Below are 144179 nucleotides of genomic sequence, written 5' to 3' on the forward strand. Positions count from 1 at the left end.
AAATAGCGATATTTATATTGGTGGAACAGCCTACTTTACACAAGACACATAGAATATGTGGCTGCTTTTAATATTGTGTCTACTGTACCAAATTTAAATATACAAACAATTCCCTTTGGTCACCTTAAAAAAAAAAAAACGAAAAAGAAAAAAGGCCAGCTGGGCATAGGATACTGAGATGTTAGGTTTAAAGACAAGCTAAAAATCAATTTGCAGCAATGCAATATATTTGAAGACATTTGGGAAATAACATGACTGCAGGAACTTGCTCGAGTGCTGCTATTGAAGATGACTGGATCAGTTTATCCCTAAAGCTAAAAGACAGAGCCGAAAATAAATGGAAGCTCAGAATGTCAGCAGAAAAGCAAACTTCACATGAAATTCATGTTGGGAAATAATTAGTTTTACTGATCATACCTGTCCATTAAAAGAGCTTATATATGTTGGTTTGCTTGTGGTTTATTTTGAGGGCCTTTCATTTATTGCTTCAAAAGAGAATTAAGATGACTTGCAAAGGTGCATATTATAGAGCAAAGAAAAGAAAAATCGAAGAATAATTAAGAATTATACAGAGGACAATGAACAGTGGGAAAATAAGATACAGGCGAACAAAACATGTATGGTGAAATGTTTACTATCAAATTTCACATAAAAATTTCTAGCAGCCAATAAGAAGACGCAAACATGATTCATTACATGTTTTAGACTTTCTGTAAAATAGAAAAACATAATAGCAAATGCAACTATTCTTAATTCTGAGATAAGAGTTAATAATATTAGTAAGAGTATCACTTAATCATTTTTCAATGTCAATGTTCAGAACTGTCCTAAACACATTACACAAATTAATAGGTTTGATCTTAACAAAAATCCTAAATAAGTGGTACTATCTCCATTTTACAGAGAGGGAAATTGAATCAAAGTAAGATCAAATGCAAAGCCAAAGGTTTCCAGCTAGGAAATTCAGGAATCGGAATTGGGTTTCCTGCAGTCTGGCTCCAGAGTCTGTCCTTTTAGTCACTTTATTTATAAAAAGCCCAAAATAATGAAAAAAATGTTTGTATATTAAATTTGGATTGGGTCATTTCCTTATGTCACAAGACCTGTGGCATCAGGCTAAAAGATCCAAAAAATGCTTCTAGAAAGTAAAATGATGTGGCCCAGTTACTAGGCTCTTTTTTCTTTTGCCTTAATCTAAAGACTGTAATCTCCAGCACTGCCCTGACCACACTGGTAATCTAAATCAGTGATGGGAGCCAAGAGTGAGCAAAAAGGAAGGAAAAGGTCAGTGACCAAAGAAGGAACTATTTCTTGGTTCCTGCATTTGTTGCCAGGCAGGGATATGTGCTCAGTATGGTCAGATTTTTTTTTTCTATTGTTTCCAGGGAAATCCAGAATTTTATGCAAATTTTATATTCCTTGTTAATGTGTGTGTGCATGTGTGTTTATAAATACATGTAAACTGAACAGAGAGAACCTGTATACAAGCTGGATTTGACTAAGAGGTCACTAGTTTGCCACCTTACTTTAGCATTGTTCAAGGAGTGCTTCTCAAATTTTATCCACATCCACGTCCGAGGGTAGTGGTGGCTATCAGTAATGACCTTGTCTTGGAAGCAGGACCTTCTAAAGAGAGGACACTGGGACTCCTCCCTTTCCTTCTCTCCTCTTCCTCCACTTCTCCACATTCCACTGAGAATTACTGATTCACAGAAATGAATTAGTGCTTTTTTTTCTCAGTCAATCCTCCATAAGCATTTGTTTTTCTCTGCTAAGCCTTTTTTTTTTTTTTTTAAAGAGAGAGAATGAGAGAGAGAGCATGAGAGGAGAGAGGTCAGCGGGAGAAGCAGACTCCCTGCCAAGCAGGGAACCCGATGTAGGACTCGATCCCAGAACTCCAGGATCATGACCTGAGCCGAAGGCTGTTGCTTAACCAACTGAGCCACCCAGGCGCCCTCTCTCTGCTAAGCTTTTTGAACAATATTGAGGTTGAGAGTTTGGAATTATACTCCCCATTAAGGACCTCAAGTACTTAGAATATAGCTTTTTTAGGCTGCCAGGTAAATGCAGAGTTCGTGTGGGTTAAGCCTCTCTTCATATTCTCTTGTGAGTTAGAGTTGCCTAACCAACCTCAGAAGCAGTCTTTGCTCAGAGGCAATGAAGGCTTTCTTCAGAATGCATTCTAAGTCTATTCAAACAGTGTTGAGAGAGAAAGGCAGTGGAGTTGGATATGAATGTAAGTTTCTATGGTTCTAATCATAAATCCAAAAAAAGTCATTGGGGAAGTCCCTCCACATTTTACTTTTCCAAGTCACTATTTTCCTAAATCAATGGCAGTAACAGTCTGACTTAGGGAAAACTATAATGAAATTTAAAACAGTGACAGGAGGCAGAAGGGGTATACAATTTTAACTACATTCGTAATGTCCCAACAACATGCTAAAGGGACTGGAGAGAGTAGCTGATAGCCATGATACAATTAAAGTACAATGTGCTTAAAATACGTCTCTGCTCTGTTCCCTGTTATTATCACTCAACACCACCATTTCCAATCAAAAAACTTTCACTAAATTTCCTCATTTAGAGTTCATGAGAACAGACAAGAGATACATATGACCATCAGTACCATCGCTCTCGTGCCGTATTGCTTTCTGCGATGTGGAGTGCCTAACACAGCCCAGAGTGAGGAAAACCATCTGGCGAACGTCGGAGGACCATGCAATACGGTGTACACAGGAACACTGGGGTTTTCCATAAGAGAAAGTCTAACCAAGCAATGAACTACAGAAAGTGAAATGATTTCCCAAGTCAGGGTGTGGAGTGACGAGGGATAACTGTATCCCGCTCCCTGGTCTCAAGCATCAGAGCACACTCTCTCCAGCAAAGCTGCCCCCGTTGCTTTAATACATGATGATCCCTATACGAACTAAGGACCCTGACACATACTGGAGCAGAATGAAAGAGCAGTTGCTCTCACCAAGCTCTGTCTGCTTTCATTACGTTCTTCTCGTGGAGGAAAAAAAAAAATGTGTTCATCACAGCATTATTTATAATTCTAGAAACCTAAAAAAAATAATGCATAAACAAGAAGGCAAGGATGAAATACATTACATTACAGCAAACATTGTGCAGCCTTTAAATATTATGCTTCCAAAAGGTTTTTAATGATTAGAAAGAAATTCTTATGTCACAACAGTAGGTGAGAATGACAGACGATAAAACTGATGACACCGAAATATCTCACATATGCCAACCCAGACATGAAAGAAATAATGAAGAGTGATTGCTTCTAGGTGGTGGAGTGAAAGGTGTGTTTTTCTTCTTTTTATACATATTTTTTCTGCTAATCCAAATGTTCTACAATAAACACACAATTGTTTTTATAATCAAACCCCCCAAATTCAAAGCTCTTAAAGAACAACTAAAAATACAGGTAACAAATGGACTGAGTTTTTTCCTGCTAAGAAATTCTGCCCCCCACAGGTTAAAAGGGAAAGTACAGACCTACAGGGTAACAAGTACCCAAGTCCATTGCCTCCGTCTACATCCATCGGTTTCAGCCACTCACAAAGCACTGTCTATAATGGCTCAGACGAGTAACACTAAGTGACCGCAAACACCATGAAAAAAGAGGCTTCATTTCTCAGTGGCTATGCTGAGAAATTTACTATCAGATAGAGATAACACCTACTCAATTTGTCAAGGCAATTTTGCAATGACAAACTGATGAAGTTAAAGTCATTAGTATTTCTGCAGAAATATTATAAATGAAACTCACATAGTTTTTAACGCTCCACCAAAATCAAGGTTATGCTTGAAGTATAAAGAAGATACGAGAGGACTGGGAAGCGAACTGAATTTCTTTTGAATCGATGTTATAGAAATGAATTGTGTCATTTTTAACTCTTCCTATAATATTAAAAAAGAGAAAAATCTTATACTACAAAAAATATTAGGTTAGCAATCTGCAACTATTCGTCATTGATTTTGTGCAAGCATGGACTATTTCAGAATGCTGCTGTGGGGATAAGATGTATTTAAATATTGGGACAGAAGTCGGCTAAGCCTACATTTCTCAGATTAAATAATACATCAATTTCATCCATGCTTTTTTCACTCTTAGCGACTGGTAAGTGCTGCTCTCTAAAACTAGGATGATATAGAAGAAAACCACCTTTTTAAGTCATCTATGAGGAAAATAAAAGACTAACTTAGGGTTAAGATTACCTTTATCATGAAATCCATCTGATGACAAGTTATAGGATAATAGGTGCCAGGAGTGTATGCTTAACCTATATCTGTGGCTCCATTACCCTATTTCACAGACTAAGTAAGTGTGGCCCAGAAAGTTTAAATAACTTGTTCAGGATCACACGGGTACCAAAAGTTGCAACACCAACAGTGTTGCACCCTGGGTTGATACCCAAAGAACTCTAGAAAGCGAAGAATCAGATGTTCCTTTACTCTGATTTTCCAATTGTACTTCAAAACTTTCCCCATCTCTTTCCCCTACTTGTCTTTTTGTGTGTTACCTTTATTCTCTCATCATAAACTGTTTTCTTATGTATAATCCTCATATCTCAAAAGTCTTCCATACTTTCTTTTTAAAAGAATCCCTGTAAAGCTTCTGATTAATCCTTAATAAGTAAGATCTCCCTACCATAACCAATCCAGTGCGGTCAGTGGATAAAGTCTTGTAAGAAAATGGAAGCTCCATTGGACCCCACATTGTTTGAGTTCAGAAAGAAACTGTTCTTGGAGGAGGAAAATTCTTCTAGGCAACAAAACAGTTGGTATCCATTAAAATTTGATACAGAATGATATGTAAATAGAGTAAGGTTTGTGATTTACGTATATATTTTTTAAAGTTACAACTGCTCTCTTTACCACTTAATAGTAGAGGCTTTCTACCATTATATGGATAGGAAGAACACAGAACAAAAGGACAAGTTTTTGGATTTTGAGATTATGAGTAGATTTTGGCAAATAATCATGATAACAGTCTTAGCACCATGGTTTTTGACCGGCAGAGCTACATGGCTAAATAAGAAAAATTGTTCTTATGAATTCCAATGACTGCGCAAAATATCAAGAGCAGAATCCCAGAAATATAAGAACAGTAATGCCATAACACAAACTGTGGAAGAATCATGATGATGTCCCCTTGCAGGGGAAAAAAAAAAAAATCAACACTGGGTTGGTATAAAAGGAGAAATAGCAGCTAAATTTCATGATGATTTAGATGCTGAGAAGTTCCAGTACATGAGAGGCATAAGGGACTGGTGTTGGGCCTTCCCATGTTAAACTGAGAAGACTCAAACCTAGGAAAGCTGGAGATCTAAAATGAATTCCTGGTGGCTGATGTCTGAATCCAGGACAATGTTCCTGAAGCAGTGGCTGTAGGGAATACTTTCTACCCTCACTGCTGCAGGGAAATAGTGGAGTCTCTTGAGGTAATTGGAGGAGGCTAGTAAACACTTCTCAGTCTCAGAGAAGGAGATCCCATGTAGCCGACTACCGCATGCTTATGTGGAAGCACTGACCTTCACAGCAGGTGCAAGTCAGGCTACAAAGGTTATCTCCAAAAGTGTGAGGGACAAATTACCCCTCAGTGGAGGCCAATAAACACCAAAGGCCATTGTGGATGAGAGGTGCACATTACACCGCACCCCCAGTACAAAGATTTAAGTGGATTCTCCCAAATGTAGTTGCTTTGAAGGAGCAAAGAATGCATTAAGGGGTCATAATGGGGGTAAATTTTGAAATGAGAGGATATTTACCCTAAAAGTGACTGAGTTTGAAATTAGATGGGCCCAAAACTTTAACCGATACTTCACCAAATAAGATATACAGAGGGCAAATAAGCATGTGAAAAGATGGTCCACATCGTATGTCAACAGGGAAATACAAACTAAAACAACAATGAGATACCACCGATTACCTGTTAGGATGGCCGAAATCCAGAACACAGACAACACCAAATCCTGGCCAGGATGTGGAACAACAGGAATTCTCGTGCACTGCTGGTAGGACTGAAAAATGATACAGCCATTGTGGAGGGTAGTTTGGCAGCCTCTTACAGAACTAAATAATCTTACCGTAAGATCTAGCAATCATGCTCCTTCATATTTTCCCAAAGGAATTAGAAACTTAATGCTCACCACAACAATCTGTGTAACATTTATAGCAGTTGCACTCATAATTGCCAAAACTTGGAAGCAGCCAAATTGGTGAATGAATAAATAGTCTGGTATAGCCAGTCTGTGGAGTATTATTCAGTACTAAAAGAAATGAGCTATCAATCCGTGAAAAAACACAGAGAAACTTAAATTTATATTATTAAGTGGAAGAAGTCAATCTGAAAAATCTATATATTGTATGATCCAATTATATAACAATTATATAACATTTTGGAAAAATAAAATTATGGAGACAGTGAAGAGATTAAGGCAAGAGAGGAATGAATACATGCAGCACAGAAGATTTTTAAGACAGTGAAACTACTCTGTATGATAATATAATGGCGGACTCATGTCATGACACATTTGCCCAAACCTATAGAATGTACAACACCAATAGTGAACTCTAATATACGCCATGGATTTGGAGTACTATTGATGTGTCAACATAGGTTCATCCAATAACAGTCTACTACCATGGTGGTGGACGTTGGTAACTGGGAAGCTGTGCTTGTGTGGGGGTAGGGAGCATATGGGAAATCTCTATACCTTCCTCTCAATTTGTTATAAATCTAAAACTGCTCTAAAAAATAAAGTGTATTAAAAATATATTTCAAAAACTGGATGTGACTGAGTTACCCTAAAATGGCTAGAATAAAGGTGCTACACTAAGCAGAAATAAAAGCTCATGAGTTGAGTTTGATTTTAAGGAAATAACCATATTACATCTTTGTGCAATCTAGATTTGTGACCATATACATTTTTTCATGAATATACATTTATAATTTATGTATATATGCATTCATATATTTTATATGCATATATGCACTTATGAGCATGTGTGAAAATCAAATACGGGGCATTTGATTTAGAGGATTCAATTAATAACATTTAATTATGAAAATACTTAAGTGGATTATTTCTTTCTCAACTAAGCATTGCTTATCCATGAAATTTTTTTGAATTATGTCATAATTGGCTGAATAATCTCTTTTACACTTCTTGAACAAAGGCTGAGATTCAGCATGTTACTAAAGTAATGAGATAGTAAATGTCTGACTATGTACAATGTACAACACAGCAACGATCAAATGAAGAAAAGTATTTTGGCAAGCTGATGAGACCAGGTATTTGTTCAGGCTACATTTTTCACTGCCCTTGACAGCAGTTTGGGGATTATAGAACTCTTTAATACATTCTTTACTATTTTAACTATTTTACAACTCTTTAATACATTCTCTTTACTATTTTACACATAGTTTACTTATTTCTGCCCAATTTTCTGACTGGTTCTTATCCTTCCCCTTCTGTCATCACTATTCAAAATGCTCTCTCAGAGACAGTGGTTAGTATTGACTATAGACCATATGATAATGCATAGATTACACCCTTCTCCCTTTCCAATGAAACTAAATTCACAGTTAATACAGATTTCATATTTTCTTCTCTTGACCAACTAATAATAAGATAATGAAACACATTTATATAACACATTATATACTTGTAAAATTCCATTCTTATTTAACTGAAAATATAATGCATTCTTATTTTACAGAATATTTATGCAAACACAGCTATTAACCTAGTGAAAGAAGACACACAAAAGTAAAAAAGCAATAGCAAAATAAAATCAGCTTCTAAGTACTTTAAAAATTAAAAGAATATGTCAAACAAAATGTCAGAGAGAAATATCTTACTAGATTTAGAATATGAGACCAATGTGACCCTGATTCCAACTATAATCTGAAACACAATTAGACATCTTATGATGAATTGATTAAATAATTGCCCCATAGACACTAATCATATTTAAATTATAAGTTATTACAACAAAAATCAGTATCAGGTAAGGTAAGTAAAATTCTGTTGAGAACTTGATTTCTTTAAACAGTGATTAATATACCAAAAGGTCAGGACTTTTTTTAAAAGTCAGAAAAAAAATAATATGTCTGTTTGTTTTAATGGCAGTATCTCCACAGTGTGTATCTTTTCCTATGTTCAAGTTACCAAAAGCAGTCAACAAAAAAGCAGAAGCAAGATATCCAGAAAGAAAAGTGACAAAGTCCTATAATACTGGAGCTTGAACTTTTTCATTTATACTCCTTTCTGTTCGCCTTTAATTATCCCATAAAGACAGACTCACAAGGAGGCGTGAAAACACTCCTACAGCTTTAACCTTCTGTCCAGTGACAAAAAACAATCCAGAGAAGCTTCTCATCAGTGCCTCTTGCCTCAACAGTAGCCCCAGCAACAGGTAACCAGATAGACGGCTATTCAAAATATTCCATACTGCTTGCTTAATTAAAAGCTACACTTAGAAATTTGGTTGATTTTTTTTCTATTACTGTGCAAACGAAGCAGACTTTAAGTGGGATATTTTTTCTCACAAGTTAATTCCTTATAAACAGTTCCAGCACATTACTTTCTTTCTCATTAAAGCTAAAAACTTCACTACAATGAAACTGAGACATCAGAAGCTTTTTGGTAATAGGTAGTTGAAAAAAGGAATTGTATCATTAGAGAGTATACTACGTAATAGCCCGCTTTTCTTTAGAGACCAATGTGGTTCCTCCTTATTCTAAACTTCTATGACTTTATCATTCTTAGGAAGTATAAAGTTAATATTTGAGGACAATGTAATTAATTTATTTTTATTTTGCAAACATATTCTATATATATGCTAGGAAATGCTTTAAATAATTTTTAGCGATGAAACACTTTAACCTTCATAATAACACAATGAGATAGGTACTATATAAGGTCCCAAGATTTTCATCCCAAAAAGATGAAAATCTGAGGCACAGAGAACTTAATTGTCCTGACCAAGGACACACAGTAAGTAGCATTGGTAGTATTCACCTTGGCAGTCTGAATCCAGAATCTACACGATCAAACACTGTATCATGTAGTCATGGAAATGTGGGTGTCTTATTCTTTCTGAATGACTAGCCAACATATTCAATCAAATCCTATGCTCAAAATTACCCTCATGGTTTTCCGCCAGAATTTTTTCTAAGGTCACAGTTAGCAAGATAAATTAGTGTCAGTATATATACATAATGTTTCTGACACCATGCAATCTGTTTTTCTAGAACTTTAGTAATTGACAAAAACAAACAAACAAAAAGTAGAGGAAGGTGAACTCCCATATTAAAAAGTGCCATATTCTTGACCCCTTATATGAGATGCCTCTATGCACTAGACAGAGCTTTTCTTGCTAAATGTTAACTTTGCAAGTTTGAGTCTCCATGCTCCTCCAACACATGTCTCAGAGTCAGGTAGCTCAGGGTGAGATTTTGTGTATTTGTACAGCTAAACACATTTGATACAGAGATTTCAGAAGCACTTATGTCCTGCTTCTGTCTTAGGGAATGTGGTTTACATTCATCGTGCTGACTTTCTTTATTGACAACAATGTCAATAAAAAGAACAGTAACTAGGAAAGTCATTCATGGAACTCCCTTCCCATTAACTGGACTCAAAATTTTCAATTCCTTGAGAGTATACAACCGTTTCTTTTTCTGTCCTAAGGAATCATACTACTGTGTTCTTTCTAATCTCCAAGTCAAATGTCAGCTGCTGTAAACTGCAGACCATGGGGAGGCTGCTTTGTTTGCTTTTGATGCCAGGAGCACTGTATTCAGAGTCAAAAACTCTGGAACTGGGTCTTAGTTCCATCATGTACTGGCTGTGAGGTCTTGAAGCAAGTGCTCACCATCTCTGAGTTAGGGAATCCTCTCTAAGAAGGGAGTGATGCTGACAACAGCACAGAACTGTTGGACAATTCAATAAACTCCTGTGTAGGAGGGACAATTTATTAATTATTGACCTCTAATATTAATTTTGCTAAGAACTAGAAGAAAAGTGACTAATAGCCAAAATTTGTGAGCGTCTGAAACTTAGTTCCTAGTTGCCTAATATAGAAAACAATCATGATTTATATACAGAATAAGTTCTGTTTATGATATGCAACTGGTTACAACTATTTTCACTATCACTATTTTCAACTATTTTATTTATTTCAACTATTTATTATCACTATTTTCTCCAAATAAATTTAAGTGATATTCCAAAAGATTTAGATAACTGATTTACAAAATGTTGCCAAAAAGGCCTTCCTTACATTATTTTGAGATAATTATGTCCCAGAAATACTGCAGTGGAAATGTCATGCCTACCAACCCAATCTCCTTAGCTCATAGATTTAGAGGTCAACTAAACAAAATGCTTTCTGAAAACCCATACTGTATTTGGTACATTTAAGAGTCGCAATCATAAGACCAAACTGTGCTCTTCCACAATGCAAAGGAAGAATTTGGCCTTCATTAACTTTCCATAAATCTGAGGGAAGAGAAATAAATTACATTTTTAGCCAATCCAGGCAGGTTACTTACACAAGCACGACAAGAAATTTTGTTTGAATGAACTTAGCTGTAAAACAGACTTTAATAGAAATGAAAACCCTTTGATGTGTCTCTTGGAAGGTCCATTTATAGCACTTCCACATGAAAAAGCCCAGTGACAAATGGTTTCTGAAGACGAGAATGCTTTTGGTCACATGGAAAATGAAGAAGCAAGCAAAGTTTTTGTGATAATCCCCTACCTCCACTTACTGGGGATTTTGCCCACTTTTTAGGAAATACTTCTCACCCTTAACTAGCATCTTTTTCCCTAACCAATCAGTGAATATTTATTTCTGATAAATTGATTTCTAAAAGGAAATAGTCGGGCGCCTGGGTGGCTCAGTGGGTAAAGCCGCTGCCTTCGGCTCAGGTCATGATCTCAGGGTCCTGGGATCGAGTCCCACGTCGGGCTCTCTGCTCGTCGGGGAGCCTGCTTCCTCCTCTCTCTCTCTCTGCCTGCCTCTCTGCCTACTTGTGATCTCTCTCTCTGTCAAATAAATAAATAAGTAAATCTTTAAAAGGAAACAGTCATTTAATATGTTGCCCCTTAAAGACAGTTCATTTAAGGAATGGAGGCAGTGCCCATCCCAGAGCAAGATAGTTGAATCCATGAACCACTGGTGTCTAAAACATAATGTTGGGCCAAAATACATATGGTCAACCTCCTACTCTTAAGACCTGGTTTGGGTCTTAAGGTACTGAGATCCTTTTGAGAAGGACCTACCTATTTCCAATGTCAGGATGCTTTAGGAACATCTAGAAAACAGAACATAAGACCAAACTCTTTACCAAACTGAAAGCCAGTAAGATTAGAGTTATATTTAAATATTCTTTCTTTTCCCATAATAAATTATTGCCAGAGGGAAATAGTCAGTTCCTTACCAAAACACATGTTTATGGATGTAGATAAAAGAGGCATTATTTTTATTTCATTTAAATATATACTGGCTTGGCATCCTAGCCAGAAAAGGACTGAATAATAATGAGTAACTAAATTTTAATTGGTATATATGTAGGCAACTCCTACTGGCATGCTCTGTGTAAAAATACCTTCATTTTTCTAGTATTTCATTCAATACTAAGAGTAACTTTTTTGTAGGGTAAAAAAATGTTGATTTTTTTTCTCATCCTCTGTGCCGCAATTATATGTTTAGGAATTGAATTTCTTCCCAAATGTCATTGAGACATTCTATTAAGAAGTCTTATTATAAGAAAAGGTTCATTTACTTGGGGGGGAGGGAGTTGAAATGAACCCATTATACCATACAAGAATCTAAAATCTTTTACTTTCTATTGAATTTTATGCTATTTTATCCTCTATTCCTTTTGCTGTCATTTGCTTTATTTTTGTTGCTCTTGTTTAAAAATACAATTAACCCTTCAACGATGCAAGGGTTAGGGTACAGACACCCATGCAGTCAGAAATCTGCATATAACTCTTGACTCCCCCAAAACTTAACTACCAATAGCCTACTGTTGACCAGAAACTTTTACTGATAACCTTAACAGTCAATTAAAACATATGTTGTATATGTTACAGATATTATGTGCTCCATTCTTAAATAAAGTAAGAGAAAAGAAAATGTTACTGAGAAACACAAGAGAAGATACATTTATAGTATTGTACAGTATTTATCCCCCAAAAAATCCACAAATAAGTGGACCATGCAGTTCAAAACCATGTTGCTTAAGGGTCAACTGTATTTAATTTGATTTAGATAAAGGTAGTGGTGAAATACATAGATTTGTATGTTTTGTGTTTTATGTTCACAAATATACAGTTTTAAAAATACAAGTCTAATTTAATCTGCAGATTCTTTTCTTTTCAGAAACAGTGAATTTCTGAGAAAGAAAGCATGGCAATTTGTAGATAGTTATCACACCAAAAGGAACATCAATTGCAAATGCCATATTAAACAAATGAAATACAGTAAATTAAATATAACTACTTTCTGTAACACTTTATGCCTCTATCTGTTAATTTTGAAGAAGGCACCATAGTGAGGCTCATTTTAGTACAAAGTCATACTGCAGATGTACTACATTTATTTATTTTTCTTTATGAAAAAATATATATAAAACTTTACGGCCTGCCCCAGTTCCACATTGGAAGAGCATGAAAAGCTTCTCTGTGTCTAACTTCCCCAACCCCTTAGATGACTTCACGTTTCCTCTCCCTTCTACTCCCCAGTGTTTCAGACGCGCATCTGAACGCTGGAAACCAGGGTCAGGGAACAAGGTGTCCTTCCTTCTGTCCTTCTTTGTATCTTTGACTCATCTCCTCCAACATCCTCTAAGACATTCTCTCAATTATGTCCTTCCTCACCATCTTCAGTGGCTCCTTCCGCTCAGCCTTTCTATATAAACAAAATGATGAATCTCTTTTCTATCTTAAGGGGAAAAAAAAAAAGAAAGAAAGAAACTTCTCTAATCTCTTTGTCCTCTGGTTTTCGACCTGTGCATCTCCTCCTCATCACTGATTTCCTCAGTGTCTCCTCCCTTCAGGCGGCTACGAACTACTTCCACTCAATTCACTCCTCATCCTTTGTCCTCAGTTTGCTACCCCACCACCCTGCTAACAGGGCATAGAACAAGCTTCTAAAGGCCAAATTCAAGGCTCCTTTCATCCTCAAATAACCTGACCTCTCACAGTCTGGGGCACTGCCTAGCAAGCTATCCTTTTTTTTTTTTTTTTTTCTCTCCCCCAAAACTCTTCCCTGTTTTCTTCTCATTCTCCTTCTAGATTTCTGAGAACTTCTTATAAATCCCTTGCCAGGCCCCTCTTCATGCCCACCCCCACAAATGCTGTTGTTTACCTCATGGTTCTGTCCTCGCTCCTCTTTTTCTCCCCAGAACTTCTCTCCCTAACTCTGCCCACTCTATTTCGGTCTCATTCACTTATCCCTCTTCCTATACCCACCTCAGAAAATGCATCGTTTCTCAAGATTCCTTCCGTGGACCTCTTTGCTTCCTCCATCTACAAAAAAGCATTAATAAGAACAACTACTCATCAAGTTGTTCGATGATTAGATTAGATGGTGCAAGTAAGACACTAAGCATGATGCATGCCACCATATCAATAATTACTGGCTATTCCTTTTTTACCTCAAGGTAAAAATCTGGCAATCATCCTCTGCTCTTCACTATCATGGGAATAAGAAAATTGGCCAATGGATGGGACAGAGAAGAAATCAAGTCTTGAGATACTGCTTTTTAATAACTCCTGAAAGCCATCCATTCTCCTCCAGTGCCACTTTGACTGCTTTATATCAGCAACCCCTCTTCTATACTATTTTGTCCATTGTGTCATCTTCTAGCATATAAATATAATCCATTTTCTCCCTTACTTAATGTCTGCTGTTCAGTAGATATGTATTTTAAAAAATTAACAAGTAGTTGGAAGAACTAATTTTATATTTTTCCAGTTTCACCTGACCCACATAGAGTTCACGCTCCATAACAACAACAACAAAAATACACAAACACACACACACACACACACACACACACACACAAGCATCCCTGGAAACATCAACAATTCATCACTTCTGGTAAATCTCTCTCCTCTCCGGAGGAGAAGGAGTGGTTGACCTTTATGCCAGGCAGACAACTACTGGCAGGGGTTTGGTGTTTAGAGAATCAAAAAAGGACTTCACAGAGAACAGCAAGCCAGAACAGAGTCCACAGAGGCAACACCAAGTCCAATACAAGATCCAAAATAAATTGGTGAGGATATTGTATCCTGACAATGATAAAATTCACAAGTGGCGATGGGTTCTAGGGTAACTGGCAAGAATGTTTGTAGGTATTTACAGCTTATCTTTTTTTTAAGCTAGCTAGTGTCTGACATTAGATGAATTGGGCAGTCTTATAAAAGTGGCAGCATATGGGCGCCTGGGTGGCTCAGTGGGTTAAGCCGCTGCCTTCGGCTCAGGTCATGATCTCAGAGTCCTGGGATCGAGTCCCGCATCAGGCTCTCTGCTCAGCGGAGAGCCTGCTTCCCTCTCTCTCTCTCTGCCTGCCTCTCCATCTACTTGTGATTTCTCTCTGTCAAATAAATAAATAAAATCTTTAAAAAAAAAAAAAAATAAAATAAAAGTGGCAGCATAAAGAGGGGATCAGCAGGGAGACAAACCATAAGAGACTCTTAATCTCACAAAACAAACTGAGGGTTGTGGGGGAAGGGGGATAGGGAGAAGGCGGTGGGGTTATGGACATTGGGGAGGATATGTGCTATGGTGAGTCCTGTGATGTGGTAAGCCTGACTATTCACAGACCTGTACCCCTGGGCAAATAATACATTATATGTTAATTTAAAAAAAAAAAAAAAAAGAAGTGAGTGAATAAAGCAAAATTTAAATTAAAAAAAAGGGGCAGCATTCAGTGATACACACTTAACTTGTGTCTAGGGAAACACTGCTAATCTTTTAGACATCTTCTTATCCCTCCCTTTTTTGTGAATATTCCTTAAATTTTCCCCATTCCTCTAGACAAGAGTTCATTCTCCCATAGTTGCTTCATGCTCTACGAAGTTTTTAGTTCTCATCAACTGTATGTACGATTGTTCATTAGTTTCATGTTTATCTTCTCAATTTGACTATGAATTTCAAGTAGTGGACACTCCATAGTGTTCATAACAGACATTCCACAGATCTTTGTTGAAGGGATAAATGAGTGTCTCTCCCTGTGGAAAGGGCAAATGCTGAGTAGAGTATTGTGATAGATCTTCCAGGAACATCTCCTCTGCACTTAAAAGAACTGACATGTAACTGTGTGCCTAGTTTGAGGCCTGATGATCTGACATAAGCCCACCTTCATGATTTGTCATACCAGCTATGTCTTAAGAGTGGCAGCATGTCTTCCTTCTCAGCATAATATAAACAGGACTTCGAAGGTGAGCCATTCCCTTGGTTAGAAATTATGAAGCTTTCTGGTTTCATCATTATAAATAAAAATGTAAATAAAATGCATGTTGAACTTGAAGGTAAATGTCTAAAGTTAACTAACTATTGGGTGAGTTTTTGTTGTTGTTGTTGTTGTTGTTGTATATAATTTCTTTTCCCCCTCTCACAAATTTATGAACCTCCAAAGAATAGTTAGTTCTTGCTTGCAAAACTGCAATCACTTCTCAGCCTCTCACACATGCTCTGGGTATTCATTTACTGATCTTGATGATATCGTGTGAAACAACTGTGCTAAATTAGACTCGATTCTTCCACAGAACTTCAGTAGGGAATTGTAACACATCTGCATAATATGATGTTGGGACTGAATTGGGCCATCCTACAATACCTTTTTAAAATTATAAGCAACAAGAACAAACTGTTAGGGAAATGTCCTCTCAATTCCCTCAACTATGCATTTAGCAGATTTCCACTATATGGCTTTATGTTCATTAACATTCATGCCATTGTCTGTAACCTCATTTGTTTCACTGTTTGCTTTAGATTTTTCCTTGCTGAAATATTTGCCTTTATTCTTTCTTCTTACTGATTCTTCTGGAGCTTTGACTATTCTTTTTGGTTTTAGCAGAATATTCTTGGAGATAATTACCAAAAACTTATTTACGAACACACTTTATAGACTTTTTTTCTAAAAAGAGATACATATAGAAGGCCACTTTTCGCTGATTAGGAAAATTCTGTGAAAAATACACCTATTGAATTCAGAGCCCTTCCCCCAGCCTCCCAATGTTATTTCAGAAGTGGAGAAACTACTGTCAACACCTGCATTTTCAGTTGCAATTGTTTCCTATCTTCTTTTTCAGTCTAGCTATAATCTGAGTAATTAGTCAGCAGGACAGGGGCTATAGGGTTGGGGGTTTTTTCCTATTAAAGATGACTGATTTGCATAGAAATATCTACCCTGTCTTATTTGGCTCCCCCTTGTGATTAAATTGTACAAATGTCTGAGAGTTCACACATACTGAATGTGGAGATATGAGACAAAAGTGTTGCTATCTTTCTTTCGTTGAGCATATTTGTCTGACACAGAAGTATACGTTATCCATGCACTTGGTTTCACCATTATAGTGTTCTAAATAAATGAATAGATACCAAAAAGTATCATAGACCTCCTAAAATTTTTTATTCCATTTTGATGTTTTGGCTTTTTCATGCTTGAATTTATACAGATTGCCTAATACATAAGAGAAGCACGATTGTTTTGGTTGAAAGGACAGAGACAAGATGGGTGCACAGATGGATGGAAGGAAAGAAGGAAGGACAGACAGACTTAGATGAGGGGAGGGGAGAGGGGAAAGAAGAATCTGGTTTTCCTTCTACTTACTTTCTTACTATTTTTTGAAGTCACCAGAGAATGCTTCATTGATACTTCAATATGAGTAATGTCCCAGATTTCTTCCAGACTCTCCTGTATGAAGATAAAGACGCATCGGGGAGTTTATTGTGACCATTGCTGCTGGGACCTTATGGGTTATATTGCTTCTGGTTACTAGTTAAGAATTTATGCTATGTTGTTCAAGTCTGTATGTCGACAGGTGGAGGACCTATTCCTCTATATCAGGGTTTCTCAAAAGTGGCACTACTGACATTTTGAAACAGATAATTATTTGTTTTGTTGGGGTTTGGGGGAACCTGTTTTGTGAACTGTCAGATGTTCAGCAGCATCCCTGGACTCTACTCTCTAGATCCCAGTAGTACCTCCCCCCACCAGTCACGACAATCAAAAATGTCTCCAGACACTGCAAGCACTGCAAGACGCCACCCAGGGGTAGGGTAAAATTGCCCCCAGTTGAAAACCACTCCTCTGTATATAGATATTTATCTTATACAGCAGTCATAATATGTCATGGATTTTCTAGTAGGGTGGGAAACCACTCTTTAAATTTCCCCCCAAGGGTCAAACAGAGATCTCTTTGAGCTTGCTGAGGAATCACCCTCAAGGCAGATTCTGCGAAAAACCCATTTCTACTCCTCCTCAGCTCTCCAGGTTCCTTCACACACATACCTCTGGGTTGCTAGCCCTACTCCAGTTATCTACCTCCTATGCAGTCACCTCCAATCAACCACTCACCCACGGTTTGAATTTAATTTTGAAAATATCAATAAACAAGCAAAGTGTATTGGCCAAGTATGTATTACTTCCATGGTAACAGAGTTATATTCTAGACCCTATTATCGATGACTCTTCCTGACTGGCCTCTAGTATGACTACTTATAAAGGATCATGATGAAATACTCATAAGAGTAAATAGGAGCATGTGTTGACGGTAAGAGTTCAGGACCTAAATTTGTACATCCTGGATCAGAATCCCAGCTTTGCAACTTACTAGAGATTTATAACTCTGGGCAAATAACTGTTCTTTGCCTTAGCCCTGGCAATCCGTAAAATGGACATAATAATAGTACCTCCTGCATGAAACTGTTATGAAGTTTAAATAAAAGTTAACTAGGAAATCATTTAGAAGAATGCTTAATATATGTTAGCTCTTTTTCTCATACCCATGATAATGGTATAACTTAAAGCAGTACTTACTACACACAAGCAGACATACAACACAACATGAACTCACACAAGACAACCAAAAACTTATATTTTATTGTAGTCATTAAGTCTAATATTAAATAACATGTCATATTACATATTGTCTCTCACTGGTGAATGTTTATACTAGCATTCTTGATTTGCTTTAATTTCCATGTCAATTAGTAAATACTTAAGCAGCATGCTACTCTTGCCAAATCTGTTCCTCAAATCTATTAAAAATAATATTTAACTTTTCTATTATGATTAGCACAGACTTTAGGCTATACTATCAGTGGTCATTTTCAGTGGCCTTGATTCTCCCGCTCTATAGCATCTTACCCATAAAATATTGCTCCTCATACTCATTCAAAACTTTGAAAGAAATACATATGCGAAAAATATATAAGTAGTAGGGAAAGAAGAAATCAATGGTTCTTGATGCTTTTTAGATTATAATGGGCAAAACAAAAAGGAAGAAAGAATAAGGTAGCAGGAAGGGTTTCATGATGACTCTGGTTTCCATTCTATAATGCATATGAAACAGGAACTTCCAAAGAACGAAGTATTTTTGAAGGAAATACGGAAAACCCAATTTAGACATGTGTAGAAGGAAAAGAGTAGTTAAGTAGGAAGGAGCCTGGTGCGATTTTGACCTCGAATCACAGTAAACACTATGAGCATTCTCTAAATGATTTCAAAAGGCTTTGAAGAAAATCTGCAAAGGAATCCAAACTCAACTAAAACATTTAGAAGCCTGGAGAAAAATATATTTGGATATTTTTGTTATAGTACAAATAAGTTCCCTTTAACAGTTCTGGATTTCCTAAAGAAAGGTGCAAAGGCAACCCACTACAACATCATTTAAATTAAACGGACTAAAGGCATCATTGCTCATGCAAAACCAGAACAGGTCACCATGACCCCTTTAACTAGTTTCATTCCTAAAAATCACCATCATTTGTTGATAAAAATCAATAAGACAAATGGCATCTCTGGTTTTCAAAGGCAGATGAGATATTAGTAGCTTCATTTAACAGATGAGGAAATAAAACCTCAGCTGCATTAATTAACATATCTCAGGACACAGACCTATAAATGGCAAAGCAGGAAGTAAAAACCAGGATTTTAAAATTCTACTTCAATGTTCACCCATTTTGTTTCCTATCATTCACTGTAGGATTGAATAAATATTTCCGCAAAAAATAAAGAAGTTAACCTCTACGCCCATTATGTCAAAGCTGGTACAATCTCAAGAAGCAAATTTCTATATAGTCCAACAAGTATTAAAATATTGCTTTTATCAAAAGCTTTTGTAATAGGATGTTTAACAAACTGCACAAGGTTTTCTTGTCCATCAAAATCACAAAATGTCACATAGGCAAGAATAGTGGATAATATTACAAGTAGTCTCACATAAGCTGAAAATAGAAGAAAAGGGAACGCACAGCTGTGCCTCTTCTCCTCACGAGCAAGAGGGATTTGGAGTTTTTATCATAGACTACTCGTAGGAGAGAGGTAGGGAAAGAAAAGCAGCATTACACTTGTTTCCCTGAAAAGAAGACAAAAATCAGAAAATGATAAAGGGATTTACCTAAAATCACACAGCCTGTTAAGGAACAAATAGAACTGCTTTGGGCGATCCTATCCAACAGGTTATGCTACCACCTATTATATAAATGTGAACAATTAAATTGGAGAATGGCTCAAAACCAAATGAAATCTCCTTTAATTTGCTACTCTAGCTATAAAAAGGACCCATGTTGGGGCTTCACTATTATGGGCTCACTGTGGTGCAGAATGTAATACACTGAGTTCATCTTCAGAATTAACTTCGGGAGCTTGTCCATTAGAATTCTTGAGGAAGTTGCTCCTAGTACAGATTTGACTCACCATTGAGATTAAGTCTAAGAGAACTGCCACAGAGAAAATAAACAGCTCTTCAAAGAAGCTGGTGGTCAACATTTTACTTCTGCCAGTTTTCTAAACTCATATATAGAATTCCAACATTCTGTCATTGCCCCTCTAATGATATTATTTAATATCTAATAATGACTACACATACAGTCACATCTGTAAAATGGGATAATAATAGGATTTAGTCTTATTATAAGGACTAAATGAGCTAGTATTTTAAAGCACTTAAAGTACAAGGGCTTGTTGAATTTAAAAATAAAACAAATAGTTTATTTTCATCCATGCTGTGCTTTTAGTGTACCTAACTATAAAATTTGTCTCTCTTTAGACAGGCTGTTTTTTTATCAACTGAAAAGTAAAAGAAAACATTGAGATAGAAAAGTAATTTTAACAAAGGTCACTTAAGGATCTGATTGTATGAAAAAGAAAAGCTTTCCCGTGCTGAAGGGTTTTTTTTTTTTGTTTTGTTTTGTTTTGTTTTTTTACACAAAGGGGGAAGAAACTGTTTTCTCTGTAAATTTCCAGAAATGTAAATGCTAGACATAATGAGTAATTAACTAGAATTCCTAATTAAGTGTATACAGAGCAAGGCATGATTCTTGCTTTACTTTATCATCCTGTAGCATTTCTAAGAAATGACATCCTCTTACACAAGGGTCTAAAATGCAAATTAATTGTAAGTCTGATGGCCTTGAATCTGAGCAGAAATGACACAAAAAGTGTGAAGTTTCCTTGAATGTCCCTGAGGGTTTAAAGGTGTAGAAGTATTGAGTATGTATAAATAGCACAAGAAAGTTACTGCATCCCATTTTCCTAAATTAGAAATTGACAGGACAAACCCAAGAAGTAGCCCTTGGCACTAGTTGATATTCAGGGTATATGGTGAGCTAAGGAGGCATGACTCAGAGCTGAAAAATTACTAGACCAACTGAATGCACCCAGATAAGGAGATGAGTAAAAACAAAAACAAAAACAAAAACAAACAAACAAAAAAAAAAAAAAAACAGGTCTTCATGCTTGAAAACGTTGAGATCTCAGTATCTTAGTCCATTTGGGCTGCTACTGCAAAATACCACAGACTGGGTAGCTTATAAAACAAGAGAAATGTATTTCTCACCATTCTGGAGGCTGGGCATCTGAGATCACAGTGCCAACAGGGTCAAGTTAGCACTCTTCTCCCAACTGATCAAAGATATCTCACTGTGTCCTTACCTGGAGGAAGGGGCCTCATATTCTCTGGGATTCTTTTATAAGGACATTAATCCAACTCATGAACAGGACCTCCTAGAGGACCCATCTCCTAATACTTCATCTTCAGGGGTTAGGACTTCAACATTTGCATTTTCAGGGGACACAAACACTCAGACTGTAGGCTTTAGTCTAAAGCAAAATATTTATTTAAACTATGGTACTAAGCTTTACTTGAGTTCTAAAAGGTTGAACCATACTACATACAGATTGTCCTAAATATAAAGGACTACTACCGTCACAATTACACTACTTTATGAAAAGGAAAAAGAGTAATAGAAGGAAAGGAACATAACTAAGACCAAGTTACCAAACGAAAAAGGAAGTAGAACTCTTCCATAGGATAGTTTTGCTTCATTTCTACCTGACAGTTAACATTCGTCAACTTAGGGATCTGAAAAAGCAACTTGAAGGTTACTTTTGAACTGAACCTTTCCTAATCCAGTTTGCATCAAGATATTATGCCTGTGGACCTCATATATTTAGTGTTAAAAGGTCCCAATTAATAGGATACTGCTGAAGAAGCAGCCAAAACCAATGTCAATGTCAATTTAAGGAATACTTTTAAATACCATCCCACAGAAGATCCTAAGGTATTGCATTACAGTCATTACAAATGTGAGAAATAGTTCAGATTTTGAATTCATACTAATCTGGATCCAAACACTGACTTTCATTTAATTGCTTATAATTTGGGAAACATCTTTGAACATGTTTAGCCATAGCATCCTCCCCTATAAAATTAATGTAATTATATTAATCCATAACCTTAGGGAATAAAAAAGATAATTTATGTGAAGCATTCATAAAGTAAATATTCAACCAATGGAAGCTATTTTTAGTGACCTAAAAAGGGGAAAACCCAGTTTCCATTAATCATGTTAGTCTCATCACAATGTGTATGAATTGATGAAAGCACTTCACAGGTTCTGTTAATATTAAATAAAAGGGTTCCTCCTCTTTAATTAAAGAGAGATGACATAAAGCCCTAGCTTAGGGACTCCTATCTCCAGATAGCTGTGTTTAATACCTGTAAATACTTCTGGTAGAATTTTCTCTGTTACCATACCTACTAAATATTACACAGTGATGACTTCACTAAAGTATAAAGGCCCTTTTGAGTTGCTTCTCTCTTACCATTTTATACCATGCATATCCCTTCTTATTTGAGTACAGAGAGCTTCAAGTTCAGGGAGCAATGATTTGCCTTTGACCTTTTTCTACATGAGTTGTCTAATTAAGGTCAGGTTATCCAGCTTTTGGAAAAGACCAGAAGGTTGGGATGGTAGTAGTGAATCAGGGTCTTCTCTTTGACTGAAATAATATCCTCAGTATATATATTAAAAGTACTTCCCGTTGGCAAATTAATACCTATAACGAATAGCTAAGTGTCTCAAAGTACAGTTGGCAAAATGAAAGAACACGAGTTTCATTTTGGTTTGCTGTTTTTGAGGTGACTTACTGCAGGTTTTTCTACTGGAAACTGAACTAGGGACCTAATTCTTATGGATGATGTTGGCTTAATTAGAGCACTGTCCATAACAGGCTGACATATAGAGTCCACTGAAATAGCTTCTACAGCACAATCAAACAACTTCTTCAAGACAAATGTGAAGGTTGCAATAAACTTTAAACTGTGTATGATTTATCTGACCTAACTTTTTATTGTCCTAATCAAATTCTCCATGAATTTGTCTCTCTAAATTTTCATCTATAGGATCTTATGTATTCAATGGACGGAAAGCTAAATAAGGGGCAATGAATTAAAAGTATTAGCCTCTGTACCTCTGTACTTCTTTCTAATTAAGAAAGATGTTAATTGAAATAAGAGTGACACAGACCCTGTGCCAAGATCCCCTGAGTATTGTAATTGGTTTGTGGAGCTGTCGCTCCAGGGTCACTCACTGGAGTGATTCCTGCTTGGGTTGGGAGTGATTGAAAATCCTCACCAAAAAAGCGACCTCAAGCTTATGAAATAGGATTGCCAGTGTAAAAGCAAATATATCCACATCCAAATTAGATTTTCTTTAAACGTGTGCAGAGACAGTATTTGAGGTCAGATGCTTTTACTAATTCATTCACTTCAGTGGTTCTTTCCCCCATGCAATTTCCTTTAACTCAGTTTGATCACACCTAGACCTTTTAACGGCTTCACATCACCTACAGAACAAAGTGGAATATTTTAAGACTTTGGCAGTAGGCTCCAACTAGCTTTCTGGTTCTTCCCCTTATGCACACTGGACAATTCTGCTTTCTTCTTTACTCTAGAGTAATGAATATTTACCAAATAAAACCAAACTTATCCCGCAAGACCCAGCCCAAATACCATGTCCTCCAATAAATCCTTTACTGTTCCTCTTTGCTAAAAATAAGATCACACCTTTTGAACTCTTCTCTTTATCTGTATGCCCTACTCATTCTTCCCTCTCTACCTAGTCGATGCTAAACTCATTGAGAATGAAGATTATGTCTTGCCAACTCTCGTAGCTCCAATGTTTATCCAATATTAGGCACCAGCTGAGTAGTCATGAAATAAATCTTGGATTCAAAATAAATTATAAAATTAACAAGTATAAACATGAATAAGTGATTCCTTATACATTATAAACAAAATTTAAAATTTTGTATTTAAGATGCTTTGGGGAACAGCCTGTATAATAGTTTCCCTTTGAACTAATTTGAAAAGAGTTTAAACAAGGATAAAGAGAAATGAGATTAAAAAAAAGGTATTATCAAAACATTGACAAAATTAACACTGAAAATGAAAGTTGATGTTTTATATATAATACATATAAAACAAAGCATTGGGTATATCTTATAAAATACATTAATAAATATATGACATAATATGATCCAACTAAATGTCAAATTTAATATGTATTTGTGTTTGTTTAATAACACCAAAATATCTGATAAAGTAATTCTTTTGTCTTAAGTCTATTTAAGGCGGTGAATATCAGCTTACTCCAAGCAAGGCTGACTGTTAAGACCTAAAGCGAAAAAACTATATGATGTAATCCTTACCCTCAAGGATTAAATAAGACACATTTAAGCAAACTAATATAAAAAAATAAATGTACAGATTTTAAGAGAGTATACAACAAAGACATGAAGGTCTAAAGTCAGGAGAAGAAAGATACTAGTTTATCTGGGCCGCTAGAACAAAAGAAGAGAGACAGGGTGGCTTACAAACAATGTTTATTTCTCACAGTCCTGGAGGATAGGAAGCCTAAGATCATGGCACAGGTAGATTTTGTATCTGGTAAGGTATGTTTTCTGGTTCATAGATGGCTGCCTTTTCACTGAGTCCTCACTTGGCAAGAAGGGGCAAGGTAGCTCTCTGGGGTCTCTTTTATAAGGACATGAACCCCATTTATGAAGGCTCCATCCATATGACCTAATCACCTCTCAAAGTTCTCACCTCCTAATACATCACCTTGGACATTAGCTTTTAACATATAAACTTGGGGGGGGGGGTGCGGTACACAAACATTCAATCCACTGCAGATGCCTTCTTTTGAGAATTTGTGGAACTTACAATTTGAGGACTAGGGAGAAGGGATCTAGAGAGAGACTGAGGTAGAGAATCCCATGCAAAGATGAACATAAGAAAAGATACTGAGTCAAGACCTCTTCCAGAATTTTTCTAGTTTGCCAGAAATGCAAGGTACAAGAAGCTAATCGTAATACCTAACATCTTTTGAGCAGTTCCCATATGTTGGGTATTATTTTCTAAGTACTTCACATATCTTAAATTTACTTAATTTTTCCAAGAGCCATATGAATGGAGGACTGTATTTCCATTTAATAGATGGGGGAAAGGAGGCATAGCAAGTAGAAATGAGAATTACAACTTAGAAGATGGGTTGAAATCGTTCACATACTGGGTAAAGGAGCCTTCACCATATCCTCCTCAGAGAGAATTGGAATGTACTAGCTAGAGGAAGATGAAGATAAGGGATACACGTGAGGGAAAGGAAACCTTGAAAAAAGCACAAGAGGCGTGTGTATGGGGCAATGGGACTGGGGCGAAACAAGAAGCTTGTTGGAGAAAGCCATATGACTAGATTGGAGAGTCTGGCAAACAGAACATGAAAATCTTGTACACCAGGCTGAGGCCTTTCTTTCAGAAAGAGATTTTAGGGTTCTGAAACAATGTAATGAAAAATTCCCATTTTAAATGGGGCACTCTTAAAGCTATATGAAGAGCAGAATTGAAGAGAATTAGAGTGTTGGCAGAAAGACCTCCAGATAAGAAGCTATTGGCCTGAATGTTCCGGCAAAAAGGGGATGAGACACAGACCTAAAACAGTGACTGCAGGTAAGGAGAGGAGAGAAAATGTGACAGATTATATCATCCCAAAGTGGACACCACAAGTCCCATCCCACAGCTCCATGTTCCAATGTGATTTGGAGGCTTCTCTCATCAAGAGCTAGAGTCAATATTCCTTCGCTTTCAATTATAGCAGAAGGGACACCATGCATCGTCTGAACTTGGGTCATAAAATGTGATGCAGACCACCTGGTCCTCTTAGGGTCCTTGCTCTTGGACCCTGGCTGTCTTCCTGAAAGGAAACCCAAACTAATCCCCCATAGAGAAACCACATGGGAAGGCCACAAAGAAATGTCAGCAGACCCCTAGCTGAGGTCCCAGCCATAATACACCATCAACTGCCAGATGTGGGGTGAAGCTGCCTTCTGATGATTCTAAACCCCAGCCTTTAAGTCTTCCCAGCTGAGGCCTAGACCACATGGAGTAGAGATTTGTTGTCCCTACTACTGTTGTTAAGCCCTCTGAGTTTGGGGATGGTTTGCTTTTAGAACAGGAGACAATTGATAACTATTAGAAGATAAAGTAAAAAAAGAGCTGATGATTTCTGAAAACTATAGCTTGACTGAAGGCTAGAAGGCTCCATGGTTGGTAGAGGACTAGGGCCAGGAAAGCAAGGGATTGGAAGGAAATGTCTTCAAGTACTTGTCAAGCAAAAACAGCCCAAAGTGAAAATGAGAAATCTGATCTCCCCTTAAAATATAAGAAGTCATGTTCAAAAAATATTCATATTTTATATTTATGCCAATAAATCCCATTCTAATCTAAGCAAATACCTGGCATATTCCAAAGTAGCACTGTGGAAATTATTATTTCAAGCAGGTAACGTGATTTCTTCCCTAGAGAACTACAAATACTTGAAAATATTTGGAATTTAATTTGGGGCAGTTTAAAGGAAGATTATCTTGTGCTTTGTTTCCTCATTTTTCATGACTCCTATTTATTATGTAGAAATATATGTCATGTTTCCAAGTAATCTGTCCAAACTTACTGCAGCCAGACTTTTATGATGTATGACTCAGTAGCAATATGGCTGGATACCTGGGTAGATTTTAAAAATTTATTTCTCAGTACAGAAATCTTAAACAAATGGGCCCAACTGCTAAAACTGCTAAAGAAAGAAATGCTTTTTAAAATAAGTGCTTTCATAAATCTTGATTTATTCTCTGTATGTCAGTTCTGCTACCTGATTTCTCCTCTTTCATCAAAAGAGAACATTTAATTGTTTTTCCTTAAGAAATTAAGAAAACTGGGAGTGGCTCAGCTAGTTAGGCTTCTGACTCTTGATCTCATCTCAGGTCATGATCTCAGGGCCCCACGTTGGGCTCCACACTCAGTGGGGAGGCTCCTTGAGATTCTCTCCCTCTGCCTCTTCACACTGCCCTCTCTCTCTCTCTCTCTCTCTCTCAAATAAGTAAATAAATGTAAAAGAAAAGAGAAAAAGAAAGAAAACTGCAGGACTGTTTTCTCCTTTCTTCTATCTTCACGTGACAGCCAGCCCAAGATAAGCATTTTCCTGAATAAGCTCTCAGAATTTTCCCTGCGTAATTAATCTACTTCAAACCAAGTGTAAAACAAAACAAAACAAAACACCTCAGCAGAGAGCGGCTTATCACACAGAGCCACGGCACATCAGTGGCCTCCGACTCTGATTCTCACATGTCTTCTCCTCATGTCCCCAAGTATGGCTGATGTGACTGATAGTTAAAGTTGCATTTAGTAATCGGTTATCGCCAGTAATGATTGAGGAGCAAAGTGGATAGATATTTAGCAAACACAGAGGATATTATACTCGCTCACTCCAGGAAGCCTCCTGAGATCTGCTACTGAACAATAAGAAGGAATTACAGAACGAATTTTGCTTTCTCTGGCAGATTAGAGAGCATGACCATCATCACAGTCTCTCCCAGAGTCTTTCTTGCCTAAAACTATCTCATGGCAAATCACCTGACATAATTTAGAGGATAAGTTGATGAGTAATGGTCAAAGAACGTACTCATTAAAATGGTGCAACTGGTGTGTCCATATAAAAACAGGAAGGTCATTACATACCACATGTAAAATAAAAAACTGCTTTAATTATACACATTTTTACATAGGAAGACCAATATACACACATATACACACTCAGGTGTGTGTGTGTGTGTGTGTGTGTGTGTGTGTGTGTGTGTGAGTGTATGTATCAGGACCTATCTTTTTTTTTTTTTTAACTACTGCATGACAAAAGTGGGGGATATTGTAGTTTCTATTTGCCTGCTTATTCAAAACCTTGTGCAGAACTCTTTTTAAAAGTAACTTATGGCCAATATTGTATAATGCAATAGGAAACACTTCTTTGTTGCTAAGCTAAATGGACAATTTAGGACATACATATTCATAAGGCTTTGGAATGTTTCCAATAAATGTTGTATCGTGTAGGAGGAAGAATGGGCTTGCATTAAGCATATTTCGGTAATTGGTAATGCAACCTCCCATCTCCCCTGCGTGTGCAACTCTTGAGTGATCATCTTCCAAGCCATGATGATTTCACAAGCTCTAATGCATTGGTTTTACATAATTAAATTTTAAAGTAAATTTAATGAAATGCTCGAGAATCTCAGAAAATAAGTGTTATGATGGCAAACAGGTAGCAAAATGAACTTTCTCATGTTTCTTCCTTCTTCTCGTAGCCAAACTTAATGTGTACTTAAATCAAATATATATATACACACACACACACACACATATATATATTATACACACTCAGTTCCACAGAAAATGACCTCTTTTGTAAATAGAAGAAAATAAGAAAAGAAAGGAAGAAAGAAATAGCAAGGAAAACTAAAATGTGTTAGCTCTCTCAAACACAGTTCAAACTACAATTTACTGTGGGGAAACACTGCTGAAACCACAACTTTGGGGGCTTTTACACACAAATAGATTTAATCTGATATTCCTTTTTTCCTTCTGGAAGAGAAAAGAAATGGAAGTCTCATTTAAACTCTTATAAATAGATAGAGGTTCAAGTGGTTTAACCAACCTGTCCTGCCAGTTCAAATTACTCTTAAATAATCATGTTTTTAGAGAATCTCATGTAAAAAGGCTGAGTTAAGAACTGTATTTTTATTGCAATCACTCATTCAATACTGTGCTAAGCAAAAGATTGCAAAAAAGTATATGACTCTGTGCATTGTAACAGCATAGTATTCTTTGAGGGAATGCAAATTTGTACATTTTTATTCCTGTCCTTGAATCCTCTGATAAGTTTTAACACAGCCCATTGGTCAGGGGTAGTCTTCCATTGTATACAAACTCTCTGTGCTATCTTTAATGTACATCTAAATTTTTCCCCAATTTTTAAAAAGTTTACTTAAAACTAATTAATAGTGGTATTTATGTTCTTTTCATTGTATCAGAAGCTATCCAGTTATCAATATACAAATTAGAGTGATGGGGGATATTTACCCCCCCTCCTTATTTAACAGAGATGTTTCCTTCCGTAAGGAATGCAAGCCTGAGCTGGCAGCAGGATTACATAATGTGTAATATTTTTGATGATGTACATATTCATCGCAAGCTTTGTACAGGTAGTTGAAAACAGCAGGCAAAAGCATGGTTCTGGGAGCCAGAAGAGCCATCTCTGGAATCTTCACTCCACATTATAGGTTTTCTGACTTTTCAGGTAGGTTATTTTATCTGGCTCATTTCTTTCATTTTTAAATACAGAATATAACATGCTTCTATGGAAGGAACACTGTGAAGATTAAAGAAAATGTATGTTACTGCCAACTATATAATAGATGCTGGCTATTTTTGGCCATCATTCTAGAGAGAAGGGGGAAAAAGTGTGTTGGAACACCATAACACTGGCAACAGTATTTTTAATCTTTCAATTCAATGCTGATGGTGCAGGAGTGCAGAGAGTCAAGAGGCAAGCATCTAACTAGACACTACTTCAGACTGGAAATAAATGAGCCACTAACGAGATCTGTGAATGCTTACTTACTGTGCCCAATATGTGTCCACAGAATATGAGAATGATTATAGGTTACATTTTGAAGTAATGTCTAACATATTAAAAAAAAAAAAAACGGACGAATGGATAAGGAACATGTGGTCCATATACACTATGGAGTATTATGCCTCCATCAGAAAGGACGAATACCCAACTTTTGTAGCAACATGGAAAGGACTGGAAGAGATTATGCTGAGTAAAATAAGTCAAGCAGAGAGAGTCAATTATCATATGGCTTCACTTATTTGTGGAGCATAACAAATATCATGGAGGACAAGGGGTGTTAGAGAGGAGAAGGGAGTTGGAGTAAATTGGAAGGGGAGGTGAATCATGAGAGACTATGGACTCTGAAAAACAATCTGAGGGATGTGAAGTGGCGGGGGGTGGGAGGTTGGGGTACCAGGTGGTGGGTATTATAGAGGGCACGGATTGCATGGAGCACTGGGTGTGGTGAAAAAATAACGAATACTGTTTTTCAGAAAATAAATAAATTGAAAAAAATAAATAAATAAAATTTTTAAAAAATTTTAAAAAGGGGGGGTGGAGTGGAGTTTTTCATTTTTTGCAAACAACAGTGGTTTCCAGTGATCAATGTCAGTCTTCATAATTCCTCACAAACTATTTCTACTGATCTGTCCTCATACCTTTCTGGATGGGTATCAAAAATTGGACTGCCTAGGTAAAGAGAACAAAACTTATTTCAGTTATTCCTATCATTACGAATAGTATCTCTAGTACCACTTAAAACAGGAGGAGGACACAATCGGGTCAGTTCCACACCTATGTTAATGCACAGATGAACCTTCAATGAACTTGACAAGAGACTGTGATAGAGAGGCAGGGGCACCAGAGTGAGACCATATGGCCATGTTGAAGCTACTTGTTCTGCTCACACACTCACTTTTTCTCAGTCCCCTGTGTGGAAATTTTTTGATCTTTCCCTCGGTAGGCACTTAGCTGGCTCTGAGGTCATCATTTCTTCAAAGTTTCGGCTCCCCGGCTTCACTATCAAGGATGGATTACCTGCAGAGCCAGCCTCCGCTCTGCCCAGATGTCTTCGTCAGCTGTGAGCAACTTGCAGTGGAGACTTGTTTCATTTGCTTCTAAAACTCAGGGTGTACCAATGGCACACCAGCAACAGATCCATCCTGGCCAGTCTATCCTGACGGTCTGTGATGCCCTGGTAAACCGGCAAGCAGATTCTCTCGCTTACTGGAGAAGTACAGTCTATCTTACCAATAGTTCTGTTGGGATTTATTCTTCCTCTCTTACAAGATTTTCATTCTCTATTCCTTTTATTCTTCCAAGCATTATAGATAGTCTTGACCCAATACAAGAATATGCAAGAGATCTCCCCCCCACTCAATAAAACGATATCTCTTTCCATACTGCGCATCCAGGATGAGCAAGTCAATGTAACTGAAGTAATTCCTTCTCTCCCAAGATTACGCCATCAGTGCATGGTTACTTTCACTAATTTCAGTCCATCTTCAAATGGATTTGTAATGAAATATCTGTAGGGAAAATGTCCAGGGATGTTTAGGTGGGGGAACTCCTTCATATTCTGCATGAGCCTTGCAAAGGAAACAAAAGAAGGTGGGGAAAACGAGATCCAGGGCAGGCTTTTAAAGAATGTAGTGGGTCATGGCTGTGCTGGCCCCCTCAGAATGCCATATTCTTAGTCTGAAAGGGATAGGAACTGTGGGTAATTTGCAAATGAATTCATCTGCAAATGAATGAATGCATCAAGCACAATGAAAACACTGTGTCGGAGATTATACCATATTGCTCACTGTGGCCACTACCACAGAATTTGTTTCTCCACCATCTGCACCAGTTCCATTCCACGATCCGACATGAGGTCCAGAAAAATGCAAGCCACTAAGAATACCTTGTGAAAGGGACTGTGTGAACAGTTATTATGCTTGTGTTACTTCCTTAATACCCCCTTTTTAATGAAAAGAAGAAACCTACATCAGAAGCAGCACTTAAAATTCAGTTTGGAGAGGCTTCTGGCCTCTACTAAGTAGCTTTTCCCCCTAATCTCTTTCTTCTTTTCTTCTATGCTGTGTAATAATGTGTTTCAACTGAAGGAAAGCTAAGTTCTCACACCCATGTCTGGGTAAAACGATTACTTTTAAGGGAGTAAATGGACAACTTCTTTATCTAGATTTTACAAAAGAAATTTTATAAGCATGATCCAGTAATACTATTTTAATATTGACATATATTCAAAATACACGCCAACAAATTACTCCCCTTCTCATAACTATCTTGTTTATGAGCAATTTAATTCTACTCATACTCTGTTAATTAACTGTATTTCTTTTATTACACATTATCTAATTTGACAACTATATATCAAAACTAGCCCAAATGAAGCCAAACAAAGTAAGACTGAATTTCTGTTCTGCACAGTTGGGCCCAGGTGAACTATATCAATAAAATGGGAAGAAAGCACTACTGGTTGTCGTCATGCCTCTCATTTTCAGAATGCTTAGTGTTTGTTTGCTACAGAACCATGGATCTTACCTCAATGGAGACCTGGGCTTTAAACCCTGAACTTATATCCTGGGCCCCGAAGGTATATTTGTTACGACATCTATGTGTTTCTGTAATTAGATCCACAGCATCTGCAACAAGGACTTTCCCCTTTGAAATGTGTCTTCGAAGAATAAATAATACATTGAAAAATAGAAAAAAGTATACAAGCATGTGTTGCTATTGCTTTGAAAAAGTTCCTCCAGGATTCTGGAAATTTATCCAGTATCCAAATTAAGTCCACGGAGAAATTGAATTTCTAGCAAATCTTAAATATTTCAAGGGGTTTAGTGACTTCTAATCAATGTTCCAAGTATTCCCCAGTACCATTCATTCATTCATTCCTTGATACTATTAGAAGAATGGTTATGCAGTATTCTAACAGACACAAAGCTCTCTATAGTTATCCCACTTTCTAAATACTGTGATCAGAGAGCCTTCATATAGTACCAATCATGAAAATGACATCCACATCAATTTATCCAAGAGACATTTACATTTCTGTGTCATGGTACAAAACAGAAAACTCTTGTAAAAAAAAAAAAAAAAGAAAAGAGAGAGACAGAAAGAAAAATTCATCCAACAGAGACCCAAGTCCTCTTTCTGTGTTTCCTTTCCTGTTGACAGGTGTATTTTCAATGATTCACATAAATTATTTGCAATCCATGTGCCCCAATTTTGGTATAGGACATTTCTCTAAAATTTTCCCAATTTTCTGAAACTTAAGTAACTTATACAAATGTTAATAACAAAAACAGAAAATACAGGTAAACACAAATCTTTCCTGCATTAATCTCAGTTAAGATTTTTTTCCTTCAAATTCAGTTCAAAGTAGGCCCCATTTATAAATTTCACCAGCTCCATGTAAGTGTATAATTCTAACTACACAGAGGGAAAACAACCTAACAAAAATGTGATTTATCTTTGCTAAATTACCACTGTGACATGGCATTACTTTGTCTAAATTAAGCAATTATGACATAAGGGCTAAAGAAGGCTACAATAAAAAAAAGTCATCCATTCCTACTATTTTGTAAGTATAGGAACACTTTTAAATGCACCCAATGTTCTAAATCTGTCAAGAAAAATAATTGACAAAATTATTAATTTGTTTTAGAAAAATGTAATATAGATACCCTACAAGAATCAGGAACTTATAGAAGTAAGCACATGATCAGATAATCTGCTAGTTTAGCTTATCTGAAAAAAATAAAGATTTTTTATTAAACATAGTGTGCTTTGTATTACATTAATAAAGCCTCTCTTAAGATGACCACATTTTCACTATTTCATTGATGAAAGGAATTATATAAATTTTATTTGAGAAATCAGGGCTCATGTTAAAGCAATATTTTTTTTAAGTAGAAAATATGTGAGGAGTTTAAAACAGGAGACTGAGAAAACAACTGGGAACTTCTCAACATAAATGTGATACTGGTTTCTTTTTCTGTCCATAAATCTAATAAAAATTATATTAAAAGGCTAAATTCTTCTGAACACTTGAAAATTATTTTAAAAGTAAGTTAAGGGCACCTGGGTGGCTCAGTGGGTTAAAGCCTCTGCCTTTAGCTCATGTTATGATCCCAGGGTCCTGGGATGGAGCCCCACATCCACATCCAGGTTTCTGCTCAGCAGGGAACGTGCTTCCTCTCTCTCTCTCTCTGCCTGCCTCTCTGCCTACTTGTGATCTCTGTCTGTCAAATAAATAAATAAAATCTTTAAAAATAAACAAAAGTGAGTTAAAAGCTGATGTTTAAGGTAAAAGGCGCATCTCCCGCTTTAACGCCTAAACATTCTTTTACTGACCTCTATGAAATGAAATTAACTGTTTAGGAGTAAATTCTTACTTCATGAATAACAAAAAGCTAAAATTGCTCTGGATTTTTTAAATCGGGATATATTGTCATTTTTCTAACAGATTTTCTGTTGACTCACTTGGGAATGTGATTACCATGTCACCACTCAATCAATCACAGCTACTGGAGCATCAAACAATCCAACGGAGCTGCTGTTGGATTGCACATGGAGACCTGGGAGACAGACATACCCTGCACTGAAAGAATTCAGTGTCTCCTGCCTCTTGCCTCCCTGGCATTTTAAAGTAATATGGATGGGCACACTGTCAAGCAGCCACCACACGACCAAGGAATCCATCTCTACCCACCAGCTCTCAGCCAGAAAACAAACCTGCTGTTGTGGGTACATGCGCATCCATTTGGTTCTGAGCTTCTGAACTAAAAATTTCATTGTCATTTGAACTCATTCCGTGCTAAGTCATATTGTGTCAAGATTTATCCCATTAATGATTTGATACATTTTTTAAAAGTTACCGCACACTAATTTTTATGCCCTTTTTTGAGGTTTTTCTAAACTCTCATTTCTTAACCTATTTTTAAATATCATTCTTATTTACTAAAGGTTTCTTTTTTAAGGTAAAGATAATACTTCTTGATATCTAGTCCTTATTCCAAATCTTGTTTTATTTTGCCTTTAATCTTACGTACTCTAAGAATGGCATGCAGGAAGCAGAGAAAAGTAAGGTTCAGTTGTAAGGGGAATCCTTGACAGAGTTTCTCAATCTACCAGGGAGGAAGAACCAGGTTTGGGGGGTTTTTTTATTTTGTTTTGTTTTGTTTTTGCTGAAATCTGTGCAGGTTCATACTTTTTAAATATAAGAAAAATGAATTCCTGGGAAAACAAAATTCAAAGAAGGCATGGAAAATGCAGGGATTAAGTCATTTTATCAGATGTAATAGATATAGAATTACTTCTTCAAGTTGTTTTGAAAAGTTCTGGACACATTCTAAGTTTCTGGATGTATCTTGTTATAGTCTAGTGCTGACAGTTTGCAAACCGGCATGAGTCCCTAGATCTGATTACAACTTTGGATGCTTTCTCTCTAGTTGGCCTTTCCTTAGGAAAGTCTTCCCTCTGCTGAAGACTAAGTCGGATTTCCCTATTTGATGTTCTCCTACCAGTTCTCTGGTAGGAGTTCTCTGTAGTGCTCCCAGTTCTCTGCACTCCTCTGTCTCACAAAATACTTGAATAATGTATTAAGCTAGTCCTTTAACTGTGTCTGCCTTGTCCATGTTGATATTGTTTAAAAAGAAGGAAACACAAATGGATTTCTTTTGAAACTAGTAAATATCAGGTTGTGGTCCATTCACTTACCTAGGCCCCATGAGTGGTGGAAGCTGTACAAGATGAGGAGGAGAACAAGGCTGCAGTCAGTAAGCATTACTGCATGAACACTTCTGGCAAATTCACTGAAAAGATCTTAGGCAAAAGAGACCCGAGTCTTTAGGAATATGGTGTGGGATTTCTTTTGATCTTAAATAAATAATTAGCACCTATTTTTATAAAATTTTTAATTTTATATAATTATATATGAAATATATTATATATTTTTATATAAGTTTTAATAACTTAGCACCTAATTTTATACTTGCTATTTTATATCATTTATCTCAAAATGAGTTGCCAGTTCATGTAGGTGTCAAGCCCCACAAACTGTGGATCTCCCCTGTGCTGGGTGCTTTATTTTATCCCCAACAACTAGCACAGTGCCCTAGAGTAGGCAGTCCATAAACATCCAGCGTCTGGATGGGAAACAAGCACATGATGAAGCAACAGATCGAGAGCTTCTCAGCAAGATTCCTGCCTGAAGATCCACAAGGGCCCTAATTAGTCTCCTAGAAACTTTCACGCTAGCCTGCTCTCCATGAAGGTATTACCTGTAGAATTCATCTTTAAACCATACAAGGTTCGGGAGGATTTTTAAGGCAGAGTTTTTTAAACTGTGGATTGTGACCCCCTTAATAGTTTATAAAAGTCAACTTGGTGGTGTGTTGAATCAGAATGTACTAATATTTACAGTGGAACAGAATGGAAAAGAAGGAACAGAATGAGATGAAATAAAGAGAAATAAGCAGAAGGAAAAATAACAAGCAGATTGCAAGAAATGTGCTGCTTCACAAAATTTGTGCATCAGTGTCTCTTCCCCATGACTGCTTCTGTCTAGGTTCCTGGCGTGGGCTAATGCGTGTCTCCTCAGTGATCTCTCATTCCTCCCCAGTTTTTCTTCCCATGGGCACCAGACTGATCTTTTCTAAATACAAACTTGATTATGTTACACTCTTGTGTAAAATCTTCAAACCAATTGGGAAGATTGTTTCCGGAGGGCCCAATATCCAGCAGTAAGTGTACCACAGTAAGAGGAACTAACTCATGGGACTCAAGCTCTCTGGTACCCCAGTGATAAAATAGAAGGAAACTCAACAAATGCTTCACCCATTACAGTGCAGTATGATGGAAACATACAGAGCTCAGGCTCAGTGTAATCTGTCACCCAGAATAAGTTCTCTCATGACCTAAGCTGCCCTTAAATAAACCTGCTTAATACAGTCAGGAACCATGGGAGTGAAAATAGTGGGAACATCAGATTTTCTAATAGGATATTTCAGGTGTCAGCAGTTTAATGTTTTCTCTAAGTTTTATTATAGTCCTTATCAAATCTGACAGGAATAAAGAAAGACTAGCAGAGGAATGGTGAAACCCATTGTGTGCCAATGATCTGACTCTTTCTGAACAGTAAACTTTAGAATATTTAAATAAAGCTTCATCTATTTTTACTTTTAATTTTGTTCCTTTGTAAAATAAAAAGAAAACAATGACCTATTCATTCAAGAAAGACTTGATAAATGTCAACTATATGCTTATTGAAGGATTAGTTACTAGAAATTTATAAAATGAATGCCAGAGCTCCTACCTGTAGAAAGCTCATTTTCTGCCAAAGGAGTACAGCCAGGAACCTGATCATGAAGCATGGCCAGGGCTCCTACCCAACTCAAGGGCAGAGCCTGTGGCCCTGAGAGGAATGGTGAAACTCAGAACACAGCCTGAGACTTCACTAACTGAGAGTGGTTGCAGAAATCAGCCTATATTCCTGCTGTTGCAGGATTCATGGACGGGGCGCCTGGGAGGTTCAGTCCTTGGGTGTCTGGGCTCAGGTCATGATCCCAGGGTCCTGGGATCGAGCCCCATGTCAGGCTCCCTGCTCAGAGGGAGGCCTGCTTTTCCCTCTCCCACTCTCCCTGCTTATGTTACCACTCTCGCTGTGTCTCTCTCTGTCAAATAAATAAATAAAATCCTTTAAAAAAAATTCATGGAGGGGTGCCTAGGTGGCTCAGTGGGTTAAAGCCTCTGCATTCCACTCAGGTCATGATCCCGGAGTCCTGGGATTGAGTCCCGCGTCAGGCTCTCTGCTCAGCGGGGAGCCTGCCTCCTCCTCTTTCTCTCTCTCTCTGCCTGCCTCTCTGCCTACTTGTGATCTCTGCCTGTCAAATAAATAAATAAATAAAATCTTTAAAAAAAAAAAAAGAATTCATGGATAGATCATCCAGGCAGAACCAATAAGGTAACGGTGTACTGAAACATTATAGACAAAATGGACCTAAGAGACATACAGAATATTTCATCCAAGAGCAGCAGAAGACACATTCTTCTCTGTTCACCATAATAGATCATGTGTTAATACACAAAACAGATCTCAACAAATTCAGGAAAACAGAAATTATGTTAAGTATCTTTTCTGATCATAATAGTGTGAAACTAGATTGATAGAAGGAAAAAAGCTAAAAAATTAACAAATATACAGAATTTAAATCACTCGTTCCTGAACAATTAATGGATAAAAAGAGGGATCAAAGGAGAAATTTTAAAAATCTTGAGAGAACTGTAAATGGAAACATGACATAACAAAATTTATGGAATGCAGGGGCTCCTGGTGGCTCAGTCAGTTAAGCATCTAACTCTTGGTTTTGGCTCAAGTCATGATCTCAGAGCTGTGAGGTGGATGCTTTGGGTTCCTAGCTCAGCAGGGTGTCTCCTGGAGATTCTCTCCCTTTCTTTCTCCCTCTGCCCTTCCTCCATTCATATTGCACACATGCACTCCCAAATAAGCAAATCTTCAAAAAAAGTTATGAGATGCAGCAAATATAGTTCTAAGAGGAACACTTATAGCAATAACTACAATTCAATTATAACATAAATAAATAAATTAAATCTTACTTTTTAAAGGGTAAAGGGCATGAATAGACAATTTTCCAAAGAAGATATTCAAAGGACCAAACAAGTACATTAAAATGTGTCAACAGGTTGTTTTGTGAGATTAAGAGTCACTTATGGTTTGTCTCCCTCCCAATCCCATCTTCTTTCATTTATTCTTCTCGTACCCACTTAAGCCCCCATGTTGCATCACCACTTCCTCATATCAGGGAGATCATATGATAGTTGTCTTTCTCCGCTTGACTTCTTTCGCTAAGCATGATACGCTCTAGTTTGGGAGAAAGGGGTGGTATTATGGACATTGGGGAGGGTATGTGTTTTGGTGAGTGCTGTGAAGTGTGTAAACCTGGTGATTCACAGACCTGTACCCCTGGGGATAAAAATATATGTTTATAAAAAATAAAAAATTATATTAAAAAAAAATGTGTCAACAGGGGTGCCTGGGTGGCTCAGTGGGTTAAAGTCTCTGCTTTTGGCTCAGGTCATGATCCCAGGGTCCTGGGATCAAGCCCCGCATCAGGCTCTCTGCTCAGCAGGGAGCCTGCTTCCTCCTCTCTCTCTCTCTCTCTCTGCCTGCCTCTCTGTCTACTTGTGATCTCTGTCTGTCAAATAAATAAATAAAATATTTTTTTTAAAAATGTGTCAACATTGTAGGGTGCCTGAGTGGTTAAGTCAGTTAAGCATCTGACTCTTGATTTCAGCTCAGGTCATAACCTCAGGGTTTCCTGAGATCCCCTCTCTCTCTCTCTCACTCTCTTTAAAATAAATTAATATATCTTTTTTTTTTACGATGTCAACTTGCTAATCATCAGGGAAACAGGAATCAAAACCACAGTGAAGCTATCACCTCACACCTGTTACAATGGCTGCTATCAAAAAGACAAGATATAACAAGGGCTGGCCAAGATGTGGTCAAAAGGGAACGCTGGTACACTGTTGCTGGGAATGTAAATTCACACAACTACTCTAGAGGCTCCCCCAAAATTAAAAATAGAATGACAATAGGATGCAGCAAGTCCACTTGTGGGTACATATCTGAAAGAAATGAAATCACTGTCTCAAAGAGGCATCTGCCCACCCATGTTTGCTGCAGCACTATTTACAATAGCCAAGACCTGAAAACAACCTGAGTGTCCACTGATAAATGAATAGATAAAAATAACGGATTACTAACTTCCAGGGAAGGAAGATGGCCGAGTACGAGGACCCTAGGCTCACCTCATTCCTTGGATACAATTACATAACATCCACATCAGTATAAATAACCCAGAAAATGACTCACAGAACAGACTCTCCACGGAGAAAAAAAAAAAGAGAGAGAGAAAAAAAAGACCACAACGAAGAGAGCTGGAAGGGGACAGACCCATTGGGAGCCAAACAGGGACCCTGTGGGTGAAGAGAAGGGAGAAGATCAGACCCTACACCAGGAACTCCAGGCATGAGAAACCTGCATTGGGAAGACAAATGCCCAGAACATACCGTTCTGAAAACCAGAGGCCCCTAACATCCTTTCACAGCAGGGCTTAGCACCGGGAACTTTACAAATCAGTAGGCTGTTCTGGAAGAGGCCAGAGGACAAGAGAAACTAAGACCCCATCCTTAAAGAGACTGCACGACAGCCCCTCTGAGATACAGCATAGAAGTGGAAGTTTAAAAAAGGTTTTAAAAACACCTGGAACCATAAGGGAGGGAGATTTGCTTACTCATCCGAGAGCATGTGCTGGAGAGGCAAGAGGTTTCTCAGGCAGTGGCAGATCCCATTCTCAAGGAACTACCTTGGACCTTGCTGGCACCACAGCCCGACTCCTGTGCTCTCCTGCCTACTCACTCCTCCAGCCCTGGAAAAGGAGTTCTCTAAAGTGGCTCCAGGTACCCCACTATAAAAGACCATCTGTTGGAACTGCTTGTGGCACAGCTTTGGATGAACTCCTGCCAAGGGCAAGTCAGCAAAAGAATGGGGGGCTGGGGTGTGTAATACAAGCAAGATTTGCCCTGGTCTGTTATGGGAGGGGACCTGGAGCCACTTTGTTAACGTGCTCAGGACCATATGGCCAGTAAGTAACAGAACTAAAATTCAAACCCATACACTCTAGGTTTGAACTCCACCACGTTGTAAAGCCTGTCAATAAGTCAAAAATAGAAATATGCCCACAGTATAATGGGAACACAGTGGAGCTATATCTAACTTAGATTTATTAGAGGAAGTTTGGATAAGTTATTTTAACAACAATAATAACTAATATATTAGGAACTACTTATATACTATACATATTGTGTTTATTTACTGTATTCTAACTAAGTATGTCACATGTGTTGACCCATTTCAATCCCACAAGGTCAGCGCATCATTATCCCCATTTTACTAACTACCAGCCATTCTCTCCTTCCTTTCTATTACATTAGGGAAGTTAATCTGTTTAAAGCTGATCTCCCTGTACTTACTGAGTTCTCTCCAACTTCTGGTGGTCAGGAACCTTGCACTAAATTACTATGACTTAGGGCCCCACGAAAAATTATTACACTTTCTAACAAAAAAAGTATAACAAAAGCAGAAGTTCAAATACTATAAAAATGGCTGATCTAGGGCACTGGCGTGGCACCTGGGTTGGTTAAGCATCCAACATTTGATTTCGGCTCTGGTCATGATCTCCAGGTCATGGGATCAAGCCAAGCATCAGGCTCCCTGCGAAGCATGGAGTCTGCTTAAGATTCTCTCTCTCCCTCACTCTCTGACCTTCCCCCACTTGTGGTCTCCTTAAATAAGTAAATAGATAGAAGACAGATAAAATCTTGAAAAGAAAATGGCTGACCTTTCTATGGATTCTGTGATTCCCGAATCTGTTTCTTATTCGTGTATAAAGAATCAAAGAATGACTACTTGCTTTTCCCAGACATGTGCTAAGTAGTTTGGGTACATGGAAGACAACTCAACTTCTGCAGTTAAGAAGTTTTCTTTAAAGTGAAGGACACTGTGTTAAGTGATAGTTAAAACAATATAAAAACAAAGTAAAAAGTGAAAAATATAAAAATAAACATTTCTTAAAATTTTAAAACACAATACAATAGCAGAGATTGAAAAGACTTGTTTGGGGCTGCAAGTAAACAAAAATCATACTGGCTTAACTAAAGAAAGACTTATTTGTATGACACAATGAGAAATCAGGGGGAGACAGACCAAGAAAGAACTAAAGAACCCAGGATCTATCAACCTTTGCTTTCCTAAGTCAGCTTCGCTTTCCTAAGCAAATGACTCTCATCTTCAAGGTCACAAACTGGCGTATCTATTTTCAGGTGTCTGATGTGCATGCTTTGCATTCTTGGCAAGAAGAAGGGGTGGTAGAAAAGGTATCCTTTTCTATCAAGAAAGCAATAGTTTTCCCATATGCCCATCTTCTAGAATGTTTTTTTTTTTTTTTGTGAGAACTCTTAAATTATTTATTCAAATATGACTTACTTATATTCAAATATAAAACTATACAAATATTAAGCTTATTGCATAGAATGCAATATAAAATCTCAACAAAGTGGTTTATCATTGCCCAGTACTGTGCTCAAGAGTCTGGAGGAGTGACTATATTTACCTACAGTATGGTCTGTTCCCATTAAAATTAGAATTTCATTGATAAAAAGAAAGGGCAGAATGGATATTGAGTAAGTTATTAGCAGGATCTGCCACATGAGAAACACAAGCGTTTAAGAGATGGATAAAGAAACAGGAACACATGAAGGACACAGGAGGTGCATTATGAGAAGCAGGGGACAATAAGATATCACAGAAGCATCAAATGCAGCCTCAAGTTTCAATAAGAGAATGACAGAAATAAACCCACTGCATATGGCAATCAGTACATCATTGGAGACATTTGAATATAAGTGGAAGTATACTGTTAAGGGAAGAATTCAAATACTGTAGTGCATTCAAAAGTGTGGGTACTAAAATAAACAGCATTGATATACTTGATACAACGATGTACCCAAAAAAAGAAAAGTAAGGGCCATAGTCTATCTTAGGGGAACTAATGAAAATAAGTTTTTGGCTCATCCAGGTAGAGTCTGATGTGATGCTCCCTGGGCTAGTCTATCCAAAATCAAAATGGTCCCTGTTTTATATGGCTGGTATGAAAAAAACAAAGGAGATTCTGTTTCCTTTACAAAGTCCTGTCCCTGAAGTAGTATTACCATCTAATGCAATGACAGAGAATGGGAAGAGGGCCATCTCTCCTGAAATTACATGTTCTGTAGCTACGTTCTCTTTCTTTTTGCCTCTGGATTATAGAAATAATATGAACAGCTATAATTGCAAGGCAGGTGCTCAACAAATCAGATAGGCTGCTTTTACAAAGTACACTCTATTTTAACTAGCTCACTTGATTTGTATCTTAAATAATTATTTGTTATCAAATTTCAAAGGAAAAAGCATTGAGACAACATCATTCTTATCTTGTGAACACACACCGGGAACAAAAAAAGAAGAAAAAGTGGCTCTTGAGTTTTTTATGTCTTTTTTGTTGGAAAATGAGCAAATCTTTTAACAAGGAGGATATGTGAAATATTATATTGATCTTCTTGAAGTCATCCTGTATAAAGTGTCCCAACTTCCAAGGCACAGAATACTTGCTATATTAGCCAATTATTCAAAGTCAAACTTGTCACTTCAAGTACATTTTACACCTAGAAATATTAATAAAGATTCATTTTAGAGATAAAAATAAAGTCACTTCAGTACAGAGGCTCAAATATCTCCTCCAATTTTGAGTCTGTTAAACTTTATCAAATATAGACTATTGGTTTCTTTAGCCTTGGATGATAACTAAAATGAAAATTTTGTCAACTAATTATTTTAAGGAATGTCAACCTGTGGGGTTTAGGCTCTTAAAGCATCCTTCTGCCAACAATGGTTCTTTCCCTTTATCACATTTAGAAACAAATATCTTGAAATATGATAGTATATCTTTACAATATTAAATACAACTGAATTTAGTAGTCCCTTGGGTAAAACTAAATCCAGTTTTGAGAAAACAAAAAGATTTGTAGGAAAAAAAATATTAAAATCTACAGAAGTGCGTTCCAGCACTATCCCAGCTCAGAGCAGCTTTGAGGGTGTCTAGACAATTTACCTTATGAGAAATGCTTAGAGAAAAGATGGACATTATCTGAAGATGTTCAGATCTTGTAGAGCACCTTGTATCTCCAAATACTTAATTATTAAATGGAAGAAAAATAAGAACCAAAAAGAAAAGACAGACTCCCATATACTGTAGGAAGAAGTTACTACCATTAGAGATAGTAAACTTTAAAATTAATTAGGTAGTGCATCTCTTTTCATTTGAAGGGATCAAACACTTGAAAACCAACTTAACAATGGTTGGCCAGATGATGCTCTATAGGAGGTCCACCTCCTTGCACAGCCCATGGGGTATCGTTTACATTTTTTTTAATATAATTTTTTATTTTTTATAAACATATATTTTTATCCCCAAGGGTACAGGTCTGTGAATCACCAGGTTTACATTTTTTGTCTATGTGAATGACATTCCATTGGCGGAGCTCTATGAAATAGTTTAAATATTTATGTTTTTACTGAAGAGGAAAGAAAGTAATGTGGGTCACAGAAATGCAAATGATGGGGTTAAAAAAAGAGAGTAAGGGCTGAATAGGAAGACATACCACATGACGACCTACCAGACTCAAGGTATCAAAGAACCAAGATTAGCCTGATAGAATTCCAAGATTTCAAAACTGAATAATCAGAAGGAATTTGAAACAGGGGAACAGTTTTCAGAAGTCAAAAATAATTAATGCTATTGGCATGAAATCCCCCCAGGAAATGTGAATAAATTTTATTATCCCAGTAAGACTACAACCTTATTAAAACTCCTGACTCTCTCATACCTTTTATTCTATCCCCCACCAGTGCTAAAAAGAGTTTTCACAGAGTAGAATTCAAAACACACTTGCCGAACCGAACTCATCATGTTTTATACCAGGCATTGGTTTAATTCAACATATGTCTAGCCAGATTCTCCGTATGTAAATTGTACCATTGGCATGAGAAAGGGACTGGAAACCTGCATTAACTTTTGCCAGCCACTAAGATACCATTCAGAAAATGACAGCTTCCATGGCTGAAATGAGTTAATATCCTGCCAAATAGAAAGAAATGTGTTCTCTCCGTGTTGCCAACAGATTAATTTAAATGCTTGTGGCAAAGACCACTGAGCCCATTCAATCAGGATTATATTTGACCAAAGTTGCAATTTCATCAAAGAATACTGTAAACAAGAGCACAAGAAAAATTCCTATTAGGCATAATTAGAGATAGGCTGAGAAATGAAACTTAGATTCTACAAGAGAAAGAAAAAAGATGTTACAAAATATAAAGCTTGAGCTAAATATGTAATAACAGATGCTTCAAATTTTAACCATGGAATTATCTTCACTGTAGATATTTAACAAATATGCAAAATACTATCATATTAATTACTGAAATCAAGTTTGATTCTAATATGTACCATAGTGTTCGAGAAGTGTTTATTGAATAGACCTGATGCATTTAGTCACTCCAGATATCTGTACTGCAAATCATGAAGCTTACTGCTTAGTGAGAGAGTAAAAACGATTCCATAAATGTATAAAGACATATATTTACAAATTGTGAAAGGGCTAAAAGCATTTAGAAAGAGTTAGTTTTGGGAGCCCAGTGAGTTTATATCATGCTTCTGTTCTAGATTGAAAGGATAAGAAAATAGATCACCATTATATTTTAGCACAGTGGCAGACACATAGCATATCGGACTTCGGACTTAAGTTGGGAAGTAAGTACGAATTAACCAGATTAAGCCCAGAACTGTGAGTTAATGCAGCAGAATAAACTTCTAAACCAAAGAAAAATATGAACGATTTCAAAACGGGAAGAAAATGATTCATTTGAAGAACCTTCAGAACGCCAGAACAGTCAGAAGAAAGAGACCAATGAAAGCAGTAAGATGAAGGAGATCACTCAAGGCTGCATAACCCATGTTCAAGATTTTTATCATTACCTTAAGAAAAATGGGGAAATGACCGAATGTTTTTAAGAAGTAAAGAAGCATTATCAGATCTTCTGTAAAAATCCCACTCTAGTTGCAGGGTGGGAAATATGTGTATTGAAAAGTAACGAAATGAACATAATTAAGGAAGCTATTGCACACAAGAGGGGATGGTAGCTCAGACTAGGGTAGTGGCAAAGGGATAAAGAGGAATGAATTTGACAACTGATAAGAAAAATTGACTTTAGTCAATTTACTATTAATAGACACTATTTTTGACAGTTTTAGTAGTATTTAGTAAACACTATTTTTGACAGTTAAGAACAACACAAAAAGGTAACTTTCTTTAAGGAGCTTAGATTCTAGTTTGGGAAAATGCAATACATATATAAAAATAACATCACAATAGATATTTATAAGCATTAAAAAAAAATAGCAATATGTAGAGAACAGCAGGGGTAGGCAAGCCACTCCTTTAGACAAGGTGCTCAGGGGAAAGTTTCTTTGAGAAAGTCATGTTTGAGATGAGAAGTGAATAAAGACTTTCCAGGAATAGCCCTGGAAAGATTTAGAGGCAGGACATTCCAGGCAAAAGGAAAAGCAAGTACAGAGGTCTTTTGATGGAAATTTTCTTGGTTTATTCAAAGAATGGCAGGTGGGCCAGTGCAGCTGGAGCACAGCACAGAAGAATGAATGAGATGTGATCAGATGGATAGCATTGTTCACTGCCATAGGAAACACAGGAGGAGGATGGAGTTTGGGACAGAGGTCATGGGTGTAGTTTTAGGTGTGCTGAGTTTAAGACACCTTAGAAACATCTAAAAAAGAGATTTTTAAGTAGATACAATACATACATGCAAATCTGGAGCCAAGAGAAGTCTGAGATCAAAACATTAATTTCAGAGTCCTTAATTGTACAGATGGTAAATTAAATTATGGATGTAAAGACGATACCCTAGGGATAATACACACACAAAAAGAAGGGCGTGTGACTAGGTTGTGAGGAATTTCAATATTTAATGGCCAAAGAGAGAAAGAAGAGCCTGTCAAGGAAAGGTATAACCTGAAAGGTAAAAGAAAGATGCACACAGCTGCAGTCAATGGAAGTATTTTGGGGAGAGTGGTCAAGAGTGTCAGTTGCTGCTGAGAAGCAAAGTATATGGATCTAAAGACAAAGTATATGGATCTAAAGCAAAGTATATGGATCTAAAGACAAGGATTTTACTCATGGTCTCAGAGAAAACCAGCTTTCTAAAATCAGGAAAGAAAAGACAAGACCAGAGTGGACTGAGGAGTGAATGGAAAGCAATAAAATGTCGCCACTTAGGTAGACAAGTTTTTTGAGAATCTTGGATCTGGTACAAAATTGGAAAAGGTAGAAGCTAGATAAGAAATTGAGACAGTGTTTTGGTTTAATGTGGTTTGGTGTTTTATCTTTCAAAAGAAAGATATTTAAACATGTTTGGATGCTGAGAAGAAACACCAGAATATATAGCTAGAAAAATTAAGGCAAAAGTCTTAGTAATATCAAGTGTAGATCTATCTTCCCAGTCTTCTCATTGTTTTAGGAATTGCTCATACTAAGTATATACAAAATCTAGGGAAAAATATATTTTGTATATTACCAATTCCCATTGTTTTTATCATTGTCAAAACATAATTTTCTTCATCTTTTTAAAATGTTTCAAAAGCAGGTGGGAAGTGTTCACATTCAATATGTACTACAATTTCATACATACAGTCCTGTTTCCAGGATTTCCTGAACTTGGCTTTTATCCACTAATTAATTTCATCATAACATTTCACAATGTGTATCATTTTATGTTGATACTTAATTTAAAGTTGTATTCATTTGACTTTTTCTTTTCATTTCGACAATTAAAAATTATAGGAAAAAATAAAGAAGAAATTCTAAATGTGTATCAGGCAGCCAAAGAAATTTAACCAAAAAAATACTCCACAGATATATTCACTACATCATCATAATTATTTTAGGTTAGCATCACTAAAAATGAATGAACAGGAGAATCTTATCCAGTTGGCTCTCAACATTGAATCTTGTAGTCTTGAAAAGAGATAATATTCAAATACCTAATATGTGATGTTCAGGTACCCAACCCATCATTAAAAAAAAAAAGAATGTACTATATGTATGTTATTTATATATAATAAGTATATGACTTAGTATTAGCATTAATGATTTTTTAATGTTCTCTTTTGCTAGGACACAATGCAAGGTAAAATTGAAAATATGTATGATGCAAATGACTTTACAACTTGACTGACAAGATAAGGAGTTTGAATTTCAGACTGTATCAGAGTAAAAAATAAAACAAACCCTGAAATGTTTAACCAGCAAATGAAGGTGCATGATAAGGTACGGGGTTTGCTGGCACCATTAAAGATTAATTCAATGTTCAATCATTCACTTAAGAAATATTTATTGAGTGTCTCCTACATACCACAGAAGGTTTAAAAAGGTGAATCGTGGGCCAAATGCCTGAAATACCACTATTTCCAATCATTAAAGTCAAGTCAATCCTCCAAATTCTGATTTCTCTATCCAAAAAGGAATGCTGGAACTATTTCTTGTAAACATTCTATGAGACCGTGGGACTTAGAGGTGGAAACAGCAGGGATTAAACACTGCACACTGAAAAACAAAAGAACTAGTAAGGCACTGGAGATTCAAGAAGCAAATACATGACACAGAGAAGGCAGAGACTATGTTTGTCAAAGAAACTTGTCTGGGGTTTTCAGTGATTAGGAGCATGGATTCATAAAGTCACACAGGGCTACTGCTTTGCTTATAGAAGCCAGATCTGACCAATGTGGGATTTTGTTCATGTATTTTTCCACTTATCGGTCAAAGCGGAATGCTAGAGGTCCAACTGGGTAACTGATCAGACCCATAAGAGTAAATGCCAAGAGCCATGGTTTGTGTGCCTCACATTCTAGCAGCTAAAAATTCTGTCCTTGGAAAAGACCAATCTAGGTATGATAAAATTTATAGAAAAGAAAAAGTCTCAGCTTTACCCAACCAAAAGGCGACTAAGCAACTCTGCCTACTGAGACTCCCATGTGAGTGGTGTTTGGGCCTTAAGGCCAGAGCCAACCCTAGACAGTTTAGTGTCTGGTGGCAGAAAGTATATGGAGAATTCACCCCCCACCCCCAGGTCTAAGAATCTTCCTGAAATGTAACTAAGATACAACTAAATTGGAAAGAATACAGTTAGACTTAGAGATAGAATCTAAATAATTTTTAAACCATGTGGAAATAAATACACAGCTAAGGGGAAAATTAACCAGGACCCTGAAATAACCCACACCTAAAATATACTTCAGGTTTGGAGGGACATACTCTTCCAAGTCTGAACCCAGGCATACACACAAAGAGCAATAGAGAGAGATGATTTATCATTATGTGCCACAGTGAAAATTTTCGTGGCTTCGAAGTATTTCATGAATATTTCTGAAAGATTGAACCACTTGTCATAGTGTTGACATGAAGTCATTCAAATATTCTTCTGTAGTAATGAATACTGGCAAAAGTTAAGCACAAAACAATGAATTGACAGCACTGATATTTCTCCGTACACTTTCTGTTAATCATTATTCACTGGTTATATATTTTTTTTAAAACTCACCAGTCCAAAAAAAAAAAAAAAAGATGCAAGCACACCCACAGATGCTGATGATTAATGACAAGTTCAGATATGTGTAAGGCTAGAGAACAAATGATTAACCACTCCATCATTGCCCCCTGATGTCAAGAACCATGTCAGTGTGCAGAATTCTCTGAAAACAAATAGACTTACATATCATCAATTGGTTTCAGACAAGTTGTGGTGCTAATTATTGATTTTTTTTTAAAGGTATTAACTCTAACAAGTGACCTCAGAGGAGTCAGTTACCGTGAGCTACAGCCTAATTCCCAGAGTGACCAGAATCAAGGAAATGTCTAAACTTTAGGTAATCTCCAGAGAAAAGAGTTAATTTTAAAAGTCTATACCAAAGTATCTGACCTCAGACAATGATTCTTGTTTATAATCTAAGTGACGCAGACATGAAAATTTATCACATATAAACAAAAAGAAAATAGAACTTGTTTTATTTGTAGTGAGGTCTAAGAAAAAAAGCACATTTTATGTTTATAGGATTCTAAGAGTTCAGTCATACTCGATGAGAAGTTGGTCATTGTTTCCACATCCAATATGTATCTGTCTTTGAAATAATCCCATGTTTATTAGACTTTCATCCATGATGCTTTGGAGCTATATGCTGTATACTTTGTTTTCAACTGATTTCCCATTCTTTGCTTTTTGCAACTGAAGATTAAGACAAATTAATGAAAGATAGTTGTGATATGCACAAAGCCTAGCCATTTTAATCACAGTTATTCAAATTTTACCAAAAACATACAGTTAATCATATTCTTTGAGTAATTCTTTGACTAATCTAGATTTTTAAAAACACTTTTTAAACTTTAAAGTGACTAGTTATTTAGAGTAAGTTCTTCTGGCTAAGATATGGCTAGATATTTATAAAAATCTTCCCCCAAATATATAACATTTACAGATTTCTTCACTTTCTTCAAGGCTCTTTCTGTCCGGAAAGTCAGATTTCATACATCTCTTAGTTGTTTTTAAAGTTTAAAGCTCTTCATCCTCCAAATATTTCATCGTAATAGGCTGCCATCCTCCAAGACTGGATGATTTTATGGAACTTAACTCAAAATACTTGCGAAATTCTTGGGATTAACAATGATTGCTTCAGACAACAGGCAGAGTTAAGAGGTATAAGAAATAATTGTTTGTTTGTCTTTTATTTCTGTATATAGTGTACCCTGGGAGCTCCGGCAGAAGAAAGGTGTTATAGAAACACAATTTATTAATAATAAATTGTTTCATAACTGTTTGTGGAAAAAAGGAAAACGAAAGGATCTGTGAAAAGCAGATCCCTATCTGATCATGCTTGAAATCTATCAAATCCCTCATGCCCTACCATCTCACACCTGCTATCTCCTCACCCTGGCCCGACTTCAACAATTGTTAGATCAGTTTAGCAAGAATTTCCCTTACCCTTGAGGTGTCCTCTTGATAATTTTCCATCCACAAACTCCACCCCCTCCCCAGCTAAATATCCCCACTGTTCTTTTATGTGGAGCTGAGCTTCATCTCTCTCTCCCCCTATTACCATAGTTTTAACACCTATGGACAGCTGAAGAGGTGTCAAGAATTTAATAAGCATCAGGATTATTCTTTTCTTTAACACATGACCTTATGAGGCTAGGATATTGGTAAACTTCTTTATCCTATACCCAAATTGGGAACTACTCCTGTAGGGCACCCAGGTGACACCATTCTAAAATGTGCTACCTCTGAAGTATTATGAACTTCAACTCCATCAGGGTCCCAAGGGAAGAGTGCAGTGGAAAACTGTATGTATAAAGAAAGGTTACGTGTAGTTTTTTTTTTTTTTTTCCCAAAAAAAGATAACACGAATAAATGTGGCCCAACAGTAAATATTATAGGAATAAAACCCTTTGGGATAACAGAAATGCAGAACTGTAAAAATGTATAAAAGGTTTGATTGAAGGTCTTGGTGGTAACACAGTATGTATTAACAAGAGAGAGAAAAAGAGAGGTGACAAAATAAGAAAAGAAATACAAGCCAGAACTTCTAAGAGCATGTGATTTCAGAAAGAGAAAGAAATATTATAGCTCAGTTCCAAATCCGGAATGGGATCTGTGGAGAGGAGGCCGTGAATCAGGATCTGCAGGTACTAATACCTTTAATGAAAGTAGATTACCTTAGTTTAAATACTTTAATGATTGGCCTTGAAATATAAGATGCAACAAAGCTGCAGCTGGTAAATATATTCACCTCTGTAGCAGATATTAGCTAGTATTTAGCTTTCCATCTGATGCATACTTATAATACATGAAAATCACTTTCTAGTGTTCTTCAAATAAAATTCTACAAAAATAACATTAAAACACATCAAATACATATAACTCTCAAGAATAAAATAAAGAAGGCCAACTGTCCATTCTTACAAAATTAATGTGCCTGGAAGCTGGGGACCTACCCGGACAACCTTGCAAAACTTCCTCCATTTCTAAACCTATCTTTCTTTAGTTTGTCAGCAAGTTTATGGAGCAGCTATATTTAGACTTATTTTATAGATGGGAAAATAGAGAGAGTAATGGTAAATGGACTTCCCAAGGTGTTAGAGAGGATGTCTATCTGAGTTAAAATTATAATTTACGGTCCCTTAATTGCCCAACTAATTACCGAGCCTGCTGTTAAAAGCACGATGTTATACTTTATGAATAGAAAGTTTGATGCACATTTTCTCTGATATCAAGAGAATTACATCAAATAGAAGGCCTGCTCTACTTTGTATGAATATTTAGAATAAAATGTTGTTTTGAGAAATACGCTGCCCACAAGACGTAAGATAACTTGTCCAGGACTAAAGGACAGAGTCATGAAATCTTTGACCTTTGACCTTTCCGTGCCTTGCAAATTCTCTTTAGGATGCATTGAACATACAGAATATACCTGAAACAACGTAACCCAAAAAAGTCTGGAATGCCAAAACAGATGATTATTATATGGAATTTTTTTAGAAAATGTAGACAGAGCCACATTTGATTAAACCGGTGTTAACACCAATCTGAAGTTTTAAAAGTATATTTAAAACACACATTCATTCAAAAAATATGAATTGAGTGCCTCCTCTCCAGGCACCTGATGGAAACATTAAGAAGGCAACTGTGAGCTGAGAAGTGACTCAGTCTGACTGGTGTTAAGCAAAGAACACTCTGCCTGCCAGCTTGCGAATAGCTTTTAGGGGGTATTATCAGCCGAATTGTGTTCCCCTGAAATTCACATGTCAAAGTCCTAACCCCCCGAAAGAATGCGGAATTTGCAATTTGCATCCCAAATACACTTTTTGGTATATTGATTATTTTGGGCTAGTTTTAAGAAACAATAGACACAAAAGAAGCTCTGAAATCCAGGTAGGAGTTAACCCTTTGTATGACAAACTTCCATTTATTAGGGAAATTTCCAATTTTAAGAATGTCTCCCTCTCTGTGCCAGGCAGAAAAGGATGACTAAATCTTTGGAAAATCTTATCAATAAAGAAGGCATCATAACAATCACATCTTTGTTATTTGTTGACTATGTTTTTCCTAGTAACCTATCCTCACTAACCTCCCCGCCCACCCACAAACATTTTTTGTCTTTAGCTGAAGATGGTCTGTAAGGTGATGGCTTAGGCCATTTTGGGGGTTACTCAGTTGTCCTGGGCATCACCCACGTATACAAGAAGCATACAAGAAGTATGTTTGTTTTTCTCCTGCTCATTTGTATTTTATGATTAGGGATGGGGGTTCTCAGACAAGAACCTAGAAGGTAAAGGGAAAATTATTTTTTCTCTCCTACACCAGAATGTATTCTTCAGACTGTGACTGTATTTGAAGATAGGATCTTTAGAGAGGGAATTAAGGTAAAATGAGATCATGCGGATGGGACTTAATCCATTGACTGTTGTCCTGATTAGAAGAGATTAGGACACAGACACACACAGAGGAAATAGCATGGGAAGGAAGACATAGGGAGATGAATGACCAACTGCAAGCCAAGGAGAGTGGCCTCAGAAGACACGAATCCTGCCAACACCTTGACCTTAGATTTCTAGCCTCTAGAACTGTGAGAAAATGAATTTCTTTTGTTTTAAGCCCCCCAGTCTGTGGTACTTTGGTATGCGGTCCGAAACTAATTCAGGGAGCAACCCAGAGAAGACACAAATAGGTTAAACTATCCAGATACCATTTTAATTATTCTAAAACTGAACGCTAAATCTGAACTCAGAAAATGGCTTTCTTTCCACCATTTTCTTTAGTTAAAAATTCTCTAAATGAAACAATGATTATACTACAGAGATGCCGCATACTGTCTAACTATACAAAGGAATAGCAAAGGACTTTATCATGATTATTTTCTTGCTTTTGAAGTTTTTTGTTCATGGAATTAAATTTTTCTGTAAAGTAAACATTATGTAAATGTCTTGAGTAAAATTTTTAAAGTAGGAGAAGAAAATGAGAGGAAATGAGAGAGCTTCAAAGAAAAGTCTAAAAAGGTGATTTCTGAGGAGGTCTCTCAAGTACCAACCCCAAACACTGTGTACACAGTTGTAGCTGGCACTGTTAGGCTGTCATCCTTCTCATTTTGCTGCTTCTGAACTAACCTCATCTAGGACTATGTAGTTTTCAAATTACAAAGTCAATGGAATACTGCAAAGAATGACTGTCCGTGCCGCTAACATGGCTAACAACTTTCTCTCTCACCTTGATTTTGGCTTAGCTTTTATCTATGATCTTTTTGAATTAAGAATTTAAAAATTGGGATTATGAGGCATAGGATTAGGAAACTGGGCTCAGAAGTGACTCTTCTCTTTCAAGAACCAAAACCTCAAAATTTGTATCTCCTTTCACTATTCACATTCCTCCCAAATCAAGTAACTAACAAGGAAGAAAATGGGTGGGGAAAGATATCTCCCACACAGCTGGTTATATATTGATAAATAAATCCAATTTTTCTCACATGCCAGAATGTGACCACTGGGGATCTTCCCAGTAAAACATTAACCAACTCTGTCCTTACTGAAACAAGGCAATGAATAACAAGGGAGGACTTCAGCTCTAATCTGAAGCCATAAAACAAAGTGTATGAGGCATGATAATTCAACAGGAAGGAGATTACTGACCCTTCCTGGACTGGCAGCTCTTTAAATTAAGATGGCTCCTAAGAGAAAAGGTGAGGTTTTTACAGGTCAGGCAGCAGGCTGTCTCGTTAAAATTAAAGTTCAATATTAGTCCACGGAGTTTATAGGGAAAACGAAGCAAATACAAATAAGGAAGAATAGAATTCTCGGAGTAGTGCAGCGGAGTATTCAAAAATCAGACAGACTTATGAATGAAACTGAGCTCTACCAGTCTTCAATTGTTGGACTATGGTAAATTATCATTTTCAAGCCTTTGCTCTCTTACAAAAATGGGATAATATGCTATTCCCAGAGGGATTGTGAAGACAAAATAATACATCATATGTAAATAATACATCATTTAGTACAATGCCTGGCACACAGAAGATACAGAAAATATTACAGTTTCATTTTTCTGCCTTTATCATAATGAGTCTATTTATCGCATTGTCTGCTATCAACTAATATTAATTGAAGAATATGAAAGCTGGATGACTTTTAGGTTTGTCAAGGTGTTCTCCGAGCTCTGCCTTAGGAGGCCGCAGTGACCTGGCAAAAATGTCTAATGCACTTTCTTCTTCCCACTTCACCTTCATCTCTGTTTCTACCTTTCCTATTTGCTATTTCTAAAGTAGGAGATCTGGACCATTCTAGTGGCTGGGTGAGAAAATATAAAAGAATAAAGAAATATTGATGGTACTATCTGAAACATTGATACAAATTTTATATGAAATATGCCTAATGATCAACTGAACACCAAAATGAAATATAAAGTGGGTTTAAAAGACTTTTAACTTATATATTTTATTTCTACTTCAAGTAGAGGCAGTGAAGCTGGGGTCTGTCTTCTAAGACCTCACTGGAGGTCTTATCACCCCCCAGGCATGGCTGGACCAGCCAGGGAACACACAGGCCTAGGCTCAAGGGATAGGAGTGCTTATCACTCAAAAGGACCTGCCCAACCAGTAGTTAATCAACACTCATGAAATCTCTGACATACAGAACAAAGACATTTCTCAGACTCCAAGTCTCCTGAGATGGAGAGAACCAAACAAAGTCTTAGTTAGTAAGTAACACCTGAGAGCAGGACCTCACGGGCCTCCAATCAATGGCATCCACCTTCTCAGAAGACCCCTGCCCCAAATTTTGTTTTTAAAAACCCTCACTTGCAAGCCATTAGGGAGTTCAGGGCTTTTGAGTGTTAGGTTCCCACTCTCCCACGTGGTGGCATGACAATAAACAGCCTGTTTCTTCACTGCAAAAGCTTGGTTGTCAGTTTTTACTGGCTTGCTGTGCATTAGGTGGATGAACTCTCAATTTGTTTGGTTACAAAAGCCCTCCCGAAAAATTCTAAGGGAGAATTTTATGTGTTAGTTGCTAGGCCCCCGGACTGAGCCTTATAGATCTTTTAGTTCTCAGAAATTATTTCAAATGGAACTCAAATGAAGATCAGCAGGAATAAAGTTAATTAAAAGCACAGATGTACTCCCAAATTTCAGGAGAACTGTATCTTGATTTAGACAAAGTATTCAAGATAAGCTCAAAGAACAAATAATGACATGTTGAAAAATGCCATTTCCAAAATGAAAAATAGCTTGAGAGAGAATAAATACTAGTAAGAATCTAAAATTCCACCTATTTTTAGGTCTTGTAAGAGATAAATTAAATCTAACCACTAGATTAGGAATAAAGAAGAAAAGCCTGAGAAACAAATAAGGGCAGCCTACAATAGAAAGCAAAATGCATGGAAATAAAAATGCCAAAAGAGGTGAGTTACGTAGAAAAACGTGATCTGGAACTGGAGAGCCCGGTCACTATTCTGAGAGAAGATATTACTGAGAATGCGAAGGACCCATTCATCTCAGGAAGTATCTATGGCTGTGCCAAGCATGCCAGCATGAAGATCAAAAAGAATTCCTGACACTCCATCACCTCTTGGCAATAGGAAGACAGAATCATGACCCCCGCCCTTCACAGAAAGAGCAGGGTAGTGCCCAGTGATGTCATGGCCATCGTTTTACACGGCATTGACTTCTAGGGATGGCTACATAATTTGAGGGCCTCGTGATGGAACTTGCTGGAAGCAAGGAAGTCAGTCTTTTCCTTCCCCTGGGCCTGCAGCCCCACCCCAAAGCAGATAGGTATACTCTTAATGTATTGCAATGGCCATGCTGTGTTTTGCTTGGTATCTGGACAGGCAATGGGAAATGCTCTGTCTTAGTTTGGGCTTCTATAACAAATTACTATAGACTAAGTGGCTTAAATATTTATTTTTTACAGTTCTGGAGGCTGTAAGTCTGAGATCAGAGAGTCAGCTTGGCTGAGTTTCTGGTGACTGCTCTCTTTCTGGATTACAGAGGGCTCTCTTCTTGCCACATCCACACATGGTAGAAAGAGAACTAGAAAGCTCTCTGGTCTCTTCTCATAAGGGCACTAATTCCATTCATGAAGGCTCTCCCTCATGACCTAATTTCCTCCCAAAGCCCTATGTTTAAATGCCATCACATTAGGGTTTCATCATAGGCATTTTGAGAAGTTTCAACTAACATTCACTCCATTGCAGGCCCCTAGCCACACTGCCTACAGACTGCACCATGGCACTGGTGGTCTGGAAAGGAGATGGTCACAATTTTATGCCACCTTAAGTCACCATGAAATGTTTGACTAACCCCTACCTTCCCTGTTCCAATGCCCAAATTCCCCCAGAATCAGGGCAGGATCAGAATATACACATCTCCCACCAACATGACTGTGAGCCAGAGGGTTACAGTCTTGGTGAAGTGGGGATGAGCCATCCAGAACCCAGAGAACCAACTGGCTGGAACCAGGAGGCTGAGGACCAATACTACAAAAGTGGGAAGGCGGAGCTGGGGGTACCACACCTGGGCCAAAGCTCCAAGGCTCCTAGGTTCAGAGCCCGAGGTGCATACTCGAGCACTACACTGGACTCTCTTACAAAATACAAATTCAAAGATAAAATGATTCAGAATTTCAAGAGTGCAACCACAGAGCAGGAAACCCTAAGCAAGGAATGCTACTGAGCATGGGACCCCGAACAACTACACTGGTCACAAGCAGGAAGCCCACTCTGCCTGTTAATTTTCCTTGCTGCAAGAGCTAGATGTCTGATCATAATCCATTTTATTCCTAACTCCTCCTGACCTATAGTAGCTGCTTCAGTCTCCAGCCCTCCTCACCTTCATCCATTGCCATTCCCTAATAATGCTGCTTCTACCATATGCCTTGATCCCTTTCCAGTGTTTTAAAAAAAAAAATCTGAAACATCTGTGAAATTTTAAAAAGAGAAAACTCTTTGATCCTATGTCAAAGAACATGAGACTTTTTCTTTTCAAGATGAGTTATTTTTGCCATTGTTATCATTATAAAATCATATACTTACATGGTAAAATACATTTCAAGAAATACAGAAAGGCAGAAAAGTAAAAATCCCTCAAATTCCGCAACCCTAGAATTGCTTCTAAGAGTCAATCCCTAGTAGGAGTAGTTCTTTTTAGTTCTGCTAGTGTTATCAATGTAGCTTTAAGAAAAATACCTCTACCTCAAATTCTTGCTTTGTCAACAATAACAAGACTCCCAACTCCCTTTAAAGATTCTTCCAGTTATACTGTGATGTCACTCTGTCTTACATTGCAACTTATCCTCTTCACTTTTTCTCCTCTCCTAAGTATTACTGGGTAATTTTTCTTAATATTTTGTACCATGTATAATGTTCTGGGTATGTACATGTTCAAAATATGAATTTTTGGATAATGTTTAATGGAAAGCTTAAATTATCATTGAGAATAACAAAATGACTGTCATCCTGGTATAATTTTTAAGTCACTGCACCAAAGCATCCAGAGTTCCAAAGATTATTGCTCTTTCCTCCTATAAATGAATTATCTTCATGTTTCCAGAAGCTTTTAGGAATTTTTTTTTTCTCTTAGAAATTTTAAACTGAAAAAAAAAAAGAATTTTTAAACTGAAACAAGTTATTTTCACACTTTATCTTATTTTTTCATTAATTTTTCTTAGTATTTAGTTCACCTTCAAGGTCTCTTGAGACCTGAACTTTGCACAACTTAAGGTAATTTTCTCTTTTTAGCTTTTTTTTTTTTAATTTTATTTATTTATTTGACAGGCAGAGATCACAAGTAGGCAGAGAGGCAGGGAGAGAGAGAGGAGGAAGCAGGCTCCCTGCTGAGCAGAGAGCCCGATGCAGGGCTTGATCCCAGAACCCTGGGATCATGACCTGAGCCAAAGGCAGAGGCTTTAACCCACTGAGCCACCCAGGTGCCCCTCTTTTTAGCTTTTATACTCATTTCCTTTTCTTATGGAACTTCTACTAAGACTTGCTCAATATACTTGTATATTTCTCATCTCAAAGTTTTATCCCACACTTGGGAGATTTTTCCAACTTTATCTTCCATATACCGATTTTCCTTTCAGCCATGTTCATTCCATTACTCATCCTCTTCACTAAATTTTGTACTTTAGCATTCATATTGTTTAACTACCCAAAGTGTTTCCCATTCTATGGTTCCCTCTTCTTTTTGGCAAGTGGGATTTTCTGAAATCTCTTCAAAACTAACAATTAGCACTTTTTCAAAATGCTGTGTTGGATATTTTCTCTATTTCCTTTGAGACACTTCTATTTGTTATAGTTTTCATCTTTGTGTCCCTCTTCATGCTATTTGTTTTCCCTATAACCCTGGTGTTCCTGGTGCTTGTGCATTTATGCATGAACTTCCAACTGGTTACACAGTTGACAGGAATTTCCTCTGTATTTATATAAACTCTCCCTTCTCCCCAACCCTAACTTCATTGAATTAAGACTTGGTTCTGTGCTCTATGGAAGTAGATAGTATGTGTCCAAAAGCAAGCTTTGTGGGGAAATGGGAGCCAAGAACAAGGAATCAGGTGGAGAAGTCCCACACCTGTAGTTATAACAGCTCAAAATTCAACAACAGCTCCATTTCGGTAAACCGGTGTGGTGGGGGTGGGGGGACTGTGGAGGCATATGTTCATGTGAGTCAACTGATAAAGTTCAGAGTTTCACGGAGCTCTGCCATGCTGCTCTCTCAGACCCCACAAAAGGAGTCCATGCCAGGTCCACTGGAAGGTGCACATCTTTAGAGAAGGCAACAGTCATGAATGATAGAACATGCAGAGGGAACAGCTATTTAAAGTGCAATTGCTAACTGATTCTCCTGATACCAGTCCTTAACCAAGCCTATTTGTATATGGCACTCTTCTTATTGCAGAGCTCTGTTCTTAGATCTTCACCAGCCTCTTCCAAGAAAAATAATACTTGTCCTCGATTCCAGTGGCTGCTATCCTCTCATTTCTGATTTTTCCATCATTCCAATTCCATTTGGTTTTTATCTTCATGGAATTCTTCGAAATGAGATTTTGTTTTCCAATACCATATTAGTTTTATTCTTTTAAAAATAAATGTTTATGATTACAGTGAGATCTTTAGACATGCTCAAGTCATGGTCTTGAACCTCCAACTGCCTGATAAATTTTCATGCTAACTGGAATAACACTTTCCCTTAAAGTGTGCCCATTTAACATTTAAGTATTATAACTGCTACAAAATCCCTATCAAAATCATTTCCGTTTCAGTCAGGGAATGGGATCCAGTTATAGCCGTGATTGAAATAGGTTTATCATGTTGAGAAACGTTTAAAAGTTAAGTATAGACAGACTCAGAGAACTCACTTTAGAAACAGGCAAAGATTAAATGTGACCAATAAAAGACAATGACACAAGTTGAACTGATCTAGGGGAGAAAATAAACTCTATCTTTCCTAAAGGTAAAAATATTACAATACAGTAATTACTGCAAGAGATGGGAGGCACTTGACTGACTCTAGCTATAGAGAGAGCTAAACAGAGAGGGTGGATGAAGAATAAATTGTGGGGACATGGTGGTTAGAACTCTGTGTATGTGAGGGTACATTAATATCTGATTACTGTTCAGAATGCCAGACACTGATATAAAGCAGCTACAATTAGAAACAGCCTTATTAATTAACAGCTTACATTTTCAAGGTGCCTCATTACTATAATTACAACAGATCAGGGAAAAAAAAATTCTCAACATCTTACAATGAATCAGCATTAGAAACAGAGATTTGAAACCTGCATTCTTATTAAGTAACTTCAATGATTCTGATCTCATATTACTTGAATATGCTTCCTAAAGAGAAAAAAAAACAATATATTTAAACTTTAAGCATGGAGTGTCCATTAATTTTGAACATGGTCCACATAATATAATTTAGGACCACAGTTTCTAATAAAAGAACTAATAAAATCCATATAAAAGAACATAAATTGGAGGAGTCAAGATGGCGGAGAAGTAGCAAGCTGAGACTACTTCAGCTAGCAGGAGATCAGCTAGATAGCTTATCTAAAGATTGCAAACACCTACAGATCCATCGGCAGATCAAAGAGAAGAAGAACAGCAATTATAGAAACAGAAAAAGAGAAAAACAACCACTTTCTGAAAGGTAGGACTGGCAGATAAGTGAATCCAAAGCGATGGGAAGATACACCCCAGGGGGAGGGGCCGGCTCCCGGTAAGCAGCGGAGCAACGGAGCACAAAATCAGGACTTTTAAAAGTCTGTTCCGCTGAGAGACATCGCTCCAGAGGCTAAACCTGGATGAAGCCCATGCGGGGTCAGCGTGGCCTCAAGTCCCACGGGGTCACAGAAGAATTGGGGGTGTCTGGTATCGCAGAGCTTACAGGTATTAGAACGGGGAAGCCAGCTACAGAGACAGAGCCAACAGTGAGCTCTCAGCTCAGGGTTACCTTGAACCAGCCGCAGTCTCGGTGAGCTCGGAGCACTGCCAGAGGTCAGGCAGACGGGAGTTACTGGCGCTGTTCTCTGAGGGCGCACTGAGGAGTGGGGCGCGGGCTCTCGGCTCCTCCTGGCCAAAGACCAGGACGCCGCCATTTGTATTCCCATCTTCCGGAACTCTACGGAAAGCGCTCAGGGAACAAAAGCTCCTGAAAGCAAACCCGAGCAGATTAGTCAGCCCGGGCCCCTGGTAAGGGTGGTGCAATTCCGCCTGGGGCAAAGACACTTGAGAATCACTACAACAGGCCCCTCCCCCAGAAGATCAACAAGAAATCCAGCCAAGACCAAGTTCATCTACCAAGGAGTACAGTCTCAATACCAAGGAGAGCAGCAGAATTCCAAAGGAGGAGAAAGCAAAGCACGGAACTCATGGCTTTGTCCCTATGATTCTTTAATCTTGCAATTAATTTAATTTTTTTTCTTTTTCATTTTTTTCTCTTCTTCTGCTAAATTTTTTTTTAACTTTTACCCTTTTCTTTTTTAACGTTTTTTAACTACGTTATCTAATATATATATTTTTTTCTTTTTTATACTTTTCTTTATTCGTTTTCTATTTCTTTTCTTTCTTTCCTTTTTTTTTTCTTTTTTCTTTCGTTCTGAACCTCTTTTTATCCTCTTTCTCCCCCCTTGGGATCTCTTCTGATTTGGTTAAAGCATATTTTCCTGGGGTTGTTGCCACCCTTTTAGTATTTTACTTGCTCCTTCATATACTTTTATCTAGACAAAATGACAAAGGAGAAAAATTCACCACAAAAAAAGAACAAGAGGCAGTACTGAAGGCTAGGGACCTAATCAATACAGACATAGGTAATATGTCAGATCTAGAGTTCAGAATGACAATTCACAAGGTTCTAGCCGGGCTCGAAAAAGGCATGAAGATATTAGAGAAACCCTCTCAGGAGATATAATGGCCTTTCTGGAGAAATAAAAGAACTAAAATCTAACCAAATTGAAATCAAAATAGCTACTAATGAGGTGCAATCAAAAATGGAGGCTCTCACTGCTAGGATAAATGAGGCAGAAGAAAGAATTAGCGATATAGAAGACCAAATGACAGAGAATAAAGAAGCTGAGCAAAAGAGGGACAAACAGCTACTGGACCACGAGGGGAGAATTCAAGAGATAAGTGACACCATAAGAAGAAACAACATTAGAATAATTGGGATTCTAGAAGAAGAAAAAAGAGAGAGGGGAGCAAAAGGTATACTGGAGAGAATTATTGGGGAGACTTTCCCCAATATGGCAAAGAGAACGAGCATCAAAATTCAGGAGGTTCAGAGAAAGCCCCTCAAAATCAATAAGAATAGGCCCACACCCCGTCACCTAATAGTAAAATTTACAAGCCTTAGTGACAAAGAGAAAATCCTGAAAGCAGCCTGGGAAAAGAAGTCTGTAACATACAATGGTAAAAATATTAGATTGGCAGCAGACTTATCCACAGAGACCTGGCAGGCCAGAAAGAGCTGGCATGATATATTCAGAGCACTAAACCAGAAAAACATGCAGCCAAGAATACTATATCCAGGTAGGCTATCATTGAAAATAGAAAGAGAGATTAAAAGCTTCCAGGGCAAACAAAAACTGAAAGAATTTGCAAACAGCAAACAAGCTCTACAGGAAATATTGAAAGGAGTCTTCTAAGCAAAGAGAGAGCCTATAAGTGGTAGATAAGAAAGGAACAGAGACCATATACAGTAACAGTCACCTTACAGGCAATACAATGGCACTAAATTCATATCTCTCAATAGTTACCCTGAATGTTAATGGGCTAAATGCCCCAATCAAAAGACACAGGGTATCAAAATGGATAAAAAAAAAAAAAAATCTATATGTTGCCTACAAGAAACTCATTTTAAGCCCGACAACACTGCCAGATTTAAAGTGAGGGGATGGAAAAGAATTTACCATGCTAATGGACATCAGAAGAAAGCAGGAGTGGCAATCCTTATATCAGATCAATTAGATTTTAGGCCAAAGACTATAATAAGAGATGAGGAAGACACTATATCATACTCAAAGGGTCTGTCCAACAAGAAGATCTAACAATTTTAAATATCTATGCCCCCAACGTGGGAGCAGCCAACTATATAAACCAATTAATAACAAAATCAAAGAAGCACATCAACAATAATACAATAATAGTAGGGGACTTTAACACTCCCCTCACTGAAATGGACAGATCATCCAAGCAAAAGATAAACAAGGAAGTAAAGGCCTTAAATAACACACTGGACCAGATGGACATCACAGATATATTCAGAACATTTCATCCCAAAGCAACAGAATATACATTCTTCTCTAGAGCACATGGAACATTCCCCATCACATCCTCGGTCCTAAATCAGGAATCAACCAGTATCAAAAGATTGGGATCATTCCCTGCATATTTTCAGAACACAATGCTCTGAAGCTAGAACTCAACCACAAGAGGAAGTTTGGAAAGAACCCAAATACATGGAGACTAAACAGCATCCTTCTAAAGAATGAATGGGTCAACCAGGAAATTAACGAAGAATTGAAAAAAATCATGGAAACAAATGATAATGAAAACACAATGGTTCAAAATCTGTGGGACACAACAAAGGCAGTCCTGAGAGGAAAATATATAGTGGTACAAGCCTTTCTCAAGAAACAAGAACACAACCTTATTTGTGTTCTTAGGTACACAACCTAACCCTACACCTAAAGGACCTGGAGAAAGAACAAGAAACCCTAAACCCAGTAGGAGAAGAGAAATCATAAAGATCAGAGCAGAAATCAATGAAATAGAAACCAAAAAAACAATAGAACAAATCAACAAAACTAGGAGCTGGTTCTTTGAAAGAATTAATAAAATTGATAAACCCCTGGGCTGACTTATCAAAAAGAAAAGAGAAAGGACCCAAATAAATAAAATCATGAATGAAAGAGGAGAGATCACAACTAACACCAAAGAAATAAAAACAATTATAAGAACATACTATGAGCAACTCTACACCAACAAATTTGACAATCTGGATGAAATGGATGCATTCCTAGAGACATATAAACTACCACAACTGAACCAGGAAGAAATAGAAAGCCTGAACAGACCCATAACCAGTAAGGAGATTGAAACAGTCATTAAAAATCTCCTAACAAACAAAAGCCCAGGGCCAGACGGCTTCCCGGGGGAATTCTACCAAACATTTAAAGAAGAAATAATTCCTATTCTCCTGAAACTGTTCCAAAAAATAGAAATGGAAGGAAAACTTCCAAACTCATTTTATGAGGCCAGCATCACCTTGATCCCAAAACCAGACAAGGATCCCATCAAAAAAGAGAGCTATAGACCAATATCCTTGATGAACACAGATGAGAAAATTCTCACCAAAATACTAGGCAATAGGATTCAACAGTACATTAAAAGGATTATTCACCACGACCAAGTGGGATTTATTCCAGGGCTGCAAGGTTGGTTCAACATCCACAAATCAGTCAATGTGATACAACACATCAATAAAAGAAAGAACAAGAACCATATGACACTCTCAATAGATGCTGAAAAAGCATTTGACAAAGTACAGCATAGCTTCCTGATCAAAATTCTTCAAAGTGTAGGGATAGAGGGCACATACCTCAATATCATCAAAGCCATTTATGAAAATCCCACCGCAAATATCATTCTCAATGGAGAAAAACTGAAAGCTTTTCCGCTAAGGTCAGGATCACAGCAGGGATGTCCATTATCGCCACTGCTATTCTACATAGTACTAGAAGTCCTAGCCTCAGCAATCAGACAACAAAGGAAATTAAAGGCATTCAAATCGGCAAAGAAGAAGTCAAACTATCACTCTTCGCAGATGATATGATACTATATGTGGAAAACCCAAAAGACTCCACTCCAAAACTGCGAGAACTTGTACAGGAATTCAGTAAAGTGTCAGGATATAAAATCAATGCACAGAAATCAGTTGCATTTCTCTACTCCAACAGCAAGACAGAAGAAAGAGACATTAAGGAGTCAATCCCATTTACAATTGCACCCAAAACCATAAGATACCTAGGAATAAACCTAACCAAAGAGGCACAGAATCTATACTCAGAAAACTATAAAGTACTCATGAAAGAAATTGAGGAAGACACAAAGAAATGGAAAAATGTTCCATGCTCCTGGACTGGAAGAATAAATATTGTGAAAATGTCTATGCTACCTAAAGCAATCTACACATTTAATGCAATTCCTATCAAAGTACCATCCATCTTTTTCAAATAAATGGAACAAATAATCCTAAAATTTATATGGAACCATAAAAGACCTCGAATAGCCAAAGGGATATTGAAAAAGAAAGCCAACGTTGGTGGCATCACAATTCCAGACTTCAAGCTCCATTACAAAGCTGTCATTATCAAGACAGCATGGTACTGGCACAAAAACAGACACTTAGATCAATGGAACAGAAGAGAAAGCCCAGAAATAGACCCTCAACTCTATGGTCAACTAATCTTCGACAAAACAGGAAAGAATGTCCAATGGAAAAAAGACAGCTTCTTCAATAAATGGTGTTGGGAAAATTGGGCAGCCACATGCAGAAAAATGAAATTGGACCATTTCCTTACACCACACACGAAAATAGACTCAAAACGGATGAAGGACTTCAATGTGAGAAAGGAATCCATCAAAATCCTTGAGGAGAACATAGGCAGCAACCTCTTCAACCTCAACCGCAGCAACATCTTCCTAGGAACGTCGCCAAAGGCAAGGGAAGCAAGGGCAAAAATGAACTATTGGGATTTCATCAAGATCAAAAGCTTTTGCACAGCAAAGGAAACAGTTAACAAAACCAAAAGACAACTGACAGAATGGGAGAAGATATTTGCAAACGACATATCAGATAAAGGACTTGTGTCCAAAATCTATAAAGAACTTAGCAAACTCAACACCAAAGAACAAATAATCCAATCAAGAAACGGGCAGAGGACATGAACAGACATTTCTGCAAAGAAGACATCCAGATGGCCAACAGACACATGAAAAAGTGCTCCATATCACTCGGCATCAGGGAAATACAAATCAAAACCACAATGAGACATCACCTCACACCAGTCAGAATGGCTAAAATTAACAAGTCAGGAAATGACAGATGCTGACGAGGATGCGGAGAAAGGGGAACCCTCCTACACTATTGGTGGGAATGCAAGCTGGTGCAACCACTCTGGAAAATAGCATGGAGGTTCCTCAAAATGTTGAAAATAGAATTGCCCTATGACCCAGCAATTGCACTACTGGGTATTTACCCTAAAGATACAAACGTAGTGATCCGAAGGGGCACGTGCACCCGAATGTTTATAGCAGCAATATCCACAATAGCCAAACTATGGAAAGAACCTAGATGTCCATCAACAGATGAATGGATAAAGAAGACATGGTATATATACACAATGGAATACTATGCAGCCACCAAAAGAAATGAAATCTTGCCATTTGCGACAATGTGGATGGAACTAGGGGTATCATGCTTGGCGAAATAAGTCAAGCGGAGAAAGACAACTATCATATGATCTCCCTGATATGAGGAAGTGGTGATACAACATGGGGGCTTAAGGGGGTAGGAGAAGAATAAGTGCAACAAGATGGGATTGGGAGGGAGACAAACCATAAGTGACTCTTAATCTCACAAAAGAAACTGAGGGTTGCTGGGGGGAAGGGGGTTGGGAGAAGAGGGGTGGGGTTATGGACATTGGGGAGGGTATGTGGTATGGTGAGTGCTATGAAGTGTGTAAACCAGGCAATTCACAAACCTGTACCCTCAGATAAAAATATATTATATGTTTATAAAAAATAAAAAAAATTTTTAAAAGAACATAAATTAATAGTTAACAGGTTAAAAATCAGCAAAATTCTTAAAAGCCTATCTGTCAAATATTGTACTATTCAGAGGTATTATAAGTCAGTGAAATGACTAATATCAAGCTGTTAACTTAAGAAACTTAATATCTTCTATTACATCATCATGGAAACTGGGGCAGTCAAGTATCTGCAAATAAAGAAGATGGCGGGGGTGGGGTTGTTTGGGCTTTTTTGTTTTATTTTTCTAATTTAGAACTCTTCAGAGTTTGGTTTTTTGAGTTGTTCTCAGGCTTGAAGGGGGAGGGTTGGTTTTTGGTTTTTTTTTTTTCTTTAGTTAAAAAAGCAGAGCATTCTAGTTTTAAAAGAGTTTTTAAATAGCTGGTATTCCTTAATAATGAGTAGAAATATGGGCAGTGTGTGATTTTCAAGCGATACCATTACTGGTAGAGATTGAACCAAACAGTACTTCTAAATACCTTCTAGCCAAGACAGTTTGATCTCATTATTTTGTTTAAATTGCTAAATCCATACTTTCATCTTTCTTTGGTCATGTTCCCAGAAAATTATGATGTATTTAAGCAAATATATAATTTGTATCTGTTGTTTCAGAGGAGAGAGGAAATGACAAAATTACTCTTTCCTCTGGGTCAACATGTGCTCTGTGAAAGCAGGATAAACAGCAGATGACCTGACCAGAACTGGAGGCTGCCCAATGGAAAAAGAAAAAAAGTCTTTCCTTTGATATACCTGAAAACACCTTAAGGAGAAAAAAAAAATTACCAAAAACATTCGCCCTGCTTTTGCCAATATCATGTTTCATGAGAAAGAAATGAATTCTTCACTGATGAAAACGATGGTCTTTCTTGAACCTGAAACATGAGAATTCAAGACTTTAAGAAAACCCATTCTAGTCTAGTACTGAAATATTCCATTGTTCACCCACAATCATACATTTTTAATTGCATTGACATCTGAGAAAGACCAATGAGATAAAATCAATCCATCATGTCTGGGATATTGGTATAGAATAATATTCATCTTCCATTGGTCTAAACTCCATCATGATAGGATAATTTAAAAATTTTTGTGTGTTTTCTCAGCATTATTTCATGCCACGTATATGGTTAAAATAGTTACTATTGTTTTTCTTATAGTTGTTTACTTCCTTTATTATGTTAAAATAAAAATTATGCTCTCAAAGATACAAGTTGAATTATTTTAAAGGATTCTTGTCAGTAATCAAAATTATTTTCTTCATCCTATCTAACAGCTTCTATAATTTATTTTAGGTGAACTTTCACATGCTATGGAATAGGGGAAAATTCAGTAACAGCAGATAGTTCAAGTTACCTATACCTACCCCACCATTAAGAACAGTAAGAGTAGGTCCAAACATATATGTGGAATCCTAAAACAAACAAACTCATAGATACAGAAAAAGATTGGTGGTTGCCAGGGGTGGGGATGTGGGGAGTGAGCAAAATGGTGTGAAGATGGCCAAAAGGCACAAACTTTCAGTTATAAGTCCTGAGGATGTGAAGTACTGCATGTTCATTCTAGTTAATAGTAGTGTATGCCTATTTGAAAGTTGCTAAGAGAATACCTCTTAAAATTCTCATCACTGGGGTGCCTGGATGGCTCAGACATTAAGCATCTGCCTTTGGTTCAGGTTGTGATCCCAAGGTCCTGAGATCAAGCCCCAAGTTGCCCTCCCTGCTCAGTGGGGAGCCTGCTTCTCCCTCTTCCTCTGCCTGCCAGCCCCCTACTTGTGCTCTCTCTGTCAAATAAATAAAATATTTAAAAATAAATAAATAAATAAATAAATAAAAGTCTCAGCACCAGAGGGGTACCTAGATGGCTTGGTCAGCTAAGCATCCAAACCTTAATTTCAGTTCAAGTCATGAACTTAGGGTTGTGAGGTAGAGTCCCACATCGGGCTCCGGGCTGGTCATGGAGCCTGCTTAAGATTCTCTCTGTCCCTCTGCCCCTCCCCTTCCCTTCCTCTCTCCCTCTCTCTCCCTGTTTAAAAAGAAAAAAAAAAAAAAAAAATTCCCATCACAAGAAAACAGATTCGTAACTATGTGTAGTGATGCATGTTAACTCGACTTATTGTGGTGATCATTTTGTAATATATAGATCAAATCGCTATGTTATACACCTGAAACTAAGACAATGTCATACATCTACTGTATCGCCATAAAAAAAGAGCTCGATGACACCTCAGGATTTAATCTCTTTACTTTACGTATGAGGACAAGAGATTAAAAATGCAGTTTAATGTCACACAGCTATTTTATTTAGTTGTATAGCTAAGATGAAAACTCGGGCTCTGACTTTTGGTCAGTTAACATTTCCACAATATCATACCACCTCCTCTTAACAAAGATTTTTAAATAACTATTAAATGAGATGGGAAAAAAATTCAAAGTAACTAAGAACTTCTAAGGAAGAGATAGATTAGCACTGAAAAAAAAAGAAGATTTTTTTTCCCCACTACATTTCCTATGAAATCATGTTTTAGATTTTAAGTTAGGTAATTATGCTTCTACCTATAAAGGATCATGACCAGTTTGTTACATATATGACATATAGAATGATTAAGTCCAGAAAGTCAGATTCCTTTGTTTTTGTTCACAGAATGGCTGCTCACATTCTATTTTTTGTGGCATAACCCACTTTCCAAAGGATGTTACTGCCATAAATAGATCAATGAACCCATCGTAATAAATCATTACCAGGTTTTCAAAAAATAAATCCCAAAAAGACTATAGATAGAATGTCATTCTTAAAGAACCAGACATAAGAGCAGCAGGTAAAAGACAAGCCCTTTTTTGGGGACATTAAAGTGTCATTGCCACTGGCAGAGCTACTAGTTGATAGGTGACAACACATCTTTAAGATAAAGTAAAATTCTGATAGAAACTGGAGATCTTACCAGAGTCCAAATAAGTCATTCAGTTACAGTCCCAGGGAGCTTACGGGATTCTGGGCAAGAGAAGTTCTCTGGATAAACCCAGGGGATCTGAAAGTTCACGGAAAAGGAGCTCTAAGTGAGAAGGACTAGGGATTACAATATAGGATGTGTCACGGGGTATACCTGCGTTCCTCTCTAAGACCCCTTTTAAATTTCATGCTCAAGCATCCTTGTTTCAGTTATTTACTCTCTGCCATGAGATTTTTGGAGAACAGGGCTCTAATAAGTAAATAAATAATGCAGAGACTCCAATTGAGACAGAGTTCAGCCTGGAGAACAGGAAGTCAGAGATTCATTGGAGGAAAGGCTAAGAGGGTCAGAGACCCTTTCCAGCTCAGAAAGTCTATTAGCTCAACTTCTGAAGCGAAAGGGAGATTTTATGAAATCTGGTAGAATTTAAAACATGAAGAAAAGGAGAATAATGGTAATAAAGTTTTTTTTTTTAATCTAGTTTGCCCTTATTGAAAAATCCATAAGTAAAGACACAATAGAAATATAATGATGAATGTAATTCAGTAAATCTCTATAAGAAATAATATGGCAAATATCACAGAAAATCCATTTGTAACATAAGAACTTTTTTCTCATGTTCTTATGATCTGATAAAAGAAGCGTAATTTGAAACCATCCACTCAGGGTTTTTTGTTTTAATTTCAGTAGTTGATTTGTGATAGAAATAAGCACTGGAGAAAAATCTCAAACAGTATGTTTGTTCTTCAGGTTTTATTTGAGCAGAGAACTGCGACTTTAAAACCCTTCCCCCACGTCTTTAACACAAAAGTCAACAGAACTAAAATCAAAACTGCTTTAAATAACCGCCTGAACTGTCTGAAGGGTTTAGCCAAAAATGTAAATTAAGTCAATTTAATATCACCATTCTTTGAAATATCTTCTGAGTCATAGTAACTAAATAGAAAAGCATTTGCAAAATAAACAATAAACAAAGGAAAATAAAGGAATTTAAAGGAAGATCATTTTTCCCTGAAATAAATTTATTTCCCAACATTAAAGAAATAAAAAACAGGGGCTTCCAACACACACACACACACACACACACAATATAACTCACATTACATAAGAATATACATAAAATAGTATTCAATAATGTAAAAATAAAGTAAGTACAAGAAATCACTTTTAGAAACAATAAAAGTATATAAAACTGCAAAAACTATGCTAAATCAATGGCATGAGACAAACAAACCAAGAATTAGGAGAAAACTGAATGGAATGAAAAAATGAGGAGGGAGATACCAGGCACAGAGAGGAGAGAAAACAGAGATGGAAACTGAAAACAGTATCCTTCCTTGGAGAAGTTACAAGAGTAAACAATTCAGAAGTGATAGTCAAAGATAGAGACAGAAACATTCCAGATCAGAACAAAATTTTTAAAACCTGAAATTTTGCCTATGCATATTTAAAAACATGTCAACAAGAAATTCCCAATAAAAACTCAAATTTCAAGGATAAATAAGTAATCCAAGAAGCATCTTACAAGAAAATAAATTAAAATAATGTAAGCCCCAGCCTTCTCCTCTGTAAGAACAAGTGCCTGAAAGTAATTACATGTTTAAAAACCTTCATTTTCAAAACAATTATTTCACTGAATAATTTTAGGGTGGCTAAACTACACTTTACATCAAAAAGATAACTGAAATTTATTGTAAAATCTGAAAGATTCAGAATATTTATCCCTGTCCTATTTTTCTATAGAAATCGTAATTTTTTAGAGCAACTATGTCCCATGCAATATTTGAGACACGCTTATATAAAATAAAATCCATTGTTTATCTGAAATTCAAATTTGACCGAGTGTCCTATATTTAAACTGGCAATCTATATTATGCATAAGTGAACTGGACTGGGAAAAAACCAAACTACCTAATACTGAAGAATTTTTAAAATACGTATGAACTTATTCTGCTATGAAGAAACTACCAACTTGAAGTCACCGTGATGGAACGAAGTAGTAACCTCTTCTCAAATAATTCCAAGACGTCTAGATCCCCTGTATGGTTCTATTCTGCTTGGAATTTCTGAGCATTTAGGGTTTCCCCACACACACCCAGGAATTTATTAAAACATGTGAGACAAGATGGGATTGGGAGGGAGACAAACCATAAGTGACTCTTAATCTCACAAAACAAACTGAGGGTTGCTGGGGGGAGGGGGGTTGCGAGAAGGGGTGGGGTTATGGACATTGGGGAGGGTATGTGCTATGGTGAGTGCTGTGAAGTGTGTAAACCTGGCGATTCACAGACCTGTACCCCTGGGGATAAAAATATATGTTTATAAAAAATAAAAAATTTAAAAAATAATAAAACATATGAGAGAAGGATGCCTGGATGGTTCGGTTGGTTAAGCATCTACCTTCAGCTCAAGTCATGGTCTTGAGGCCTTGGGATTTTTGGCATTGGGCTCCCTGGTCAGCAGGGACTCGGCTTCTCCCTCTCCATCTGCCTTTCGCCTCCCGCCACTCACTCTCTCTTTCTCTCTTAAGTAAGTTAAGTAAGTAAGTAAGTAAGTAAATAAATAAATAATCTTTAGAAGACCAACCAAAAAACATATGCAGAGCCTTACCCTAGATCATAGTCGGTTATTGGATCTGAGTCCAAATGTCCAGAATTTGTTTTACCACTATAGGACTCTTGAGCTCTATCTTTGCTTTATTTCAGACAAAATTCCTCATAGAATCTACTTCATTATCTAGCACATAAATCACCTTATTCTAGCAGTCCAGAATATAGCCTCTTATTTTCAGATTGAATATTTCTAAGATCTTAATGTCTAGTTTACAGTTGAACAGTTGAACTGGGTCTGCATCACCAGGTTATAACCCCTTCCCCAAGGGACAAAAAGTTTTTGGCATCTTTTTCTGTTTCCTGGTAACTCCCCAAGGCCAAACTCACTTTGTTCCCAGCATGCACTGCAGCACATTACCCACTGAGTGGAAAAAGTGCCAAACCAAAGAGAGAAAGAAATAAGAACTCCAACCAAAAACTACTACAAAGCTCACTACACAGTCCATGTCATAACAAAACAGCATCAAGGATCATGGCAGGTGTGTTTGCACTAACATAAGAAAGTGAACCAAAACTAAATGCCAGGAATTCTATATCGTTAATGTAATGAATTAATAATTAATTAATGTAATTAATTAATGTAAAATTCACTTTAACATACAGCTTTACCATAACGTAGGGGAGCTATAGCTCCAATATTACTTATTATTTGTGAATTTTGTTCTAAGACTGTATTAAAATTATACTTTGCAGCTTTTTGAATCTACAAGTATAATTTTTTTTTTTTATTTTTTATAAACATATATTTTTTATATACATATATTTTTATCCCCAGGTCTGTGAATCACCAGGTTTACACACTTCACAGCACTCACCAAATCACATACCCTCCCCAATGTCCATAATCCCACCCCCTTCTCCCCAACCCCCTCCCCCCGGCAACCCTCAGTTTGTTTTGTGAGATTAAGAGTCACTTATGGTTTGTCTCCCTCCCAATCCCATCTTGTTTCATTTATTCTTCTACCCACTTAAGCCTCCATGTTGCATCACCACTTCCTCATATCAGGGAGATCATATGATAGTTGTCTTTCTCTGCTTGACTTATTTCGCTAAGCATGATACGCTCTAGTTCCATCCATGTTGTTGCAAATGGCAAGATTTCATTTCTTTTGATGGCTGCATAGTATTCCATTGTGTATATATACCACATCTTCTTGATCCATTCATCTGTTGATGGACATCTAGGTTCTTTCCATAGTTTGGCTATTGTGGACATTGCTGCTATAAACATTCGGGTGCATGTGTCCCTTTGGATCACTACATTTGTATCTTTAGGGTAAATACCCAATAGTGCAATTGCTGGGTCATAGGGCAGTTCTATTTTCAACATTTTGAGGAACCTCCATGCTGTTTTCCAGAGTGGCTGCACCAGCTTGCATTCCCACCAACAGTGTAGGAGGGTTCCCCTTTCTCCGCATCCTCGCCAGCATCTGTCATTTCCTGACTTGTTGATTTTAGCCATTCTGACTGGTGTGAGGTGATATCTCATTGTGGTTTTGATTTGTATTTCCCTGATGCCAAGTGATATGGAGCACTTTTTCATGTGTCTGTTGGCCATCTGGATGTCTTCTTTGCAGAAATGTCTGTTCATGTCTTCTGCCCATTTCTTGATTGGATTATTTGTTCTTTGGGTGTTGAGTTTGCTAAGTTCTTTATAGATTCTGGACACTAGTCCTTTATCTGATATGTCGTTTGCAAATATCTTCTCCCATTCTGTCAGTTGTCTTTTGATTTTGTTAACTGTTTCCTTTGCTGTGCAAAAGCTTTTGATCTTGATGAAATCCCAGTAGTTCATTTTTTCCCTTGCTTCCCTTGCCTTTTGCGTTGTTCCTAGGAAGATGTTGCTGCGGCAGAGGTCGAAGAGGTTGCTGCCCGTGTTCTCCTCAAGGATTTTGATGGATTCCTTTCGTACATTGAGGTCCTTCATCCATTTTGAGTCTATTTTTGTGTGTGGTGTAAGGAAATGGTCCAATTTCATTTTTCTGCATGTGGCTGTCCAATTTTCCCAGCACCATTTATTGAAAAGGCTGTCTTTTTTCCATTGGACATTCTTTCCTGCTTTGTCGAAGATTAGTTGACCATAGAGTTGAGGGTCTATTTCTGGGCTCTCTATTCTGTTCCATTGATCTATGTGTCTGTTTTTGTGCCAGTACCATGCTGTCTTGATGATGACAGCTTTGTAATAGAGCTTGAAGTCCGGAATTGTGATGCCACCAACGTTGGCTTTCTTTTTCAATATCCCTTTGGCTATTCGAGGTCTTTTCTGGTTCCATATAAATTTTAGAATTATTTGTTCCATTTCTTTGAAAAAGATGGATGGTACTTTGATAGGAATTGCATTAAATGTGTAGATTGCTTTAGGTAGCATAGACATTTTCACAATATTTATTCTTCCAATCCAGGAGCATGGAACATTTTTCCATTTCTTTGTGTCTTCCTCAATTTCTTTCATGAGTACTTTATAGTTTTCTGAGTATAGATTCTGTGTCTCTTTGGTTAGGTTTATTCCTAGGTATCTTATGGTTTTGGATGCAATTGTAAATGGGATTGACTCCTTAATATCTCTTTCTTCTGTCTTGCTGTTGGTGTAGAGAAATGCAACTGATTTCTGTGCATTGATTTTATATCCTGACACTTTACTGAATTCCTGTATAAGTTCTAGCAGTTTTGGAGTGGAGTCTTTTGGGTTTTCCACATATAGTATCATATCATCTGCGAAGAGTGATAATTTGACTTCTTCTTTGCCGATTTGGATGCCTTTAATTTCCTTTTGTTGTCTGATTGCTGAGGCTAGGACCTCTAGTACGATGTTGAATAGCAGTGGTGATAATGGACATCCCTGCCGTGTTCCTGACCTTAGCGGAAAAGCTTTCAGTTTTTCTCCATCGAGAATGATATTTGCGGTGGGTTTTTCATAGATGGCTTTGATGATATTGAGGTATGTGCCCTCTATCCCTACACTTTGAAGAGTTTTGATCAGGAAGGGATGTTGTACTTTGTCAAATGCTTTTTCAGCATCTATTGAGAGTATCATATGGTTCTTGTTCTTACTTTTATTGATGTGTTGTATCACATTGACTGATTTGCGGATGTTGAACCAACCTTGCAGCCCTGGAATAAATCCCACTTGGTCGTGGTGAATAATCTTTTTAATGTACTGTTGAATCCGATTGGCTAGTATTTTGTTGAGTATTTTCGCATCTGTGTTCATCAAGGATATCGGTCTATAGCTCTCTTTTTTGGTGGGATCCTTGTCTGGTTTTGGGATCAAGGTGATGCTGGCCTCATAAAATGAGTTTGGAAGTTTTCCTTCCATTTCTATTTTTTGGAACAGTTTCAGGAGAATAGGAATTAGTTCTTCTTTAAATGTTTGGTAGAATTCCCCCGGGAAGCCGTCTGGCCCTGGGCTTTTGTTTGTTTGGAGATTTTTAATGACTGTTTCAATCTCCTTACTGGTTATGGGTCTGTTCAGGCTTTCTATTTCTTCATGGTTCAGTTGTGGTAGTTTATATGTTTCTAGGAATGCATCCATTTCTTCCAGATTGTCAAATTTATTGCCGTAGAGTTGCTCATAGTATGTTCTTATAATAGTTTGTATTTCCTTGGTGTTAGTTGTGATCTCTCCTCTTTCATTCATGATTTTATTTATTTGGGTCCTTTCTCTTTTCTTTTTGATAAGTCGGGCCAGGGGTTTATCAATTTTATTAATTCTTTCAAAGAACCAGCTCCTAGTTTCGTTGATTTGTTCTATTGTTTTTTTGGTTTCTATTTCATTGATTTCTGCTCTGATCTTTATGATTTCTCTTCTCCTGCTGGGCTTAGGGTTTCTTTCTTGTTCCTTCTCCAGCTCCTTTAGGTGTAGGGTTAGGTTGTGTACCTGAGACCTTTCTTGTTTCTTGAGAAAGGCTTGTACCGCTATATATTTTCCTCTCAGGACTGCCTTTGTTGTGTCCCACAGATTTTGAACCGTTGTATTTTCATTATCATTTGTTTCCATGATTTTTTTCAATTCTTCTTTAATTTCCCGGTTGACCCATTCATTCTTTAGAAGGATACTGTTTAGTCTCCATGTATTTGGGTTCTTTCCAAACTTCCTTTTGTGGTTGAGTTCTAGCTTTAGAGCATTGTGGTCTGAAAATATGCAGGGAATGATCCCAATCTTTTGATACCGGTTGAGTCCTGATTTAGGACCGAGGATGTGATCTATTCTGGAGAATGTACCATGTGCACTAGAGAAGAATGTGTATTCTGTTGCTTTGGGATGAAATATTCTGAATATATCTGTGATGTCCATCTGGTCCAGTGTGTCATTTAAGGCCTTTATTTCCTTGCTGATCTTTTGCTTGGATGACCTGTCCATTTCAGTGAGGGGAATATTAAAGTCCCCTACTATTATTGTATTGTTGTTTATGTGTTTCTTTGATTTTGTTATTAATTGGTTTATATAGTTGGCTGCTCCCACGTTGGGGGCATAGATATTTAAAATTGTTAAATCTTCTTGTTGGACAGACCCTTTGAGTATGATATAGTGTCCTTCCTCATCTCTTATTACAGTCTTTGGCTTAAAATCTAATTGATCTGATATAAGGATTGCCACTCCTGCTTTCTTCTGATGTCCATTAGCATGGTAAATTCTTTTCCACCCCCTCACTTTAAATCTGGAGGTGTCTTCGGGCTTAAAATGTGTTTCTTGGAGGCAACATATAGATGGGTTTTGTTTTTTTATCCATTCTGATACCCTGTGTCTTTTGACAGGGGCATTTAGCCCATTCACATTCAGGGTAACTATTGAGAGATATGAATTTAGTGCCATTGTATTGCCTGTAAGGTGACTGTTACTGTATATGGTCTCTGTTCCTTTCTGATCTACCACTTGTAGGCTCTCTCTTTGCTTAGAGGACCCCTTTCAATATTTCCTGTAGAGTTGGTTTGGTATTTGCAAATTCTTTCAGTTGTTGTTTGTCCTGGAAGCTTTTAATCTCTCCTTCTATTTTCAATGATAGCCTAGCTGGATATAGTATTCTTGGCTGCATGTTTTTCTCGTTTAGTGCTCTGAAAATATCATGCCAGCTCTTTCTGGCCTGCCAGGTCTCTGTGGATAAGTCAGCTGCCAATCTAATATTTTTACCATTGTATGTTACAGACTTCTTTTCCCGGGCTGCTTTCAGGATTTTCTCTTTGTCATTGAGACTTGTAAATTTTACTATTATGTGACGGGGTGTGGGCCTATTCTTATTTATTTTGAGGGGCATTCTCTGAACCTCCTGAATTTTGATGCTTGTTCCCTTTGCCATATTGGGGAAATTCTCCCCAATAATTCTCTCCAGTATACCTTCTGCTCCCCTCTCACTTTCTTCTTCTTCTGGAATCCCAATTATTCTAATGTTGTTTCGTCTTATGGTGCCACTTATTTCTCGAATTCTCCCCTCGTGGTCCAGTAGCTGTTTGTCCCTCTTTTGATCAGCTTCTTTATTCTCTGTCATTTGGTCTTCTATATCACTAATTCTTTCTTCTGCCTCATTTATCCTAGCAGTGAGAGCCTCCATTTTTGATTGCACCTCATTAATAGCTTTTTTGATTTCAACTTGGTTAGATTTTAGTTCTTTTATTTCTCCAGAAAGGGCTTTTATATCTCTCGAGAGGGTTTCTCTAATATCTTCCATGCCTTTTTCGAGCCCGGCTAGAACCTTGAGAATTGTCATTCTGAACTCTAGATCTGACATATTACCGATGTCTGTATTGATTAGGTCCCTAGCCTTCGGTACTGCCTCTTGTTCTTTTTTTTGTGGTGAATTTTTACGTCTTGTCATTTTGTCCAGATAAGAGTAAATGAAGGGGCAAGTAAAATACTAAAAGGGTGGCAACAACCCCAGGAAAATATGCTTTAGCCAAATTAGAAGAGATCCAAAATCGTGAGTGGGGAGAAAGGGGATAAAAAGAGGTTCAAAAAAAAAAAAAAAAAAAAAAAAAAAAAAGAGGTTCAAAAAGGAAGAAAGAAAAAAGAAAAAAAAAAAAAAAAGAAAAGAATTTTTTTTTAAAAAAGAAAACACCTAAGAAAAATGTCAAAAAATATATATATATATTAGATAAACTAGTAAAAAATCGTTAAAAAAGAAAAAGGTAACAGTTAAAAAAAAAAAAATTTTACCCGAAGGCGAGAAAAAAAAAAAAAATGAAAAAGAAAAAATTAAATTAACTGCAAGACTAAAAAAAATCACAGGAAAAAAGCCATGAGTTCCGTGCTTGGCTTTCTCCTCCTCTGGAATTCTGCTGCTCTCCTTGGTATTGAAACCGCACTCCTTGGTAGGTGAGCTTGGTCTCGGCTGGATTTCTTGTTGATCTTCTGGGGGAGGGGCCTGTTGTAGTGATTTTCAAGTGTCTTTGCCCCAGGCGGAATTACACCGCCCTTACCCGGGGCCGGGGTGAGTAATCCGCTCGGGTTTGCTTTCAGGAGCTTTTGTTCCCTGAGCGCTTTCCGTAGAGTTCCAGAGGACGGGAATACAAATGGCGGCCTCCTGGTCTCCGGCCCGGAGGAGCCGAGAGCCCAGGGCCCCACTCCTCAGTGCGCCCTCAGAGAACAGCGCCCAGTTACTCCCGTCTGCCTGACCTCCGGCCGCGCTCCGAGCTCACCGAGCCTGCGACCGGTTCAAGGTAACACGGAGCTGCGAGCTTACTGTCGGCTCTGTCTCTGTAGCCGGCTTTCCCGTTCCAATACCCGCAAGCTCTGCGACACTCAGACACCCCCGATCCTTCTGTGACCCTGCGGGACCTGAGGCCACGCTGACCCCGCGTGGGCTTCGCTCCGGTTTAGCCTCTGGAGCGATGTCCCTCCGCGGAACAGACTTTTAAAAGTCCTGATTTTGTGCGCGGTTGCTCCGCCGCTTGCCGGGAGCCGGCCCCTCCCCCCGGGGTCTATCTTCCCGTCGCTTTGGATTCACTTCTCCGCCGGTCCTACCTTTCAGAAAGTGGTTGTTTTTCTGTTTCCAGAATTGCTGTTCTTCTTCTCTTCGATCTGCCGATGGATTTTCAGGTGTTTGCAATCTTTAGATAAGCTATCTAGCTGATCTCCGGCTAGCTGAAGCAGTCTCAGCTTGCTACTTCTCCGCCATCTTCTACAAGTATAATTTAATAAGATTCAAAAAACTCAATAAAATCAAATGCCTTTGGCACATACTGCATGGAGCACTGGGTGTGGTGCATAAACAATGAATCTTGGAACACTGAAAAAATTAAATTAAAATTTTAAAAAATCAAATGCCTTTTATAATACTGTACACTCTTAATTGAGGAGATAAGGATAACCGAGAAACTCTAAAATCTTGAAGTTTAATTCACTCAACATATAGGAATCACCTGCTTTGTATGTCAGACTATGCTATGATCTTTGGAGATATCAAATATATGCACTGCAATACAATCTTCCTTTGAATTATAATTATCAAAAGAAAAATGCATTATGATCTGAATAAAAAATGTCAAAATGTAAAATATCTTCAATGAAGTGCAACATTTTCTAAAATTTTAAACTTGGGCTCTTAATAGTTCCTACACATGAGCTTTAAAAGAGAGAGACGTTAAGAAAAATTAATTAAAGAGAGAATTAAGAATTCAGCAATGCAGTTGCAACCTGCCATGCTTTCTGAAATGAGCTCTTCCTAATCCTACATATACTTTTTTCCTTACTGCTTTTGCGTAACCAGGTTTCCTCGAGCCATAATTACTACAGAGCTTGCTACATGGCCGCTGCCGCAGTGTGTGCCATTTCTCACAACATCTCACCTTTTTACAGCTGATGAGTTGGTCTTCTAATGTCTACGTTTTCAATTCTGTTCTGTCAGGTTCAATTAACTACTGCTGGTAACAATATTGGATCCCATGACCTAGTTGCTTCTCCATCCCCTTAGTGACTGCCAAATGGAACAAATACACATAATCAGAAAATAAAGACTAGTGAAGCTATTTGAGCAGAGGATAAATGAAGGGATAATCTACTACCAAACAGGGTAAAGGAAAGCATCAGCATGCAGAGAATGCTATAATCCCTTATTAAAACTCCCTTAACCTTTTCTATGACTCAAAAACCCTCCACATGCCCATAAGGGCAGCCAACATTTTCATGCAAAAGAAGATACTTTGAGTCTTTCTTGAAATAGGGGGATTCTTTTGCTTCTATCATAGTGTCTTCTACCCTGTACTATGTACTCAGAAGTCTATAGAAAATGTTTGAATTGAAAAGCCTTCCAGAGAAAAAAAAGACTCTTGCAAACTGAGTAATTTAATTCTTTGATTTCTGGAAAAGTTTTAATTTTAAGGACAAATGGAAATGTGCATATCATGCTTCATAGTGTGATAAAAGATGTTCGTCTATGCCCTTCAAAAATATATGTTTCATAATGCAAAATTGAAGTTTTTTTTTTTAAGTAGGTCACTTTTATTGCACTATCTCACTGTGCAAAAATCACATATTAGTTGGTTCTGGGGTAAGTATTCATAGCCAGAAACTCACCTGTCAAGATTAATATCCTAAATCAATTAAACTGTGAGTAAAAATCAGGCTAAATCTGACTGCAAAGCAGGAAAATATAATAATGCAATAAAAACTTCATACTTAGCTATAAAATTGCTAAATTTTCAAGTTGTTTAATTAACATAAATAATCAAACATAACTCAGGCCCAAGCTCCCTCCTTTCACTCAACAGTATGACTTTTTATCTAATTTATGGTATAACTGTTTCAGTTCCCCATTTCAAAATGCTGTTGGAGTTTGACTTAGCCAATTTTCACAGTGAGAAAATTTCTAAACTCCATTGACCATATTTCAAAGCAATAAAAAAAAAAAAACCAATCAAACAAAAAAAAAATCTTTGAGAGCACAAACCTCTTTTCTTAAATTTCATACCATTCAATAACCAAATGATCATTTCATTTACAGATACATTGATGACATACCAACTTAAAGAGATTCACAGTTTTGGTAAAAAGCAAACAAAAAAAATGGTTTGCATATTTAAAAAATTCTTTTTATGGGAAAACATGGGGGTCACAGATAGAGTCTAAGTTCTGGTGTCCAAGCTGACATAAACCATTATTTGATGAGGATTTTTATAAAACATCCAATAAATGCAAAATTTTCTACACAAGCTTTATAGTTATTAAAGTAAAATCCAACTGGCTTTAAAAGAGGCAAATTTGGCACTCTCAATCCATGAAACAATTCTGTTTTGTAAAAATTTGAGCTTGCTTTCTTTCTTTCCTTTTTTTTTTTAAAGGATGGAGCATTGCAAAGTTCACAAGGAGCAAATGGTATTTGAAGCCCTAGACCTCTTTGAAAAGTCTCCCCAGGAGCAGGGCAGATAGGCGCCTGGCAGGACCAGTTAGTGATACCATCCTACTGTGATGTTAATAAGATGAAGGACACGAGTACAAAAAGCCACAGTAATTATGGAGGGAGGTAAATACTTTTTTTTTATTTCATGGACTGTCTCTCCATGTAGCCTGCACTTTAAGGCAAGAGCTTTTGTTATACTAAATGTACATGTTAATTAAACACTTTTTAAGAATGTTGCCCTTCACTAATAGGTCAGAGAAGAACCTTGACAGGGACAAACCACTGTCAATTATATAGGATATGCAAAAATGCCTGACCTCTAAACCTCCTCATTTTTTTTCATTCTGCCTTTCAAGAAAGTTGTTTTGCCACCAATTTTGCAAATACCTGTCACAAATGCCAATGCCAACTGGTTACCAGAAACGGCACGCAGATGAAAGGGTTGACAGACTAACTGGACCATTTCATGTGTGCCTGGAAGTAAAATAAGGGATATGGAAACAGAAGATAGCCATGGAATTCCTACAACAATTATCCGGCTCTTACATGGATTCTCTTCTCCAGGAAATTTATGTCAAAAAAAAGATAGAGACAGCCCTGGCAATCAGCCCAGTGTGAAATTCTGTAGTCATTCTAAATTGTCCTAATAATCACATGATTAGCTAGTATGGTTTCCTGAATATGTAACTGAAAAGGAAAGAACCGAATTTCGATTTGCTGAATCCAAGAATGTCTGAAATTCTAAAATGAAGTTCTTGTGCAGAATCTTGGCATAAGTGTCTTCCCTAAATGTATCAAGTGAGAAGTATGGGGATTGTCAGGAAGTAGGGATGCTTTGCAAAAGGAGAAGGCATATATTTAGATCCCTAGTTGAGTTAACTAATTGGTGTGGAGTAAAATAAATGTGTGGCCCTAATGCAGACGGTTCAAAACCTGGTGATACGGGAGCACACGGGTTACGATCTGGCGCTATGTAATAGTAGCTGTGTCCTAGATGCACGGTCTGGAAAGATGTCAGATATAAAACAAGCATGTGTCCCCAGCCTTAAGAAGAATCACTTCCAGTTCACTGTTTCAATCCTCTGCGTTATGATTCACTTCATATTGCCTGCTTTACAGAGCTTAAGAAATAGGATTTTTTTTTCCTTCAATGATAGAGAAAAGTTGAGCCAGAGAGATGTAACCTGCTTCAGATAATAACTGAGAACAGGGCTAACTACGCCATAGACTCTTTAGCACAATTCTTCAGGAATGTACTCTGTGGTTTACAATCGCTTTATAGAGTCAAGCTCAAAGGAGAAAAAGTGAGGGGGTTACACTCAGAGAGAAGAGGTCAAAGGGAATGCCATTTCTATGGCAAGTTTCTTATTTCACTCTTCGTGCAAGCAAAGCACATCTAGAGTATGCAGACATAGAGAATGTGTTCAGAATTTTTTTTTTTTAATTAGAATTGGAAAAGAAAGCAGTGGTCACCTAATCCAATCCCTCCCCATACGCTGAAAATGACCGTAAAACATCCAGGATTTTACAGCACTTATCACCCCCAGTGATGAAGAGCTCTCTGCCACTGACAGACCCAAACCATTTTCGGACAATTTTAACTAAGAGAAAGTGTAACCTTTTACAGAACAAATATCTGCTTCCCTGTGGCTACTCTCCATTGGTTTATTCCCTGGACTGCATCCAAATTGCTGATGAAAGTATTGAACAGGGCAGGGTCAGTGGCCTCCCTCCAGATACGCAATGATCACTTGGTCAACATTCCTTGCTGAAGCACCTGAGGCCCACCTAATTGTACTGCCCTCTGTGTGAAAGCAGCTCCCTGAAATTCTTGTGCTTCAGGGTAATAACCCTATCAAACTCCAAAGAAGGATTTGGCAAGACCATTTTGAGTAATTTCACTTTGGCTGTGAGTTATTAGCACTTCCTCTTTAAGTACCAGTAGACCATCTTTCTAGAATTTGGCTGGGAATAAAGGAAAGGTGCCAAACCTGATTTCATATACTTCCCAGTGTAGTCAGGGCTAACCCTGGGCCTATTTAAAAAGGAAAAAAAAAAAAAAAAAAAAAAAAAGAAGAAGAAAAAGAAAGAAGGAAAGAAAAATATTCAAATCTCAGCATTCTTACAAAGTTATAATTATGGCATGGCTTGAACATTTGAGAGGAAAAATTAATTTGACACTCAGCATCTCCACATGAGGAAAAAAAAAAATCTCTTATGAGATTTTTAAGATGTCTTAAGATACTCTAAAACAGTAACAACAACAAAACATAATCTTTCTGTGTACTGGATGACCAAGGTTTTAAAGTACCGGTTTGGTAATAACTGCACAAAATACACATATCAACCACTTCTTTTCTTCAAGCTCTTCGAGCTCTTAGCTTCAGTATGTCTAGTCCTGCCATGCTCCAGACTCTGTTTCGGTGGTGTCGCACTATCTTCTCTTCCTCCAACTATTCATTATTATTGGGGCCTTATACATCTTCTCTCTATTCTTTCCTTCAAAGATGCTTCCCTATACATTTAAAAGTACCAAAAAGCCAATAAATCCCCAAATCTGTATTTCCAACCCTATCCCCCAGAGTCCTAGATGCATCCCATCCTGCCTAAAAAACTAAAGTGAAATAAATAAAATAAATTCCCATGCTATCTAATCCCTACCTTTGGTTCATGTGGGTCATCATGCAGGTCTCTCTATGGGAGGCTCTTTCTTCCTTTCCTACTAACACAATTTAACTCACTCTTCATCAGCAGCATAAATGGGTCCATTCACACATTCACATTTTTTTAATTGACTAATTCTTGTCACTGCACTGTATCTACTTTATGGATGTTTTTCTCATCTCCAAACCATAAACTTCTTGAGGGCAAGAGCTGACCATATTCATCTTTATATTTCTAGGACTTATAGCAATGAATGAATTATACTAGAGGCTAAAAAAAATATTAGTTGAATGAAATAGAATATGAAATGAGTTTCTCATGAAGCAGTCAAGGAGTTAGTACTTACAACTCAATCACTGAAAAGCAAGTGCTTTTTCATAAGAGTATTTGGTGTGCATGCCTACAAAGCATGCATGGTTTATTCCATCAATGGCCTGTGCTTAATGCTCCCTAGGTCCCCTGAGGCATGGTAATCTGTGAAAGCACTGCACCAAAGTTAAAATTCTAGCAAGCACACACAGATAATGGCATTTAAAGCTAGACCTTCGCCTTTCTGTTAGAATAACCCAACTACCACATTCTCCCAGTAAAAGAGAATATCTGTTAAAGTTCATATGATTTCTCGTGATATTCTGCAATCTATGAAATGTAGCCACCTCTAAATAAGTAAATTGCTGAACAGACTCTCAAGGTAAAACTGAGAACCAGTATCTTTCATGCAAGTTAACACTGAGAATCTTATGTCCTGAAATAGTCATGCTTTCTAAATTCCCAAGATTAAATGCTCCTCTGTGTTTGTTTAGAGGATGGGTATCAATGGATGTTAGTGACAGTGTTACAGTGACAACCATGATACAGTAAGAGAGGACGCCAGGTCCTGAAGGGCCACAGTGAAATTTATGATGAGAGGTTGAAGGACAAGCTGTTAAGGCAGATGCCAAAATGATAGAGATTTTCCATGAAAAAGAACAGGGATTTGTTCTTTTTCAGAGATTTGTGGCAAGATGAGGAGCATGAAAAAAAGGAAACCAACAGGTTATTTTAAGAGAGAATATCATATGTAATATGGGGCATATCATATGCAATGATGGGAAACACAGATAAAAGGGGTTTGGAAGCAAGAACAATGGTGCTGCTATGCTGCCCTGGGCATAGACTCCACACACTGGCTCCATTTCTTAAATGAAAATTTTTATTTTGAGAATAGCAACTTCTTCTCTAATAAATTTGTTATGGACTGAATGTTTGTGCTTCCTCAAAATTCATATATTGAAGTTCTAGTCCCCATTGTGATTGCTTTGGGGGGTGGGGGCTTTCAGATGTGTTTATACTTAATAAGGTTAGGAGGATGGAGCCCCCATGATGGGATTTGTGCCCTTCTAAGAAGAAGAAGAGATCAGAGCTTTCTCAGTACTGGATGTGGGCACAGAGAGAAAAGGTGACCATCTACAAGGCAGAGAAACTCAATCACACTGACACCTGATCTTGGATATCGCAACTTCTAGAACTGTCTGTGGTTTAAGCCATCTAGTCTATATTTTGCTATGGCAGCCCAAACTGACTAAAACAAATCTCTGTATCATCCTGTTTGAAAAGCATGCTGATATAGAAGAAAGAAGCCAACAAGTGTTTCTCTACCTCATGTACTTCCAATGCAGATATGGATACCTGCATCATATCATAACTTTTCTCTCCTTTAAATTATGCATATTTGGATAATACAGAAAGTAAATATATATATGTAAATATATATATTTACATATATGAGTAAATAAATACATATATTTGTGTGTGTGTGTGTGTGTGTTTGTGTGTATGTGTGTGTGGCAGAGGATGAACAAGGTTATACATGAGTAAATACATTCATTAGGAGAAAAGTTTACCATGTAGGATCAGCAATATTAGATGGGACAGTAAAATGAATGTGTACCTACATATATAACAAGAGGAAGTATTTCATTTTTCTCTATTCCTTTTGTCACTGAAGTACACAAGGCTTATTCTTTGAAGTCAGTGAGTGTCAACTACCATATTTGGAGGACATGATATTGAGAACAATGCAAAACCAGTTTCATTTTCTAAAGTATATATTAAGAAATTAACAATTTATGCAACACTGAAAGTAAAAATGAAAAATGTAATAAAAACAAACTTAAATATGCCATTATATGGCCTTGGATTGTTGATAATTATACCTTCTCCCAACCTCCTTAGGGCTCAGGTATAATTAAAACAATACTTGTTGACAACAAGAATATTTTCCATCAGACATATGAAATAACAGCAACAACATAGTTGAGAATAAATGTAACATTATATTTAAAAGTGTCATACATCACAGAAGGATAACTTCACATGATATTTCACAGATTTAGATAACTTTTTTAAAAAATGTACCTCAATCTCTACGATACCCAAGTAAATAAACATAAAACTTCCAGCTTAAGAATTCTCTAAGGGAGGGCTGCCTGGGTGGCTAAGTTGTTAGGTGTCTGCCTTTGGTTCAGGTCATGATCTCAGGGTCTTGGGATCGAGCCCCGCACTGGACTCCCTGCTCAGCAGATAGCCTGCTTTTTCCTCTCCCACTCCCCCTAACTGTGTTCCCTCTCTTGCTGTCTCTCTGTCAAATAAACAAATAAGATACTTTAAAAAAAAAAAAAAAAAAAAAGAAAAAGTTCTCTAAGTGATAAGAATGAGTGCTAATGTCCATGGTATACTCCACATGACATTAGCAACCCTCTGAAATATGGCACTGGATTTTTTAACTTTACCAGCTTTTAGTGTCCAAATGGAAGGAAATCCATAGTAGGCCACCCTGAGACCCAGAAACCCTTGGGTACCCGAGTTCAACTGCTGGCTCAGGGTGATGGGTCCACTCCACTGTATTCTCTTCCAACGCCAACCTGTTCTGGCTCCGAAGAGGAGGGTTACAAATGTCTAAGGCCAAAGTGAGCATGTTGCCTGCTTCTAATCAAGGTGTTTCCCTGTTTTCTGAAACAGAGTCTGACTGATTCTCATTTAAAAAGGAGACATCTTTCCTAACCTGCTTGTCATTGTTGAGGGCACCACCGTCCTCTACTTCCCACGGCCTTCCGGCATGGGCTGACACATTCACAGATGCCTCTACCAGAGCCCTTACGGATTGATAACAAACATTCCAGAATTATATTACCAAGGCTGCAAGCATGGTGAGGAAGTACAGACGCTAAATCTCCAGCCCACTGCCATTTCCTTTCATAACAACTTGCGGTTGTGCAAATTATTGTAACTCCTGCATCCCTTGAAAGGAGCAGATAGGAGTTTAGTGGGAGTTGTGGCTCATTGACTTTAGTGAGAGCGTATGACTCAAATCCTCTGAGTTTTATAAGGTGATGAGTTAGGTTAGGTTAAAGCAAACCTTGGAGCATAATTTGATTGGTTTTTCCTCCATCAGTGATGGATGCTTGATAATCACTTTCTGCCTATTATATCAATAAATCAACTGCAATTCAATTTTAATCTGTAAATAAAGTTAAATCAGGGCTATGAGGATATTACATGCCTGCATTAGCTACTTAGAGGTGTCATTACTGTCTGTGGTTATTGAGCCAAATGTAGTCATTTGAGTTTTTAAGTTCTAGTCTTCAAGAAGCGGAGATGAATTTGCTAAATGTTCTTACAAGAAACACCATACACCCTGAGAAATCTGTACCTGCCTGAAATGGCAAACATAAATTATATAATATCAGAACAAATAAGGATTTCTAGCTTCAAGCACCAAGTGATATTATCTTCAGATTGTCAGTAGGTATGCCAGGAATACAACTTAGAAAAAAAAGTTAAATGCTCCTGATGGAGAAGGGAAAAATTGGGCCAATACTCCTATCTTGGCCTAAGAAATTAAAATCAGAAGAAAATCCAATCTGTCAACCTGCCATGCCACACTATACACCCAGCTAGACACCATCATAACACAGTATTATAGCACCTAGCTTGTTATGGGTGCTTGATAAATACCACGGAACATGATTAACCACTCCATACCCCCGGCAAAGCACTGTGAACTTTAAATCTCTGACTTCATGGGATATGCCTATATAAATGTGAAGTACAGCAAGCTGGAGAAAAGCAAGTGTTGGCTCAGGAGACAGAAAGAGAGTCCAGTTAAACCTCTGTGAGGATGCTGAAAGAAGGAACATCCTGAAGACAGTGGAGACCACTGCATTTACCTCTGTTTATGTCAATGGATCAAACAGTCACTTTCCTCAGGTAGGAAAAAGCAAAGCACAATTTTATACCAGTTACCTTTGACTCACTACGCTTTTCTATCAAATTACTCAGAGGTAAACATTTTCTTAAGATTTATTTATCTATTTTACAAAGAGAGAGGTAGAGGACAGCGGGGAGGGGCAGAAGGAGAGGGAGAGAGTCTCAAGGAGACACCACACTGAGTACAGAGCCCAGCGTGGGGCTCAACGTAGGGCTCGACCTCACAACCCTGAGATGACAACCCCAGCTGAAACCAAGAGTCTAATGCCCAACCAGCTATGCCACGCAGGTGCCCCACTAAGAAGTAAACATTCTAGAATGGTAAGTATTTTGCACTTAAACTGGGTTATAGAAAGCCACATACCCACATACACACACACACACATATATATATCATGTGAATAAAAGATATTAAAAGATATAACTAAATACTTACTACTTATTAAGTAATTAGTAAAATTAAGTAATTAGTGAAATACTAAATGCTTATTAAAAAGCTGAACATAGCATAAAATTGATAAACCTCTAGCTAAACTTATAAAAAATGAAAGAGAAAGGACCCAAATAAAATCACTAATGAAAGAGGAGAAATAACAACCAAAACCACAGAAATGTAAACAATTTTAAGAGAATATTATGAAAAACTAGATGCCAACAAATCTATAAGAAATGGATAAATTCCTAGAAACATATAAATTATCAAAACTGAAACAGGAAGAAATAGAAAACTCGAACAGACCAGTAGCCAGCAAAAACATTAAATCAGTAATCAAAAAACTCCCCCCCAAAAAAACAAAAGTCTAGAACCAGACGGCTTCACAGGTGAATTCTACCAAACATTTAAAGAAGAGTTAATACATATTCTTTTCAAACTATTCCAAAAAGTAAAAAGGAAAGAAAACATCCAAAATCATTCTATGAGGACAGCATTACCCTAATACCAAAACCTGATAAAGACCCAACAAGAGAACTACAGACCAGTATCTCTGATGAACACAGATATAAAAATCCTCAACAAAATACCTGCAAACCAAATCCAGCAATACATTTTAAAAAATCATTCACTATGATCAAGTGGAATTTATTCCTTGGTTACAAGGGTGGTTCAATATTTGCAAATTAATCAACATAATACATCACGTTAATAAAAGGAAGGATAAGAACTGTATGATCATTTCAATAGACACAGAAAAAGCTCTAACAAAGTACAACATGCATTCACGATAAAAACTTTCAACAAGTATGTCTAGAGGGAACATACCTCAACATAATAATAATGCCATATATGAAAACCCACAGCTAATACCATCCCTAATGAGGAAAAACTGAGAGCTCTTCCTTTATGGTCAGGAACAAGACAAGAAGGTCCACTCAGACCACTTTTACTCAGCATAGTGCTGGAAGTCTTAGCCACAGCAATCAGACAACAAAAAGAAATAAAAGGCATCCAATTTGGCATGGAAGAAGTAAAACTTTCACTATTTGCAGATGGCATGATACCAGATATAGAAAACTCTAAAGACTCCACCAAAAAACTGCTAGAAGTGACAAATGAATTCAGTAAAGTCACATGATACAAAATCAACACACAGAAATCTTGAATTTCTATACACCAATAATGAAGTGGTAGAAAGAGAAATTAAGGGATAAGTCACATTTACAACTGCACCAAAAACAATAACATATCTAGGAATTAGTCTAACCAAAGAGGCAAAATAACTGTACTCTGAAAACTACAAAAACTGATGAAAGAAATTGAAGATGACACAACGAAATGGAAAGACAGTCCATGCTCATGAGTCGGAAGAACAAATACTGTTAACATGTCTACACTACTCAAGGCAATCTATACGTTTAAAGCATCCCCTACCAAAATACCACAGCATTTTTCACAGAGCTAGGATAAACAATCCTAAAATTTATATGAAACCACAAAAGACCCAAATAGCCAAAGTAACTTTGAAAAAGGAAACCAAAGTGGGAGGCATCACAATTCCAGACTTTAAGCTGTATTACAAAGCTGTAATCATCAAGACCGTAGGGTACTGACACAAAAACATACACATAGATCAGTGAAACCAAGAACCCAGAAATGGACCCACAACTATATGGTCAAAAAAAAAAAAAAAAAAAAAAAAATATATATATATATATATATATATGAATGATGGAATATTACTCAGCCATAAAAAAGAATGAAATCTTGTCATTTGCAATGACATGGATAGAGCTAGGGAGTATTATGCTAAACAAAATAAGTCAGAGAAAGACAAATAATGGTATCAATTCACCCATGTGTGGAATTTAAGAAACAAAACAAACAAAGGGAAAGAGAGAGAGAGAGAGGCAAACCAAGAAATACACCTTCAACTACAGAGAACGAAGTGATGGGTTACCAGAGGGTAGGTCAGTGGAGGGATGGGTAAAATAGGTGATGTGGATTAAGGAGTGCACTTGTGATGTTTGGAAGTGTTGAATCGCTATATCATACATCTGAAACCAATATAACACTGTATGTTAACTGGAATTTAAATAAAACCTTACAAAAAAAAAAAAAAAACCCAGGAAAGAAAAACCCAAATGTAGCATATTTATGTTCCAAATTACACTCAAACAAGACCTCATAGATTTTAGCAGATTAACCAGAATTTATGTTAAAAAGGAAAACAGATTTGGATAAATAGTGAACTTTTAAAAGTAAATGTAATTTTCCTATATCCAGTTTTAACTTTTATGTTAAAATGATTTCTCTTTGAACTAAGTATTTATCAAACCTTAAACTTTTTTGTTGTTGCTCTATTATGAACAAGAGTTAAGGAAAACAGAGCTTACCACCAGGATGCTGGGTGCCAATGTCAACATACTGAACCTCTAATTCCAATGATGAAGCAGCAAAGAAAACAAACTGATTGATGTGCAGAGTCTATAGCACAGGACCGAGAGCTAAAGGAAATTAAGGAGTAGACTCAAGAGGGATTCACATCGTCTGCATCTGCCTCTCTGGGTTTCATACTGATATGGATTCAGAGTAAATCTTAAGTGTATCTGTTGAAGACAAGTCTTTTTGATCCCAGAGCATGAAAAAAATAGTGGAAAGAAATGAAAAAAATTATGTATATATAGAGTCATATATGTGTGTGTGTGTGTGTATACACATATATACATATGAGGGTTATATATACATATATTGGGAGATACATGGTGAGATACTGAGAAACAGAAAAACAGAAGCATCTGAGATATAATGACTAACCGAAGTACAAGGTTCAAGTGGCCCACTCCATAGCATTCAAGACAGCTATATCCAGCTTACTGCACAGAAATTCCTGGAATTGATGTCACTAAGTTCATGTTCAGACTCAGTTACAAGCATGGCTCCTTTCCAAATTTAATCAAAATAGCTAAAGCCCCAAACAGCATTTTAAAGATCAAATTAAAAAGAGGATCTTAAGAAGGCTCTTAAACTGTGCCTCCCGAGTTCTCAAGGTTCACATTAGGTTTTGATTCGGTACTGTCTCAGTGTATCCTTTGCAGACTGGGATACACTGCTAAAACCTAGAGCTTTACTAAGTCACCAGGGCGGCATATCAAATTCCTGAGTTTTACATTCGCCAGTGGGAGGAAGGGGAAGCCCACAGACAGAAGAACCCCTCCCCAGTCCCACTCACTTCACCAACATTCAACAAGGGTCTACTGCGTGATTTCCACGCGTCAGACCCTGGGCCCAGCGCTGTCCACACCTCCTCCACTGACCTGCAGCGAAGCCTGTCCCTTACATCCCCAGGGGCCCTCCGGGGATTCCTACTCTTAGGAAAACCGTTCTTCAAAAGAAGATGGGGCCACTTTTCACATGCAGTGTTTTTCAGTTAGCTAGCATGTTAACTTGGCCAGAAAACTCCGTAGCTTTAACTAATTTTGGAAAACTGGTATTTAACAAATTCGTTCCTATTTTGCTTATCTGGCATTCCTTACGCTCATGAACAACCACGGCTTATATTCAAAATCTTCCATTCTCCTTCCTGGGAAAAGTGCCATAGAAAAGGAATCAATATACAATCTCCCTTCAGAGAAAAGAGTATGATAATGCCCTCTGTTTCACGACACTAGCCACCAATCTTTGTCAAGTGTGGAACATTAGCGAAAGTGGAAATGTCATATTCCATCTACATGATAGAACAAACTGAGAAAGGGTTCTAATTTCTCTTTACCATTAGACAAGTGGTCTCTACCCTGAAATGAGAAAGCTAATGAGCAAAGGACATTTAACTCCCTCCACTGGAGACTTCTCTGTTGCCTAGATGTTCCAGCACCACTGGAAATAATGATTGCTTGCTTACAGCTAAGCTGGTAGATACCACACTCTTAATTTTGTTTCTTAAAATAACAACGGAAGCAATTCATAGACTGAATAATAGCATAAAATCTTAATTTTTACCAGAGATGTGGAATTTAAATATTGGAAGGGGTTATAAAGGTCATCTCATCCACATAATGACCCCAACAAGTTGTGGTTCAGCTTGTCTATGGTACGAAAAAGTTCCCAGAAAAGTCGGATCAGATCAATGGACAGTTTTAATCATGGGAAGTTCTTTCCTTGAACCAGAATGCTAACCCTCAGGGAGGTGGGATGGGGAAGAGCACTGAACAGGGCTTTCACTTCTATATTAATTAAATTTTTCAGAAAGACAATATATTAGCTTGCAACTCAAAATAATTGACTCAATATCTGACTTAATTTACTTTCCACTCATTTATCCTTGTTTTACCTAATAAGAGCCCCAGGAAGCACATATGAAATTCCATTTGGTTCCATGAAAAGAGACATCAGATTCTCTTCACTCTGCTTTTTTATAGAGAACAATCTTAGTTCCTCCATAAGACGTTTTGCTGAGTACTACTGGGGTAAAGTTCTCTGTGGTTCTCTCATGTTTCTGCACACCTTGCAAACAGAGGCAATTTTTTCCCACAATATTTGTATACTGAAGAATCTTAGAAGATAAAAATAATACCTCCCTCCAGAACAAAAAGCATTCATCCTTATTACTTATTATAAAAAACATGGTCCCCTGGGGAGCCTGGGTGGCTCAGTGGGTTAAAGCCTCTGCCTTCCACTCAGGTCACGATCTCAGAGTCCTGGGACTGAGTCCTGCATCAGGCTCTCTGCTCAGCAGGGAGCCTGCTTCTCGGGCTCCTTGTGATCTCTGTCTGTCAAATGAATAAATAAAATCTTAAAAAAGAAAAAAAACAAAACTTGGTCCCCTAAACTTAGCTTTCCTTTCCTGTAAAGCCAGATGTTACCTGGCCCTCTTTGCCTTGCCCCATGGGAACTAGGGCCAGGGGACAGTGCCAAAAAATCTGATATTCTTGGTGCCACTATTGCTTTTAGTAATAAAGTCCTTTATCTCTAGCCCAGGAGTCTCCCACCTTCTGTCAGCATCCATGAAACTGTCAGGGTAACCAATAAGCTTGCAAGGATGGTAAAATCACAGACCCTTCCCAGTTTCAGGCAGGTGCTATACGCAGTTGAGTTGAAAATATGTTCTTGTTCTCTAGGAGATTATAACCTAAAAATGTCAAATTTCTAAATTTTTGAATGAGATGCAATTGAGAAGCTAAAAACCCTACTGGAGCACTTTAAAAATAAACAAAGTACAAAGAAGGAACAGAGTTACAATGGTCAGAAAGTCTACTCAGCAAAAAAGTAAAACAGAATCATTATGTTATTAAGGTCACGAAAGAGTTGTTTTTACTTCAATTACATAAGACAAACTTGAAGGACTTTAAATTAGCAATGATTTCTTATCCCTGTAACCTGTAACTCAAAAGCCCCTAAATATCTTGCCCTTTCCGTTTGTCTAAAGGATATTAACGAATCATATCCTATATATCTCTTTCTCACCTGCTCTCCTGATCCACATCCCAGTTACTGCACACTGAGCTCCTCTGGTCATCCGAGGTTTGCTAATGTCGCTCGTTCCAGAAGCCATTCCCTAGGGTCCCTGTTGGTGAGTGGAGATACGGCAACAGCTGACTGCCGTGACTCTGAGGACTTAAATTTCAAGCCTACCTTGCCACTGCTGAGCCATAACCCTTCTTGAGCCAGTACTTGGGGAGCTCAAATCTCTTAAACTAATTGAGCACTTAATATACAGCTATAAATTAATCACCTTGTAATGGTGCTAATTATTTCATTAACTCCAAACCCACCCAATCTAAACTGTCACTTCTGTAGAGCTCAGCTGCTGAAATTCTTCTTTATTTAAGCTACTGATTAAAAATATGCTATGAATTACATATGCAGATAAATAAAGATTGAGTTTCTGTCTAACTTTTTGGAAATTCAGATATATTGTGAAGGAGAGAGAGTGTGTGTATGTGTGTATCCGTCTGTCTGATCAATTTTCTTTCCCTGCAGCACATACAGCAGGAACTGTAACTTGTAGCCATGTGAATAAAGTGAGATCAGAACACATTTTCATCCCACTGGTCCCACGGCAGACTGATGAGGAAAAAGGCTCTTTGCTCTCCTTTTTTTTAACCTCTTTCCCCAGAACATCTTGAGTGGCAGGCTGGTAGATAATCCTGTTCAGAGCTAATGTGTAACAGGAACAGGATGGAGAGGAACTGACTTGAGAGGCTCTCCTATGGGTTGGGACACACCGATGCCATATTTAAATATGTCCTCTCTGCTCATCTCTGTGAAGATAAATATCTGAACATCGAGCTTAAAAACAAAAAAGAGAGACGCACTGAGAATCAGATGATGGGTTGTCAAGCCATGGAAAGGAGCTCTCACCAAAGAGGCATGTCTGCTTTGTAAAGAGGCCCTGTGCAAAGGAGAAATGGAGAAAACAATTAAAATGTTCTTCCTTCTCTGGGCTGTGTTCACTGGAAACCAAATCCCTAACGTGAGAAGAGGAAGCTCAGCTATTTTAACTCATGAAGAGGGGCTCTCTTGAGCAACTAGGATGACAGAACTCATCCTCTTGTGCCCAATAAAATGGGCCAAAGCCCTGGCTGGGCAATTCATTTGGCAATTCATTAGCTACTATCCTGGGAAAAAGCATCTATAATCATGAAATGCTATTTCAGTCTTTTAACAGTGGTTAACCTGATAGTTGTTCTTATCTCGAGAGCTAGAATATAGGAATCTCGAGAGTAAGGCACTGTCTAATGCATCTTTGTTTTCTTTCCCTACGAAACCTAGCTCAATGGCTTTTCATTAGGCCTATTTCAACCAGCATATGTCCATGTGATTTTTTGGCAGCATTTGGGAGTTTGCATAGTGGATTAATGGGGAGATGGAAACATATAAGTAGGAAAATTTTAAAAAGGTGAGGATATATCTTCCCTTAAGCACCTAAAAGCCACCACTTACCCATCTGGTTTGCCCAAGCACAATTTTGGGATCCTAAAGAGACAGACACAGCAAGAGGGTGGCCATGGAGATGGTGAAAGTGAAAGCAGATGAGCACCAACAGCAGCAGCCCCTAGTTTCCTTGAGGTCTGGATTCCCCGTTATCCTGACAATATGTTGTTTCACTCTACTGTATTGGAATGCAATGTGATTTTTTATCAGTAAATACATCAACCACAATCTTGATTAATTCTTCCCTGCAATAACTTGGTCTACTACACTGTCAGGATATGTATGAACTTCTTGAATTCTCTGAAGAAATTTCTTACAGTTTTGTAGTTCTTTTACTACCAGTTTTTGCTCTTAAGTTTTCTCTTAAGTTTTTGCTCTTAAGTTTTGCTCTTAAGTTTTCTCAGAGATGCCCGCCCTCATCTCTGGAGATGCATTTTAACAGTGCCAATATGCATCACACTTCAACATGCTAATGTGCTGACGGTGATGTGAGATCACATATATCATCACCATCTTTTTCTGCAGGATATAAATTGATTGTGCCGTAAGCTTCATGAAAGCAGAAACTGTGTATGCCTTATTCCTTCTTAAGAACAAAGCACCCAGAATAGTACTTGACTCACATAAGGCACAGTAAATATATACACAGATAAATAAATAAATGGAAGAGTGAGTTAAACTGATGGGTTTGTATTTGTGATTTTTAAAACCCCGAATTAGTCTATTGTACTAGATAGACTTCTGCTACATCTAAATCGTCTTGAGAGCATTTCTGTATGAGGCCTTTCCCTCCTGGAATTCCTCCAAAACTTGAGCTCTCTGAATCTGACAACTTCAAATATCTTTAATGATTTCTTTAAAGAGCAATAAAACGGCAGGCTACTAAAAAGGAGATAACTGTACCATCCCTGCTCGTGAATGGACTTAGCAAGCATTTAAGGAGCCTTAACATCAATCTTCCACAGCTAGATTTATAACGCATCCATTTTATGAATCTCTTTGACTTGGATCCTAAAGCCCCCAGGCACAATTTTGCAGGGAGTTCCTATGACACACATACATTAAACTGAGAAGCAGGAAATATGATTCTCCTAGAGGCTGGTATTCAACTACTTTGATTATTCTGCATAGTAAGTCAGGTTGGGTTGGCAGGTCATTATCGGATGGATATTGCCAACTATGGGAGAAAAATAGGGCAAAGGGGCCTTACGCTGAATAAACCCAAACATGTTCAAGCCATGGGAAATATGTTATCAAATTCAAGGCAAAAATTAGAGTGAGTGCTTTCAGCATCTATTCTAACTTAAGCACTGAATATTCATTTGTATTTAATGAATCCATGATTTATGAAGAAAATAACATGATAAAATGAGGTAATAGACTTTTCAATTTGCCTTTGAGATGGCAGACTGATTTAAGGTTCTCTGGTCTCCCTGAATAGGTAACAATTTCTAAAAGACGCAGATGTATTGGCCAAATACAGATGTATTGGCCAAATGTGACCTTCAAGGAGTTACCTGACACAATTCATCTCTTAATAGGACACAAATCAAATATCTTTACCACATCTGTGTAATTTTTAGAATACTGTTTTGATATATACTCCTTGATATACATCGTCGGCAAATTCGTTGCTCCCTCCAAAAACGTTCTACAATTAAATGTAATTGTAATGAAATCAAAGGGCCACAGAGGTTTATGGCTGGTAGATACCATGGGATTGTCTTGCTGACCATCACTTCCACTGTATCTGTCTCGAGATAGTGTGGCCATTTCTGCTTTAATTTCGCTGTGTATGGGGAGCTTAGTAGCCAGCAAGATAGCCTACTCCATTCCTAAGCAGCAGGAGAGAGGGAAGAGAAAGCCTTATAAAAATAACTTCCACTTCTACTGCACTTTAAGAAGTTTACAAAATGTTTTTAGATCTGTCATCCCAATCTATCCTTAAGACACTAAGACCAAGTAGAAACTATTAATCCCACTTCCCAGATAACAAAGTTGAAGCTCAAAAACATAAAAACATAAAATAATAGAATGATGTAACTTTCACATTTTCAGCTACGTAATGAAACAGTTTATGTATCTGATAGATGTACACCTTTGAGATTTGCCTTCATCCCCCACAAAATGCACCCCTGGCTTGAGGTAATTATTGCTTATTTTAATCTTGATGAGGCTCCAGAATCAGCACATCCTTCTGTCTGCAGACGTGAGGGAGTATAACTTACTACGACTGTCTGCATGGTCCCAGAAGAGCTCCTTCTACAGAGGATCTGGTGGGTTCGGCATGTGTATTTAAATTCCACAAAGAAACATATGAATGACTTAACGTGTCTTCACAAGGAAGGATGCTACATGCAAAAGAGTAAGCTGAGTGATTTTTAAAAATGTCCTTTTGGGAGGCTCTTCGCAATAATTTTTAAAGTGACAGGCAATAAATGGTATCTCAAGTGCAATCACCATCTTAAAGTAAACTTCAAAGAGTAGAGTCCATATTTTATAGTATTTTATGTCATCATAGGTATTCTTGAATGTGTAATTACTGTTCTACCATTCAGGCAGGAGTTACATATGGGGAACCCAGTCACAAGCTTACTGATTTTCCATCTTAGGATACAAAAGAAGTCACTTCTTCAATTAGAGTACAATGACACTAATGAATGCACTCTGGTTGTTCCCTTTCTTACAAGACTTTCTTATCTGGCAGCTCCAGTGATGTGATGAGAAGGCGATTTGCAAGTCTGATTTGGAAGTTTTTGATCATAAGAGACTAGGGAGTATAAAGTTTCTGCTTACCGTCTTAGGGACATTACGGAAAATTAGCTCTGTAATGTATTGAAATTATTCAGATAGAAATAGACTCTTAACTTTGTGATCCTTCCTTCTTAACATGCACAAGGACTGTGATGTAAATGAAAACTCCTATCGATATTCTCAAGAGACCTCTGTTTAGGAACTGAATCGCTTCAAACTTTGCATTATTCAGCTCTCTGGTCAGTGGGCATAAATAGATATCAAGATATTTCCACAGTTTCAAATATTCTATTTCCCCTCTTGATGAATTTGAATCCACAGTTCTAAACAAGTTTTAATAATCAATTGCAAGGATTTTATGCAAAAGAATGAGCTAACTGATTTACTTTACCATTTTGTGCACATACATAGCGGCATCCGTCATAGCGCTCTCCCACATTATCTAGATTTTAAAACACTGAACATCTTGGAAGTAAACACTCACATCATTAAAAGAAGTGTTATTTCTGGTCCACATATATTAGAAGATAAAAAAATCTTACTTAACTATGGTATTAAGCAAGCTACAACACTAAAGTATTATTCATAAAACTAGACATAATGATAAAAGCAATCTACTGATAATATCATGGGTAAGTAAATGTGGAAACAGTCAGGAAAATATTTCTTTGCTTTATGGTGCAAAGCAAGAATATATGCAGCCTATTGGTCCCTGAAAGACAGATGCGTACAATGTAGACTGTTCCACTGTAGAGCACATTCTATTAGACAGTGGTGAGGCTGAACCTCATCAGTTTTTAGAGGGGCCACCTAAACTCCCTTTCCATCTGGGTGATTGAGAGCCCTGCCAGGTGGAGATTGGCCAGGTGCACTGAAGGAGAATAAGATGTCAGAAAGGCAAAAGGCAATTTGTTTTCTCCTCTGGGGTAACCTGGATATGTTCTTTTTCTCCAAACTGTTAAGTTTCAAGGAAATATGTCTATGCAAGTCTTGAATTATTAACAAGTTCAACATCCATGTACCACCTAATGTGGATGCGTTTGGAGGTGGGTGAAGATCAATTTTATGTTTCTAATTTTTAATTGAGCCCAATGACCAGAAATGAGCTAGAAGGCCTTCAGCCTCGGGAGGAAAAGCATTAAGCAGATCTGGGGAATGAGATACTTCTACTTGCATGAATATTTTTTATTTCAGACTCTGTCCCTGAATCTGCCAACATGACAATGTTCTCCAATACTAAAAAAGACATGCTCCGGACTTTTGCAAAGATGACACCTGCTTGACTGACAGCCTGTTCCTGCATATCAGTTCCTTGGCTTTAGTTACACAGCAATCTGTCAGCCATTTAGATGGCAAGAACTCCTTCAACCATTAAAGAGTTAACTTGTTTTTTTAATCTCTCCATAATTCTTGGGGTGGCAAAATTGCCTTCCAAAACAAATAACACTATTTAAAGGTTAATTGCTTGATTAATGTATGTCTTCTATGACACTTGCTCTTTATTTACACAGACAGAAGAATCTCCCACCGTACCTTGTTTTAAATCTTCTTGTTCACTGCCTTTGTTTGGTCCAAGGGTTCATTTTTCATGGGTTCTCAACACAGAAATCAAAACATTATCCTACTTTTCTGTTTCTGTGGTTGTTTAAATGATCTGTTTGTATTACTGACAAAGAACTTGATGATTGAAAGTGAATCAGCCATTTCTCACTCCCCTCCAGGTGGGTAGAACTGGAAATTATTTCTCATCATTAAGTAAAAACATTTTACTTTTGGTTGGCATGACAATGACATAGGGCTCTCCTTGACTCTTTCCAAGGCAGCTGGAAAGTGAAAACCTTTCAGCTCAAGACACAGAGTCAATCTTTTACACTCTCGTTAACATTAAAGAAGGCCGTGTGGGCAAATTCACATTCCTAATAGTATGATTCATTCAGAATCAAATTAATAACCAGTATTGAGTTGTTTTTCCAGAGTAAAAGTGAAAGTAAAAAAAATAATGCTACAAACTCAGATTGTATGTCTGGGAAGCATTACGGGCATTAAGGGCAAGATAGTATCTATTTATTTCATCTGAAGATTTTCCCAAGATCAGTGGTAACTCTGTAGAAACTCAAAACTGAACAGAGTTCTTAAATAAAAGTGGTCTTCCTCTGCTTTCCTTCATCTCCAAAGATTCTGAAACTTTCTGAAGAGATGGAAAACACATATGTTGGCATGAGCAATGAAGGAGAACTTTGTAAACTGTATTTCCTAAGAAAATATCTTTTATATAATGTGTATAGGATGGAACTGCCAACTCTGGGTGATGAAATGGAATATGGTAGACTGGGCATGAGAGGGAAAAAAAATTGAAGGAGCAAAAGATAATCAGAGGAGAGGGTATTGTAAGCAGAAAGGTACTACTTATATTTTATATTTCTAAAGGAATCAAGAGAACATGGTTCATCCATGATAGTGATGTCATCTGTTTCTCTAAAATATCTACAAAGCTTTCTCTCTCAATATAACAAATCCAGTGAGAACAAACATTTTTATTTGCCTAAAAATTTAATTCCTTTTTTTATTCCTTAAAGAATGTGTGTGTGTGCATGCGTGTGTGTGTGTGTGTGTGTATCAGTAGTAAGAATTGAGGGTGAAAAACCTACCAGACAACTAAGAAACAGAAGACACTCAGAAATATCTTTCTATAAATAAATACAGAGAAAATCTGGATAAAACATTAAAAAAAATATTTTAGAAGGACAGAACCTAGGAAACTTCAAAATAACACAATTTGTATCCTTCAGCTTTTAGAGATCATGTTTTACTGCTATGTGACCCTGTCTCAGTCTGTTCTGTTCAGCCTCCTATAACAAAATATCAGACTGGGTGGCTTATAAACAATAGAAACATATTACTCATAGTTCTGGAGGTTAGAAAGTCCAAGATCGAGGTGTAGTACATTTCGGTGTCTGGTGAGAGCCAGCTTCTCGGTTCGTAAGTGGCCACCATCTTTTTCCCATGCTCTCACCTAACAGAAGAGACAATGGGATCTTCCTGGGGTCTCTTTTATAATGGCACTAATCCTATCGAATCAACTCCTACTAAAGGTTCCACCTCTGAATACCATGATCCTGGAGGTTAGGATTTCAACCTACAGGTTTGAAGAGGAACATTCAGTCTATAGCAGAACCTCTCCACAGGCAGTTCCTATGATAGCAGCTTGTTTCTTCAAGGTCATCAGTAAAGTCTCTCTAGTGCATGCAACAAGACACAACCAAGTGTATGTGGGTAGATAGATGAGTAGATAGAGACAGAAGACAGATAGATAAACCCAGTAACGTGAGTAACTTCTCACTTGTGCCATATTCTGTTGGTTAGAAGCAAGTCACAGGTCCTGCACACACTCAAAGGGAAGGGATTATACAGGGCATTTCCAAGGTCTATCTGCCACACCTGTGAAAAGAATTTTCCACAAGCTCATACTCCAGAGAGGATTCCTACACATCCAAGGAGTCATTTCCTGGCAAGCAACCTCCCACTTACAGGTCAAATCAGTCCCACAAAACTACTTATTTCTGGTTCTGACCACGTCTCAAAACAAAATGAGAAATATTCTAGTATTCAATGGAATGTAGCTGTTCACCAAGGCATAACATTACTAAACAATGATGTGAACCTAGATGATAACTATATTTCCAAGTTTCTGCTGTTTGATATGATTCCAAGATATACTCAAAATGCTTCTCTAATGTTTCCTTTCTCTGATTGGAATGGTTTATTATTTGAACAGAGCTGTAGACATGCAATTAAACAATCTAATGAGGAAGTTAATGTCTCCTCCCAGGGCCAGGATGGTAAAGGCTAGAACCCAGTGGTGTGCTTGAACAGTTAATAACTTAATTCCTTAAAGAATTAATAACAAATGTCCACATCTTTGTTTAATTGCTAATGTATACTTCCTTAATATGTGTTGCTCTCAATGGATCTCTTATCCAAGAAAATGAAATGATCAGCTGATAGACTGTTCAAAAATAGATAAATCAGAAATTTTGTAAATAATGCATATTTTTCACAAACATTTCATTTAATAATCTTAAATTACATTTCTTTGCTATTATTTTGATGTAAGTCCAAGACAATTTTTAGTGTGTATAAGACTACTGATTGAATTTCCCTGTTGTCTTTTATCAACAAATTCATCCGTAATGCATCCCCTATGATTTCTGGTTTAGTTTTCTTTAAAGCAGACCAAAAACATAAAAAACAAAGTATAGATTTTGAAGTAAATCTTCTAGATTTTACTATTTATTTTACGCATGTTTTAGTCACATCTAATTGGATAGTAATTTTTAGCAACTCAGATCCACTGAGTCTTTCAAAAACATTTGACATGATTTTAAAGAAATCATCTCCCTTACATTTTATAGTTTATTATTACAGTGTAATTAATTTTCAAACCCATTACAACCAGTTCAAATGACATTATCAGGTTTAGGACCAACCCTGACTAGTTTTTCCTCGTGGGTTCCATGTGAGCAAGTAGACTAGAGAGTAGTCTTGGCCAAGGCACTTAAGAGTGCGTTGGGCAAAAGTCAGCATGATTTAAGAAGGAACTGAGTGTTATTTAACCAGTAAATTAGTTAATAAGAGTCATTTAAAAGAGCTTCTGCTACTGAATGCCAAAGATATAATCAATATGCACAAATCCAACAAATATTTTTGAATCCCTACTACGTGCTAAATTATGGAGGGAGAGGTTAACTACCCTATACAGGAGAAAAAACGTGATTTCAATACAATTACTGTGTGAGGTACTCCTGCACTTATGTTATGTTTACAGCATACAAAGCATTCCTTCTTTTTTAACCTTAAAAAGCTTTTGATGTAAGCCTGGAATTCTGACAGTTGCTAAAGAATGGTGAGAAATTCACCAAGGTCCTAAGGTTCTTGCTTGATGATTTATGACTCACCATTTAGCTGAAAGTGCCTGTCAAATTCATATTTTAATAACAGCAAACATGAGGTTAAATTATAAAATAGTTTCCATTTGATCCAATTTATTTTATGTAGTTACATTCAAGAATGCATGCCTAGAAAATTATAGGGGTGTATTCAAGTTCCTTCTCCCACACCCCATATATAATCAGTCACCAAGTCACGCCACTCAAAACCATCCATTTCTCCCCAACTTTACCATGTCACTGCTTTAGTATATTCCTCCTAATCTCCTGAAAAATTCTCTTTCTTCCTAATATCAGTCTTCCCCCTCTAGTCCATATCCATACTGCTTCTGAAGTTCACAAATCTGCTTTTATGATTCTCATTTTTAAAGCCCACTCTGGATTTTCACATTCCAAAGAATAGTTCCTAAGCTCCTTTAAATAGAGCCAAACAGGACCCACACAATCTAGATTTACCATATTTACCAGCTTCATCTATGATTGTTCCCACTCACATTCTAAGTTCAACATCATAAATTCATCTCTATTCCTTCTCCAAATGCACATTGTATAAGTTTGTATCATGGCAAGCCTGTTCTTGATTCTCAAGCACCTTATTTCCTTAAAATCTTGGCACACTTACACTTATCCTTAAGATCAACTCTTTAAACCCTCACCCAAATCTTCCATGCAGTTTGCTCACAATATTTTGGGCAGCTCTCTTTTTTACTGCACAAATTTTGTTGGACGAGTACTTACTGAATCCCAAATACTGGACTGGGTTCTACAGTTCTATTACGCTGTAAACTCCTTGACAGCAGGCACCACACCTCTTTCATTTTTACACCATTCCCAACTGTCTAATGCAGTACATGCATACCATGCACTGTATTTAAGTTTATTGGCTGAATGAATGAATATCAGTGCCATTAAATATAGCAATAAAGTCTTTTTGGAGATTTTATTAGGAAGTTCCCCATGCATTGTCTTCAGAGTTTTAGAAAATAAATGGGAACAACATTCTAAGTTGAACAGTCCTCTCAGTATCTTGGGCTTTTTGTAGTAACACAATTTTTCTATTCTTACAGAGTTAAGATAATATGCCTCTGTTGATTTATTTTTTTAAAGATTTTATTTCTTTATCTGAGAGAGAGACAAAACAGGAGCAGGGGAAGGTGCAAAGGGAGAGAGACAAGAAGACTCCCTACTCAGTGGGGGAGCCAGATATGGGGCTCGATCCCAGGACCCTGAGATCATGACCTGAGCCAAAGTCAGATGCTTCACTGACTGAACCACCCAGGAGCCCCTGCCTGTGTTAATTTAAAATCTAAATGGCTGATTATGTCTTCATCCTATTCCCACAATGTGTTAAAGAGTAGAAATTATAGTAACCAGTCCACCACTTGGTATTACATACCCATGGTAAATAATCAGTTTGACCTAAATTTTCCACGAATTGGCTATTTCTTTTTTAGCCAATGGACTATGAGTCATATTTACCCTTTCTGTATCTCCTATTTTAGTTGGAGTAGAAGGCAGGTTAGTTCCATTTCCTAACACAAACATAAAACTCTTCATATCAATTTCAACTCAAGAGCACACCAAATTTCTTCATTTTTGTGCCATGTACCACTTCTAAAATATTTAGTATATTGATGGTATAATTGACATGTGATCAGAACTTGTCTATTCATTTTCCTTCTTAGTCAATTGAGGTTTACATCAAAGCTTTTGAAGATAATTGAAGATCAAAACTTTGTTTACTCAATTTCTTGAAAATCTCATTTGCCTTTGTTATTTGGCAAACTTTTAATGATAGGTGTTAAATTAACTGTACTATCTTGCCATGAGTGTAGCCAGTAGTTTTAAGACGATCCTTTATCTTTCAAAAGAGTAGAGATGAGAAGGGATAAAGAGCCAATGTTTCTAAATTAAGCTATGATAAAAATGAATTTTGTTATTTCTAAATATTTTGACAGAAAACTGCAGTGAAACACTAGCTGTGAACACTAAGATATTTTATTGACTTGGAAACATGGTTCCAGAGACCAACACTATTAAAAATGTGCAGTTCCTCAGGATGCGCTATATGTTCGGTTATTCAGTTAAATCCCTGAAGATGATGGAACACTGTGATCCTAAGAGTTTCTTATGGCCATTAATTTTCCAACAATATTTTCAAACACTTGAATCAGTGTCACATGGACACTTCGAAAAGCACAATTATAAAATTTAGAATTCTGGGGTGCCTGAGTGGCTCAGATGGTTGAGTGTCTGCCTTTGGCTCAAATCATGATCTCCAGATCCTGGGATCGAGCCCCATGTCAGGCTCCCAACTCAGTGGGGAGTCTGCTTCTCCCTCTCCTTCTGCCTCCCCCCCATTTGTGCTCTCTGTCTCTGTCTCTCTCAAATTAATAAATAAAATCTTTTTTAAAAATCTACAACTTTTCAGCAGGCAATGTTAGTAATTTAGGGGCCCAATGTACCATAATAGCTATTTGGCAAAAAGGGACAAAGTTTTCTAAAACCAAGCTTATTTTCATAAATGCCCTAGCTATCTAAAAATTAAAAGGTATAAAATTATCCTAATTGAAAATAAAGAACTAATGAATTGATAATACCAATTAAAAAGAAAGGTGGAAAAATAAGCACTAGGTTATCCCAGCAGAATAACACAGCGTGGAGGAGCATGGAAGACAGGACATACGAAGGAAGGACTGAGAGGATTTGACAGTTCCAACAACAGACTGTTCAGTTGCATCCAACATCTATCCCCATATGTCCCTTGGTAGACATGCCAATATCTATAGCATAGTTTCTGGGTTTTGGTTTTTTTTTTTTTTTTTTCAAATTGAAGTATAGTCTACATACAATGTTACAGTAGTTTCAGGTGTGTAATATAGTGATTCAACAAGTTTATGTGTCATGCTATGCTCACCACATGCTATCATGTGGTGATGCTACCATCTGTCACCATACAACGGTATTACAATACCATTAGTTATTGTATCTTTTATTCCCATAATTGACTTGCTCATTCCATAACTGGATGCCTATTGTATCCTCTACCCCTTCACCAACACTGCGCCTCCTCTACCTGCCCTCCTCTCTGGCTGCTGTCAGTTTGTGCTCTGTATTTAGGGGTATGATTCTGCTTTTTGTTTATTAATTCATTTGGGTTTTTTTAGATTCCATATGTAAGGAAAGTCGTATGGTATTTGTCTTTTTCTAATTTATTTCACTTGGCATAATACCCTCTAGGCCCACCCAAGTTGTTGCAAATGGCAAGATCTCATCCTTTTTTGTGGGTGAGTGATACTTCATTGTGTAGATAATGTACCTTCTTTATCCTTCCATCAATCAGAGGACACGAGCTGTTTCCATACATTGTAAATAATTATCATACCTATTATAAATAATGCTGCAATAAACATGGAGCTGTATATTATCTTCAAATCAGTATTTCATTTTCCTTGGGTAAACACCCAGTACTTAAAATTACTGGATCACATATTATTTCTATTTTTAGTTTTTTGAGGAGTTCGTACTATTTTCCACAGTGACTGCATCAATTTACATTACCACCAATAGTGCAAAAGGGTTCCTTTTTCTCCACATCCTCGCCAACACTGGTTATTTCTTGTCTTTTTGATCCTAATCACACTGACAGATGTAAGGTAATATCTCATTGTGGTTTTGATTTGCATTTTCCTAGTGATAAAGTGGTACTGAGTATCTTTTCATGTGCCTGTTAGCCATGTACATCTTCTCTGGAAAAATATCTGTTTGGGTCCTCTGTCCATTTTTAATCAGATTATTTCAGGTTTTTTGATGTTAGGCTCTGTAAGTTCTTTATATATTTCGGACATTAACTCCTTACCAGACATATCATTGTCAAATATCCCATTCAGCAGGTTGCCTTTTCACCTTGTTGATGGTTTCCTTTGTTATGCAAAATCTTTTTATTTTGGTGTAGTCCCAGAGTTTATTTTGCTTTTGTTTCCTTGTTTTAAGAAACATATTTAGAAAAATGTCATGGCTGATGTCAAAAAAAAATTATTGCCTATGTTCTCTTCATAGGAAATATATTTAGAAAAAAGTTAGATTGATGTCAAAAAATATATCGCCTATGTTCTCTTCTAGTTCTGTTCTATGAGTCTTATGGTTTCAGGTCTCACATTTATATCTTTAATCCATTTAGGGTTTATTTTTGTGTGTGGTGTAAGAAAGTGGTCCAATTTCACTCGTTTGCATGTCGTGGTTCAGTGTTCCCAGCACCATTTATTGAAGAAACTCTTTTTCCCCAGGGTATATCCTTGCCTCCTTTGTCAAAGATTAATTGTATTAGTGTATAAGTGTAGGTTTTATTCTGGACTCTGAATATTATTCTGTTCCATTGATATATGTGTCTATTTTTGTGCCAGTAACAAACTGTTTTGATTACTACAGCTTTGTAGTATATTTTGAAACACGGAATTGTGATACCTCCAACTTTGTTCTTTCTCAACACTGCTTTAGTCATCCGGGTATTTTGTGGTTCCATGCTAATTCTAGGATTACTTCTTCTGATTCTGTGAAAATGCTGTTGGGATTTTGACAGGGATTGTACTGAATCTGTAGACTGCTTTGGATAGAATGGACACTTCAGCAACATTAATCTTTCAAGCCACACATATAGAATGTTTTTTCTACTTGTTAGTGTTTTATTCCATTTCTTTCATCAGTGGTTTTTCAGAGGATGGGTCTTTCACCACCTTGGTTAAAATTAATTCCTAGGTAGCTTATCCTTTCTGATGCAATTGTCAGTGAACTTGTTTTCTTAATTTCCTCTTTCTGCTATTTTTTTTTAAATTAGTGTATGGAAATACAATTGAGGGGGCACCTGGGTGGCTCAGAGGGTTGGGCCTTTGCCTTTGGCTCAGGTCAAGATCACAGGGTCCTGAGATTGAGCCCCGCATTGGGCTCTCTGCTCAGCAGGGAGCCTGCTTTCCCCTCTCTCTCTCTGCCTACCTCTCTACCTACTTATGATCTCTCTCTCTGCTAAATAAATAAATAAAACCTTTTAAAAAATACAATAGAGTTCTGTATTAATTTTGTATCTTGCAATTTACCGAATTCATTTATTACCTGTAATGGTTTTTTGGTGGAGTCTTTAGAGTTTTCTACATATAGTATCATGTCTGCAAATAATAACAGTTTTACCTCTTTCTTACCAATATGGATGCTTTTCTTTTTCATGTCTGATTGCTGTGGCTAGGATTCCAGGATTATGTTGAATAAAAGCAGCAAGTGAGGATATCCTTGTCTTTTTCCTGATCTCAGAAGAAAAGCTCTCAGTTTTTCACCATTGAGTGTGATGTTAGCTGTCGATTTTTCATATACAGCCTTTTTTATGTTGCGGTATGTACCCTTTATACCCATGTTGTTAAGAGTTTTTATCATAAACAGATACTGAATTTTGTCAAATGCTTTTTCTGCATCTTAAGATGTTCATGTGATTTTTACCATTCATTTTGTTAATGTGGTGTATCATGATGACTGATTTGTGAATATTGAGCCAAATGAAGAAATTAAAGAAGAAAACAAAAAATATATGGAGACAAATGAAAATGAAAACCACCACAGTCTGTAGCATAGTTTTTTTAATGACTAAATGAAGAGTAGCACTAAATAAAAAAGAGAAAGCTGCTGTAGATCCTTGAGCCAAAAATTACATAAAAAACAAAACTGTTTTAAAATACTTACATCCTTTGCACTCCCAAGCTTAGAATTCTGACATATTAAAACTAGGGAGAAGTTTCCAGAGGTAGTGTGCAAGTGATTTTCTAAATTGAACCATATCTGAGATTTCTCTTCAAAACCTTTTTAACCAGAGACATCCATACACGACTCCTCAATCTCTACCCCTGCCTTCTGCATATAAAGGGACAAAGAAGAAGGAAAGAAACCAAAACCTCTGAAGCTGAGAAGCTGCTTTATATAATAAAGACATCAGAGAAGAGAATGGAGTTAAATAAAATCTCATTGATCCTTATTATCCAATTTCATTGGCATCTTGGGGTCTAAAGTTTGGGTAACTAAATTGCTTTATGGTGTTCATATTTATTTAGTAACTTGATCTAGGCTACTAATATGTTTGCAGGGTGAAGTTTGGGGTTAATGCATGATTAACATTTTCTATATAATAGCACTATCTATAGTATTGTTGACTACCATTCATCTGTCAATTGCAGGATCTAAGTCTATCCTTCTAAAATACTTAAAAATGTATTTGTTTTGATTATTAGGTACTCCAAGGACTAGTCAGGACTTTTTCGGTTACAACTAACCATAAGCCAATTTGAATTAACTAAAGTAAAGAGGAATTGCTGAATCAAAGGAAGAGCTGCCCAATTGAACATTCCTCACAGATATTCCAAATAACAGCACATCTGCCACCAGGTGCATGATCCTGGGAAGAGCCATTCAAACTGCTGAGAAATGGAAAGTCACCCAGGATGTACCCACTAGAATCCTCTTCACATCCTAGTCCCACTATTTCCTGGTAACATTTTCCTTTGTTACTTCAAACTTTGGGGGGACAGAAGTTAAGAACATACACATATGTAGAAGACAGAGAAATAACCTTCCTCCTTTCCATTCCATTTCCTCCTCCCCCACCCTATATTGTACAAAGGTAAATATTAAAAGAAATTTTGTCTGATTTAATACAATACTGAGGAAATCAAAACCCACTTAAGTAAGATATATATGCTCTTTATGCTCCATAAATTTACTTCCTAATTTTAGTCCCACTAAATAGTTTCTCTTCCATGTGTTTCAGTTAACGTCTCACTGTTCCCCTTCCGGAACACCAACCTATTGCCTACTTGAGATGCTAGAGAACTATGCGGGGAAGGAGGCTTCTTCCCATGTTGAGGAAGCATGCCATTGGGCCTCTCCAACCCCCAAGAGTCTTTGCTTCTCTCATAGTCTCGAAAGCATATTAAGCATATGATAAGTGAAAGAAAGTGGGGCTCTGTGAGCCTGAGCTCCCCTTATTTCTGGGGTTTTCTCCCCAAAATTCTCAAAACTGGGTAAGTAAAGGTGAGATTCCTCTTTGATATCATTCGTTCTTTTTCTACAACAGAAAAAAAAATTCTATGATACGAACATACCAATTAAGGGAAACATGTTTTGAATTAATAGACTGTTCTAAAATTATCCTTTTAGAGTCATCATCTTTCAACACATGCCCTAAGTTCCAGCCACCTTAAACCTTGACTTTTGCTCATGGCTTCCCTTCTTGGAACATACGTGTCCCATTTTCTTACCTGACTGATTCTTCCTTGTCCTCTGAGACACATCTGAAGATGACCCCTGCGCCCTGCCAGCCCCAGATAACTTTTATTTCTTTGTCCATGCTGGAGTAATAGCTCCACTGACCTTCGCTCTCACAGTGTTGGGGCTGCTGTCTGTATCAATGCTGAGCAATAGAAATATAACACAAGCCACAAATCCAAGCTGCACATGTAATTTTACATATTCTAACAGCCATATTTTAAAAAACTAAAAAGCAATAGGTGAAATTAATTTTAATAATATATTTTATTTAACCCAATATTCCAAAAATATTACCATCTCGGGGCACTTGGGTGGCTCAGTCAGTTAAGTGTACTATTTTTTACTTCAGCTCAGGTCATAATCTCAGGATCATGCGACAGAGCCCCACGGTGGGCTCCACGCTCAGCATAGAGTCTTTTGGGATTCTCCCTCTCCTTTCCCCTCTGCCCCTCCCCTTGCTGGCACATGCACACTTGTGCTCTCTCTTGTTTGCTTTCTTTCGCTCTCAAATAAATAAATAGATAAATACATAGAAAAAACCTTTAAAAGATATATAATACCATCTCAACAGGTAATCATATGAAAATTGTTAGTGAGATTTTGGGGGGTTCCAAACCTCAAGGATCCAGTATGTACTGACATTTGCAGCACATCTCAATTCAGGCTTGCCACATTTCAAGTGCTCAGTAGCTACATGAGACTACTGGCTACCATACTGGACATCTTGTCCCTGTGTGGTAGAGTCTGTGTAAGCCCAACCTACACCAGGAGGCAATTGGAACATGTTTATAGAATGAAGTTTAAAGAAAAGTTCCTTTGAACACAAAGTTACAAATCTTGGTGAATATTTAACACTTTTAGGAGTTCTAGTTCCAGGAAAGAATCCTGATTCAGTGTTAATTAAGTCATTCATGGGGTGGGGGGGAGTGAGAGAAATCCAAAAGAAAAATAGCAAAGAACAAAATGAGGCTAATACAATATCTCTGCCACTCTGCTGAAAAACATTTTTAGAATACTTAGAGGGTTGGTCTGCTCAAAAGAGATAGGAGGCTGAATTGCTTTTCTACATCTTTCTGTTCTGGAAGAGGAAGGAAATTTACTGATGTGGTTGGCAAAAATATGTAGCAAATTAGAAATCTCGCAGGAATTAGCAAAAGACAGTTCTCCAGAAAGGTGTTAGCTCATGTGTGGGGTAAGCTCCTAATTACGGATCTGCTGCCAAAGGGAACAGACTGGAACTCACACAAGAGCCTTTTGAACACATGGGGTTTTTCAAGAGATGTATTAAGGACTCTCAAATTTAAAGTTGTTTGAGGCTACCTTCTGCCCAGGTTATATGAGTGCAACTCTTTGAACCTCTGGACTCAGAAGGGGAAGGTCTTCTCACTAAAAATAAATGCATGTAAAGTTTTAATCACATATGAATGGAACAGAAGGCAGATATAATATTAGGGGAGAAGGCTCATTTGTGTCTTGGTTTTCATTTTATTGTTCTTATTTTAAATTGTTCATTTCCATACCATTTTCATAAGAATATTTTAAAACACTTTTGCTAGCCCATAAACTAATACTTTTGTATTTGAAAAGCAAAAATTAGCAGCATGGAGTGGTTTTATCTGGAGGATGTTAAGTCTTCCATTTGAAATTCTTGGCATAAATAGGAAAACAGCCAACTACTGGTGAATACCTACCACCTGCAGCTGTAATTGTTGATAGGAGTTTAAGGGAAGTAGTAACAAATTCAATCCACTTCGTTTCTGGATAACATCACAGAATTTTCTCTAGTAAATGCCCTGCTAATTTTAGTAAAAGTGTTTGATTTGCTTGGTTCACCAAATGCCAACATTTATTCAATTCCACAGAGAGGGGAAAAAACAGGCCATTGTTTGGGTATTATATATTCATAGAGAGTCTGATTAAAGTACCTTTAGTTTCAAAATGCAACAAGGCCCTTATCTGTGTATGTATCCAACTTTTAGTTGTTGAGAAAAAAAATGGGAACCGGAATAGCACAGTAACTAAAATCTATAAACAATCTAAAATTTCACTCTAGCAAAATGTTTTCCCCATCACTTCTAAGAAGCAAGAAAAAGGACTGATTTCAATTCCACCATGGATTTCTTATGGACTCCATTACCCTTGTTATCATTGTCCCCATTAGCACAGATAATTGAGAAGTATGTGTATCTCACCACTAACTGATGAAATCTCAGTCTTTACCTCCCACCCAGCACAAATTGCTGCTCATCCTTAGTAAATAGCTATTTACAAAAATGATTTACATGCTTATGCACAAAGCTGCATGCTCTATATTATGGTGACATTCTTTTAAGAATGTTTTTTTAAAACTAGGGATATGAAAACTGGAGTAATAAGAGTCCTCCTGAATTAGAAGGTTAACTGTTTAAGTGAGATGATCCCTTAGAAAAATGTCAAAGATTTGTATTCCGCAAGGCACAGTGGCATCTGGATGCAAGTCAGTATGGAATGTGGGTCAAAAAAAAATTTTATTTAAATAGAGTCTAAGGCAGAAAAGGGTAAGAGAAGGAAGCAGTTAACTAAGAAAGGCCCATACTGCACTTTTAGTATATTGTTCATCATTTCGCCCTTAAAAAAAGAAAAGAAAGGCCATTTTAGATGGTCTTGTCACTCTGCACTAGACTTTGAACCTGAGCTACTAATGATATTTTGTTGGAAGGTCAGGAAGAATCCTAAAAGAGCAATGCTAGAAGGCAACATTCAGGGAGGAGAGGTGCCAAGTGCGAGTATGGCAGGCCACTGTTGGCGACAACAAGACTCGGTTACTACTGTGTTGTAGAAAATCAGGAACAGATGGGGAATTGATCACTTAAGTTCCGGCCTTTATGGTAATAAATAAATCCAGGATATTACTACAAAACATAGGTTTGAAACAGAGGAAATAACTGAAGGAATGTTTCCAAAAGACCAGCAAACTGAGGGTCTTAGTAGAAACAGTTTAATTCTTTTTCTGGTTTAAATCATAGATCCTGGCTATCATGAACACGGCTCAAATTTCTTTTGAGTATTTTAGCTATCCACAGTCTCTCTCTGAAATTACCCTTTTTGAGCTATACAATTGTGATGCCTGCTTTTCCTTAAAAAATTAGGTCAGTATGGTGAAATAAGGCTAGGCTTTGGGGTCAAATTGGCAGTCTCCTTTACCTGTTCTGTAAAGGAGCTGACTCACAGTGTCTGTACCGTCCTCTGTAAAGCGGGGATATCAACATCAATCTCACAGCATTGCTGGTGGGATTAAATGAGATCATGCTTATGTACTCTCTGACCAACGGTGAAGGACCCCGGGACGTTTTCTTCCCTCCCTTATCTGGTTTATTTCTTGGATGTCTCCATCCTTGTTCTGATTTAGGATTTTCTACATTTCAATATCTTTCTAGACTTGCCCTCCCATGTTTAAAACAATCCCCCAAATTGCACTCATTCTGGTCCATAAGGCTTTGCTCAGTTAAACAGATTAGAACCTTAGAATCACAGACATTCCCTCCCCAGCACAACCAGCTAATCTCTGGGATGTGCAACTCTACCTCTGAACCGAGTGGGATGATGGCTCTTTCTTTCTACACCGCCCAGCCCAATTAGGCCCTTTAAACAAGTGAACCTGGGGAGAAGGTGCTAAAGGCATCAGAGTCTGGGTAAAGGCCAAGACTGTTTATTTTCCCTCCTTCCATCTGCTCCAGTTGTTGCCAGGAAACACCTAACGGAAGGAGTTTCTGCAAGTTATAATCATGGAAATGTAGCTTCCCTCTCATAAAATTTTTTTTCAGAGGGGTAATTTAATGTGTTAACCCTTTTAGGAAGATCGCTCAACTATAAGAGCTCTTGTCCAGAATTACTGATTTCTTAGTAGAATTTCCTATAAATTAGCTCACTGAGTTTTTAGAAACTGCCTGTGTGGGTTTTAAGAGTCACAATTTCTCATTCGGTTGTTGTGCTAGTTGTAACCTGTCAAGTTATAAATATCCAAGTGAGCTCTTCCCTATTTTTAAATGAATTTTTTTTTTTCAATCAGTTGCCCTAAAAATATAGTCAAGATACAAAGCCAGCAAATCTAGTAAATTCTTCCAGTTGCAGTTTTTCAGAAAAGTCATTTTTTATAGTTTGTAGCTTATGTATTCATCATGAATCTGAAATAATCATAAATCCACATAAATGCTGTAACCAGTGGAGGATAATCCATTAGACTGATTGACTTATTCATTCAGTACCATGTGAAGCACCTTCATAATAAGTACTAATTGCCTTCAGAATGTTTGCTAAGGGCAAATGGCAAAGGTAAAGCTGAAAGTCACTAACACACAAATCCTAATCCTTTGTTCCATGACTGCTTGAGTGTGGTCCTTGGACCTGCAGCAGCGGCAGCATCTGGGGACTTGTCAGAAATGCAAATTATGAGGACCAAGCTCAGACTTACTGAATAAAACAAAAACAAAAACAAAAACAAAAACAAAAACAAAAAAAAAAAACCTCTGGGGTTAGGGTCAAGCAATCTGCTATAATAAAGCCTTCATGTGATTTGGAATTTCAGAATTTTCAGAATTTCACACTAGAACTTTAGATCGACTGCTTTAAGACTCTTTTCCTTATAAAAAGCAATCAGTTCTTTCTCTTAGTCACCTTATATCTACATGACAAATACAACTGCAGACTTAGCAGAATCGAACTGTTTAACAGTATACCTATCTCTCTGGGTTCCAGGCAGAATCAACACAGCATTTTCGTCATGATGCTACAATCCAGAGGCAGCCCTGTTGTGTACCTAAATCCTGCCCACCTTTCAGGGCACTTTGAAGGAAAGGTCTCTACACCTGGTAGATTCTGTGGGGCCCCTTCACCCCCACATTCTCTCACCACTCTTGTATTAACCCCATCTTGGTAATTACTGCAATTCCTAATAATTTGTCTGTAAGGGTACAAACGATATAATGTTCCCCACTGGATGTTTGAAGTCTACTGTAATGCTCAACATTTTATAAGTGATCAATATATAATAATGAATAAATGATGCCATATACAAGCAAGCAGATGTAGTCAAAAGATTTACAGTCCAGGTACAGTATAACTTACATACACTGCTTTCAGAAACTCTAGGATAAGAGGAAATAATAACTTTTTAAGATTTTTAATCTGTTTTTATTTCTATCAATTAACTGTTTTATTATATTTTTTAAATGTGGTCAGCATTCAAAAATTCATTTATTGAAGTGTAATATTTGACCTTAGAGCAGTCAGTTTCCTTGTGGAGTTTCAATACTCATTTGAACTAGGGCACAGTTTGATTTTATCCACATCAAAAGATAACAAAAGTGGTAGGTATATTATGTGGAAAAAGACACTGTGCTTGGACTCCAAAATATAGATTTCGGGCCTGTTTCCAATACAAGTAATCTGTCTTGTTACTTTGGCAAAAACAATTAACCTCAATTTATTCCATCTGCAAGATGAGATTTAATGATATCTGCCCAATCCACAATAAGAATCAAAGAAAGTGATGAATATGAAATTGCTCTGCAAACTTGAAAGCACAATACAAGATGAGGCAACACTATGTTACCATTTGGAAAATGGTCTAGTTGGGCTAACCAAAACTTAATTAGCTTAATCAGTAGACGTAGAGAGTCAAGATGGCACAAGGAGACAGACCAGTTTTCTCTACAGTAAAAAAAAATTATATACAGCAAAATGTACCATTGGACAAGAAGATCCAGTCCTTTTTCCTTATTAGCATAACTGTTCTTCCACAAAATGACATTTTTCCAAACTTCCAGGCACTGAAGTTGCCTAAACTCTTCTAACAGTCTTTGATTAGTAACCATACACCCATGCTGAGTTTTTAATGAGAATTCTAAACTAAACTAAATAAATGAATTTTCATTATACACTAAATTTTTAAAAAATATCAAAGAACAGAAGTAAAATTATGAATATAAAAGTTATATAGAAACTAGAAAATAATCCTGAATGAAGCTTATTTTAGACCAAGAAATGACTGAAATCTCTTTTCTCTCATTATCTAAATCCTAACCTTGTTTTAAGTTCAGTTTAAGCCCCATTTTTGCCATAAAGCTTCCAACTCTGCAACCTGATAATGACATTTTCCTTTTACTATGTTCTTTAATGTTTTGTGACTCAGATTGTTAATATTCTAGAAATATCAACATTTGTTCCTATATTTCCAAATCTTCCTCAGAATTAGAGTCAATGAACCTTAAGAAGTGATATGTGGGATATTATGCTTCCTCCACTTCTTTTCTCCACTGGAAAGCCCTGGAAGGCACAGATGGAATTTTCTGAAAATATAGAAGCAGAATGGAGCCTGGAAATCTGTACAGACAAGAGATGCCCTAGAAAACTGACCCCAACATCACTGATGTGTGTGTGAATGGGAAATATACTTTAGCATGTAAGTCCACTGAATTTAAGAATATATTTATTATCATAGCTTAACCTTTGCTATCCTCACTAAGACAGGTGTGTAACAGGCATTACACAAATTCAAATTCTTGGTTAACTACATGTTATTCTGCAATTTACTCAATTTCAAAACTTTAACAGAATTACATTTATAAATTAATGAACACGCAATGTTATATTTGACCATGGATATATACATGTGGTAATGAAAGGAGTACTATGAGAAAATATTTACTTTCTCTATAATGGGGAAAGGGAGAGATTCCAGAAAAGCTTACTAAAACAAGTAATACTAAATAAACGTTCATTCAATAAAATCATAAATTGTGATGCACACTTGCTTTGTGCCAAACACTGAGCTAGTTGTTAAATTTTGAAGAAGAGAATTTACCAGAAAGAAGAAATAAAGAAGACATTCTAAGCACAGGAAGCAGTATGTACAAAAACCAGGAGATGAGAAACAAGGGGATTTATTCAGAATCAGTACACTATTTCGTATTGCCAGAGCGTAAAACACAACGGTAACAGGAAATAAATATGGAGAAGCAGTCAGTTCAAGATGGATTCCATGTACCACAATAAGGAATAAGCCTTTAACAATGGAAAAAAAAAATAAGAGACATATCGAATCTATATTTTTAAAAGATGACAGTCTTATAATTTTTAAGAAGTGATTGTGATCAAGCCCTGCATCAGGCTCCACACTCAGTATGGAGTCTACTTGAGATTCTCTTTCCCTCTGCCTCTGCCCCTCCTCCTGCTCTCTCTCTCTCTCTCTCTCTCAGAAATGAATAAATTGATCTTTTAAAGAAAAGAAGAAGAAGAAGTGATCATGAAATAAGAGATCCAACCACAAAGGCTACTCTAAGATGGGTAGGACTGAGAGATGGGATGAGTGTACTGGCAGATATTCAACATCCGGCTTTCCAAAACTCCGATTTCTGGCCATTTATAAGCTCCCAAATGATGTCACTGACCAGTAAGAAGGGAAGAGAGGCTCACAATTGTACAAGCCAGCTTCAGCACATAACTGATGTTGGATACCACCACTTACTACCTTCAAGTATCTGGCACACATTATGTGCATAATAAATAAACATTTGTTGAATACATTAAAAAAACAAATGCTTATGGAAATAGCAAAAGAAAAGGAAAGTATATAGAGAAATATATTTATAAGTAGACTCAGAATTAGATGATGGCTAGAGATACAAAAATGATTGCTAGGATAATAATAACAGGAAAGATACTTAAACGCACTAAACTTCAGTCTTATCTATCAAATGAGTATAATAATACTCTCCTTTAGCACAATGTATGAAGTGTATTTCTCAGGCAGAGGAAAGAGCATGTGCAAAGAATATTAAAAATATGGGTGCCTGGGTGGCTCAGTGGCTTAAAGTCTCTGCCTTTGGCTCGGGTTATGATCCCAGGGTCCTGGGATGGAGCCCAGCATCGGGCTCTCTGCTCAGCAGGGAGCCTTCATCTCTTCCTCTCTCTCTTTGCCTGCCTCTCCGCTTACTTGTGATCTCTATCTGTCAAATAAATAAATAAAATCTTTTTTTAAAAAAGAATATTAAAAATAAAATAACTTTTTAGAGGTAATCCTGCATAGTTTACTATAGTTAGAGCATCAGTCATGAAAAATGAATGGAGGAAGATAAATTGAACAGAAGTCAAGGTCTAGATCTTTGAGGGATTTTATACCAATACCAGCACTTGTGGACTAAAGACTGTACATAACAGAGTATCCTAAATTTCTGGGTCACATAATCAAATGTGCATGTCTGTATCGTTCTGGGTACCATGGAAAGGGTGAAATGTAGCAGGGAAGCCTGGTGAAGTAACAAACCTATTTCAATAGTTTCAACTAGATATAAAAAGTTAGGCTAAGCAATTTGTAGAGGGTTTTGAAAAAAGTACAGAGACACTCAGAAAATAAAATCAGCAGGACTTGGTGATCTATTAAACATGGAGGGTCAGAAGAGGGACAAATGAAGGCTATTGTGCATGCTTTTTCCAAGATTACACAGATATATACCACCCAATAGGAATGGTGGCCAAAGAAGAAGAGAAGGTTGCATAAGGATGTCCAAAACTGATCTTTAAATTTGTTGAGTTTGATGTTCTTACGGATACTCAGGTGGCAACTCCAGGAAGTCTCTATTTCCTAGATGGGGTTAGGGTTAAAATTCCTTTCAATAACAAGTGTCTCTCAAAAACTCCTATTTTGCTCTCAAATAAATAAAATCTTAAAAAAAAAAAAAAACTCCTATTTTGGTGAGTTTCTCCAACCATTCTGTAAAAATCTGTGAACTGATTACCAAGGAGTACTGGAAAACATAAATGCACCTCAGTCATCCCAAAATTCCAAGATGCTAAAAGAGAAAGAAAAATCAGAAGTAAGTATATATTTCCTACCGCTAAAGAAAATAATGCCATCTAAATGTTCAGAGTCTAGTTACAAAGATGAAGTTGGGTGAAATGTCCTAAAATGTCTCTTCATTCTCCCATTCTTCAATTCTAATCCTACCTTTAGAGAAGACTAACGGAGCCTTCCCATATCTGCCTTCTCCACATAAAACTAGAAACAGTTTTAGAGATAATAGTTTCCTGGGTAGCTGTTCAAAACCAGAAAGTGGGGCAGTAGAGATCCAAGAGGAAAAATTTTTTTTAAGTATGCTTATTATAGCCCACCAGGGATGTTATTGGAATGGTAGCAAAAATGTCTTTAGAGAGCAGAGAAATGTTCATTGCTTATTTTATAAATCTCCCCCAAAGTTCCTGAGGCTAATTCTATTCTCACCCAGAGTTCAAAGTCTGACCACCAGACAGTGTGGTTTGAAGTAGAAAAGTAGGATGGAACAATTTCTATACTTTGAAGTCCAGAGAAAGAAGGATCATTTCAGGGGCTTGAAGCACACACACCAAACACTCTTTCTTTCCATCACCACTGCTATCAAAGAGCGAAGTTGAATGGAACTTTAAAAACCTTAGAGGAAAATTACCTTGCTGCTTTCATATCTAGATTTGCTTCCTCTCAAATTATAATTCCACTCTAATATGTAAGACCTATTTTCATTGCCTAAAACATATTTAAGTTCATAAAAATGAGAACGTGCAAAACATTGTTATTCCATATATCTGGAGAGGCTGAAATATTTTGTGTAGTGTTGTTTCCAACCAAAAAAATAAATATGTATATTTTAAGCCCAAGAGATCTAGAGAGGTACCAGTTACAAGTAATGTTACAAAAGACCACAGTAATAGCGTCAGCCTGCAGTTACCCCTTCCTACCAGCAAGCCAGGCCCTGGGCTGTGTGCTCTGCACCCACTACCCTGCACTAGGTTATTACCAGACCTTCCTGTTTCTCCTCTTACACTCTCCAGCCATCTTTTTAAAGGCAACCAGAATTATTTGAATTGCACATCTTTATAAATAATGGTTAAAAATTGACTCTCCAGCAATAAATGGCTTTCTCGAAACTGTGCAACCCATGGCAGGGTTTCAGAAGAATAACCTACAATGCATTTGATTAACAGGCCTGGTGGTTTTCATGTAAACTGGTTGACAGCAGGAATTTTCTTGTCGTTCCTAAGATCCATGACATCATGAAGCCAAGTGCCACGCACATAACTGACACTCAGCCGGCCCTTTACAGAGATTTAATATCACCACTCAAAACATGGCTACACATTCAGAATCAGTCATTCTGCACATTCAAGTAGTCTCCGCCAATTAGGCGAAACAACAACAACAAAAAAAAGGGAAAATGAGGAAAGATGGTTCTGGCGTTCGCACGTACAGCTCCCAGAGCCAGAAAATAAAGATTGGCATTAACTGAGCTGATGCTGAGTGAGGAGAGAGACGAGGCTGGAAGAACCGTGAGATCAAGTGGACATTAGTCCAAAACTTGAAAAGGAGAATGCAACTTTAAAGCAGCTTGGGAGTGAATGAGTTCTAAGTCTCTTGTGATGCGTGTCTCCAGAAGCCCCCCTGATCTCGGTGTGACTGACATTGATGAGAATGACCCTAAGGCCGGTGGGAGGCTGGTGGGGTTTGTTGTCCTTGTTGTTGTTGTTGCTGTTTCCGCGACTGAAAGGAAAGTAGTCTGAGGTGTCAGTTGCTGCGCGGCTCATCTCCTCCAGGCCAGCAGGAACGGAGCACGAAGCCTGAATTCCTACCTGCCTTTGACAGATGTCTAAAATAGTCGGCTGCGCTTTCGGGTGTAATGCCCTCATTCGCCGCATCCTCCGCATTCCTCCCCAGATCTGCCACTTGGCTCATCAGGACCAGCGCCAGAATGTGAGCATCAGATCTGCTTAATGTCACCCTCCTGTAATTGGACCACAGTAAACATATTGGGCAGTCTACAAGAAACACTGGAGATGAACAATTTAGACTTCCTATCTGTCAGTGAGAGCAGGGACCATCTGGACAGGCAGTTAATGATCAGCATTAGAGCAGCATGCACTGCTAGGCTTAAGTGTAATCTCTGGGCCTCAGTTTAACAAATGTAGGGGAACTGAGAGGGGATTTGAGCAATGTAGCAAAAGATCCCCTGCGGTCCTGAAGGAGTGAGATGAAACTGCGTCTCACCTGGCAGCAACTGAAACATTCACACACCCTCACTCTCCAGCAACGACCACAGACTAGTTTTAAGGGTAAACATAGAAAAGGACTAATGTAACTAACTGCTCTGAAAATTTAAATACTCCTCTTCGCCCCACCAAAGAGAAAGAGAGAGAGAGCATGCATGGGCTTCTGCCTGAGGTACGCAGATACAGAAATCTGCTTTTGACCATAAAGAATCCATAAATTCTTGCAGGGCTCCTGTGGAGTAGACTGCCCAAAAAAGACCTTTGGGATCAGCTCTACAAGGAAGACTGCAGGAGGGGGAGAAGATTTTACTCAGACAGAGAGGGAAAGTTGAGATTCATTGCAAATATCCCTTCAGGTCAAAGGGGAGTGACCCCAATCATGAAAACCCATTTCTAAAAAGTGTTTTTCATGTTTCTAAAAATTAATGCTACAATGGTGTTTAGCGGTAAGTCCTTTTACTTATCATGATGCAATTGAGTTTCAAAAGCATTATCTATTTAGTTTTTTTTTGCAGACTGAAAAACTGAAGAAGCACAAAACCTCAGCCTATGTGTATTTTGAAAAACAAAGTTCATCCTCTGAGGGGTAATAGCAACCTAGTGCACGTTTAATATTTTGGTGGTCTTGTTTGTTTGTTTTCTAAGAGTTTAGTTATCAGCATCTCCACTCTAAACAACAATGAGGGAAATACAACCTCATGTACACAATCAAAATCTCATGATTGCCAAATTAGGCAAGCATCCTTGGGCTTGAGATTAGACCTTAAGCTCTTGCGTATGTGCAGCCTCTGAACCATTCCAGGAACATTTGTTCAGACTGAATAACCACATGTCATCTCCACACAACAACGCCGGAAAACACATTGCTTGCCTGCTGCCACTGTCCCCATGGCACTTCCAGGGCAAATTTTATTAATTGACTACAGCACTTTTTCCCAATGAGCTCTGACAGAGCTTTGCAATCCTTCTTAACTCCGCCACTTCTAATCATTGTCTTGGGAGGTGAGCTGAACCTATCTGACATCCTATATAGGATTTTTGCTAGAGATATTTTAAGTTCCAAGAAAATATTGTAGGTGAGAGGGAAGAAAGTAAGGAATTATTTAGTTATATACAGAATATAGACTTTGTATAAGTTGACAAAGATTCTTTGCTTGACCACACTTTCAGCAGGAATCTAAAGTTTCTCCTAGGCCCATCTGCGTGTTTCCTTGTGAGATCCAGTTTTAACAAGAATCCTTCTTAGTCAGGTTAACCAGAACCCACACCCTCATTACCTGACCAGGTTCTGCACCTTCCACCATCCTCCAGGTGATGTCTGATCACCCTGGACTGGCTTCATCCAGCAAGAATCCTATTAGGTCAGTTTAGCCTAAGTATCCCCCAACCCCTGAGGTTTCTTCTCAGTGATGTTCCATCCACTAATCCTCACCCTGATCCTTGGCTCTAAGTCCCCACTTGCCCACACAGTGTTCCAAACAGAGCCCTATCTCTTTCCCCCACTGCTAAATTCCATTGCAGGAGCCCCAACACCCACTGCCTTGGCCCCCTCCAACTTGAATAAAGTTGTCCTTATGGTGCTTTAACAATGTTTTTTTAAACAGTGTTATTTAACTCTCACAACAATCTTTTTATTCTCATTTTACCAACAGGTCAAAGGCCAGGAACCAGCCGTAACTCGAAGTGATGTCCAGCACCCTCCTCACCTACATATGCATACACCTAAGCCCCCATCCACGGTTAAGTCATGCGGTTATAACATTCAGTTAGTTTTATTGTTATATAAGGAATAGAAGAGATGCTTTGAAACATGATTTTAAAAAGCATATCATGTCCCTTAGCAGTTATCTCAGATGTTGAAACACGGACAAGGAAGACTTTAGAGAAACATAGAGCATTTATTCAACAAAGATGGAATAAACACCAGCACGTGCTCTCAGTTCAAACACCAAGTACAGAGCTAAAGACAATAAAGGAAGAAAGAAAATAGCCAGCCAATGTGTTTGCCTTAGAAGTCATCCAACCCTTCCAATCACAGGCCCCATGCTTCTTTCTCAGAAGCGCCCCTCTATTCATGCTGTACCGTTCCTGAACATGGTCTCAAGGATGCACGAACTGCTGCCAAAAATTGCTCCAAAATGAGAAACCTCAGTTCTAGAACTGGACTAACAGCTGAAAAGCACTTCTTCAAGATATCGAGGAAATAGTTTCTCCTTCATTTCTTACAGGAATCAATATCCTTTTCTTTTAAATTTCCTACAATTGTGTCATCTAAAAGGAGTGATTGATTCTTCACAGCACTGGTGCCTTTTATAACAGGCCCGTGCAAATCTTTACCAGTGAATTATTTTTACAGGTAAGGAGTGGAATCTTAAAGAAGTAAGGCAGCTTAAATGTTGGCTCAGTGTTTAAACCCAGATCTGCTCATCTCCAAATACCATACGATTTTACTTACATGGTACTAATAAGCAGATCTCCATGAACTTAGAAGACATTGTCAATTCGAAGATTCTTTGGACCGCTGTCTGCCAACTGTGCTCCTGTCCAGTTCAAGAAAAGTTATGATTTCAGTGTTCTTGTCCCATTGAAATATGAGGCATAACCTTAGTATCATAACCCTTTTCTCAAATACTAACAAATTTTTTCAAATACTGACAAATCACATTTGTAGCACCCTATAATTTAATAAGGATATCTACCTACCTTATCTCTTAAAATTGACAAATAGTATCCATTTCTTGCTGACCAAGAAGGAATTAAATATCCTACCCAAGATCAGAGATAAGGGAAAAACTCAGACTTTAACCTAAACACGAGAGGACAATTCCAAGCTGCGTTCTATTAAATTGTGTTTTAAGGTAGAACTTGATGTGCGCCAGAGTGGAGAAAGAAATAAAAGGTAATGGGAGTTGAGAGGGTGAGATCGGAAATAAGTTGATGTGGTGGCATTTGAACTGTCTTAAAGGATAGATGGAATTTTAATGTGTGGAAAGAATGCCAAGTAAAAATGAGGAAAAACAAAAAGGCTTAACAGAGCAATTTATTTAAGAAGGAACTGACAAGTTCAATGCCTCCGCAGCATAATGTGTATGAAAACGTTGGGTGTAAAAATTTGTAAAATAAAGTAGTTTGAGACCAGATTATGAAGGAGCACATAATCCATGCCAAGGAATTTGGATGTTTTTCTTTGGGTAAAGGATTTTAAAAGGACAGTATAATGAACAGATTAGTGTTTGGCGAAGATGTTTTATTTGAGGCAGTGCAAAGAATAAGTTGGAGATAGCAGAAAGAATGAGGTGTCTGTAGTGTTAATTGGATAAGAAATTAAAGAGTCTGAAATGAACCAGAGTCGCTGCTTAAATGGAGATGCTAGATAGGAAGGATAGTAAAGAAGAGATCATGAATGAGTTTAGGGTTCTAGCACAGGCATCAGAATGAATGGCAATGTAATTAGCTGAAGTAGGAAATTTAAGCAATTGGGAGAGAAAATTAATCCGTTTGGCTTTGGACTTACTGGATTAGGGGACTACTTGGTTGATTGTTGGAAATATGAAAATTGAACCCATGGATCAAATGTGAGTAGATACGTTCTAGTGTTATCACAAGGACGCGTTAGGCATAGGCAACAAGGAATAATATGCTGGCCCTAAAAATGATACACAGAGAGAGAGCTTTGGAAAATCTTGTTGAAAACTTTGTTCGATTGTAAAGCGTTCTTTGTTGTCCTCAAGAGTTTATATTGTTATTACAGGGAGACACCGAATATGGCATATAGTAGTGATGGTTGGGAGCCAAGCCAACACAAAGAGCTGGGAGAGGGTGGGCAGGGGAGGGTTCTGGGAGTGTGCATATTAAGACAAGTCCAGAAGGTGCCATGGTGGCTGGCCTCCTGCACAGCCTGTGGGTTCCCTTCTTGGTTGTAATAACACAACTCAGCTGTGCAGCATGTTTTCATTCTTGGAAAGAAGTCTATTTCCAAAATTGGGTTTTTCATCTAAAAGGCTTTTGAGTCCTACCAGATAATCAGGAAGCCATGCCTCAAAACAAAATCTGACATAACCCACTTTGTTTTCACTTTCAACGCTTGGTTTTTCAGAGTTTGCCATATTTTCAAACAGTGAAAGCAAAAAATGATTTTCCAGTTTCAGGGTAGAGACCATGAATGGTAGGACATTTCATTTCTCATGATACCTTGCTCAAAACTACTCATGAATAAATTAAAGAGAGACAAGACAAAGTTTTGATAATGTCAGAATTATGCCTTATTACGGATTATGATGAGGGAAGGGAAACCCAAGATACCTCTGAGCCTTCACAGGGAAAATACGCAGTTAAGGACTAGCTCGAACACAGGTTTTGTTGATAATGCAAAACTTCCAATTGCTAGAACATTTTTTTTCACCTATTTGAAGCAAATGCTAAGTGAAAAGTGACAGGATGCTACGCCTTCTAAGATAAGTCTGCGCCTGTTGGAGAAGAGTCTGCTATTACGGCTAAGACAGCACTTCACCAGCTGAGGTTGGCATGAAAGAGGAAAAGCTGTACCCCACCTGGAATGAAGAGTGTGTTTCTCTTTAGAATCTCAGAGAAAAAAAATACTGCACTGACCTCCCCTCAAATTAGATTATAAGTGCACACTTTCAGCAGCACAAACCAGGACTCCTCTCAATCTCTGGGACACGATGTGTTCATAATCGCTGTTGGCATCTCCTGGAGGCTTGGACTCTCACCCCTCTCCTTTCTTCTCTTCACATTCTTAAATTCTCCCCATGTTTCAGAATCTACCTCAACCCTATCCCATCTGGAAAGATTTGTATCAAGCCCTCCACCCTAGCCTACTCTCTTTTCTTGCTCCTTTAATTTTTCATCATTCACCACATCCGAGACCACATGCAGTTGAGTTTATGAACAAGGCTTTCCAGGGCCTTTACACTTTGCCTCTCTGGTAAGGTTTGAAATTGAGGGAAATAATAGCATCTCATCTTGTTGTGTACAATACCAACAGCCCAATGAGGACTATCGGCTCAACTTCTTGATCTCTTTCCTGAAAAGGCATCAATTTATAAAGAACCAACTATAAAGTTTTTTAATGCAACACCAATGTAAAGATTGTTTTTCCCTTGGGCTATAAATCAGATAACCACTTTCCAAAACAAATATTTTCTATAATCAGATGAAAAAAAAGGAACAAAGAAACTCCCAATGGGCAGAAGGCGGAAGGATCACATACAAAAACAAAGCATTTATTGGAATCTACATTTTAAACTTTGCAACCTTCAATATTTTAGGAAAGGTATTTCTTCTGGGCTTAATAAAAACTGAAACCAACTACGAGTAAAAGGTACAATAAAACCACAGGAATTGCAGGCTGAGTCTTCAAAGAGCACTAACTATGCATGGCAACAGGGTGTGGGGTCTGTGCAAGTGACTGAGCATTTTTCCAGCTTTATTATTAAAAATCCTAGAAAATGCTACGGCTATTGTGTCTGTAAAAGGCCTCTGCAAGCTTGGCTCTGGCCAACTCTAGAAACTGCTTGATTATAAAATGAAGTTTAATTCTCCTTTTAAAACTAGAGTTCACAAGCCACTTGAATAAAGAGGAAAAGTGAAGAAGCTTTTTTTTTTTTTTTTTACCCCATCCTCTCTTCCAATTAATTTGTAGTGGGAGAGTTTTGTTTCCCTTGTTGTGTTTTGGCCCCTGGCCCCACCTCTGGCCATGCAGGTGAAATGGGGAAAAAAAAGAGACACTTTCTGTGCCTAATTGGAAGTAAGCCCACATACCCACTCCTCCAGGCTTTGCTAACACTAGCCAGTGGAGGCCAGCTTCCCAGTTCCTCAGTGCTCCTTAAGTTTTATAGAAAGCAAGAAGAAAATACAAGATTACTAGAACAAACGCAGAGCAATTATAATAACCAGAAGTCTAGTATGAAGTCAGTCACGTTTCTAAGAACGCACAATTACCCCCACCCAAAAAAAACCAGATAAAATGACAAATAATCTAAAACAAGTGTTCTACTAGTTGAGAAAGAGAAGTTGACTATTTCTTCTGTGGGGGCTCACAGTGAAATTCAAACCTGCTTGCATTCTTTGAGAAGAATGCAGGAAGGTAACTATAACAAGGTTATAGTTATGTGTATATATATATATATATATATGTTATAGTTATAGTTATATATAATACATATATATATAGTTATAAGGTTATAATTATATATAACTATAACAAGGTAACTATAACAGTCTCCGATTGCCACTGTAACACATTATGGCAAATGGAGGGGCTTAGAACAACACAAATGTATTCTCTCATAGTTCTGGAGAACTAAAATAAAAAACTCAAGGCATTGGCAGGGCCGCATTCCTTCTGGAGGCTTTCGACAAGATTCGGCTTCCTTATCTTTTCCAGCTGGGAGAGGCTGCCTGCGTTCCTTGGCTCACAGTCCCTTCTTTCATCCTCAAAGCACATCATTCCAACCTCTGGTGCCATCATCACATCTTTCTCTCCCTGACTCAACTCTACTCAACTCTACCACCTGCTTCTTATGAGAACCCTGGTGTTCACTTTGGACTCATCTGGACAGTCCAAAATATTCTCCGCATCTCAAGAGCCTTACATTAATCGCATCCGCAAAATTTCTGTTGGCATGTAAAGTAACCTACTCAAAGCTGCCAGGCATTGTGACGTGGCTGCCTTTGATGGGTAATTTTTTAGGCTGCTGCCGTAACCACTTCCAATCTGTGATCAAGCATAAGTACAGAGAATCCATATAGCATACAAGTAATCAAGATTTGGCTATAATTAGCAATCTAGGTCTTCAAGAAAGTAAATTAAATGACACTTTAAGTTGCAAGATAACATGCAGCTGGACTACAGATTTCTAACATATACTCTCCCCTTTTTTCTTTTTTTTTTTTTCGTACATTAATTAGGCACAGAGAAATGAGAGTATGGAATATAAAGGGAAATGACCATCTAAGCTGATGGTTTGTATGTGGAAAAATTCTCTTAAGTATGACCTAAACCAGAAGGAAGGAAGGAGGGAGGGAAGGAGAAAACATTTTTTTTTTTAACTTAAATGAAATGTTTCAAACTGCAAAAATGAAATCTACGCTTTTTTACAGAATTGAATGCTCGTATCTTTATGTCCTGGGTATTTCTTTTTCTAAACACAGTGTTGTAGTAGAGATACAAGCTCAGGAAATACTAAGCAAATTCTAGCAGATTAGCAAAGGTGATTTAGATTTCAACGTGCTATGAGAGATTACCTCCACTGATCACAGCAGCTAAGAAGACTGAGTATTAATCAGCTAATGTTTGCAGCTCTTGGGGGGAAAGCAGTAGCAGATAGAAACTAAGAATTATAAAGAGAACAAAAGAAGCATTAGTCAGATAGGTAGGAATAAGTAAACATCATAAATTAGGTTAATAGCAGGACTCTACATCTTCCTTTTCCTCTACCTGGAAATAAACCTTAAACTAAAGCTTTATACATTCTGTATATATTCACGCATACTCACTTAACACCTGCTCTATTCAATATTAACTAAAATCAGTTTCTACAGTATTTAAATAAAGTCAAGAAGCTTGCTTAAAATTCTTGGTCTAATCCTTCTGAACTTGTTCTAATCATTTGGAAGTCAGTGTGTAATAATGGAAATAAAATAGTAATAGGTAGATTCCAAAAGACTAAGGTTACAGGCCCAGCTCTTCTGCAAACTGCTTCCGTGACTTCAAACAACTTTCTTGTCTCAATGTGCTCCACTAACTTCATCTGTTAAGGTAAATATTTAAGTTAGTAAATCAGAAATTGAATATGCATCCTTGACACTGTATAGTAGATATAATTTCTCCACTGATGTCAGTTATACAAAAAGACTTGGAACATGATTTTTTAAAAATGGAATCCACTCTTAGAAAATATACCTATTTGTTGGTCCTTTAGGAAAATACAAGAGATACCAATATAAATGTACTAGGTCTCGTAAATATGTTATCTAGTGACAGAGGTTGGCAAACTACAGCCACCAGGTCAAATCAGGCCTAGCACTTTTTTGTAAGTAAAGTTTTATTGGAACTCAGCTATGTCCATTCATTTGTATATGATCTATGACTAATTTCTGGCTATAGTGACAGATTTTTATAGTTGTGATAGATCAGAGGTCTGCAAACCCTATAATATTTACTATCAGTCCACATATAGAAAAAGATTCCTGACCCCTGCCTAATAAAATAAAATGATACAAGACCACTGGTAAATTCTATATCACATGTTAAAATCAAATAAAAAATTTAACACAGTTTTAGTGATTAATTTTATATATATCTACATATAGATATATATAAATATATAGAGATATAGATATATATTTCTTCACAGGTTATATAATAAATAATGTCTCCTTAGCAAATAGTTTGTGTCCTATTTCTTTTAGTTGGTTTTCTTTTCTGGGATAGTAGCTAATTTGCTGCTACTTTTATTATTATTAAGAAGGCAACATTATGTTACAGTAATAAAAAATTCCCCAAATTTTAATGCCTTATAACAACAAAGGCTTATTTCTCATAGCCACTCCATCAGCAGTAGGCCCCCCTGCACCCCTTCTCTGGGAATCAAGCTGACAAAAGACTCTTCCATTCAGACACATGTCCATTACTGTGACGGAGGGAAAGAGAATATAGTAAATGGCACATGCCTTTTAAAGCTTCCACCCAGAAATGATACATCCCTTCCAATCACATTTCATTCTTCAAAGTAAGTCACACGGTCATGTCTCATTTCAAGGGGAGTGGAGCAGTACAATTCTACCACAGGACCAGAAGCAGGAGAGACAGAATATCTGAGACAGGTTCTTATGACAGTCATTGTATCTGCCAAAAACAGTTTGAGAGATGGAGTTAAATATCTCTTGCCTGGGGAGACTCTGCATCAAATATGGCACCGCCATAAAAAGCGTGATACTGTAATTCCACTGTAATTTACCAAAGTCTAGACTCTCTGGCTCTGAGTCCTTACAGTAATGGTGAAAGTGCTAAGCCATTTTTGCAAATCCTATGACAAAGATTTCTTTAGCAGTGTGGAGTATTTCTTCAACTACAGTGTTAGTTTTAGTTTTCTGAACTCTTGGGCATTTCTGAATTCCATTTATTTGATATTCAAAATAATCCCTTGGTCTTTCCAACATTTAAAAATAGCAGTTGAAGCTTAGCTGTGAGTTCTCTTAATGTCTATAGAAATTTACTTGCCGTACTGAGCAAAATGCATTATCATTTCTCACTATTAAAAACAGCATTTAAATTATGGTCTATCTTAGTTTCTAAAATTACTTTCCTGCATTTTTTTAAAGACAGAAAATAATCAAGACACAATTCACAAATGATGTACAACATTCTCTTCTTTTAAAAACCTTATGAAATTTCCTTTAACATACTGCATTTTCATATAAGAGAATTAAGTTTCACTTTATTAAAATGGTCAGACATAATCAAGGAGTTTGTGCCAAGATACCCTTTTGAAAGCTACATCTTTAGGTTATATTGACTAGTAATATTCCCAATGTTACACATCAGGAAAAACAAGGATATCAAAATTATAAACCATTTTTGATTGAAAAAAGGAAGGGTTTTGTTCCAAGTTTTTCTGTTCCAACTTAGTCAGATAAGAGACTTACAGAATCCATAGTAATATCCTTTATATTTAATGAACACTCTTAAACTTTTGTTATAATACAATTAATGTTTAACATGTAGACATGGAACTATTCTATACAATCATTATACAGTATTTTCTGCAATAACAGTTAAGGGGAAGGCGGTACCTATAAAATATATAGTGCTCTCTTACTCAAATATAAGTTGATTTTATTTAATGCAAGAGTATTTTCAGTCTGGGTGTCTTCACTATTGATAAAATAGACTGTAGATGGGCTTCTCTAGCTAGAGGGACCATATGCATAAGAAAGTGCTTGCAGTGAAGATGACATATGTCATACCATGTGCCAAATACCATCCTAGATCTGGAAGTGACAATTTTCTTATATATACTGGCACTTGGAGCTCTCTAGCTTTGGATTTATTTCTTCTCCATAAGAGCTCAAGTGACACTATGTGTGTTTCTGAAAAGCCTGGTAGGAGGTTTTCTGGCAATTAGCTATTTTATATTTTACATTCTTTATCTGATATCTTTTAATTAGTATGCTTATGAACTATTTTTGTTGTACCTCTCAAACGTCAGACATGAGCTTGAATCATCTACTCTACAGTCTTCAGGTTTCTAAGGAACATTCAGCCATATCCTAGTGCACATAAAACAGACATGAATTTTGCTCCTTTATTTATGAAACAAATGGGGGGAAATTCTGCTGTCGCTGTGTACCTTACCATTCTAGTCAGTTCACAAAAAATCAACATGCTAAATGGCCAACTGGCATATTTGTTAATGTATTTATTTACAAAAATATTTTTTTAAGATTTTATTTATTTATCAGAGAGAGAGAGAGAGAGAGACAGAGAGACAGAGAGAGAGAGAGAGAAAGCGCATGTGCACAAGCAGGCAGAGTGGCAGGCAGAGGCGGAGAGAGAAGCAGACTCCCCACCAAGCAAGGAGCCTGACACAGGACTAGATCCCACGACCCTGGAATCATGACCTGAGCCAAAGACAGCGGCCTACCTGGCTGAGCCACCGAGGCATCCCTATAAAAGCACTTTTTAAAAAGCAACTAGTTATAAAGCTTATAGCAATTTATATAAGACAGACTGGCTTATGACATTTTGAGGATTTCTGCAAAGTCTTAGTTGACTGATTTTCATTTCAGAATTTCATATGGGCACTTTTCAGTTTATGCTGATGTCTTTCTAATTCTCTTCTATCAATAAGTATGTCAACCTTAGCATGTGATCTCCAGCAATTAGTACCAGAAGTTCACAAGTAATGTGGTTTTTCTTGTCTCGGCCTTGTTCACATTTACCCATCTTTTAGCATGTTTAAGGTTTTAGTATTTGTAAGATTTAATAAATTTATACTTTTTCATTACTTTATTACTCTTTCTTCACTTATACTTACTGCCTCGTCACTGTTACCAAAAATGGTAGTGACACATAACTTCCATGCATTCTCACTTCCTTTACACTACTTTGAATAGTTTGCAGGCTTTGTATTAAATGCCTTTTCAAACCATTGCCAGATCAACATATTTCATTTGTTAGCGATCAAAATTTCTTTTGTGACTTGATTATTTTGGCTATTTCTTATTTCTCTCAAATGTGCTTAAGTTATTTACTTTCTTTTTTTTTTTAATTTTTAGGTATACTATTTTTTAAAAATTTTTAGGTACACTTAAAATTCCTGTGTCAATTCCTGAAATTAACACATAAGCATTAATTTGTGTTTCTAGCAATACATTTTTAAATATCAATGTGATATGATTATTTTTACCCACATTTGAATACACAACTTTGGAAAAAAGTAGAAAATTGGAAAACCGGCTATTTGAAAAATTGGCAATTCAGTTAAATAATCATTTGTTAGACTGGTCTTGGGCAAGATGGCCTACTTCCCGAGACCAAGTATTTGTAGTGAAGAATAAAATGGAAGAGGCCAACATTCTACACATGGGCAAGGAGTTATATTTCATTACCTACGGAATTCAAGTATTCACCCCCATTTCAAGTATGATCTTCCTCAAGTGCATACTATGAAAGCAAATTTCTATCATTTTTTTAGTAGTTGTCCACATGTACTTCCCCACCATGCCCAGATTCACCCCAGATCATGGTTCATCTCACTGTTGACCACCACTGGAAATTCTTAGATCTAGAACTTCCTAGATCACCCTGGAAACTTCTTTTCTTTTTTCTTTCTGCTTTCTTTTTTTTCTTTCTTTCTTTTTTTTTTTTTTTTTTTGAAACTTCTTTTCTGAGAGAACAGAGAATTTGTGTGGGGCAGGCAGTACTTCCCCTCAGCAGTTAAAAGGAACTGCAGTAGAGGATGTAGAAAGGTAATGTAGGTAATGTAGAAGCACAAAGGGGAGTATTTCTAGAATCTGGGAGTAAAAAACAAAGAAGGTAAACCTTTCAGAGTGAGTACTCTTTGGGGGCATCACTCAGTCCCAACCTGGCTCTTCCACTTTTAGCCTCAATCAAACCACAAAACCCTACCATATTTCTTCTGCCCACCCTGGGCCTCTAATATCCACTCCTCTAGCCTGCATTTCAGTCCAACGCAGCGGTAATCAGCCCTAGCATCACACTCAAATCACCCAGGGAGCATTTTTAAGATGCCAAAGCCCCTGGCCTTATCCAGAAATGCTCATTTAATTGTCTATGGGGTCTAGCAGTGGATTTTTTAGTTTAAAGCTCCCAGGTGATCCTAACATACCACAAGACCTAAGAACATGCACCTGAAGAGAGCTTTACACATATTCCCAGATCACTTCACATATGATAATAGTATTTGCAAAACACACTGAGTAAACCTGAGAAGCTACTGGATGTTGGAGATGGTGTGGTGGTTTTGGGGGGCAGGGTGCAAGAAGAAGCTTGTAACTGACCAGATCCCATCAGGCCAACAGAGATGCAAAAGGTTGTGATCTCCATTCATGTAAGCCATTATTATTGGCATTCACATTTATTTGTACGAAAACAGTTCCTGTGATCTATAGCAGTAATCAGGGCAGCATCCACAAGTGATCAAGGATGGCTATTGGCACTCTGGTGCTATACCACTGTCCAGCTCAGTGCATGGCACTGGCCCTCCCAGTATGTTTCATTTGGAGATTACCCACTGGTATGAATTACATATACTTTCCAAAGTTGCCACAGACAAACTACTGAACCACCCAAGTTACTTACCATCAAAGGCAAGGGCCATATAAGTGTTTATTGCCTACCCAAAATGAAGACCCACAGTACATTTCTAATACACACTATTTGACTTGTTGAAGTCTGTATATCCTGATCAGCTACCAACAGTAAAAGCCCAAAATCAAACTCCTCAAGCAGTGAAATTTGAATAGTGGGGAAAAGCCTTGGTTTTCACAAGGAACAACTGATTAATTTTATGAGAATCTTGCTTGCTTGGGGCAGGCAGAGCTCAGTCACTCCTTCCCCTCAGGTCAGAAGTAGGGTAACGGAATGGGAGGCCCAGTGTTGGGCCCAAACACCACCCCGTCACTCCAGGGGAGGGTAAATGGACGGTTCAGTTTAGGAAGAATCTGTAACAGACGGTCTGGACTTAAATAAACTGGCTTCATGGAGAACGGCAACAGTTACATGCACACGCTCACACATACAGGACACGCTCACACACGGGCATGCTAGAGCGACAAGCTGCACAGCTCAGGGCAAGAAGTAAAGTAATGATGGTGAAGAGAACCAGTCACAGCCTTTCCCCTTAGCCAAGGGGGGAGGGTCACTTTGTTTTCATATCCCATGTTAGGTCCCCGTGTATGGTTTAAATAAAAACACTCTCCGTGACTTTAGTGTGTGTGTGTGTTTGGTTGGTTGCTTGGTCCAGTTTAGTTTGCTTTGGTTTGGTTTGACCCATATTTTTACCTATGAGAATTAGAATACTCAAAAGATTTCCTATTTCTGTGGAACATTAATATGATTTTTTTTTTCTAATAGTGATGGCACCAGCCTATAGGCACCAGCCAGAAGCAAAAGATTGGGAATGTATAGAGTAGTTCTTCTTACAAGGGAAATTTGACGATGGAAATCATGTTGGTCTCTCCTCCTAGGATAATGTCAGACTTTGGTGTCAAAATAGCACTACCCATCCATGCCATCCTAACTCCTAAGTAACAGAATAATCAGAGGTGGGCTGAGCTGATGAAAGCTCAAATAAAGAATGTACCTAGCCTGGAGTAGGCAATATCCCCTATCTTTTACCTGGTTTCAAATGTTATACAGTTTATTCAAAGTGGAGGAGCCAGGAATCTTGATCAGTCAGGATACTGATCCAAGGAACTGATCTTCTTATAGTTAATGTTGCCCCTCGTCCTGTTTCCCCTAACGAAACTAATGTGGCTCAAGTTGGATGTATTCATGAACAATATGATAGAAGTAGAAAAACTCTGCTTACTTTGCTGCAGAAATATGAAAGCTGCATAGGAAACAGAAGTTGATAGCTCTGTAGAATATGATAAGCATCAAACATGAGACTGTCTTCAGAACAAAAAATTAAGTGAGGGGAGTGGCAGTCTATATAGTCTAGCTTAGTCAACTTTTTATTGAGTTGACTGGAATGCAAAGAGAACTGTGTAATGTAAACTGGCATCCTTTTCCCAACAGGAAGCAGCTTAGGTTACAGGAAGAAGCAAAATTTGACCTACATGTACCTAGACATGAGAGAAGAAAAGATGGAAGCAATCCCATGAAGCAAGAGCCACCATGACCAACTCAAACTCTCACTGACACCCCTTAAAATGCAATATTATACAACCCAGCTTTTATGTTTAGTCAGTTGTTATAATTACTTGATGGGGCTCTGCAGGAATTACTTCCCTATTATTACAGGAAGAAATGAGTCCAAGGCAGAGTTGGGATAAAGGGTAGCCCAATTCTGAGTGTAATTATCAGAAATACGTTGATAGTGATTCCAGTTTCATCAAGAGGAACAGCAACCCATCTTATGCGAAGTTGGAACAGAGACCTTAAACATTGCATCTCTGATTGCTCTAGGAGGCTCACATTGCGCATATCTGAAAGACCCCACAGAAAACCCGTTCATCCTAGAAGGGTGTACAGAACAATTTCCTCCAAGCTCCAAGTGCAAGGTAAATTAGAGAAAACACAGGGGAAGTGGCATATCAGAAATTATCTACTGCAAGGGCAGTGTAAATTTACAGTTAGAGGAGCCAGTAAATCACAAAGAGTTCACACCACAGGCTGTTTTTACTCTAACCAGGTAGCTCAATCTCCCTTAATTGTTCTGATCAGAACCTTACTATTGACACTCCTAGAGTGCATTGAAATGAAATGGAAACAGGAAATTTGCCTTTCAGACCCCTGGTAGTAAATGGCAAGAAGTTTAATTTTAGAGAAGCTGTTACACAACCAACAATGCATGAGGGACACAGGAAAAACCCAACCTGTTTACATGGAAAGACAGTTACAGAAATGTTCCCTGAAACATTGTCTATAATAATTGAACACTGGAAATACACTAATTGTTTCTCAACTGGCTAAATACATTGTATGAATATTCAACAGAACATGACATAGTAGTTAAAATACATAAATTTGAGCCATGTGTTTCAAAAATCTTAACACTGAACCAAAAAAAAGAAAAAGAAAAGGAGTTACAGGATAGCACTTCATAAAATGTCACTTGAGTAAAATCTTTTATTTTATTTAGGGATATATGCATTTAATAAAGATAAAAAGCATGCATGGAAATGATAATAAAGTTAAGACAAAGCTTATCCTGGAGGAAGTCAGTAGGTAAAATGAAAGAAGGGAAAAAGGGTACGCAGGCTACTTGAAATGTGTCTGCAGTATTTTATTCCCTCCAAATAACAGAAGCAGTTAGGGGAAAATGTCAAGAAGCAGGAAGGTACTCACCACTATTTTCTATCTATCTACATGTTTGAAATATGCTGTATTACAGAGCTAAAAAAAAATAGACAGCGCTAAATAATAAGAAAATTTAATAATATCCTATTTAAAGCAATGGATAGATTATCCAGACAGAAAAATCAATGGGGAAACATTGGCTTTAATGACACATAACACCAAATGGACTTAACAGATATTTATAGAACATTCCATCCAAAAGTAACAGAATACACAGTTTTCTCAAGTGCACAGGGAATATTTTCAAGATAGATCATATGTGAGGTCACCAAAAAATCTTCATAAATTTAAAATGACTGAAATTTTTTCAAACATCTTCTCAAACCACAATGGTATGAAACTAGAAATTAATTACACAAGAATAGTTAGAAAACTAACAAATACATGAAGATCAAACAACATGCTACTGAGCAATAATGAGTCAAAGAAGAAATCAAACAAAAATCAAAAAATACATTGAGACAAATGAAAATGGAAATGAAACATATTGAAACTTATGAGACACAGCAAAAGCAGTTCTAAGAGAGAAGTTCATTATAATACAAGCCTACCTCAGAAACAAAAAAGTATAAAATAAACTAACTTTATACCTCACCTCAAACAACTAGGAAAAAAACAAAGGCCAAAGTTAGTAGAGGACAGGAAATAACAAAAATCAGAGCAGAGATAAATGAAATAGAGACTAAAAAGAAAGTAGAAAAGATCAATGAAACTAAGCTGGTTCTTTGAAAAGATAAACAAATTTGACAAATCCTTAGCTAAACTCTCCAAGGATAAAAAAAAGAGAGAGAAGAAACTCAAATAAAATAAAAAATGGGGCGCCTGGGTGGCTCAGTGGGTTAAGCCGCTGCCTTCAGCTCAGGTCATGATCTCGGGGTCCTGGGATCGAGGCCCGCATCGGGCTCTCTGCTCAGCAGGGAGCCTGCTTCCCTCTCTCTCTCTCTGCCTGCCTCTCCATCTACTTGTGATTCCTGTCAAGTAAATAAATAAAATCTTAAAAAATAAATAAATAAATAAAAATAAAAAATGAAAGAGATGTTATAACTAATACTAGAAAAATGCAAAGAATCATAAGAGACTACTATGAAAATTATATGCCAATAAATTGGACAACGTAGGAAAAATGGTTAAGCTCCAGGAAAAATACAACCTACCAAGACTGAATTATGATGAAATAGGAAATCTGAACAGACTGATCACTAGCAAGGGGATTGAATCAATAATCAAAAACCTCCCAACACACAAAAATCTAGAACTAGAGGGATTCAGTAGTAAATTTTACCAAACATTCAAAAAAGAATTAATACTAATCCTTCTCAAAATCATCTAAAAGATAAAAGAAGAGAGAACTCCTCCAAACCCATCAAACTCATTTTACAAGGCCAATATTACCCCAACACCAAAACCAGGAAGGTATGCCACACACACAAAAAATTTACAGGCCAATAACCCCTCTGAGCAGAGATACAAAAATCCATAACAAACTATTAGCAAACTGAATTCAATAATACATTAAAAGGATCATACACCATAATCAAGAGGGATTTATTGCAAGGATGCAAAGATGGCTCAAAGTCTGCAAACCAGTCAATGTAACACACCACATTAACAAAATGAAGACTAAAAATGACATGATCGTCTCAAAAGATGCAAAAAAAAAAAAAAAAAAGGCACTTGGCAATATTCAAAATCCATTTATAATTAAAAAAAAAAAAAACTCTCAATAAAGCAGGTATAGAGGAACAGAACCTCAATGAAACAAAGGCTATATATGACAAGCCCACAGCTAGCATCATACTCAGTGGTAAAAGCTGAAAGCGATTCCTCTAAAGTCAGCAACAAGACAAGGATGCCTTCTCTTGCCGCGTTTATTCAACATAGTATTGGAAGTCCTAGCAATAAGGGAAGAGAAGAAATTTAAAAACATCTCCCAAATTGGAAAGGAAGAAGTAAAACTGTCACTGTTCGCAACTGACATATGTAAAAAACCCTAAAGACTCCATCAAAAAACTGTTAGAACTAGTAAACAAACTCAGAAAAGTTGCAAGATTCAAAATAAATACACAAAAATCTGCTGTGTTCTATACACCAATAACAAACTATCAGAAAGAGAAATTAAGAAAACAATCTCATTTACAATTGCATCAAAAAGAATAAAATACCCAGGAATAAATTTAACCAAGGAGATGAAAGACCCTATACTAAAAACTATAAGTCTTTAGAGAAATTGAAGACACTATGAGTAAATGGAGATATTCCATGCTTATGAATTGAAAGAATTAATATTGCTAAAATGGCCACACTGCCCAAAGCAATGCACATATTCAATGCAATACCTATTAAAATTTCAATGGCTATTTTTGCAAAAATAGAACAAATTATCCTTAAATTTATATAGAGCCATGAAAGACCCTGACCAGTCAAAGCAATCTTAAGAAAGAAGTACAAAGCTAGAGGCATCATACTCCCTGATTTCAAGCTATCTTACAAAGCTATAGTAACTAAAACAGTATGTTATCAGAATAAAAAATAAGCATATAGATTAATGGAGCAGAATAGACAATCCAGATATAAACCTATACATATGTGGTCAATTAATTTACAACAAAGGAGCCAAGATTATACAACGTGGAAAGGACAGTCTCTTCAATAAATGGGTCTAGAAAAAATTAGACAGCCACACGCAAAAGAATGCAACTGACCACTATCTTACACCATACACAAAAATTCACTCAAAATGGATTAAAGATTTGAACATAAAACCTGAAACCATAAAACTCCTAGAAGAAGACATTGGCAGTAAGCTCCTTGACACGGGTCTTAGCAATGAGGTTTTTTAATCTAACACTAAAAACAAAAGCAACAAAAGCAAAAATAAATAAGTGGTATCCCATCAAACTAAAAAGCTTTTACACAGCAAGGGAAACTGTCAACCAAATGAAAAGGCAACCTACTGAATCGTAGAAAATATTTATAAATCTTGTATCTGATAAGGAGTTAATATCCAAAATACAAAAGAGCTCATACAATTCAACACCAAAAAAAACCCAAACAGTTTGAGTAAAAAATGACAGAAGATCTAAGTAGACATTTTTCCAAAGAAAACCTGCAGATGGCCAACAGGTATATGAAAAGACTTTCCACATCATTAATCATCAGGGAAATGCAAATGAAAACCCCAGTAGGGGCTGGGGAAGGTAGGTAGTGGGAGAAATGGGTGAACTGTTCTTTTTGTTTAACTAAATTAATTTATTTTTTAAAGAAATTACACAATCTATTTCAGAAAACAGAAGAGAAAACAGCAGAGGAAACAGCACTTCCCAACTCGTTTCATGAAGCCAATATTACCTTGATTTCAAAACCAGACTGAAAAAGTATTTTAAAAAGAAAACTACAAACCAATGCTTCTCATGAATTTAGAAGCAAAAACCAAAATAATATTAGCAATTGAATCTACCAGTGCATTAAAGGAATTATATAGCATGACCAAGTTGGAGTTATTCCAGGGATGTAAGGCTGGTTCAACATTTGAAATCAAATGATACAATCCATCATGTCAACAAACTAAGGTAAAAAGTCATAAGATGTTATCAATTGATGCAGGAAATGCATTTGACAAAATTCAGCACACCCACACCCACACACACAAATACATAGGAAATATGCTATAAAAAAAAAAAAAAAATACCAGAAAATGATGTGTATGTTAGGGGAGAGAAAATTGCAGTGGAAGATAGCAACATGTTACTAGTGATAATCAGTGGATACTGCTTCTAGAGTTAGCAATTAGACCTGGCAAAGAAAATGTCACTTTGAGAAGAATATAATGAAAGAACTGCACTGTCATAATAAAAAGTCATACCATTCTTTCTGGCATTTTATTATAAAATGCATTATAAAATAAGAAAACAAGGACCAACCAAAAATGTGTCATAAATGGCATCAAATCAGGAAGACATGTAACAGTTAGATGTTGTACTGATAAACTGATCAGAGAGGAAATTCAGATTAGAGAGAAACATATCAGAACTAACATAATATAAATGTGTGAAGTTTGTGAATTCAGAGAAAAGTATATAGGCCACCAAGATCTTTAGGAAAACAAAGAGAAAGCATACAAGTGTGGATATTCTGTATTTTTGCAACCGAGAAAATGAGGCAACCCACAAAAGTAGGACACAACTGTAGGAGTTTAACCAAATCAGCTTCCAGTCTCCCCAGAGACTGTACTGTGCCTGCAACATCGCTCCTGCTCACCTCACCTGGGCTTTTCCCCTTTTCCATGACATTTAACTAAGAAACCCTGAAAAGCAGTAATTCATTATTCAAGGCACAGAAACACTAGAAGTTTAGAGGAATCATTAGCAGGGATATGTGGCAAAACACAAACGTCACAGGGAGTGGAGAAAAGAGTCTTCTCCTCTGTGGGCACAGGTCACCAGATCCGTGGTCACCACTGCTGTGGGGATTTCTCGCCCTGGTAAGCAGCCAGCCCCACTTTGTAATCCAGAAAGAAATGCAGAGTTAACATCAGCCCTGCCATTGGAACTCAAGCCAAAGCACTCAGGCACACTCAGAAACTCTGGCCCACAGAGAAATGCAGAAACATTCTAATCCCCAAGAAAGGCCCCATGCCAATCCCCCTCATCACTTTCTTTAGCCACCTGATGCCCACTGTTCTTTTCCCAAGCAGCAGAGCCCAGAGTGTGAGACAAGAATCACAGACTTTCTTCTTAACTCCACGATGTGACCTTGAGGCCAAGAAAGGCTGAGTGACTTGATCAAAACTCCACAATTAATGGAACGATGGGGGCTCTCTTGTTAGAATTTGGGGTGTGTGTGTGTGTATCACTACCTCTAATAATCACACGGATTTTTTTTCTGGCACAAATTGATGAATAATTAATTGTCCCCTTCTCTTTTAGTCAATGGAACTAACTAAACAAAAACAGGTTTTAAGGGCTTTGTTTGCTTGTTTATTCATCTGGCAAAGAATCTTTGGGTATATTTTGCATTTTTTTTGCTCTGGGGAATAAATCCCATGATGCTGCAAAAAAATAAGAGACTTTTCTAGAGGATCAACTTCATACTGAATATATTTAGAAAATTTAAAAAGTCTTCCTGAAAATGGCCAGAATATTTTAATTGCATTCAACACATAACACGCTATCATATGGCAAAAGACAAAGTAACTGGAACTGAATGAAACAAGAGCTGTTCTATCGTTTTAATAAAAGATACACCACTGAGAATCCTTTAAAAAAAAAAAAAAAAAAAGGATATTTGAATCAGGCATCCTGGTAACGAAAAGCTATTCTACTTTAGCCTTTATTTACTGGTGGTCCTCAAAGCTGATTGCCCATGTAAATCACCAAGGGAGCTTTTAAAATATTCTGATGCCAGGGTACTGCCCCCTGACCAATTAAAGCAGTCTCTCTAGGGGTGCGGACTAGGCATCAGCAAATTTTAAAAGCTCCCTAGGTGATTCTAATACGTAGTCAAGGTTGAGAACAACTGGTTTAGACATTGCTATCCCAATTAATATTTAAACAGTCACAGCCCATTGGCTTTACTAATCCAGTTGTATTACCACAGGCACAAAAAAGATTATTTTTTAAATACCATATGAAAAGGAAGATCAATGGGCTCTTGAAGTGCAAGTTACTCCGTAATCCTTCTGAGTCATTGTCCATTCTGGTAGTCCTCTTGTGTTTTAAGTCATTGCCTGTGCTTTTGTAGAACCGAAAGTGTTAATCCTTTTTCACAGACGCTAGTGCAAACCTTGATATTGAATAATCCACTGAGTTGTGTGTTTAAGATCTTTGCTTCATTAAGTCACCAGATATTCCTGGAAGCAGAAGAGTGGCAAGATGTCAACCTGAGCTTTGCTGAGCCAAAAGAATTAGCTTTTACCGTATTTCTAAAGATGAATGTGCTCTTAGAGCATGTCCATTAGTCCCCATACTCTAATGAATGTGTGGCCTGACAGACACAATAATTGGCATAGTTCAGAGTGTAAGAGAATCACTTTGATGAATCAGAATAAGGTCAAGGAAAAGAAGAAACAAGGATTTAGTTTGCACACATTTCTAACCATAGCAACAAGAAAGAATAAATAGTAAAAAACAAGATTAGGTGGACTTTGATAACCCATCAGTGTGGGACCCCCTCATCTCATTAACACTAATCAATAGGAAGGTGGCTTTGCTGTAAAACAGGGGCCCTGGAGTTCCACAGAACTTATTGCGTATCCTAGCAATGCCTTTTTTTTTTTCTTTAGAAGTTTGGGAATCTTATCTACTGGAGCTAATCTCTGGAATTTCTGGCCTTATCTCCTGATTACTACCCAGTGAGATAGGTCACTGAGAATACTCTAGGATTTTATTTCCCGATGAGATTACTGTCAACATTTTCCTCTTACGCCATCATCCCTGGCCTTAAATGTGGCAGGGCTCTCTCTGTTGGCTCTGGAAAACATTTATAGCACTCAGGTATAATTCTTTTGATTAAAATGTGTTTTGCTTCTTCTCTTCAGTGAAATAATAAAGGTAGATTACAGAGCAAACCCTTCTATTCCTCCTAAAAGGACCTGCTGTGAACTACAAAGGAGAAATACAGAAGTAAATGGCTTCAAATGAACAAGAGACCTGCTCACTCATGCTGGGTCATACTAAAAGAGACTTCCTTCTGTCTGGGCAATAACGAAGGGAAGTCTAATTCTTAACCAAGCTTGACATGTATC

Source organism: Mustela lutreola, chromosome 5, assembly GCF_030435805.1.
Source record: "Mustela lutreola isolate mMusLut2 chromosome 5, mMusLut2.pri, whole genome shotgun sequence".
Lineage (NCBI taxonomy): Eukaryota > Metazoa > Chordata > Mammalia > Carnivora > Mustelidae > Mustela > Mustela lutreola.